This window comes from Dromaius novaehollandiae, unplaced genomic scaffold (genome assembly GCF_036370855.1).
Source record: "Dromaius novaehollandiae isolate bDroNov1 unplaced genomic scaffold, bDroNov1.hap1 HAP1_SCAFFOLD_36, whole genome shotgun sequence".
In the NCBI taxonomy this organism is placed as follows: domain Eukaryota; kingdom Metazoa; phylum Chordata; class Aves; order Casuariiformes; family Dromaiidae; genus Dromaius; species Dromaius novaehollandiae.
The window spans coordinates 3,788,986-3,921,121 of NW_026991446.1; positions in this window are offsets into that span (position 1 = coordinate 3,788,986).

Below are 132,136 nucleotides of genomic sequence, written 5' to 3' on the forward strand. Positions count from 1 at the left end.
TCGCCCTTCCGCCCTTTCCGCCCTTACCGCCCTTCCGCCCTTTCCGCCCTTCCGCCCTTTCTACCCTTTCCGCCCTTCCGCCCTTCCTCCCTTTCCGCCCTTTCCGCCCATCCGCCTCTCCGCCCTTCCGCCCTTTCCGCCCTTCCGCCCTTTCCGCCCTTTACACACTTCCGCCCTTCCGCCCTTCCGCCCATTCTACCTTTCCCGCCCTTCCGCCCTTTCTGCCCTTTCCGCCCTTTCCGCCCTTCCGCCCTTTCCGCCCTTCTGCCCATTCCGCCCTTCCTGCCCTTTCCGCCCTTTCCGCCCTTCCGCCCTTTCTGCCCTTTCTGCAATTTTTGCCCTTCCTGCCCTTTCTGCCCTTCCGCCCTTTCCGCCCTTCCGCCCCTTCCGCCCCTTCCGCCCCTTCCGCCCTTTCTGCCCTTTCTGCCCTTTCTGCCCACCCTTTCTGCCTGCCCTTTCTGCCCTTTCTGCACTTTCTGCCTGCCCTTTCCTTCTGCTCTTTCTGCCCTTTCTTTCTGCCCTATCTTTCTGCACATCCCGCCCTTTCTGCCCTTCCGCCCTATCCGCCCTTCCGCCCTTCCGTCCTTTCCGCCCTTCCGCCCTTCCCACCCTTCCGCCCTTTCTACCCTTTCCGCCCTTTCGCCCTTCCGCCCTTTCCGCCCTTTCTACCCTTTCGCCCTTCCACCCTTTCCGCCCTTTCCGCCCTTCCGCCCTTCCGCCCTTCCTGCCCTTTCTCCTTTTCTGCCGTTTCCGCCCTTCCGCCCTCTCTGCCCTTTCTGCCCGCCCTGCCCTTTTTGCCCTTTCTGCCCTTTCCGCCCTTCCCTGTCCTTTCTGCCCACCCTACCCGCCCTATCCACCCTGCCCTTTCTGCCCTTTCTGCCCGCCCTTTCTGCCCTTCCCTTCTGCCCTTCCTGCCCTTTCTGCCTGCCCATTCTGCCCGCCCTTTCTGCCCTTCCTTCCTGCCCTTCCTTTCTGCCCTTTCTTCCGGCCCTTCCTTTCTGCCCTTCCTGCCCTTTCTGCACGCCCTTCCCGCCCGCCCTGCCTGCCGCCCTTCCCACCCTTTCCGCCTGCCCTTCCCGCATTTCCCGCCCTTTCTGCCCGGCGTGCCCGCCCTGCCCTTCCTACCCGCCCTGCCCTTCCTGCCCTTTCTGCCTGCCCATTCTGCCCGCCCTTCCTGCCCTTCCTTCCTCCCCTTCCTTTCTGCCCTTTCTTCCAGCCCTTCCTTTCTGCCCTTCCTGCCCTTTCTGCCCGCCCTTCCCGCCCGCCCTGCCTGCCGCCCTTCCCACCCTTCCCGCCCGCCCTTCCCGCATTTCCCGCCCTTCCTGCCCGGCGTGCCCGCCCTGCCCTTCCTACCCGTTCTGCCCTTTCTGCCCTTTCTGCCCGCCCTGCCATTTCTGCGCGCCCTGCCCTTTCTACCCTTTCTGCCCGCCCTGCCCGCCCTACCCGTTCTGCCCGCCCTGCCCTTTCTGCCCTTTCTGCCCGCCCTGCCCGTTCTGCCCTTCCTGCCCGCCCTGCCCTTTCTGCCCTTCCTGCCCTTCCTGCCCTTCGGCCCTTTCCGCCCTTTCCGCCCTTCCGCTCTTCCGCCCTTTCCGCCCTTTCTGCCCTTTCTGCCCTTCTGCCCTTCTCGCCCTTTCCGCCCTTTCCGCCCTTTCGCCCTTCCGCCCTTTCTGCCCTCTCCGCCCTTTTTGCCAACCCTGCCCTTCCTGCCCGCCCTGCCCACCCTACCTGCCCTGCCCGCCCTTCCTGCCCTGCCCTTTCTGCCCTTTCTGCCTGCCCTTTCTGCCCATCCTTCCTGCCCTTCCTTTCTGCCCGCCCTGCCCTTCCTGCCCTTTCTGCCTGCCCATTCTGCCCGCCCTTTCTTCCCTTCCTTCCTGCCCTTCCTTTCTGCCCTTTCTTCCGGCCCTTCCTTTCTGCCCTTCCTGCCCTTTCTGCCTGCCCTTTCCACCCGCCCTGCCTGCCGCCCTTCCCGCCCTTCCTGCTCGCCCTTCCCGCCCTGCCCGCCTGCCCTTCCCGCCCTTCCTGCCCGGCGTGCCCGCCCTGCCCTTCCTACCCGCCCTGCCCTTCCTGCCCGCCCTGCCCTTTCTGCCCTTTCCGCCCGCCCTGCCCGCCCTGCCCGTTCTGCCCGCCCTGCCCTTTCTGCCCTTTCTGCCCTTTCTGCCCTTTCCGCCCTTCCGCCCTTCCCGCCCTTTCCGCCCTTTGCGCCCTTCCGCCCTTCCTGCTCCTTCCGCCCTTTCGCCCTTTCGCCCTTCCGCCATTTCCGCCCTTTCCGCCCTTCCGCCCTTCCGCCCTTTCCGCACTCTCCGCCCTTTCGCCCTTTCTGCCCGCCCTTTCCGCCCTTTCCGCCCTTCAGCCCGTCCTCCCTTTCTGCCTTTCCGCCCTTACTACCCTTTCCTCCCTTTCCGCCCTTCCGCCCTTTCCGCCCTTCCGCCCTTCCGCCCTTCCGCCCTTCCGCCCTTTCCGCCCTTTCCGCCCTTCCGCCATTTCCACCCTTCCGCCCTTTCCGCCCTTTCCGCCCTTTCCGCCCCTCTGCCCTTCCGCCCTTTCCGCCCTTCCGCCCTTTCCGCCCTTTTCGCCCTTTCCACCCTTCCGCCCTTTCCGCCCTTTCCGCCCTTTCGCCCTTCCACCCTTCCGCCCTTTCGCCCTTCCGCCCTTTCCGCCCTTCCGCCCTTTCCAGCCTTTCTGCCCTTTCCGCCCCTTCCGCCCTTTATGCCCTTTCCGCCCCTTCCGCCCTCCCGCCCTTCCCCCCTTCTGCCCTTCCGCCCATCCGCCCTTCCGCCCTTTCCGGCCTTCCGCCCTTTCCGCCCTTCCTGCCCTTTCCGCACTTCCGCCCTTTCCGCCCTTTCGCCCTTCCGCCCTTTCTGCCCTTTCCGCCCTTCTGCCCTTTCTGCCCTTTCTGTACTTTTTGCCCTTCCTGCCCTTTCTGCCCTTTCCACCCTTCCGCCCTTTCGCCCTTCCGCCCTTTCCGCCCTTCCGCCCTTTCCACCCTTTCTGCCCTTTCCGCCCCTTCCGCCCTTTATGCCCTTTCCGCCCTTTCCGCCCTCTCGCCCTTCCCCCCTTCTGCCCTTCCGCCCATCCGCCCTTCCGCCCTTTCCGCCCTTCCGCCCTTCCTGCCCTTTCCGCACTTCCGCCCTTTCCGCCCGTCCGCCCTTCCGCCCTTTCTGCCCTCTCCGCCCTTACTACCCTTTCCGCCCTTCCGCCCTTTCCACCCTTTCGGCTCTTTCCGCCCTTTCGCCCTTCCGCCCTTTCCGCCCTTCCGCCCTTCTGCCCTTTCCGCCCTTTCCGCCCTTCCGCCCTTTCCACCCTTCCGCCCTTCCGCCCTTTCCGCCCTTCCGCCCTTTCTACCCTTCCGCCCTTTCCGCCCTTCCGACCCTTTCCGCCCTTCTGCCCTTTCGCCCTTTCGCCCTTCCGCCCTTCCGCCCTTTCTGCCCTTTCGCCCTTCCGCCCTTCCGCCCTTCCGCCCTTTCCGCCCTTCCGCCCTTCCGCCCTTCCGCCCCTCCGCCCTTCCGCCCTTCCGTCCTTCCCCCCTTTCTGCCCATTCCGCCCTTCCGCCCTTTCCGCCCTTTCCTCCCTTCCCCCCTTTCTACACTTTCCGCCCTTCCGCCCTTCCTCCCTTTCCGCCCTTTCGGCCCTTCCGCCCTTTCGCCCTTCCGCCCTTTCCACCCCTTCCGCCCTTTCCGCCCTTCCGCCCTTTCCGCCCTTCCGCCCTTTCTACCCTTTCCGCCCTTCCGCCCTTCCTCCCTTTCCGCCCTTTCCGCCCATCCGCCTCTCCGCCCTTCCGCCCTTTCCGCCCTTCCGCCCTTTCCGCCGTTTACACCCTTCCGCCCTTCCGCCCTTCCACCCTTCTGCCCTTTCCGCCCTTCCGCCCTTTCTACACTTTCCGCCCTTTCGCCCTTCCGCCCATTCTACCTTTCCCGCACTTCCGCCCTTTCTGCCCTTTCCGCCCTTTCCGCGCTTCCGCCCTTCTGCCCTTTCCGCCCTTCCGCCCTTTCCGCCCTTCCGCCCATTCCGCCCTTCCTGCCCTTTCCGCCCTTTCCGCCCTTCTGCCCTTTCTGCCCTTTCTGCAATTTTTGCCCTTCCTGCCGTTTCTGCCCTTCCGCCCTTTCCGCCCTTCCGCCCCTTCCGCCCCTTCCGCCCTTTCCGCCCTTTCTGCCCTTTCTGCCCTTTCTGCCCACCCTTTCTGCCTGCCCTTTCTGCCCTTTCTGCACTTTCTGCCTGCCCTTTCCTTCTGCTCTTTCTGCCCTTTCTTTCTGCCCTTTCCTTCTGCCCATCCCGCCCTTTCTGCCCTTCCGCCCTATCCGCCCTTCCGCCCTTCCGTCCTTTCCGCCCCTTCCGCCCTTCCGCCCTTTCGCCCTTCCGCCCTTTCCGCCCTTTCTACCCTTTCGCCCTTCCACCCTTTCCGCCCTTTCCGCCCTTCCGCCCTTCCGCCCTTCCTGCCCTTTCTCCTTTTCTGCCGTTTCCGCCCTTCCGCCCTTTCTGCCCTTTCTGCCCGCCCTGCCCTTTTTGCCCTTTCTGCCCTTTCCGCCCTTCCCTGTCCTTTCTGCCCACCCTACCCGCCCTATCCACCCTGCCCTTTCTGCCCTTTCTGCCCGCCCTTTCTGCCCTTCCCTTCTGCCCTTCCTGCCCTTTCTGCCTGCCCATTCTGCCCGCCCTTTCTGCCCTTCCTTCCTGCCCTTCCTTTCTGCCCTTTCTTCCGGCCCTTCCTTTCTGCCCTTCCTGCCCTTTCTGCACGCCCTTCCCGCCCGCCCTGCCTGCCGCCCTTCCCACCCTTTCCGCCTGCCCTTCCCGCATTTCCCGCCCTTTCTGCCCGGCGTGCCCGCCCTGCCCTTCCTACCTGCCCTGCCCTTCCTGCCCTTTCTGCCTGCCCATTCTGCCCGCCCTTTCTGCCCTTCCTTCCTCCCCTTCCTTTCCGCCCTTTCTTCCAGCCCTTCCTTTCTGCCCTTCCTGCCCTTTCTGCCCGCCCTTCCCGCCCGCCCTGCCTGCCGCCCTTCCCACCCTTCCCGCCCGCCCTTCCCGCATTTCCCGCCCTTCCTGCCCGGCGTACCCGCCCTGCCCTTCCTACCCGTTCTGCCCTTTCTACCCTTTCTGCCCGCCCTGCCCGCCCTGCCCGTTCTGCCCGCCCTGCCCTTTCTGCCCTTTCTGCCCGCCCTGCCCGTTCTGCCCTTCCTGCCCGCCCTGCCCTTTCTGCCCTTCCTGCCCTTCCTGCCCTTCGGCCCTTTCCGCCCTTTCCGCCCTTCCGCTCTTCCGCCCTTTCCGCCCTTTCTGCCCTTTCTGCCCTTCTGCCCTTCTCGCCCTTTCCGCCCTTTCCGCCCTTTCCGCCCTTTCGCCCTTCCGCCCTTTCTGCCCTCTCCGCCCTTTTTGCCAACCCTGCCCTTCCTGCCCGCCCTGCCCACCCTACCTGCCCTGCCCGCCCTTCCTGCCCTGCCCTTTCTGCCCTTTCTGCCTGCCCTTTCTGCCCATCCTTCCTGCCCTTCCTTTCTGCCCGCCCTGCCCTTCCTGCCCTTTCTGCCTGCCCATTCTGCCCGCCCTTTCTGCCCTTCCTTCCTGCCCTTCCTTTCTGCCCTTTCTTCCGGCCCTTCCTTTCTGCCCTTCCTGCCTTTCTGCCCGCCCTTTCCGCCCGCCCTGCCTGCCGCCCTTCCCGCCCTTCCTGCTCGCCCTTCCCGCCCTGCCCGCCTGCCCTTCCCGCCCTTCCTGCCCGGCGTGCCCGCCCTGCCCTTCCTACCCGCCCTGCCCTTCCTGCCCGCCCTGCCCTTTCTGCCCTTTCCGCCCGCCCTGCCCGCCCTGCCCGTTCTGCCCGCCCTGCCCTTTCTGCCCTTTCTGCCCTTTCTGCCCTTTCCGCCCTTCCGCCCTTCCCGCCCTTTGCGCCCTTTCCGCCCTTCCGCCCTTCCTGCTCCTTCCGCCCTTTCGCCCTTTCGCCCTTCCGCCCTTTCCGCCCCTTCCACCCTTCCGCCCTTTCCGCCCTTTCCGCCCTTCCGCCATTTCCACCCTTCCGCCCTTTCCGCCCTTTCCGCCCTTTCCGCCCCTCTGCCCTTCCGCCCTTTCCGCCCTTCCGCCCTTTCCGCCCTTTCCGCCCTTTCGCCCTTTCGCCCTTCCACCCTTCCGCCCTTCCGCCCTTCCGCCCTTTCCGCCCTTCCGCCCTTTCCACCCTTTCTGCCCTTTCCGCCCCTTCCGCCCTTTATGCCCTTTCCGCCCTTTCCGCCCTCCCGCCCTTCCCCCCTTCTGCCCTTCCGCCCATCCGCCCTTCCGCCCTTTCCGGCCTTCCGCCCTTTCCGCCCTTCCGACCCTTTCCGCCCTTCTGCCCTTTCGCCCTTTCGCCCTTCCGCCCTTCCGCCCTTTCTGCCCTTTCGCCCTTCCGCCCTTCCGCCCTTCCGCCCTTTCCGCCCTTCCGCCCTTCCGCCCTTCCGCCCCTCCGCCCTTCCGCCCTTCCGTCCTTCCCCCCTTTCTGCCCATTCCGCCCTTCCGCCCTTTCCGCCCTTTCCTCCCTTCCCCCCTTTCTACACTTTCCGCCCTTCCGCCCTTCCTCCCTTTCCGCCCTTTCGGCCCTTCCGCCCTTTCGCCCTTCCGCCCCTTCCACCCCTTCCGCCCTTTCCGCCCTTCCGCCCTTTCCGCCCTTCCGCCCTTTCTACCCTTTCCGCCCTTCCGCCCTTCCTCCCTTTCCGCCCTTTCCGCCCATCCGCCTCTCCGCCCTTCCGCCCTTTCCGCCCTTCCGCCCTTTCCGCCGTTTACACCCTTCCGCCCTTCCGCCCTTCCACCCTTCTGCCCTTTCCGCCCTTCCGCCCTTTCTACACTTTCCGCCCTTTCGCCCTTCCGCCCATTCTACCTTTCCCGCACTTCCGCCCTTTCTGCCCTTTCCGCCCTTTCCGCGCTTCCGCCCTTCTGCCCTTTCCGCCCTTCCGCCCTTTCCGCCCTTCCGCCCATTCCGCCCTTCCTGCCCTTTCCGCCCTTTCCGCCCTTCTGCCCTTTCTGCCCTTTCTGCAATTTTTGCCCTTCCTGCCGTTTCTGCCCTTCCGCCCTTTCCGCCCTTCCGCCCCTTCCGCCCCTTCCGCCCTTTCCGCCCTTTCTGCCCTTTCTGCCCTTTCTGCCCACCCTTTCTGCCTGCCCTTTCTGCCCTTTCTGCACTTTCTGCCTGCCCTTTCCTTCTGCTCTTTCTGCCCTTTCTTTCTGCCCTTTCCTTCTGCCCATCCCGCCCTTTCTGCCCTTCCGCCCTATCCGCCCTTCCGCCCTTCCGTCCTTTCCGCCCCTTCCGCCCTTCCGCCCTTTCGCCCTTCCGCCCTTTCCGCCCTTTCTACCCTTTCGCCCTTCCACCCTTTCCGCCCTTTCCGCCCTTCCGCCCTTCCGCCCTTCCTGCCCTTTCTCCTTTTCTGCCGTTTCCGCCCTTCCGCCCTTTCTGCCCTTTCTGCCCGCCCTGCCCTTTTTGCCCTTTCTGCCCTTTCCGCCCTTCCCTGTCCTTTCTGCCCACCCTACCCGCCCTATCCACCCTGCCCTTTCTGCCCTTTCTGCCCGCCCTTTCTGCCCTTCCCTTCTGCCCTTCCTGCCCTTTCTGCCTGCCCATTCTGCCCGCCCTTTCTGCCCTTCCTTCCTGCCCTTCCTTTCTGCCCTTTCTTCCGGCCCTTCCTTTCTGCCCTTCCTGCCCTTTCTGCACGCCCTTCCCGCCCGCCCTGCCTGCCGCCCTTCCCACCCTTTCCGCCTGCCCTTCCCGCATTTCCCGCCCTTTCTGCCCGGCGTGCCCGCCCTGCCCTTCCTACCTGCCCTGCCCTTCCTGCCCTTTCTGCCTGCCCATTCTGCCCGCCCTTTCTGCCCTTCCTTCCTCCCCTTCCTTTCCGCCCTTTCTTCCAGCCCTTCCTTTCTGCCCTTCCTGCCCTTTCTGCCCGCCCTTCCCGCCCGCCCTGCCTGCCGCCCTTCCCACCCTTCCCGCCCGCCCTTCCCGCATTTCCCGCCCTTCCTGCCCGGCGTACCCGCCCTGCCCTTCCTACCCGTTCTGCCCTTTCTACCCTTTCTGCCCGCCCTGCCCGCCCTGCCCGTTCTGCCCGCCCTGCCCTTTCTGCCCTTTCTGCCCGCCCTGCCCGTTCTGCCCTTCCTGCCCGCCCTGCCCTTTCTGCCCTTCCTGCCCTTCCTGCCCTTCGGCCCTTTCCGCCCTTTCCGCCCTTCCGCTCTTCCGCCCTTTCCGCCCTTTCTGCCCTTTCTGCCCTTCTGCCCTTCTCGCCCTTTCCGCCCTTTCCGCCCTTTCCGCCCTTTCGCCCTTCCGCCCTTTCTGCCCTCTCCGCCCTTTTTGCCAACCCTGCCCTTCCTGCCCGCCCTGCCCACCCTACCTGCCCTGCCCGCCCTTCCTGCCCTGCCCTTTCTGCCCTTTCTGCCTGCCCTTTCTGCCCATCCTTCCTGCCCTTCCTTTCTGCCCGCCCTGCCCTTCCTGCCCTTTCTGCCTGCCCATTCTGCCCGCCCTTTCTGCCCTTCCTTCCTGCCCTTCCTTTCTGCCCTTTCTTCCGGCCCTTCCTTTCTGCCCTTCCTGCCTTTCTGCCCGCCCTTTCCGCCCGCCCTGCCTGCCGCCCTTCCCGCCCTTCCTGCTCGCCCTTCCCGCCCTGCCCGCCTGCCCTTCCCGCCCTTCCTGCCCGGCGTGCCCGCCCTGCCCTTCCTACCCGCCCTGCCCTTCCTGCCCGCCCTGCCCTTTCTGCCCTTTCCGCCCGCCCTGCCCGCCCTGCCCGTTCTGCCCGCCCTGCCCTTTCTGCCCTTTCTGCCCTTTCTGCCCTTTCCGCCCTTCCGCCCTTCCCGCCCTTTGCGCCCTTTGCGCCCTTCCGCCCTTCCTGCTCCTTCCGCCCTTTCGCCCTTTCGCCCTTCCGCCCTTTCCGCCCCTTCCACCCTTCCGCCCTTTCCGCCCTTTCCGCCCTTCCGCCATTTCCACCCTTCCGCCCTTTCCGCCCTTTCCGCCCTTTCCGCCCCTCTGCCCTTCCGCCCTTTCTGCCCTTCCGCCCTTTCCGCCCTTTCCGCCCTTTCGCCCTTTCGCCCTTCCACCCTTCCGCCCTTCCGCCCTTCCGCCCTTTCCGCCCTTCCGCCCTTTCCACCCTTTCTGCCCTTTCCGCCCCTTCCGCCCTTTATGCCCTTTCCGCCCTTTCCGCCCTCCCGCCCTTCCCCCCTTCTGCCCTTCCGCCCATCCGCCCTTCCGCCCTTTCCGGCCTTCCGCCCTTTCCGCCCTTCCTGCCCTTTCCGCACTTCCGCCCTTTCCGCCCTTTCGCCCTTCCGCCCTTTCTGCCCTTTCCGCCCTTCTGCCCTTTCTGCCCTTTCTGTACTTTTTGCCCTTCCTGCCCTTTCTGCCCTTTCCACCCTTCCGCCCTTCCGCCCTTTCCGCCCTTCCGCCCTTTCCACCCTTTCTGCCCTTTCCGCCCCTTCCGCCCTTTATGCCCTTTCCGCCCTTTCCGCCCTCTCGCCCTTCCCCCCTTCTGCCCTTCCGCCCATCCGCCCTTCCGCCCTTTCCGGCCTTCCGCCCTTTCCGCCCTTCCTGCCCTTTCCGCACTTCCGCCCTTTCCGCCCTTTCGCCCTTCCGCCCTTTCTGCCCTTCCGCCCTTCTGCCCTTTCTGCCCTTTCTGTACCTTTTGCCCTTCCTGCCCTTTCTGCCCTTCCGCCCTTCCGCCCTTTCCGCCCTTCCTGCCCTTTCCGCACTTCCGCCCTTTCCGCCCTTTCGCCCTTCCGCGCTTTCTGCCCTTTCTGCCCTTCTGCCCTTTCTGTACTTTTTGCCCTTCCTGCCCTTTCTGCCCTTTCCGCCCCTTCCGCCCTTCCGCCCTTTCCGCCCTTTCTGCCCTTTCTTTCTGCCCTTTCCTTCTGCTCTTTCTGCCCTTTCTTTCTGCCCTTTCTTTCTGCCCATCCCGCCCTTTCTGCCCTTCCGCTCTATCCGCCCTTCCGCCCTTTCCGCCCTTTCCGCCCTTTCCGCCCTTCCGCCCTTCTGCCCATTCCGCCCTTCCGCCCTTTCCGCCCTTTCTGCACTTTTTGCCCCTTCCGCCCTTTATGCCCTTTCCGCCCTTTCCGCCCTTCCGCCCTTTCCGCCCTTTCGCCCTTCCGCCCTTTCCGCCCTTCCGCCCTTTCGCCCTTCCGCCCTTTCCGCCCTTCCGCCCTTTCGCCCTTCCGCCCTTTCCGCCCTTCCGCCCTTCCGCCCTTTCCGCCCTTTCTGCACTTTTTGCCCCTTCCGCCCTTTATGCCCTTCCTGCCCTTTCCGCCCTTCCGCCCTTCCCGCCCTTTCCGCCCTTTCGCCCTTCCGCCCTTTCTGCCCTCTCCGCCCTTTTTGCCCACCCTGCCCTTCCTGCCCTTTCTGCCCGCCCTGCCCACCCTACCTGCCCTGCCCGACCTTCCTGCCCTCCCCTTTCTGCCCTTTCTGCCCGCCCTTTCTGCCCTTCCTTCCTGCCCTTCCTTTCTGCCCTTCCTGCCCTTTCTGCCCTTCCTTCCTGCCCTTCCTTTCTGCCCTTCCTGCCCTTTCTGCCCGCCCTTCCCGCCCGCCCTTCCTCCATTCCCGCCCTGCTCTTCCTACCCGCCCTGCCCTTCCTGCCCTTTCTGCCTACCCATTCTGCCCGCCCTTTCTTCCCTTCCTTCCTCCCCTTCCTTTCTGCCCTTTCTTCCGGCCCTTCCTTTCTGCCCTTCCTGTCCTTTCTGCCCGCCCTTCCCGCCCGCCCTGCCTGCCGCCCTTCCCGCCCTTCCTGCTCGCCCTTCCCGCCCTTCCCGCCCGCCCTTCCCGCAGTTCCCGCCCTTCCTGCCCGGCGTGCCCGCCCTGCCCTTCCTACCCACCCTGCCCTTCCTGCCCTTCCTGCCCGCCCTGCCCTTTCTGCCCTTTCTGCCCGCCCTGCCCGCCCTGCCCGTTCTGCCTGCCCTGCCCTTTCCGCCCTTTCTGCCCTTCCTGCCCTTTCCGCCCTTCCGCCCTTCCGCCTTTCCGCCCTTTCCACCCTTCCGCCCTTTCCGTCTTTCCGCCATTCCGCACTTTCCGTTCTTTTACGCACATCTGCCCTTTCCGCCCTTCCGCCCTTTCTGCCCTTTCCGCCCTTTCCGACCCTTTCCGCCCTTCCGCCCTTCCGCCCTTTTGCCCTTTCCGCCCTTCCACCCTTTCCGCCCTTCCGCCCTTTTCCGCTCTTCCTTCCCTTCCGCCCTTTCCGCCCTTTCCACCTTTCCGCCCCTGCACCCCTCCACCCCTCCCCCTCCGCCCTGCCTGCCCTGCCCTTTCTGCCCTTCCACCCTTTCCGCCCGCCCTGCCCGTCCTGCCCGCCCTGCCCTTTCCGCCCTTCCGCCCTTCCGCCCTTCCGCCCTTTCCACCCTTTCCGCCCTTTCCGCACTTTCCGCTCTTTCGGCCCTTCCTGCCCTTCCGGCCCTTTCTGCCCTTTCCGCCCTTCCCGCCCTTCCTGCCCTTTTCGCCCTTCCGCCCCTTCTGCCCTTTCCGCCCTTTCCGCCCTTCCGCCCTTCCTGCCCTTTCAGCCCTTTCCGCCCTTCCGCCCCTTCCGCCCTTTCTGCCCTTTGTGCCCGCCCTGCCCTTTCTGCCCGCCCTGCCCGCCCTGCCTTTTCTGTCCGCCCTGCCAGCCCTGCCCTTTCTGCCCGCCATTTCTGCCCGCCCTTTCTGCCCACCCTGCCCTTTCTGCCCTTTCTGCCTGCCCTTTCTGCCCTTTCTTTCTGCCCTTTCTGCCCTTTCTGCCCGCCCGCCCTTCCTGCCCGCCCTTCCTCCCCTTCCTGCCCGCCCTTTCTGCTCGCCCTGCCCTTTCTGCCCGCCCTGCCCTTTCTGCCCTCCCTGCCCACCCTGCCCTTTCTGCCCGCCCTACCCTTTCTGCCCTCCCTGCCCACCCTTTCTGCCCTTTCTGCCCTTTCTGCCCACCCTTTCTGCCTGCCCTTTCTGCCCTTTCTGCCCTTTCTGCCTGCCCTTTCCTTCTGCTCTTTCTGCCCTTTCTTTCTGCCCTTTCTTTCTACCCTTTCTTTCTGACCATCCCGCCCTTCCCGCCCTTTCTGCCCTTCCGCCCTATCCACCCTTCCTGCCCTTTCCGCCCTTTCCGCCCTTTCCGCCCTTCCGCCCATTCCGCCCTTCCGCCCTTTCCGCCCTTTCTGCCCTTCCGCCCTTCCGCCCTTTCCGCCCTTCCGCCCTTTCCGCCCTTTCTACCCTTTCGCCCTTCCGCCCTTTCCGCCCTTTCCGCCATTCCTGCCCTTTCTGCCCTTTCTGCACTTTTTGCCCTTCCTGCCCTTTCTGCCCTTTCCGCCCTTTCCGCCCGCCCTGCCCTTTCTGCCCTTTCCGCCCTTCCCTGTCCTTTCTGCCCACCCTACCGCCCTATCCACCCTGCCCTTTCTGCCGTTTCTGCCCGCCCTTTCTGCCCTTCCTTTCTGCCCTTCCTGCCCTTTCTGCCTGCCCATTCTGCCCGCCCTTTCTGCCCTTCCTTCCTGCCCTTCCTTTCTGCCCTTTCTTCCGGCCCTTCCTTTCTGCCCTTCCTGTCCTTTCTGCCCGCCCTTCCCGCCCGCCCTTCCCGCACTTCCCGCCCTTCCTGCCCGGCGTGCCCGCCCTGCCCTTCCTACCCGCCCTGCCCTTCCTGCCTGCCCTGCCCTTTCTGCCCTTTCCGCCCGCCCTGCACGCCCTGCCCGTTCTGCCTGCCCTGTCCTTTCTGCCCTTTTTGCCCTTTCTGCCCTTTCTGCCCTTTCTGCCCTTTCTGCCCTTTCCGCCCTTTCCGACCCTTTCCGCCCTTTCCGCCCTTCCGCCCTTCCGCCCTTCGGCATTTTGCCCTTTCCGCACTTCCACCCATTCTGCCCTTCCGCCCTTCCGCCCTTTTCCGCCCTTCCTGCCCTTTCCATCCTTTCCGCCCTTTCCGCCCTTTCCGCCCATTCCGCCCTTTCCGCCCTTTCCGCCCTTCCGCCCCTGCACCCCTCCACCCCTCCCCCTCCGCCCTGCCTGCCCTGCCCTTTCTGCCCTTCCGCCCTTTCCGCCCTCCCTGCCCGCCCTGCCCGTTCTGCCCGCCCTGCCCTTTCTGCCCGCCCTGCCCTTCTGCCCTTTCCGCCCGCCCTGCCCTTTCTGCCCTTCCTGCCCTTTCCGCCCTTCCGCCCTTCCGCCCTTTCCGCCCTTCCGCCCTTCCGCCCTTTCCGCCCTTCCGCCCTTTCCGCCCTTTCCGCACTTTCCGCTCTTTCGGCCCTTCCTGCCCTTTCTGCCCTTTCCGCCCTTCCTGCCCTTCCTGCCCTTTTCGCCCTTCCGCCCTTTCTGCCCTTTCCGCCCTTTCCGCCCTTCCTGCCCTTTCAGCCCTTTCCGCCCTTCCGCCCTTGCCGCCCTTTCTGCCCTTTGTGCCCACCCTGCCCTTTCTGCCCTTTCTACCTGCCCTGCCCTTTCTGCCCGCCCTTTCTGCCCGCCCTTTCTGCCCTTCCTGCCCACCCTGCCCTTTCTGCCCTTTCTGCCTGCCCTTTCTGCCTGCCCTTCCTGCCCTTTCTGCCCGCCCGCCCTTCCTGCCCGCCCTTTCTGCCCTTTCTGCCCGCCCTTTCTGCTCGCCCTGCCCTTCCTGCCCGCCCTGCCCTTTCTGCCCTCCCTGCCCGCCCTGCCCTTTCTGCCCGCCGTGACCTTTCTGCCCTCCCTGCCCACCCTTTCTGCCCTTTCTGCCCTTTCTGCCCACCCTTTCTGCCTGCCCTTTCTGCCCTTTCTGCCCTTTCTGCCTGCCCTTTCCTTCTGCTCTTTCTGCCCTTTCTTTCTGCCCTTTCTTTCTGCCCATCCCGCCCTTCCCGCCCTTTATGCCCTTCCGCCCTATCCGCCCTTCCGCCCTTTCCGCCCTTTCCGCCCCATCCGCGGTTCCGCCCTTTCCGCCCGTCCGCCCTCTCCGCCCTTCCTCCCTTTCCGCCCTTCCGCCCTTTCCGCCCTTTCCGCCCTTCCGCCTTTCCCCACTTCCACCCTTTCCGCCCTTCCGCCCTTCCAGCCTTTCTGCCCTTTATGCCTTTTCTGCCCTTTCTGCCCTTCCGCCCTTCCGCCCATTCTGCCCTTTCCGCCCTATCCGCCCTATCCGCCCTTCCGCCCTTCCGCCCTTTCCACCATTTTCTGCCCTTCCGCCCTACCGCCCTATCCGCCCTTCCGCCCTTTTCCGCCTTTCTGCCCTTCCCGCCCTTCCACCCTTCCGCCCTTTCCGCCCTTTCCGCCGTTCCGCCCCTTCCGCCCTTTTCTGCCGTTCCGCCCTTCCGCCCTTTTCACCCTTTCTACCCTTTCCGCACTTTCGGCCCATTTTGCCCTTCCGCCCTTTCTGCCCTTTCCGCCCTTCCCGCCCTTCCTGCCCTTTTCGCCCTTCCGCCCTTTCTGCCCTTTCCGCCCTTCCGCCCTTCCTGCCCTTCCTGCCCTTCCAGCCCTTTCAGCCTTTTCCGCCCTTTCTGCCCTTTGTGCCCGCCCTGCCCTTTCTGCCCGCCCTGCCCGCCCTGCCTTTTCTGCCTGCCCTGCCCGTCCTGCCCGCCCTGCCCTTTCTGCCCTTTCTGCCCGCCCTGCCTTTTCTGCCCATTCTGCCTGCCCTTTCTGCCCTTTTTGCCTGCCCTTTCTGCCTGCCCTTTCTGCCTGCCCTTTCTGCCCTTTCTACCCTTTCTGCCCGCGTGCCTTCCTGCCCGCCCTTTCGGCCCTTTCTGCCCGCCCTTTCTGCTCGCCCTGCCCTTTCTGCCCGCCCTGCCCTTTCTGCCCTCCCTGCCTGCCCTGCCCTTTCTGCCCGCCCTGCCGTTTCTGCCCTTTCTGCCCACCCTTTCTGCCCACCCTTTCTGCCCGCCCTGCCCTTTCTGCCTGCCCTTTCCTTCTGCTCTTTCTGCCCTTTCTGCCCACCCTTTCTGCCTGCCCTTTCTGCCCTTTCTGCCCTTTCTGCCTGCCCTTTCCTTCTGCTCTTTCTGCCCTTCCTTTCTGCCCTTTCTTTCTGCCCATCCCGCCCTTCCCGCCCTTTCCGCCCTTTCCGCCCTTCCGCCCTTCGGCCCATCCACCCTTCCGCCGTTTCCGCCCTTCCACCCTTCCGCCCTTCCGTCCTTTCCGCTCTTTTCCGCCCTTTCGCCCTTTCCGCCCTTCCGCCCTTTCCGCCCTTTCCGCCCTTTCCACCCTTCCGCCCTTTCCGCCCTTCCGCCATTTCCACCCTTCCGCCCTTTCTGCCCTTTCTGCCCTTTCCGCCCTTCCGCCCTTCCGCCCTTTACGCCCTTCCGCCCTTTTCGCCCTTTCCGCCCTTTCGCCCTTCCGCCCTTTCCACCCTTCCTCCCTTTCCGCCCTTTCTACCCTTTCGCCCTTTCTGCCCTTTCCGCCCTTCCGCCCTTCCGCCCTTTCCGCCCTTCCGCCCTTTCCACCCTTTCTGCCCTTTCCGCCCCTTCCGCCCTTTATGCCCTTTCCGCCCTTTCCGCCCTCTCGCCCTTCCCCCCTTCTGCCCTTCCACCCATCCGCCCTTTCCGCCCTTCCGCCCTTCCTGCCCTTTCCGCCCTTTCCGCCCTTCCGCCCATTCCGCCCTTTCAGCCCTTTCCGCACTTCCGCCCTTTCCGCCCTTTCCGCCCTTTCCGCCCTTTCCGCCCTTCTGCCCTTTCTGCCCTTTCTGTACTTTTTGCCCTTCCTGCCCTTTCTGCCCTTTCCGCCCTTTCCGCCCTTCCGCCCCTTCCGCCCTTTCCGCCCTTCCGCCCTTTCCGCCCTTTCTGCCCTTTCTGCCCTTTCTTTCTGCCCTTTCCTTCTGCTCTTTCTGCCCTTTCTTTCTGCCCTTTCTTTCTGCCCATCCCGCCCTTTCCGCCCTTCCTGCCCTTTCCGCCCTTTCCGCCTTTCCGCCCTTTCCGCCCTTCCGCCCTTTCCGCCCTTCCGCCCTTTCTACCCTTTCCGCCCTTTCGCCCTTCCGCCCTTTCCGCCCTTTCTGCCCTTTCTGCACTTTTTCCGCCCTTCCTGCCCTTTCTGCCCTTTCCGCCGTTTCCGCCCTTTCTGCCCTTTCTGCCCGCCCTGCCCTTTCTGACCTTTCTGCCCTTTCCGCCCTTCCCTGTCCTTTCTGCCCACCCTACCCGCCCTATCCACCCTACCCTTCCGCCCTTTCTGCCCGCCCTTTCTGCCCTTCCTTTCTGCCCTTTCTTTCTGCCCTTTCTTTCTGCCCACCCCGCCCTTTCTGCCCTTCCGCCCTATCCGCCCTTCCACCCTTTCCGCCCTTTCCGCCTTTCCGCCCGTCCGCCCATTCCGCCCTTCCGTCCTTTCGGTCCTTTCCGTCCTTTCTGCCCTTCCACCCTTTCCGCCCTTTCCGCCCTTTCCGCCTTCCGCCCTTTCTACCCTTTCCGCCCTTCCGCCCTTTCCGCCCTTTCCGCCCTTTCGCCCTTCCGCCCTTTCCACCCTTCCGCCCTTTCCGCCCTTTCCGCCCTTTCGCCCTTCCGCCCTTTCCGCCCTTCCGCCCTTTCCACCCTTTCTGCCCTTTCCGCCCCTTCCGCCCTTTATGCCCTTTCCGCCCTTTCCGCCCTCTCGCCCTTCCCCCCTTCTGCCCTTCCGCCCATCCGCCCTTCCGCCCTTTCCGCCCTTTCCGCCCTTCCGCCCTTCCCGCCCTTTCTGCCCTTTCTGCCCTTTCTTTCTGCCCTTTCCTTCTGCTCTTTCTGCCCTTTCTTTCTGCCCTTTCTTTCTGCCCATCCCGCCCTTTCTGCCCTTCCGCTCTATCCGCCCTTCCGCCCTTTCCGACGTCCTCCCTTCCGCCCTTCCGCCCTTCTGCCCATTCCGCCCTTCCGTCCTCTCCGCCCTTTCCGCCCTTCCGTCCTTTCCGCCCTTCCACCCTTCCTGCCCTTTCCGCCCTATCCACCCTTCCGCCATTTCCACCCTTCCGCCCTTTCCGCCCTTTCCGCCCTTCCGCCCTTTCCGCCCTTCCGCCCTTTCCGCCCTTTCCGCCCTTTCGCCCTTCCGCCCTTTCCACCCTTGCGCCCTTTCCACCCTTCCGCCCTTTCCGCCCTTTCCGCCCTTTCCGCCCTTCCGCCATTTCCACCCTTCCGCCCTTTCCGCCCTTTCCGCCCTTTCCGCCCTACCGCCCTTCCGCCCTTTACGCCCTTCCGCCCTTTTCGCCCTTTCCGCCCTTTCGCCCTTCCGCCCTTTCCACCCTTCCGCCCTTTCCGCCCTTTCGCCCTTTCTGCCCTTTCCGCCCTTCCGCCCTTCCGCCCTTCCGCCATTTCCGCCCTTCCACCCTTTCCACCCTTTCTGCCCTTTCCGCCCCTTCCGCCCTTTATGCCCTTTCCGCCCTTTCCGCCCTCTCGCCCTTCCCCCCTTCTGCCCTTCCGCCCATCCGCCCTTTCCGCCCTTCCTGCCCTTTCCGCCCTTTCCGCCCTTCCGCCCATTCCGCCCTTTCTGCCCTTTCCGCACTTCCGCCCTTTCCGCCCTTTCCGCCCTTTCGCCCTTCCGCCCTTTCCGCCCTTTCGGCCCTTCTGCCCTTTCTGCCCTTTCTGTACTTTTTGCCCTTCCTGCCCTTTCTGCCCTTTCCGCCCTTTCCGCCCTTCCGCCCCTTCCGCCCTTTCCGCCCTTCCGCCCTTTCCGCCCTTTCTGCCCTTTTTGCCCTTTCTTTCTGCCCTTTCCTTCTGCTCTTTCTGCCCTTTCTTTCTGCCCTTTCTTTCTGCCCATCCCGCCCTTTCCGCCCTTCCGCTCTATCCGCCCTTTCCGCCCTTTCCGCCCTTTCCGCCCTTTCCGCCCTTCCGCCCTTCCGCCCTTCTGCCCATTCCGCCCTTTCCGCCCTTTCCGCCCTTTCCGCCCTTCCGCCCTTTCCGCCCTTCTGCCCTTTCTACCCTTTCCGCCCTTTCGCCCTTCCGCCCTTTCCGCCCTTCCGCCCTTTCTGCCCTTTCTGCACTTTTTCCACCCTTCCTGCCCTTTCTGCCCTTTCCGCCGTTTCCGCCCTTCCGCCCTTTCTGCCCTTTCTGCCCGCCCTGCCCTTTCTGACCTTTCTGCCCTTTCCGCCCTTCCCTGTCCTTTCTGCCCACCGTACCCGCCCTATCCACCCTGCCCTTTCTGCCCTTTCTGCCCGCCCTTTCTGCCCTTCCTTTCTGCCCTTTCTTTCTGCCCTTTCTTTCTGCCCACCCCGCCCTTTCTGCCCTTCCGCCCTATCCGCCCTTCCGCCCTTTCTGCCCTTCCGCCCTTCCGTCCTTTCGGTCCTTTCCGTCCTTTCTGCCCCTCCGCCCTTTCCGCCCTTTCCGCCCTTTCCGCCCTTTCCGCCTTCCGCCCTTTCCGCCCTATCTACCCTTTCCGCCCTTTCCGCCCTTCCGCCCTTTCCGCCCTTTCCGCCCTTCCACCCTTACCGCCCTTTCGGCCTTTCCGCCCTTTCCACCCTATCCGCCCTTCCGCCCTTCTTTCCGCACTTTCCGCCCCTTCTGCACTTCCGCCCTTTCTGCCCTTCCGCCCATGCCGCCCTTCCTGCCCTTTCCGCCCTTCCGCCCTTTCCGCCCCTTCCGCCCTTTCCGCCCTTCCGCCCTCTCTGCCCTTTCTGCACTTTTTGCCCTTCCTGCCCTTTCTGCCCTTTCCGCCCTTTCCGCCCTTCCGCCCCTTCCGCCCTTTCCGCCCTTCCGCCCTTTCTGCCCTTTCCGCCCTTTCTGCCCTTTCCGCCCGCCCTGCCCTTTCTGCCCTTTCCGCCCTTCCCTGTCCTTTCTGCCCACCCTACCCGCCCTATCCACCCTGCCCTTTCTGCCCTTTCTGCCCACCCTTTCTGCCCTTCCCTTCTGCCCTTCCTGCCCTTTCTGCCTGCCCATTCTGCCCGCCCTTTCTGCCCTTCCTTCCTCCCCTTCCTTTCTGCCCTTCCTGCCCTTTCTGCCCGCCCTTCCCGCCCGCCCTGCCTGCCGCCCTTCCCGCCCTTCCCGCCCGCCCTTCCCGCATTTCCCGCCCTTCCTGCCCGGCGTGCCCGCCCTGCCCTTCCTATCCACCCTGCCCTTCCTGCCCTTTCTGCCCGCCCTGCCCTTTCTACCCTTTCTGCCCGCCCTGCCCGCCCTGCCCGTTCTGCCCGCCCTGCCCTTTCTGCCCGCCCTGCCCTTTCTGCCCTTTCTGCCCGCCCTGCCCTTTCTGCCCTTCCTGCCCTTTCTGCCCTTCCGCCCTTCCGCCCATTCCGCCCTTCCGCCCTTTCTGCCCTTCCGCCCTTTCTGCCCTTTCTGCCCTTTCTGCCCTTCCTGCCCTTTCCGCCCTTCCGCCCTTCCCGCCCTTTCCGCCCTTTCGCCCTTCCGCCCTTTCTGCCCTCTCCGCCCTTTTTGCCCACCCTGCCCTTCCTGCCCTTTCTGCCCGCCCTGCCCACCCTACCTGCCCTGCCCGACCTTCCTGCCCTCCCCTTTCTGCCCTTTCTGCCCGCCCTTTCTGCCCTTCCTTCCTGCCCTTCCTTTCTGCCCTTCCTGCCCTTTCTGCCCTTCCTTCCTGCCCTTCCTTTCTGCCCTTCCTGCCCTTTCTGCCCGCCCTTCCCGCCCGCCCTTCCTCCCTTCCCGCCCTGCTCTTCCTACCCGCCCTGCCCTTCCTGCCCTTTCTGCCTGCCCATTCTGCCCGCCCTTTCTTCCCTTCCTTCCTCCCCTTCCTTTCTGCCCTTTCTTCCGGCCCTTCCTTTCTGCCCTTCCTGTCCTTTCTGCCCGCCCTTCCCGCCCGCCCTGCCTGCCGCCCTTCCCGCCCTTCCTGCTCGCCCTTCCCGCCCTTCCCGCCCGCCCTTCCCGCACTTCCCGCCCTTCCTGCCCGGCGTGCCCGCCCTGCCCTTCCTACCCACCCTGCCCTTCCTGCCCTTCCTGCCCGCCCTGCCCGTTCTGCCTGCCCTGCCCTTTCCGCCCTTTCTGCCCTTCCTGCCCTTTCCGCCCTTCCCTGCCAATTCTGCCTGCCCTTTCCTTCTGCTCTTTCTGCCCTTTCTTTCTGCCCTTTCTTTCTACCCTTTCTTTCTGACCATCCCGCCCTTCCCGCCCTTTCTGCCCTTCCGCCCTATCCACCCTTCCTGCCCTTTCCGCCCTTTCCGCCCTTCCGCCCTTCCACCCTTCCGCCCATTCCGCCCTTCCGCCCTTTCCGCCCTTTCCGCCCTTTCTGCCCTTCCGCCCTTCCGCCCTTTCCGCCCTTCCGCCCTTTCCGCCCTTTCTACCCTTTCGCCCTTCCGCCCTTTCCGCCCTTTCCGCCATTCCTGCCCTTTCTGCCCTTTCTGCACTTTTTGCCCTTCCTGCCCTTTCTGCCCTTTCCGCCCTTTCCGCCCGCCCTGCCCTTTCTGCCCTTTCCGCCCTTCCCTGTCCTTTCTGCCCACCCTACCGCCCTATCCACCCTGCCCTTTCTGCCGTTTCTGCCCGCCCTTTCTGCCCTTCCTTTCTGCCCTTCCTGCCCTTTCTGCCTGCCCATTCTGCCCGCCCTTTCTGCCCTTCCTTCCTGCCCTTCCTTTCTGCCCTTTCTTCCGGCCCTTCCTTTCTGCCCTTCCTGTCCTTTCTGCCCGCCCTTCCCGCCCGCCCTGCCTGCCGCCCTTCCCGCCCTTCCTGCTCGCCCTTCCCACCCTTCCCACCCGCCCATCCCGCACTTCCCGCCCTTCCTGCCCGGCGTGCCCGCCCTGCCCTTCCTACCCGCCCTGCCCTTCCTGCCTGCCCTGCCCTTTCTGCCCTTTCTGCCCTTTCCGCCCTTTCCGCCCTTCCGCCCTTCCGCACTTTCCGTTCTTTTCCGCACATCTGCCCTTTCTGCCCATCCGCCCTTTCTGCCCTTTCCGCCCTTTCCGACCCTTTCCGCCCTTTCCGCCCTTCCGCCCTTCCGCCCTTTTGCCCTTTCCGCACTTCCACCCTTTCCGCCCTTCCGCCCTTCCGCCCTTTTCCGCCCTTCCTGCCCTTTCCATCCTTTCCGCCCTTTCCGCCCTTCCGCCCATTCCGCCCTTCCGCCCTTTCCGCCCTTCCGCCCCTGCACCCCTCCACCCCTCCCCCTCCGCCCTGCCTGCCCTGCCCTTTCTGCCCTTCCGCCCTTTCCGCCCTCCCTGCCCGCCCTGCCCGTTCTGCCCGCCCTGCCCTTTCTGCCCGCCCTGCCCTTCTGCCCTTTCCGCCCGCCCTGCCCTTTCTGCCCTTCCTGCCCTTTCCGCCCTTCCGCCCTTCCGCCCTTTCCACCCTTTCCGCACTTTCTGCCCTTTCCGCCCTTTCCGCTCTTTCGGCCCTTCCTGCCCTTCCTGCCCTTTCTGCCCTTTCCGCCCTTCCCGCCCTTTCCGCCCTTCCTGCCCTTTCAGCCCTTTCCGCCCTTCCGCCCTTGCCGCCCTTTCTGCCCTTTGTGCCCGCCCTGCCCTTTCTGCCCGCCCTGCCTGCCCTGCCCTTTCTGCCCGCCCTTTCTGCCCGCCCTTTCTGCCCTTCCTGCCCACCCTGCCCTTTCTGCCCTTTCTGCCTGCCCTTTCTGCCTGCCCTTTCTGCCCTTTCTGCCCGCCCGCCCTTCCTGCCTGCCCTTTCTGCCCTTTCTGCCTGCCCTTTCTGCCTGCCCTTTCTGCCCTTTCTGCCCGCCCGCCCTTCCTGCCTGCCCTTTCTGCCCTTTCTGCCCGCCCTTTCTGCTCGCCCTGCCCTTTCTGCCCGCCCTGCCCTTTCTGCCCTCCCTACCCGCCCTGCCCTTTCTGCCCGCCGTGACCTTTCTGCCCTCCCTGCCCACCCTTTCTGCCCTTTCTGCCCTTTCTGCCCACCCTCTCTGCCTGCCCTTTCTGCCCTTTCTTTCTGCCCTTTCTTTCTGCCCATCCCGCCCTTCCCGCCCTTTATGCCCTTCCGCCCTATCCGCCCTTCCGCCCTTTCCGCCCTTTCCGCCCCATCCGCGGTTCCGCCCTTTCCGCCCGTCCGCCCTCTCCGCCCTTCCTCCCTTTCCGCCCTTCCGCCCTTTCCGCTCTTTTCCGCCGTTCCGCCCTTTCCGCCCTTCCGCCTTTCCGCCCTTCCGCCTTTCCCCACTTCCACCCTTTCCGCCCTTCCGCCCTTCCGCCCTTCTGTCCTTTCCGCCCTTCCACCCTTTCTGCCCTTTATGCCTTTTCTGCCCTTTCTGCCCTTCCGCCCATTCTGCCCTTTCCGCCCTATCCGCCCTATCCGCCCTTCCGCCCTTCCGCCCTTTCCACCATTTTCTGCCCTTCCGCCCTACCGCCCTATCCGCCCTTCCGCCCTTTTCCGCCTTTCTGCCCTTCCCGCCCTTCCACCCTTCCGCCCTTTCCGCCCTTTCCGCCGTTCCGCCCCTTCCGCCCTTTTCTGCCGTTCCGCCCTTCCGCCCTTTTCACCCTTTCTACCCTTTCCGCACTTTCCGCACTTTCGGCCCTTTTGCCCTTCCTGCCCTTTCTGCCCTTTCCGCCCTTCCCGCCCTTCCTGCCCTTTTCGCCCTTCCGCCCTTTCTGCCCTTTCCGCCCTTTCCGCCCTTCCGCCCTTCCTGCCCTTCCTGCCCTTCCAGCCCTTTCAGCCTTTTCCGCCCTTTCTGCCCTTTGTGCCCGCCCTGCCCTTTCTGCCCGCCCTGCCTTTTCTGCCTGCCCTGCCCGTCCTGCCCGCCCTGCCCTTTCTGCCCGCCCTTTCTGCCCTTTCTGCCCGCCCTGCCTTTTCTGCCCATTCTGCCTGCCCTGCCTTTTCTGCCCATTCTGCCTGCCCTTTCTGCCCTTTTTGCCTGCCCTTTCTGCCCTTTCTGCCTGCCCTTTCTGCCTGCCCTTTCTGCCTGCCCTTTCTGCCCTTTCTATCCTTTCTGCCCGCGTGCCTTCCTGCCCGCCCTTTCGGCCCTTTCTGCCTGCCCTTTCTGCTCGCCCTGCCCTTTCTGCCCGCCCTGCCCTTTCTGCCCTCCCTGCCTGCCCTGCCCTTTCTGCCCGCCCTGCCGTTTCTGCCCTTTCTGCCCACCCTTTCTGCCCACCCTTTCTGCCCGCCCTGCCCTTTCTGCCTGCCCTTTCCTTCTGCTCTTTCTGCCCTTTCTGCCCACCCTTTCTGCCTGCCCTTTCTGCCCTTTCTGCCTGCCCTTTCCTTCTGCTCTTTCTGCCCTTCCTTTCTGCCCTTTCTTTCTGCCCATCCCGCCCTTCCCGCCCTTTCCGCCCTTTCCGCCCTTCCGCCCTTCCGCCCATCCACCCTTCCGCCGTTTCCGCCCTTCCACCCTTCCGCCCTTCCGTCCTTTCCGCTCTTTTCCGCCCTTTCGCCCTTTCAGCCCTTCCGCCCTATCCGCCCTTTCCGCCCTTTCCACCCTTCCGCCCTTTCCGCCCTTCCGCCATTTCCACCCTTCCGCCCTTTCCGCCCTTTCCGCCCTTCCGCCCTTCCGCCCTTTACGCCCTTCCGCCCTTTTCGCCCTTTCCGCCCTTTCGCCCTTCCGCCCTTTCCACCCTTCCTCCCTTTCCGCCCTTTCTACCCTTTCGCCCTTTCTGCCCTTTCCGCCCTTCCGCCCTTTCCGCCCTTCCGCCCTTTCCACCCTTCCGCCCTTTCCACCCTTTCTGCCCTTTCCGCCCCTTCCGCCCTTTATGCCCTTTCCGCCCTTTCCGCCCTCTCGCCCTTCCCCCTTTCTGCCCTTCCACCCATCCGCCCTTTCCGCCCTTCCGCCCTTCCTGCCCTTTCCGCCCTTTCCGCCCTTCCGCCCATTCCGCCCTTCCTGCCCTTTCCGCACTTCTGCCCTTTCTGCCCTTTCCGCCCTTTCTGCCCTTTCTGCCCTTTCTGCCCTTTCTGTACTTTTTGCCCTTCCTGCCCTTTCTGCCCTTTCCGCCCTTTCCGCCCTTCCGCCCCTTCCGCCCTTTCCGCCCTTTCTGCCCTTTCTTTCTGCCCTTTCCTTCTGCTCTTTCTGCCCTTTCTTTCTGCCCTTTCTTTCTGCCCATCCCGCCCTTTCCGCCCTTCCGCTCTATCCGCCCTTTCCGCCCTTTCCGCCCTTTCCGCCCTTCCGCCCTTCCGCCCTTCTGCCCATTCCGCCCTTCCGTCCTTTCCGCCCTTTCCGCCCTTCCGCCATTTCCGCCCTTCCGCCCTTTCTACCCTTTCCGCCCTTTCGCCCTTCCGCCCTTTCCGCCCTTCCGCCCTTTTTGCCCTTTCTGCACTTTTTCCGCCCTTCCTGCCCTTTCTGCCCTTTCCGCCGTTTCCGCCCTTCCGCCCTTTCTGCCCTTTCTGCCCGCCCTGCCCTTTCTGACCTTTCTGCCCTTTCCGCCCTTCCCTGTCCTTTCTGCCCACCCTACCCGCCCTATCCACCCTGCCCTTTCTGCCCTTTCTGCCCGCCCTTTCTGCCCTTCCTTTCTGCCCTTTCTTTCTGCCCTTTCTTTCTGCCCACCCCGCCCTTTCTGCCCTTCCGCCCTATCCGCCCTTCCACCCTTTCCGCCCTTTCCGCCCTTCCGTCCTTTCGGTCCTTTCCGTCCTTTCTGCCCCTCCGCCCTTTCCGCCCTTTCCGCCCTCCGCCCTTTCCGCCCTTTCTACCCTTCCGCCCTTCCGCCCTTTCCACCCTTTCCGCCCTTTCGCCCTTCCGCCCTTTCCACCCGTCCGCCCTTTCCGCCCTTTCCGCCCTTTCGCCCTTCCGCCCTTTCCGCCCTTCCGCCCTTTCCACCCTTTCCGCCCTTTCCGCCCCTTCCGCCCTTTCTGCCCTTTCCGCCCTTTCCGCCCTCTCGCCCTTCCCCCCTTCTGCCCTTCCGCCCATCCGCCCTTCCGCCCTTTCCGCCCCTTCCGCCCTTTCCGCCCTTCCGCCCTTTCCGCCCTTTCTGCCCTTTCTGCCCTTTCTTTCTGCCCTTTCCTTCTGCTCTTTCTGCCCTTTCTTTCTGCCCTTTCTTTCTGCCCATCCCGCCCTTTCTGCCCTTCCGCTCTATCCGCCCTTCTGCCCTTTCCGCCCTTCCGCCCTTCCGCCCTTCCGCCCTTCTGCCCTTTCCGCCCTTCCGTCCTTTCCGCCCTTTCCGCCCTTTCCGCCCTTCCGCCCTTCCGCCCTTTCCGCCCTTTCTACCCTTTCGCCCTTCCGCCCTTTCCGCCCTTTCCGCCCTTCCGCCCTTTCTGCCCTTTCTGCACTTTTTGCCCTTTCGCCCTTTCCGCCCTTTCGCCCTTCCGCCCTTTCCACCCTTCCGCCCTTTCCGCCCTTTCCGCCCTTTCTGCCCTTTCCGCCCTTCCGCCCTTCCGCCCTTCCGCCCTTTCCGCCCTTCCGCCCTTTCCGCCCTTCCGCCCTTTCCACCCTTTCTGCCCTTTCCGCCCCTTCCGCCCTTTATGCCCTTTCCGCCCTTTCCGCCCTCTCGCCCCTCCCCCCTTCTGCCCTTCCGCCCATCCGCCCTTTCCGCCCTTCCGCCCTTCCTGCCCTTTCCGCCCTTTCCGCCCTTCCGCCCTTCCGCCCTTCCTGCCCTTTCCGCACTTCCGCCCTTTCCGCCCTTCCCGCCCTTTCCGCCCTTTCCGCCCTTCTGCCCTTTCTGCCCTTTCTGTACTTTTTGCCCTTCCAACCTTTCTGCCCTTTCCGCCCTTTCCGCCCTTCCGCCCCTTCCGCCCTTTCCGCCCTTCCGCCCTTTCCGCCCTTTCTGCCCTTTCTGCCCTTTCTTTCTGCCCTTTCCTTCTGCTCTTTCTGCCCTTTCTTTCTGCCCTTTCTTTCTGCCCATCCCGCCCTTTCCGCCCTTCCGCTCTATCCGCCCTTTCCGCCCTTTCCGCCCTTCCGCCCTTCTGCCCATTCCGCCCTTCCGTCCTTTCCGCCCTTTCCGCCCTTCCGCCCTTTCCGCCCTTCCGCCCTTTCTACCCTTTCCGCCCTTTCGCCCTTCCGCCCTTTCCGCCCTTCCGCCCTTTCTGCCCTTTCTGCACTTTTTCCGCCCTTCCGCCCTTTCTGCCCTTTCTGCCCGCCCTGCCCTTTCTGACCTTTCTGCCCTTTCCGCCCTTCCCTGTCCTTTCTGCCCACCCTACCCGCCCTATCCACCCTGCCCTTTCTGCCCTTTCTGCCCGCCCTTCCTGCCCTTCCTTTCTGCCCTTTCTTTCTGCCCTTTCTTTCTGCCCACCCCGCCCTTTCTGCCCTTCCGCCCTTTCCGCCCTTCCGCCCTCTCCGCCCTTTCCGCCCTTCCGCCCGTCCGCCCATTCCGCCCTTCCGCCCTTTCTGCCCTTTCCGCCCTTTCCGCCCTTTCCGCCCACCCTGCCCTTTCTGCCCTTTCCGCCCTTCCCTGTCCTTTCTGCCCACCCTACCCGCCCTATCCACCCTGCCCTTTCTGCCCTTTCTGCCCGCCCTTTCTGCCCTTCCCTTCTGCCCTTCCTGCCCTTTCTGCCTGCCCATTCTGCCCGCCCTTTCTGCCCTTCCTTCCTCCCCTTCCTTTCTGCCCTTCCTGCCCTTTCTGCCCGCCCTTCCCGCCTGCCCTGCCTGCCGCCCTTCCCGCCCTTCCCGCCCGCCCTTCCCGCATTTCCCGCCCTTCCTGCCCGGCGTGCCCGCCCTGCCCTTCCTACCCGCCCTGCCCTTCCTGCCCTTTCTGCCCGCCCTGCCCTTTCTACCCTTTCTGCCCGCCCTGCCCGCCCTGCCCGTTCTGCCCGCCCTGCCCTTTCTGCCCGCCCTGCCCTTTCTGCCCTTTCTGCCCGCCCTGCCCTTTCTGCCCTTCCTGCCCTTTCTGCCCTTCCGCCCTTCCGCCCATTCCGCCCTTCCGCCCATTCCGCCCTTTCCGCCCTTTCTGCCCTTTCTGCCCTTTCCGCCCTTCCGCCCTTTCCGCCCTTCCGCCCTTCTTCCCTTTCCGCCCTTTCCGCCCTTTCCTCCCTTTCCGCCCTTCCGCCCTTTCCGCCCTTCCACCCTTCCTGCCCTTTCCGCCCTTCCGCCCTTTCCGCCCTTCCACCCTTTCCGCCCTTCCGCCCTTTCCGCCCTTTCCGCCCTTCCGCCCTTTCGCCCTTCCGCCCTTTCCACCCTTCCGCCCTTTCCGCCATTACCACCCTTCCGCCCTTTCCGCCCTTTCCGCCCTTTCCGCCCTTTCCGCCCTTCCGCCCTTTACGCCCTTCCGCCCTTTTCGCCCTTTCCGCCCTTTCGCCCTTCCGCCCTTTCCACCCTTCCGCCCTTTCCGCCCTTTCCTCCCTTTCGCCCTTTCCGCCCTTCCGCCCTTCCGCCCTTGCCGCCCTTTCCGCCCTTCCGCCCTTTCCACCCTTTCTGCCCTTTCCGCCCCCTCCGCCCTTTATGCCCTTTCCGCCCCTTCCGCCCTCTCGCCCTTCCCCGCTTCTGCCCTTCCGCCCATCCGCCCTTTCCGCCCTTCCGCCCTTCCTGCCCTTTCCGCCCTTTCCGCCCTTCCGCCCATTCCACCCTTCCTGCCCTTTCCGCACTTCCGCCCTTTCCGCCCTTTCCGCCCTTTCGCCCTTCCGCCCTTTCCGCCCTTTCCGCCCTTCTGCCCTTTCTGCCCTTTCTGTACTTTCTCCCTTCCTGCCCTTTCTGCCCTTTCCGCCCTTTCCGCCCTTCCGCCCCTTCCACCCTTTCCGCCCTTCCGCCCTTTCCGCCCTTTCTGCTCTTTCTGCCCTTTCTTTCTGCCCTTTCTTTCTGCCCATCCCGCCCTTTCTGCCCTTCCGCTCTATCCTCCCTTTCCGCCCTTTCCGCCCTTCCGCCCTTCCGCCCTTTCCGCCCTTCTGCCCATTCCGCCCTTCCGTCCTTTCCGCCCTTTCCGCCCTTCCGCCCTTTCCGCCCTTCCGCCCTTTCTACCCTTTCCGCCCTTTCGCCCTTCCGCCCTTTCCGCCCTTTCTACCCTTTCGCCCTTCCGCCCTTTCCGCCCTTTCCGCCCTTTCCGCCCGTCCGCCCTTCCTGCCCTTTCTGCACTTTTTGCCCTTCCTGCCCTTTCTGCCCTTTCCGCGCTTCCGCCCTTCCGCCCTTTCCGCCCTTCTGCCCATTCCGCCCTTCCGTCCTTTCCGCCCTTTCCGCCCTTCCGCCCTTTCCGCCCTTCCGCCCTTTCTACCCTTTCCGCCCTTTCGCCCTTCCGCCCTTTCTACCCTTTCGCCCTTCCGCCCTTTCCGCCCTTTCCGCCCTTTCCGCCCGTCCGCCCTTCCTGCCCTTTCTGCACTTTTTGCCCTTCCTGCCCTTTCTGCCCTTTCCGCCGTTTCCGCCCTTCCGCCCTTTCTGCCCTTTCTGCCCGCCCTGCCCTTTCTGACCTTTCTGCCCTTTACGCCCTTCCCTGTCCTTTCTGCCCACCCTGCCCGCCCTATCCACCCTGCCCTGTCTGCCCTTTCTGCCCGCCCTTTCTGCCCTTCCTTTCTGCCCTTTCTTTCTGCCCTTTCTTTCTGCCCACCCCGCCCTTTCTGCCCTTCCGCCCTATCCGCCCTTCCGCCCTTTCCGCCCTTTCCGCCCTTCCTCCCGTCCGCCCATTCCGCCCTTCCGTCCTTTCGGTCCTTTCCGCCCTTCCGCCCTTTCCGCCCTTTCCGCCCTTTCGCCCTTCCGCCCTTTCCACCCTTCCGCCCTTTCCGCCCTTCCGCCCTTTCCGCCCTTCCGCCCTTTCCGCCCTTTCCGCCCTTCCACCCTTACCGCCCTTTCGCCCTTTCCGCCCTTTCCGCCCTATCCGCCCTTCCGCCCTTCTTTCCGCACTTTCCGCCCCTTCTGCACTTCCGCCCTTTCTGCCCTTTCCGCCCTTTCCGCGCTTCCGCCCTTCCGCCCTTTCCGCCCTTCCGCCCATTCCGCCCTTCCTGCCCTTTCCGCCCTTCCGCCCTTTCTGCCCTTTCTGCACTTTTTGCCCTTCCTGCCCTTTCTGCCCTTTCCGCCCTTTCCGCCCTTCCGCCCTTCCGCCCTTTCCGCCCTTCCGCCCTTTCTACACTTTCTGCCCTTTCTGCCCACCCTTTCTGCCTGCCCTTTCCGCCCTTTCTGCCCTTTCCGCCCGCCCTGCCCTTTCTGCCCTTTCCGCCCTTCCCTGTCCTTTCTGCCCACCCTACCCGCCCTATTCACCCTGCCCTTTCTGCCCTTCCCTTCTGCCCTTCCTGCCCTTTCTGCCTGCCCATTCTGCCCGCCCTTTCTGCCCTTCCTTCCTCCCCTTCCTTTCTGCCCTTCCTGCCCTTTCTGCCCGCCCTTCCCGCCCGCCCTGCCTGCCGCCCTTCCCACCCTTCCTGCCCGCCCTTCCCGCATTTCCCGCCCTTCCTGCCCGGCGTGCCCGCCCTGCCCTTCCTACCCGCCCTGCCCTTCCTGCCCTTTCTGCCGGCCCTGCCCTTTCTACCCTTTCTGCCCGCCCTGCCCGCCCTGCCCGTTCTGCCCGCCCTGCCCTTTCTGCCCGCCCTGCCCTTTCTGCCCTTTCTGCCCGCCCTGCCCTTTCTGCCCTTCCTGCCCTTTCTGCCCTTCCGCCCTTCCGCCCTTTCTGCCCTTCCGCCCTTTCTGCCCTTTCTGCCCTTTCTGCCCTTCCTGCCCTTTCCGCCCTTCCGCCCTTCCCGCCCTTTCCGCCCTTTCGCCCTTCCGCCCTTTCTGCCCTCTCCGTCCTTTTTGCCCACCCTGCCCTTCCTGCCCTTTCTGCCCGCCCTATCCACCCTACCTGCCCTGCCCGACCTTCCTGCCCTCCCCTTTCTGCCCTTTCTGCCCGCCCTTTCTGCCCTTCCTTCCTGCCCTTCCTTTCTGCCCTTCCTGCCCTTTCTGCCCTTCCTTCCTGCCCTTCCTTTCTGCCCTTCCTGCCCTTTCTGCCCGCCCTTCCCGCCCGCCCTTCCTCCCTTCCCGCCCTGCTCTTCCTACCCGCCCTGCCCTTCCTGCCCTTTCTGCCTGCCCATTCTGCCCGCCCTTTCTTCCCTTCCTTCCTCCCCTTCCTTTCTGCCCTTTCTTCCGGCCCTTCCTTTCTGCCCTTCCTGTCCTTTCTGCCCGCCCTTCCCGCCCGCCCTGCCTGCCGCCCTTCCCGCCCTTCCTGCTCGCCCTTCCCGCCCTTCCCGCCCGCCCTTCCCGCACTTCCCGCCCTTCCTGCCCGGCGTGCCCGCCCTGCCCTTCCTACCCACCCTGCCCTTCCTGCCCTTCCTGCCCGCCCTGCCCTTTCTGCCCTTTCCGCCCGCCCTGCCCGCCCTGCCCGTTCTGCCTGCCCTGCCCTTTCCGCCCTTTCTGCCCTTCCTGCCCTTTCCGCCCTTCCGCCCTTCCGCCTTTCCACCCTTTCCACCCTTTCCGCCCTTTCCGCCTTTCCGCCATTCCGCACTTTCCGTTCTTTTCCGCACATCTGCCCTTTCCGCCCTTCCGCCCTTTCTGCCCTTTCCGCCCTTTCCGACCCTTTCCGCCCTTTCCGCCCTTCCGCCCTTCCGCCCTTTTGCCCTTTCCGCCCTTCCACCCTTTCCGCCCTTTCCGCCCTTCCGCCCTTTCCGCCCTTTCCACCTTTCCGCCCCTGCACCCCTCCACCCCTCCCCCTCCGCCCTGCCTGCCCTGCCCTTTCTGCCCTTCCACCCTTTCCACCCGCCCTGCCCGTCCTGCCCGCCCTGCCCTTTCCGCCCTTCCGCCCTTCCGCCCTTCCGCCCTTTCCACCCTTTCCGCACTTTCCGCTCTTTCGGCCCTTCCTGCCCTTCCGGCCCTTTCTGCCCTTTCCGCCCTTCCCGCCCTTCCTGCCCTTTTCGCCCTTCCGCCCCTTCTGCCCTTTCCGCCCTTCCTGCCCTTTCAGCCCTTTTCGCCCTTCCGCCCTTCCGCCCTTTCCGCCCTTTCTGCCCTTTCTGCCCGCCCTGCCCTTTCTGCCCGCCCTGCCCGCCCTGCCTTTTCTGCCCTTTCTGCCTGCCCTTTCTGCCCTTTCTTTCTGCCCTTTCTGCCCTTTCTGCCCGCCCGCCCTTCCTGCCCGCCCTTTCTCCCCTTCCTGCCCGCCCTTTCTGCTCGCCCTGCCCTTTCTGCTCGCCCTGCCCTTTCTGCCCGCCCTGCCCACCCTGCCCTTTCTGCCCGCCCTGCCCTTTCTGCCCGCCCTGCCCACCCTTTCTGCCCTTTCTGCCCTTTCTGCCCACCCTTTCTGCCTGCCCTTTCTGCCCGCCCTGCCCTTTCTGCCTGCCCTTTCCTTCTGCTCCTATCTGCCCTTTCTTTCTGCCCTTTCTTTCTACCCTTTCTTTCTGCCCATCCCGCCCTTCCCGCCCTTTCTGCCCTTCCGCCCTATCCACCCTTCCTGCCCTTTCCGCCCATTCCGCCCTTCCGCCCTTTCCGCCCTTTCCGCCCTTCCGCCCTTCCGCCCTTTCCGCCCTTCCGCCCTTTCCGCCCTTCCGCCCTTTCCGCCCTTTCTACCCTTTCGCCCTTCCGCCCTTTCCGCCCTTTCCGCCCTTCCTGCCCTTTCTGCCCTTTCTGCACTTTTTGCCCTTCCTGCCCTTTCTGCCCTTTCCGCCCGCCCTGCCCTTTCTGCCCTTTCTGCCCTTCCCTGTCCTTTCTGCTCACCCTGCCCGCCCTATCCACCCTGCCCTTTCTGCCGTTTCTGCCCGCCCTTTCTGCCCTTCCTTTCTGCCCTTCCGCCCTTTCTGCCCGCCCATTCTGCCCGCCCTTTCTGCCCTTCCTTCCTCCCCTTCCTTTCTGCCCTTCCTGCCCTTTCTGCCCGCCCTTCCCGCCCGCCCTGCCTGCCGCCCTTCCCGCCTTTCCTGCCCGCCCTTCCCGCCCTCCCTTCCCGCACTTCCCGCCCTTCCTGCCCGCCCTGCCCTTCCTACCCGCCCGGCACTTCCTGACCTTTCTGCCCGCCCTGCCCCTTCTGCCCTTTCCGCCCGCCCTGCCCGCCCTGCCCGTTCTGCCCGCCCTGCCCTATCGGCCCGCCCTGCATGCCCTGCCCGCCCTGCACGCCCTGCCCTTTCTGCCCTTCCTGCCCTTTCCGCCCTTCCGCCCTTCCCGCCCTTTCCGCCCTTTCCGCCCTTTCGCCCTTCCGCCCTTTCTGCCCTTTCCGCCCTTTTGGCCCGCCCTGCCCTTTCTGCCCGCCCTGCCCACCCTACCTGCTCTGCCCGCCCTTCCCGCCCTGCCCTTTCTGCCCGCCCTTTCTACCCTTTCCGCCCTTTGGCCCTTCCGCCCTTTCCGCCCTTTCTGCACTTTTTGCCCTTTCGCCCTTCCGCCCTTTCCGCCCTTTCCGCCCTTTCGCCCTTTCGCCCTTTCCGCCCTTCCGCCCTTTCGCCCTTCCGCCCTTTCCGTCGTTCCGCCCTTTCCACCCTTTCTGCCCTTTCCGCCCCTTCCGCCCTTTCTGCCCTTTCCGCCCTTCCGCCCCTTCCGCCCTTTCCGCCCTTCCGCCCATCCGCCCTTCCGCCCTTTCCGCCCTTTCCGCCCTTTCCGCCCTTCCGCCCTTCCTGCCCTTTCTGCCCTTTCTGCCGTTTCCGCCCTTCCGCCCTTTCTGCCCTTTCTGCCCACCCTGCCCTTTTTGCCCTTTCTGCCCTTTCCGCCCTTCCCTGTCCTTTCTGCCCACCCTACCCGCCCTATCCACCCTGCCCTTTCTGCCCTTTCTGCCCGCCCTTTCTGCCCTTCCCTTCTGCCCTTTCTGCCCTTTCTGCCTGCCCATTCTGCCCGCCCTTTCTGCCCTTCCTTCCTCCCCTTCCTTTCTGCCCTTTCTTCCAGCCCTTCCTTTCTGCCCTTCCTGCCCTTTCTGCCCGCCCTTCCCGCCCGCCCTGCCTGCCGCCCTTCCCACCCTTCCAGCCCGCCCTTCCCGCATTTCCCGCCCTTCCTGCCCGGCGTGCCCGCCCTGCCCTTCCTACCCGCCCTGCCCTTCCTGCCCTTTCTGCCCGCCCTGCCCTTTCTGCCGGCCCTGCCCTTTCTACCCTTTCTGCCCGCCCTGCCCGCCCTGCCCGTTCTGCCCGCCCTGCCCTTTCTGCCCTTTCTGCCCGCCCTGCCCGTTCTGCCCTTCCTGCCCGCCCTGCCCTTCCTGCCCTTCCTGCCCTTCCTGCCCTTCGGCCCTTTCCGCCCTTTCCGCTCTTCCGCCCTTCCGCCCTTTCTGCCCTTTCCGCCCTTTCGCCCTTCCGCCCTTTCTGCCCTCTCCGCCCTTTTTGCCCACCCTGCCCTTCCTGCCCGCCCTGCCCACCCTACCTGCCCTCCCCGCCCTTCCTGCCCTGCCCATTCTGCCCTTTCTGCCCGCCCTTTCTGCCCATCCTTCCTGCCCTTCCTTTCTGCCCTTCCTGCCCTTTCCGCCCGCCCTTCCCGCCCTTCCCGCCCTGCCCTTCCTGCCCTTCCTGCCCTTTCTGCCTGCCCATTCTGCCCGCCCTTTCTGCCCTTCCTTCCTCCCGTTCCTTTCTGCCCTTTCTTCCGGCCCTTCCTTTCTGCCCTTCCTGCCCTTTCTGCCCGCCCTTTCCGCCCGCCCTGCCTGCCGCCCTTCCCGCCCTTCCTGCTCGCCCTTCCCACCCTTCCCGCCTGCCCTTCCCGCCCTTCCTGCCCGGCGTGCCCGCCCTGCCCTTCCTACCCGCCCTGCCCTTCCTGCCCGCCCTGCCCTTTCTGCCCTTTCCGCCCGCCCTGCCCGCCCTGCCCGTTCTGCCCGCCCTGCCCTTTCTGCCCTTTCTGCCCTTTCCGCCCTTCCGCCCTTCCCGCCCTTTGCGCCCTTTCCGCCCTTCCGCCCTTCCTGCTCCTTCCGCCCTTTCGCCCTTTCGCCCTTCTGCCATTTCCGCCCTTTCCGCCCTTCCGCCCTTCCGCCCTTTCCGCACTCTCCGCCCTTTCCGCCCTTTCTACCCGCCCTTCCGCCCTTTCCGCCCTTTCCGCCCTTCCGCCATTTCCACCCTTCCGTGCTTTCCGCCCTTCCGCCCTTCCGCCCTTTCCGCCCTTCCGCCCTTTCCGCCCTTTCGCCATTCCGCCCTTTCCACCCTTCCGCCCTTTCCGCCCTTTCCGCCCTTTCGCCCTTCCGCCCTTTCCGCCCTTCCGCCCTTTCCACCCTTTCTGCCCTTTCCGCCCCTTCCGCCCTTTATGCCCTTTCCGCCCTTTCCGCCCTCTCGCTCTTCCCCCCTTCTGCCCTTCCGCCCATCCGCCCTTCCGCCCTTTCCGCCCTTCCGCCCTTCCGCCCTTTCCGCCCTTTCCGCCCTTCCGCCCATTCCGCCCTTCCTGCCCTTTCCGCACTTCCGCCCTTTCCGCCCTTTCGCCCTTCCGCCCTTTCCGCCCTTTCGGCCCTTCTGCCCTTTCTGCCCTTTCTGTACTTTTTGCCCTTCCTGCCCTTTCTGCCCTTTCCGCCCTTTCTGCCCTTTCCGCCCTTTCCGCCCTTTCTGCCCTTTCTGCCCTTTCTTTCTGCCCTTTCCTTCTGCTCTTTCTGCCCTTTCTTTCTATCCTTCCTTTCTGCCCTGCCTGCCCTTTCTGCCCGCCCTTCCGCCCTTTCCGCCCTTTCCGCCCTTTCCGCCCTTCAGCCCGTCCTCCCTTTCTGCCCTTCCGCCCTTACTACCCTTTCCGCCCTTTCCGCCCTTCCGCCCTTCCGCCCTTTCCACCCTTCCGCCCTTTCCGCCCTTTCCGCCCTTTCGCCCTTCCGCCCTTTCCACCCTTTCTGCCCTTTCCGCCCCTTCCGACCTTTATGCCCTTTCCGCCGTTTCCGCCCTCTCGCCCTTCCCCCCTTCTGCCCTTCCGCCCATCCGCCCTTCCGTCCTTTCCGCCCTTTCCGCCCTTCCGCCCTTTCCGCCCTTTCCGCCCTTTCCGCCCTTCCGCCCATTCCGCCCTTCCTGCCCTTTCCGCACTTCCGCCCTTTCCGCCCTTTCGCCCTTTCCGCCCTTTCGCCCTTCCGCCCTTTCCGCCCTTTCCGCCCTTCTGCCCTTTCTGCCCTTTCTGTACTTTTTGCCCTTCCTGCCCTTTCTGCCCTTTCCGCCCTTTCCGCCCTTCCGCCCTTTCCGCCCTTCCGCCCTTTCCGCCCTTTCTGCCCTTTCTTTCTGCCCTTTCCTTCTGCTCTTTCTGCCCTTTCTTTCTGCCCTTCCTTTCTGCCCTTCCTGCCCTTTCTGCCCGCCCTTCCGCCCGCCCTTCCCGCCCTTCCCGCCCTGCTCTTCCTGCCCTTCCGCCCTTTCCGCCCTTCCGCCCTTTCCACCCTTTCTGCCCTTTCCGCCCCTTCCGCCCTCTCGCCCTTCCCCCCTTCTGCCCTTCTGCCCATCCGCCCTTTCCGCCCTTCCGCCCTTCCTGCCCTTTCCGCCCTTTCTGTACTTTTTGCCCTTCCTGCCCTTTCTGCCCTTTCCGCCCTTTCCGCCCTTCCGCCCTTCCGCCCTTCCGCCCTTTCCGCCCTTCCGCCCTTTCTACACTTTCTGCCCTTTCTGCCCACCCTTTCTGCCTGCCCTTTCCGCCCTTTCTGCCCTTTCCGCCCGCCCTGCCCTTTCTGCCCTTTCCGCCCTTCCCTGTCCTTTCTGCCCACCCTACCCGCCCTATCCACCCTGCCCTTTCTGCCCTTCCCTTCTGCCCTTCCTGCCCTTTCTGCCTGCCCATTCTGCCCGCCCTTTCTGCCCTTCCTTCCTCCCCTTCCTTTCTGCCCTTCCTGCCCTTTCTGCCCGCCCTTCCCGCCCGCCCTGCCTGCCGCCCTTCCCGCCCTTCCTGCCCGCCCTTCCCGCATTTCCCGCCCTTCCTGCCCGGCGTGCCCGCCCTGCCCTTCCTACCCGCCCTGCCCTTCCTGCCCTTTCTGCCGGCCCTGCCCTTTCTACCCTTTCTGCCCGCCCTGCCCGCCCTGCCCGTTCTGCCCGCCCTGCCCTTTCTGCCCGCCCTGCCCTTTCTGCCCTTTCTGCCCGCCCTGCCCTTTCTGCCCTTCCTGCCCTTTCTGCCCTTCCGCCCTTCCGCCCTTTCTGCCCTTCCGCCCTTTCTGCCCTTTCTGCCCTTTCTGCCCTTCCTGCCCTTTCCGCCCTTCCGCCCTTCCCGCCCTTTCCGCCCTTTCGCCCTTCCGCCCTTTCTGCCCTCTCCGCCCTTTTTGCCCACCCTGCCCTTCCTGCCCTTTCTGCCCGCCCTATCCACCCTACCTGCCCTGCCCGACCTTCCTGCCCTCCCCTTTCTGCCCTTTCTGCCCGCCCTTTCTGCCCTTCCTTCCTGCCCTTCCTTTCTGCCCTTCCTGCCCTTTCTGCCCTTCCTTCCTGCCCTTCCTTTCTGCCCTTCCTGCCCTTTCTGCCCGCCCTTCCCGCCCGCCCTTCCTCCCTTCCCGCCCTGCTCTTCCTACCCGCCCTGCCCTTCCTGCCCTTTCTGCCTGCCCATTCTGCCCGCCCTTTCTTCCCTTCCTTCCTCCCCTTCCTTTCTGCCCTTTCTTCCGGCCCTTCCTTTCTGCCCTTCCTGTCCTTTCTGCCCGCCCTTCCCGCCCGCCCTGCCTGCCGCCCTTCCCGCCCTTCCTGCTCGCCCTTCCCGCCCTTCCCGCCCGCCCTTCCCGCACTTCCCGCCCTTCCTGCCCGGCGTGCCCGCCCTGCCCTTCCTACCCACCCTGCCCTTCCTGCCCTTCCTGCCCGCCCTGCCCTTTCTGCCCTTTCCGCCCGCCCTGCCCGCCCTGCCCGTTCTGCCTGCCCTGCCCTTTCCGCCCTTTCTGCCCTTCCTGCCCTTTCCGCCCTTCCGCCCTTCCGCCTTTCCACCCTTTCCACCCTTTCCGCCCTTTCCGCCTTTCCGCCATTCCGCACTTTCCGTTCTTTTCCGCACATCTGCCCTTTCCGCCCTTCCGCCCTTTCTGCCCTTTCCGCCCTTTCCGACCCTTTCCGCCCTTTCCGCCCTTCCGCCCTTCCGCCCTTTTGCCCTTTCCGCCCTTCCACCCTTTCCGCCCTTTCCGCCCTTCCGCCCTTTCCGCCCTTTCCACCTTTCCGCCCCTGCACCCCTCCACCCCTCCCCCTCCGCCCTGCCTGCCCTGCCCTTTCTGCCCTTCCACCCTTTCCACCCGCCCTGCCCGTCCTGCCCGCCCTGCCCTTTCCGCCCTTCCGCCCTTCCGCCCTTCCGCCCTTTCCACCCTTTCCGCACTTTCCGCTCTTTCGGCCCTTCCTGCCCTTCCGGCCCTTTCTGCCCTTTCCGCCCTTCCCGCCCTTCCTGCCCTTTTCGCCCTTCCGCCCCTTCTGCCCTTTCCGCCCTTCCTGCCCTTTCAGCCCTTTTCGCCCTTCCGCCCTTCCGCCCTTTCCGCCCTTTCTGCCCTTTCTGCCCGCCCTGCCCTTTCTGCCCGCCCTGCCCGCCCTGCCTTTTCTGCCCTTTCTGCCTGCCCTTTCTGCCCTTTCTTTCTGCCCTTTCTGCCCTTTCTGCCCGCCCGCCCTTCCTGCCCGCCCTTTCTCCCCTTCCTGCCCGCCCTTTCTGCTCGCCCTGCCCTTTCTGCCCGCCCTGCCCTTTCTGCCCGCCCTGCCCACCCTGCCCTTTCTGCCCGCCCTGCCCTTTCTGCCCGCCCTGCCCACCCTTTCTGCCCTTTCTGCCCACCCTTTCTGCCTGCCCTTTCTGCCCGCCCTGCCCTTTCTGCCTGCCCTTTCCTTCTGCTCCTATCTGCCCTTTCTTTCTGCCCTTTCTTTCTACCCTTTCTTTCTGCCCATCCCGCCCTTCCCGCCCTTTCTGCCCTTCCGCCCTATCCACCCTTCCTGCCCTTTCCGCCCATTCCGCCCTTCCGCCCTTTCCGCCCTTTCCGCCCTTCCGCCCTTCCGCCCTTTCCGCCCTTCCGCCCTTTCCGCCCTTCCGCCCTTTCCGCCCTTTCTACCCTTTCGCCCTTCCGCCCTTTCCGCCCTTTCCGCCCTTCCTGCCCTTTCTGCCCTTTCTGCACTTTTTGCCCTTCCTGCCCTTTCTGCCCTTTCCGCCCGCCCTGCCCTTTCTGCCCTTTCTGCCCTTCCCTGTCCTTTCTGCTCACCCTGCCCGCCCTATCCACCCTGCCCTTTCTGCCGTTTCTGCCCGCCCTTTCTGCCCTTCCTTTCTGCCCTTCCGCCCTTTCTGCCCGCCCATTCTGCCCGCCCTTTCTGCCCTTCCTTCCTCCCCTTCCTTTCTGCCCTTCCTGCCCTTTCTGCCCGCCCTTCCCGCCCGCCCTGCCTGCCGCCCTTCCCGCCTTTCCTGCCCGCCCTTCCCGCCCTCCCTTCCCGCACTTCCCGCCCTTCCTGCCCGCCCTGCCCTTCCTACCCGCCCGGCACTTCCTGACCTTTCTGCCCGCCCTGCCCCTTCTGCCCTTTCCGCCCGCCCTGCCCGCCCTGCCCGTTCTGCCCGCCCTGCCCTATCGGCCCGCCCTGCATGCCCTGCCCGCCCTGCACGCCCTGCCCTTTCTGCCCTTCCTGCCCTTTCCGCCCTTCCGCCCTTCCCGCCCTTTCCGCCCTTTCCGCCCTTTCGCCCTTCCGCCCTTTCTGCCCTTTCCGCCCTTTTGGCCCGCCCTGCCCTTTCTGCCCGCCCTGCCCACCCTACCTGCTCTGCCCGCCCTTCCCGCCCTGCCCTTTCTGCCCGCCCTTTCTACCCTTTCCGCCCTTTGGCCCTTCCGCCCTTTCCGCCCTTTCTGCACTTTTTGCCCTTTCGCCCTTCCGCCCTTTCCGCCCTTTCCGCCCTTTCGCCCTTTCGCCCTTTCCGCCCTTCCGCCCTTTCGCCCTTCCGCCCTTTCCGTCGTTCCGCCCTTTCCACCCTTTCTGCCCTTTCCGCCCCTTCCGCCCTTTCTGCCCTTTCCGCCCTTCCGCCCCTTCCGCCCTTTCCGCCCTTCCGCCCATCCGCCCTTCCGCCCTTTCCGCCCTTTCCGCCCTTTCCGCCCTTCCGCCCTTCCTGCCCTTTCTGCCCTTTCTGCCGTTTCCGCCCTTCCGCCCTTTCTGCCCTTTCTGCCCACCCTGCCCTTTTTGCCCTTTCTGCCCTTTCCGCCCTTCCCTGTCCTTTCTGCCCACCCTACCCGCCCTATCCACCCTGCCCTTTCTGCCCTTTCTGCCCGCCCTTTCTGCCCTTCCCTTCTGCCCTTTCTGCCCTTTCTGCCTGCCCATTCTGCCCGCCCTTTCTGCCCTTCCTTCCTCCCCTTCCTTTCTGCCCTTTCTTCCAGCCCTTCCTTTCTGCCCTTCCTGCCCTTTCTGCCCGCCCTTCCCGCCCGCCCTGCCTGCCGCCCTTCCCACCCTTCCAGCCCGCCCTTCCCGCATTTCCCGCCCTTCCTGCCCGGCGTGCCCGCCCTGCCCTTCCTACCCGCCCTGCCCTTCCTGCCCTTTCTGCCCGCCCTGCCCTTTCTGCCGGCCCTGCCCTTTCTACCCTTTCTGCCCGCCCTGCCCGCCCTGCCCGTTCTGCCCGCCCTGCCCTTTCTGCCCTTTCTGCCCGCCCTGCCCGTTCTGCCCTTCCTGCCCGCCCTGCCCTTCCTGCCCTTCCTGCCCTTCCTGCCCTTCGGCCCTTTCCGCCCTTTCCGCTCTTCCGCCCTTCCGCCCTTTCTGCCCTTTCCGCCCTTTCGCCCTTCCGCCCTTTCTGCCCTCTCCGCCCTTTTTGCCCACCCTGCCCTTCCTGCCCGCCCTGCCCACCCTACCTGCCCTCCCCGCCCTTCCTGCCCTGCCCATTCTGCCCTTTCTGCCCGCCCTTTCTGCCCATCCTTCCTGCCCTTCCTTTCTGCCCTTCCTGCCCTTTCCGCCCGCCCTTCCCGCCCTTCCCGCCCTGCCCTTCCTGCCCTTCCTGCCCTTTCTGCCTGCCCATTCTGCCCGCCCTTTCTGCCCTTCCTTCCTCCCGTTCCTTTCTGCCCTTTCTTCCGGCCCTTCCTTTCTGCCCTTCCTGCCCTTTCTGCCCGCCCTTTCCGCCCGCCCTGCCTGCCGCCCTTCCCGCCCTTCCTGCTCGCCCTTCCCACCCTTCCCGCCTGCCCTTCCCGCCCTTCCTGCCCGGCGTGCCCGCCCTGCCCTTCCTACCCGCCCTGCCCTTCCTGCCCGCCCTGCCCTTTCTGCCCTTTCCGCCCGCCCTGCCCGCCCTGCCCGTTCTGCCCGCCCTGCCCTTTCTGCCCTTTCTGCCCTTTCCGCCCTTCCGCCCTTCCCGCCCTTTGCGCCCTTTCCGCCCTTCCGCCCTTCCTGCTCCTTCCGCCCTTTCGCCCTTTCGCCCTTCTGCCATTTCCGCCCTTTCCGCCCTTCCGCCCTTCCGCCCTTTCCGCACTCTCCGCCCTTTCCGCCCTTTCTACCCGCCCTTCCGCCCTTTCCGCCCTTTCCGCCCTTCCGCCATTTCCACCCTTCCGTGCTTTCCGCCCTTCCGCCCTTCCGCCCTTTCCGCCCTTCCGCCCTTTCCGCCCTTTCGCCATTCCGCCCTTTCCACCCTTCCGCCCTTTCCGCCCTTTCCGCCCTTTCGCCCTTCCGCCCTTTCCGCCCTTCCGCCCTTTCCACCCTTTCTGCCCTTTCCGCCCCTTCCGCCCTTTATGCCCTTTCCGCCCTTTCCGCCCTCTCGCTCTTCCCCCCTTCTGCCCTTCCGCCCATCCGCCCTTCCGCCCTTTCCGCCCTTCCGCCCTTCCGCCCTTTCCGCCCTTTCCGCCCTTCCGCCCATTCCGCCCTTCCTGCCCTTTCCGCACTTCCGCCCTTTCCGCCCTTTCGCCCTTCCGCCCTTTCCGCCCTTTCCGCCCTTCTGCCCTTTCTGCCCTTTCTGTACTTTTTGCCCTTCCTGCCCTTTCTGCCCTTTCCGCCCTTTCTGCCCTTTCCGCCCTTTCCGCCCTTTCTGCCCTTTCTGCCCTTTCTTTCTGCCCTTTCCTTCTGCTCTTTCTGCCCTTTCTTTCTGTCCTTCCTTTCTGCCCTGCCTGCCCTTTCTGCCCGCCCTTCCGCCCTTTCCGCCCTTTCCGCCCTTTCCGCCCTTCAGCCCGTCCTCCCTTTCTGCCCTTCCGCCCTTACTACCCTTTCCGCCCTTTCCGCCCTTCCGCCCTTCCGCCCTTTCCACCCTTCCGCCCTTTCCGCCCTTTCCGCCCTTTCGCCCTTCCGCCCTTTCCACCCTTTCTGCCCTTTCCGCCCCTTCCGACCTTTATGCCCTTTCCGCCGTTTCCGCCCTCTCGCCCTTCCCCCCTTCTGCCCTTCCGCCCATCCGCCCTTCCGTCCTTTCCGCCCTTTCCGCCCTTCCGCCCTTTCCGCCCTTTCCGCCCTTTCCGCCCTTTCGCCCATTCCGCCCTTCCTGCCCTTTCCGCACTTCCGCCCTTTCCGCCCTTTCGCCCTTTCCGCCCTTTCGCCCTTCCGCCCTTTCCGCCCTTTCCGCCCTTCTGCCCTTTCTGCCCTTTCTGTACTTTTTGCCCTTCCTGCCCTTTCTGCCCTTTCCGCCCTTTCCGCCCTTCCGCCCTTTCCGCCCTTCCGCCCTTTCCGCCCTTTCTGCCCTTTCTTTCTGCCCTTTCCTTCTGCTCTTTCTGCCCTTTCTTTCTGCCCTTCCTTTCTGCCCTTCCTGCCCTTTCTGCCCGCCCTTCCGCCCGCCCTTCCCGCCCTTCCCGCCCTGCTCTTCCTGCCCTTCCGCCCTTTCCGCCCTTCCGCCCTTTCCACCCTTTCTGCCCTTTCCGCCCCTTCCGCCCTCTCGCCCTTCCCCCCTTCTGCCCTTCCGCCCATCCGCCCTTTCCGCCCTTCCGCCCTTCCTGCCCTTTCCGCCCTTTCCGCCCTTCCGCCCATTCCGCCCTTCCTGCCCTTTCCGCACTTCCGCCCTTTCCGCCCTTTCCGCCCTTTCGCCCTTCCGCCCTTTCCGCCCTTTCCGCCCTTCTGCCCTTTCTGCCCTTTCTGTACTTTTTGCCCTTCCTGCCCTTTCTGCCCTTTCCGCCCTTTCCGCCCTTCCGCCCCTTCCGCCCTTTCCGCCCTTCCGCCCTTTCCGCCCTTTCTGCCCTTTCTGCCCTTTCTTTCTGCCCTTTCCTTCTGCTCTTTCTGCCCTTTCTTTCTGCCCTTTCCTTCTGCCCATCCCGCCCTTTCCACCCTTCCGCTCTATCCGCCCTTTCCGCCCTTTCCGCCCTTTCCGCCCTTCCGCCCTTCCGCCCTTCTGCCCATTCCGCCCTTCCGTCCTTTCCGCCCTTTCCGCCCTTCCGCCCTTTCCGCCCTTCCGCCCTTTCTACCCTTTCCGCCCTTTCGCCCTTCCGCCCTTTCCGCCCTTCCGCCCTTTCTGCCCTTTCTGCACTTTTTCCGCCCTTCCTGCCCTTTCTGCCCTTTCCGCCGTTTCCGCCCTTCCGCCCTTTCTGCCCTTTCTGCCCGCCCTGCCCTTTCTGACCTTTCTGCCGTTTCCGCCCTTCCCTGTCCTTTCTGCCCACCCTACCCACCCTCTCCACCCTGCCCTTTCTGCCCTTTCTGCCCGCCCTTTCTGCCCTTCCTTTCTGCCCTTTCTTTCTGCCCTTTCTTTCTGCCCACCCCGCCCTTTCTGCCCTTCCGCCCTATCCGCCCTTCCGCCCTTCCGCCCTTTCCGCGCTTCCGCCCGTCCACCCATTCCGCCCTTCCGTCCTTTCGGTCCTTTCCGCCCTTTCTGCCCCTCCGCCCTTTCCGCCCTTTCCGCCCTTTCCACCTTCCGCCCTTTCCGCCCTTTCTACCCTTTCCGCCCTTCCGCCCTTTCCGCCCTTCCTGCCCTTTCCACCCTTTCTGCCCTTTCCGCCCCTTCCGCCCTTTATGCCCTTTCCGCCCTTTCCGCCCTCTCGCCCTTCCCCCCTTCTGCCCTTCCGCCCATCCGCCCTTCCGCCCTTTCCGCCCCTTCCGTCCTTTCCGCCCTTCCGCCCTTTCCGCCCTTTCTGCCCTTTCTGCCCTTTCTTTCTGCCCTTTCCTTCTGCTCTTTCTGCCCTTTCTTTCTGCCCAACCCTCCCTTTCTGCCCTTCCGCTCTATCCGCCCTTCCGCCCTTTCCGCCCTTCCGTCCTTTCCGCCCTTTCCGCCCTTCCGCCCTTTCCGCCCTTCCGCCCTTCCACCCTTTCCGCCCTTTCTACCCTTTCGCCCTTCCGCCCTTTCCGCCCTTTCTGCACGTTTTGCCCTTTCGCCCTTTCTGCCCTTTCTGCACTTTTTGCCCTTTCGCCCTTTCGCCCTTTCCGCCCTTCCGCCCTTTCGCCCTTCCGCCCTTTCCGCCCTTCCGCCCTTTCCGCCCTTTCTGCCCTTTCCGCCCCTTCCGCCCTTTATTCCCTTTCCGCCCTTTCCGCCCTCTCGCCCTTCCCCCCTTCTGCCCTTCCGCCCATCCGCCCTTCCCCCTTTCCGCCCTTACTACCCTTTCCGCCCTTTCCGCCTTTCCGCCCTTCCTGCCCTTTCCGCCCTTTCTGCCCTTCCGCCCCTTCCACCCTTTCCGCCCTTCCGCCATTTCCACCCTTCCGCCATTTCCACCCTTCCGCCCTTTCCGCCCCTTCCGCCCTTTCCGCCCTTCCGCCCTTCCGCCCTTTACGCCCTTCCGCCCTTTTCGCCCTTTCCGCCCTTTCGCCCTTCCGCCCTTTCCACCCTTCCGCCCTTTCCGCCCTTTCCGCCCTTTCGCCCTTTCTGCCCTTTCCGCCCTTCCGCCCTTCCGCCCTTTCCGCCCTTCCGCCCTTTCCACCCTTTCTGCCCTTTCCGCCCCTTCCGCCCTTCCTGCCCTTTCCGCCCCTTCCGCCCTCTCGCCCTTCCCCCCTTCTGCCCTTCCGCCCATCCGCCCTTTCCGCACTTCCGCCCTTCCTGCCCTTTCCGCCCTTTCCGCCCTTCCGCCCATTCCGCCCTTCCTGCCCTTTCCGCACTTCCGCCCTTTCCGCCCTTTCCGCCCTTTATGCCCTTTCTGCCCTTTCTTTCTGCCCTTTCCTTCTGCTCTTTCTGCCCTTTCTTTCTGCACTTTCTTTCTGCCCATCCCGCCCTTTCTGCCCTTCCGCTCTATCCGCCCTTTCCGCCCTTTCCGCCCTTCCGCCCTTCCGCCCTTTCCGCCCTTCTGCCCATTCCGCCCTTCCGTCCTTTCCGCCCTCTCCGCCCTTCCGCCCTTTCCGCCCTTCCGCCCTTTCTACCCTTTCCGCCCTTTCGCCCTTCCGCCCTTTCCGCCCTTTCTACCCTTTCGCCCTTCCGCCCTTTCCGCCCTTTCCGCCCTTTCCGCCCTTCCGCCCTTTCTGCCCTTTCTGCACTTTTTGCCCTTCCTGCCCTTTCTGCCCTTTCCGCCGTTTCCGCCCTTCCGCCCTTTCTGCCCTTTCTGCCCGCCCTGCCCTTTCTGACCTTTCTGCCCTTTCCGCCCTTCCCTGTCCTTTCTGCCCACCCTACCCGCCCTATATACCCTGCCCTGTCTGCCCTTTCTGCCCGACCTTTCTGCCCTTCCGCCCTTCCGCCCTTTCTTTCTGCCCTTTCTTTCTGCCCACCCCGCCCTTTCTGCCCTTCCGCCCTATCCGCCCTTCCGCCCTTCCGCCCTTTCCGCCCTTTCCGCCCTTCCTCCCGTCCGCCCATTCCGCCCTTCCGTCCTTTCGGTCCTTTCCGTCCTTTCTGCCCCTCCGCCCTTTCCGCCCTTTCCGCCCTTTCCACCTTCCGCCCTTTCCGCCCTTTCTACCCTTTCCGCCCTTTCCGCCCTTCCGCCCTTTCCGCCCTTTCCGCCATTCCACCCTTACCGCCCTTTCGCCCTTTCCGCCCTTTCCGCCCTTCCGCCCTTCTTTCCGCACTTTCCGCCCCTTCTGCACCTCCGCCCTTTCTGCCCTTTCCGCCCTTTCCGCGCTTCCGCCCTTCCGCCCTTTCCGCCCTTTCCGCCCTTCCGCCCTTCCGCCCTTTCTGCCCTTTCTGCACTTTTTGCCCTTCCTGCCCTTTCTGCCCTTTCCGCCCTTTCCGCCCTTCCGCCCCTTCCGCCCTTTCCGCCCTTCCGCCCTTTCCGCCCTTTCTGCCCTTTCTGCCCTTTCTTTCTGCCCTTTCCTTCTGCTCTTTCTGCCCTTTCTTTCTGCCCTTTCCTTCTGCCCATCCCGCCCTTTCCACCCTTCCGCTCTATCCGCCCTTTCCGCCCTTTCCGCCCTTCCGCCCTTCCGCCCTTCTGCCCATTCCGCCCTTCCGTCCTTTCCGCCCTTTCCGCCCTTCCGCCCTTTCCGCCCTTCCGCCCTTTCTACCCTTTCCGCCCTTTCGCCCTTCCGCCCTTTCCGCCCTTCCGCCCTTTCTGCCCTTTCTGCACTTTTTCCGCCCTTCCTGCCCTTTCTGCCCTTTCCGCCGTTTCCGCCCTTCCGCCCTTTCTGCCCTTTCTGCCCGCCCTGCCCTTTCTGACCTTTCTGCCCTTTCCGCCCTTCCCTGTCCTTTCTGCCCACCCTACCCACCCTCTCCACCCTGCCCTTTCTGCCCTTTCTGCCCGCCCTTTCTGCCCTTCCTTTCTGCCCTTTCTTTCTGCCCTTTCTTTCTGCCCACCCCGCCCTTTCTGCCCTTCCGCCCTATCCGCCCTTCCGCCCTTCCGCCCTTTCCGCGCTTCCGCCCGTCCACCCATTCCGCCCTTCCGTCCTTTCGGTCCTTTCCGCCCTTTCTGCCCCTCCGCCCTTTCCGCCCTTTCCGCCCTTTCCACCTTCCGCCCTTTCCGCCCTTTCTACCCTTTCCGCCCTTCCGCCCTTTCCGCCCTTCCTGCCCTTTCCACCCTTTCTGCCCTTTCCGCCCTTTCTGCCCTTTCTGCCCTTTCTTTCTGCCCTTTCCTTCTGCTCTTTCTGCCCTTTCTTTCTGCCCTTTCTTTCTGCCCATCCCGCCCTTTCTGCCCTTCCGCTCTATCCGCCCTTCCGCCCTTTCCGCCCTTCCGTCCTTTCCGCCCTTTCCGCCCTTCCGCCCTTTCCGCCCTTCCGCCCTTCCACCCTTTCCGCCCTTTCTACCCTTTCGCCCTTCCGCCCTTTCCGCCCTTTCTGCACGTTTTGCCCTTCCGCCCTTTCTACCCTTTCCGCCCTTTCGCCCTTCCGCCCTTTCCGCCCTTTCTACCCTTTCGCCCTTCCGCCCTTTCCGCCCTTTCCGCCCTTTCCGCCCTTCCGCCCTTTCTGCCCTTTCTGCACTTTTTGCCCTTCCTGCCCTTTCTGCCCTTTCCGCCGTTTCCGCCCTTCCGCCCTTTCTGCCCTTTCTGCCCGCCCTGCCCTTTCTGACCTTTCTGCCCTTTCCGCCCTTCCCTGTCCTTTCTGCCCACCCTACCCGCCCTATATACCCTGCCCTGTCTGCCCTTTCTGCCCGACCTTTCTGCCCTTCCGCCCTTCCGCCCTTTCTTTCTGCCCTTTCTTTCTGCCCACCCCGCCCTTTCTGCCCTTCCGCCCTATCCGCCCTTCCGCCCTTCCGCCCTTTCCGCCCTTTCCGCCCTTCCTCCCGTCCGCCCATTCCGCCCTTCCGTCCTTTCGGTCCTTTCCGTCCTTTCTGCCCCTCCGCCCTTTCCGCCCTTTCCGCCCTTTCCGCCTTCCGCCCTTTCCGCCCTTTCTACCCTTTCCGCCCTTTCCGCCCTTCCGCCCTTTCCGCCCTTTCCGCCATTCCACCCTTACCGCCCTTTCGCCCTTTCCGCCCTTTCCGCCCTTCCGCCCTTCTTTCCGCACTTTCCGCCCCTTCTGCACTTCCGCCCTTTCTACCCTTTCCGCCCTTTCCGCGCTTCCGCCCTTCCGCCCTTTCCGCCCTTCCGCCCTTTCCGCCCTTCCTGCCCTTTCCGCCCTTCCGCCCTTCCGCCCTTTCTGCCCTTTCTGCACTTTTTGCCCTTCCTGCCCTTTCTGCCCTTTCCGCCCTTTCCGCCCTTCCGCCCCTTCCGCCCCTTCCGCCCTTTCCGCCCTTCCTGCCCTTTCCGCCCTTTCCGCCCTTCCGCCCTTTCTGCCCTTTCCGCCCGCCCTGCCCTTTCTGCCCTTTCCGCCCTTCCCTGTCCTTTCTGCCCACCCTACCCGCCCTATCCACCCTGCCCTTTCTGCCCTTTCTGCCCGCCCTTTCTGCCCATCCTTTCTGCCCTTTCTTTCTGCCCTTTCTTTCTGCCCACCCCGCCCTTTCTGCCCTTCCGCCCTATCCGCCCTTTCTGCCCTTCCGCCCTTCCACCCTTCCGCCCTTTCCGCCCTTTCCACCCTTCCGCCCTTTCCGCCCTTTCCGCCCTTCCGCCATTTCCACCCTTCCGCGCTTTCCGCCCTTCCGCCCTTTCGCCCTTCCGCCCTTTCCACCCTTCCGCCCTTTCCGCCCTTTCCGCCCTTTCGCCCTTCCGCCCTTTCCACCCTTTCTGCCCTTTCCGCCCCTTCCGCCCTTTATGCCCTTTCCGCCCTTTCCGCCCTCTCGCCCTTCCCCCCTTCTGCCCTTTCCGCCTATCCGCCCTTCCGCCCTTTCCGCCCTTCCGCCCTTCCGCCCTTTCCGCCCTTCCGCCCATTCCGCCCTTCCTGCCCTTTCCGCACTTCCGCCCTTTCCGCCCTTTCGCCCTTCCGCCCTTTCCGCCCTTCTGCCCTTTCTGCCCTTTCTGTACTTTTTCCCCTTCCTGCCCTTTCTGCCCTTTCCGCCCTTTCCGCCCTTCCGCCCTTTCCGCCCTTCCGCCCTTTCCGCCCTTTCTGCCCTTTCTTTCTGCCCTTTCCTTCTGCTCTTTCTGCCCTTTCTTTCTGCCCTTCCTTTCTGCCCTTCCTGCCCTTCCCGCCCGCCCTTCCCGCCCGCCCTTCCCGCCCTTCCCGCCCTGCTCTTCCTGCCCTATCCGCCCTTCCGCCCTTTCCGCCCTTCCGCCCTTTCCACCCTTTCTGCCCTGTCCGCCCCTTCCGCCCTTTATGCCCTTTCCGCCCATCCGCCCTTTCCGCCCTTCCGCCCTTCCTGCCCTTCCGCCCTTCCGCCCTTTCCGCCCTTCCGCCCTTTCCACCCTTTCTGCCCTGTCCGCCCCTTCCCCCCTTCTGCCCTTCCGCCCATCCGCCCTTTCCGCCCTTCCGCCCTTCCTGCCCTTTCCGCCCTTCCGCCCATTCCGCCCTTCCTAACCCTTTCCGCACTTCCGCCCTTTCCGCCCTTTCCGCCCTTTCGCCCTTCCGCCCTTTCCGCCCTTTCCGCCCTTCTGCCCTTTCCGCCCTTTCTGCCCTTTCTGCCCGCCCTGCCCTTTCTCACCTTTCTGCCCTTTCCGCCCTTCCCTGTCCTTTCTGCCCACCCTACCCACCCTCTCCACCCTGCCCTTTCTGCCCTTTCTGCCCGCCCTTTCTGCCCTTCCTTTCTGCCCTTTCTTTCTGCCCTTTCTTTCTGCCCACCCCGCCCTTTCTGCCCTTCCGCCCTATCCGCCCTTCCGCCCGTCCGCCCTTTCCGCCCTTCCGCCCTTTCCACCCATTCCGCCCTTCCGTCCTTTCGGTCCTTTCCATCCTTTCTGACCCTCCGCCCTTTCCGCCCTTTCCGCCCTTTCCGCCTTCCACCCTTTCCGCCCTTTCTACCCTTTCCGCCCTTCTGCCCTTTCCGCCCTTTCCGCCCTTTCCGCCCTTGCGCCCTTCCGCCCTTTCCACCCTTCCGCCCTTTCCGCCCTTTCCGCCCTTTCGCCCTTCCGCCCCTTCCGCCCTTTATGCCCTTTCCGCCCTCTCGCCCTTCCCCCCTTCTGCCCTTCCGCCCATCCGCCCTTCCGCCCTTTCCGCCCCTTCCGCCCTTTCCGCCCTTCCGCCCTTTCTGCCCTTTCTGCCCTTTCTGCCCTTTCTTTCTGCCCTTTCCTTCTGCTCTTTCTGCCCTTTCTTTCTGCCCTTTCTTTCTGCCCATCCCGCCCTTTCTGCCCTTCCGCTCTATCCGCCCTTCCGCCCTTCCGCCCTTTCGCCCTTCCGCCCTTTCCGCCCTTCCGCCCTTTCCACCCTTTCTGCCCTTTCCGCCCCTTCCGCCCTTTATTCCCTTTCCGCCCTTTCCGCCCTCTCGCCCTTCCCCCCTTCTGCCCTTCCGCCCATCCGCCCTTCCGCCCTTCCGCCCTTACTACCCTTTCCGCCCTTTCCGCCCTTCCGCCCTTTCCGCCCTTCCGCCCTTCTTCCCTTTCCGCCCTTTCCGCCCTTTCCTCCCTTTCCGCCCTTCCGCCCTTTCCGCCCTTCCACCCTTCCTGCCCTTTCCGCCCTTTCCACCCTTCCGCCCTTCCGCCCTTTCCGCCCTTCCACCCTTTCCGCCCTTCCGCCCTTTCCGCCCTTTCCGCCCTTCCGCCCTTTCGCCCTTCCGCCCTTTCCACCCTTCCGCCCTTTCCGCCATTTCCACCCTTCCGCCCTTTCCGCCCTTTCCGCCCTTTCCGCCCTTTCCGCCCTTCCGCCCTTTACGCCCTTCCGCCCTTTTCGCCCTTCCCGCCCTTTCGTCCTTCCGCCCTTTCCACCCTTCCACCCTTTCCGCCCTTTCCTCCCTTTCGCCCTTTCTGCCCTTTCCGCCCTTCCGCCCTTCCGCCCTTCCGCCCTTTCCGCCCTTCCGCCCTTTCCACCCTTTCTGCCCTTTCCGCCCCTTCCGCCCTTTATGCCCTTTCCGCCCCTTCCGCCCTCTCGCCCTTCCCCGCTTCTGCCCTTCCGCCCATCCGCCCTTTCCGCCCTTCCGCCCTTCCTGCCCTTCCGCCCATTCCACCCTTCCTGCCCTTTCCGCCCCTTCCGCCCTTTATGCCCTTTCCGCCCTTTCCGCCCTCTCGCCCTTCCCCCCTTCTGCCCTTTCCGCCTATCCGCCCTTCTGCCCTTTCCGCCCTTCCGCCCTTCCGCCCTTTCCGCCCTTCCGCCCATTCCGCCCTTCCTGCCCTTTCCGCACTTCCGCCCTTTCCGCCCTTTCGCCCTTCCGCCCTTTCCGCCCTTCTGCCCTTTCTGCCCTTTCTGTACTTTTTGCCCTTCCTGCCCTTTCTGCCCTTTCCGCCCTTTCCGCCCTTCCGCCCTTTCCGCCCTTCCGCCCTTTCCGCCCTTTCTGCCCTTTCTTTCTGCCCTTTCCTTCTGCTCTTTCTGCCCTTTCTTTCTGCCCTTCCTTTCTGCCCTTCCTGCCCTTTCTGCCCGCCCTTCCCGCCCGCCCTTCCCGCCCTTCCCGCCCTGCTCTTCCTGCCCTATCCGCCCTTCCGCCCTTTCCGCCCTTCCGCCCTTTCCACCCTTTCTGCCCTGTCCGCCCCTTCCGCCCTTTATGCCCTTTCCGCCCATCCGCCCTTTCCGCCCTTCCGCCCTTCCTGCCCTTCCGCCCTTCCGCCCTTTCCGCCCTTCCGCCCTTTCCACCCTTTCTGCCCTGTCCGCCCCTTCCCCCCTTCTGCCCTTCCGCCCATCCGCCCTTTCCGCCCTTCCGCCCTTCCTGCCCTTTCCGCCCTTCCGCCCATTCCGCCCTTCCTAACCCTTTCCGCACTTCCGCCCTTTCCGCCCTTTCCGCCCTTTCGCCCTTCCGCCCTTTCCGCCCTTTCCGCCCTTCTGCCCTTTCCGCCCTTTCTGCCCTTTCTGCCCGCCCTGCCCTTTCTCACCTTTCTGCCCTTTCCGCCCTTCCCTGTCCTTTCTGCCCACCCTACCCACCCTCTCCACCCTGCCCTTTCTGCCCTTTCTGCCCGCCCTTTCTGCCCTTCCTTTCTGCCCTTTCTTTCTGCCCTTTCTTTCTGCCCACCCCGCCCTTTCTGCCCTTCCGCCCTATCCGCCCTTCCGCCCTTCCGCCCTTTCCGCCCTTCCGCCCTTTCCACCCATTCCGCCCTTCCGTCCTTTCGGTCCTTTCCATCCTTTCTGACCCTCCGCCCTTTCCGCCCTTTCCGCCCTTTCCGCCTTCCACCCTTTCCGCCCTTTCTACCCTTTCCGCCCTTCTGCCCTTTCCGCCCTTTCCGCCCTTTCCGCCCTTGCGCCCTTGCGCCCTTTCCACCCTTCCGCCCTTTCCGCCCTTTCCGCCCTTTCGCCCTTCCGCCCCTTCCGCCCTTTATGCCCTTTCCGCCCTCTCGCCCTTCCCCCCTTCTGCCCTTCCGCCCATCCGCCCTTCCGCCCTTTCCGCCCCTTCCGCCCTTTCCGCCCTTCCGCCCTTTCCGCCCCTTCCGCCCTTTCTGCCCTTTCTTTCTGCCGTTTCCTTCTGCTCTTTCTGCCCTTTCTTTCTGCCCTTTCTTTCTGCCCATCCCGCCCTTTCTGCCCTTCCGCTCTATCCGCCCTTCCGCCCTTCCGCCCTTTCGCCCTTCCGCCCTTTCCGCCCTTCCGCCCTTTCCACCCTTTCTGCCCTTTCCGCCCCTTCCGCCCTTTATTCCCTTTCCGCCCTTTCCGCCCTCTCGCCCTTCCCCCCTTCTGCCCTTCCGCCCATCCGCCCTTCCGCCCTTCCGCCCTTACTACCCTTTCCGCCCTTTCCGCCCTTCCGCCCTTTCCGCCCTTCCGCCCTTCTTCCCTTTCCGCCCTTTCCGCCCTTTCCTCCCTTTCCGCCCTTCCGCCCTTTCCGCCCTTCCACCCTTCCTGCCCTTTCCGCCCTTTCCACCCTTCCGCCCTTCCGCCCTTTCCGCCCTTCCGCCCTTTCCGCCCTTCCGCCCTTTCCGCCCTTTCCGCCCTTCCGCCCTTTCGCCCTTCCGCCCTTTCCACCCTTCCGCCCTTTCCGCCATTTCCACCCTTCCGCCCTTTCCGCCCTTTCCGCCCTTTCCGCCCTTTCCGCCCTTCCGCCCTTTACGCCCTTCCGCCCTTTTCGCCCTTCCCGCCCTTTCGTCCTTCCGCCCTTTCCACCCTTCCACCCTTTCCGCCCTTTCCTCCCTTTCGCCCTTTCTGCCCTTTCCGCCCTTCCGCCCTTCCGCCCTTCCGCCCTTTCCGCCCTTCCGCCCTTTCCACCCTTTCTGCCCTTTCCGCCCCTTCCGCCCTTTATGCCCTTTCCGCCCCTTCCGCCCTCTCGCCCTTCCCCGCTTCTGCCCTTCCGCCCATCCGCCCTTTCCGCCCTTCCGCCCTTCCTGCCCTTCCGCCCATTCCACCCTTCCTGCCCTTTCCGCACTTCCGCCCTTTCCGCCCTTCCGCCATTTCGCCCTTCCGCCCTTTCCGCCCTTTCCGCCCTTTCCGCCCTTCTACCCTTTCTGCCCTTTCTGTACTTTCTCCCTTCCTGCCCTTTCCGCCCTTTCCGCCCCTTCGCCCTTTCGCCCTTTCCACCCTTCCGCCCTTTCCGTCCTTTCCGCCCTTTTGCCCGTTCGCTCTTCCGCCCTTTCCGCCCTTCCGCCCTTTCCGCCCTTTCCACCTTTCCGCCCCTGCACCCCTCCACCCCTCCCCCTCCGCCCTGCCTGCCCTGCCCTTTCTGCCCTTCCACCCTTTCCACCCGCCCTGCCCGTCCTGCCCGCCCTGCCCTTTCCGCCCTTCCGCCCTTCCGCCCTTTCCACCCTTTCCGCACTTTCTGCCCTTTCCGCACTTTCCGCTCTTTCGGCCCTTCCTGCCCTTCCGGCCCTTTCTGCCCTTTCCGCCCTTCCCGCCCTTCCTGCCCTTCCCGCCCTTCCGCCCCTTCTGCCCTTTCCGCCCTTCCTGCCCTTTCAGCCCTTTTCGCCCTTCCGCCCTTCCGCCCTTTCCGCCCTTTCTGCCCTTTGTGCCCGCCCTGCCCTTTCTGCCCGCCCTGCCCGCCCTGCCTTTTCTGCCCTTTCTGCCTGCCCTTTCTGCCCTTTCTGCCCTTTCTGCCCGCCCGCCCTTCCTGCCCGCCCTTTCTCCCCTTCCTGCCCGCCCTTTCTGCTCGCCCTGCCCTTTCTGCCCGCCCTGCCCACCCTGCCCTTTCTGCCCGCCCTGCCCTTTCTGCCCGCCCTGCCCACCCTTTCTGCCCTTTCTGCCCTTTCTGCCCTTTCTGCCCACCCTTTCTGCCTGCCCTTTCTGCCCGCCCTGCCCTTTCTGCCTGCCCTTTCCTTCTGCTCTTTCTGCCCTTTCTTTCTGCCCTTTCTTTCTACCCTTTCTTTCTGCCCATCCCACCCTTCCCGCCCTTTCTGCCCTTCCGCCCTATCCACCCTTCCTGCCCTTTCCGCCCATTCCGCCCTTCCGCCCTTTCCGCCCTTTCCGCCCTTCCGCCCTTCCGCCCTTTCCGCCCTTCCGCCCTTTCCGCCCTTCCGCCCTTTCCGCCCTTTCTACCCTTTCGCCCTTCCGCCCTTTCCGCCCTTTCCGCCCTTTCCGCCCTTCCTGCCCTTTCTGCCCTTTCTGCACTTTTTGCCCTTCCTGCCCTTTCTGCCCTTTCCGCCCTTTCCGCCCGCCCTGCCCTTTCTGCCCTTTCTGCCCTTCCCTGTCCTTTCTGCTCACCCTGCCCGCCCTATCCACCCTGCCCTTTCTGCCGTTTCTGCCCGCCCTTTCTGCCCTTCCTTTCTGCCCTTCCGCCCTTTCTGCCCACCCATTCTGCCCGCCCTTTCTGCCCTTTCTTCCGGCCCTTCCTTTCTGCCCTTCCTGTCCTTTCTGCCCGCCCTTCCCGCCCGCCCTGCCTGCCGCCCTTCCCGCCCTTCCTGCTCGCCCTTCCCGCCCTTCCCGCCCGCCCTTCCCGCACTTCCCGCCCTTCCTGCCCGGCGTGCCCGCCCTGCCCTTCCTACCCACCCTGCCCTTCCTGCCCTTCCTGCCCGCCCTGCCCTTTCTGCCCTTTCCGCCCGCCCTGCCCGCCCTGCCCGTTCTGCCTGCCCTGCCCTTTCCGCCCTTTCTGCCCTTCCTGCCCTTTCCGCCCTTCCGCCCTTCCGCCTTTCCACCCTTTCCACCCTTTCCGCCCTTTCCGCCTTTCCGCCATTCCGCACTTTCCGTTCTTTTCCGCACATCTGCCCTTTCCGCCCTTCCGCCCTTTCTGCCCTTTCCGCCCTTTCCGACCCTTTCCGCCCTTTCCGCCCTTCCGCCCTTCCGCCCTTTTGCCCTTTCCGCCCTTCCACCCTTTCCGCCCTTCCGCCCTTTTCCGCCCTTTCCGCCCTTCCGCCCTTTCCGCCCTTTCCACCTTTCCGCCCCTGCACCCCTCCACCCCTCCCCCTCCGCCCTGCCTGCCCTGCCCTTTCTGCCCTTCCACCCTTTCCACCCGCCCTGCCCGTCCTGCCCGCCCTGCCCTTTCCGCCCTTCCGCCCTTCCGCCCTTCCGCCCTTTCCACCCTTTCCGCACTTTCCGCTCTTTCGGCCCTTCCTGCCCTTCCGGCCCTTTCTGCCCTTTCCGCCCTTCCCGCCCTTCCTGCCCTTTTCGCCCTTCCGCCCCTTCTGCCCTTTCCGCCCTTCCTGCCCTTTCAGCCCTTTTCGCCCTTCCGCCCTTCCGCCCTTTCCGCCCTTTCTGCCCTTTGTGCCCGCCCTGCCCTTTCTGCCCGCCCTGCCCGCCCTGCCTTTTCTGCCCTTTCTGCCTGCCCTTTCTGCCCTTTCTTTCTGCCCTTTCTGCCCTTTCTGCCCGCCCGCCCTTCCTGCCCGCCCTTTCTCCCCTTCCTGCCCGCCCTTTCTGCTCGCCCTGCCCTTTCTGCTCGCCCTGCCCTTTCTGCCCGCCCTGCCCACCCTGCCCTTTCTGCCCGCCCTGCCCTTTCTGCCCGCCCTGCCCACCCTTTCTGCCCTTTCTGCCCTTTCTGCCCACCCTTTCTGCCTGCCCTTTCTGCCCGCCCTGCCCTTTCTGCCTGCCCTTTCCTTCTGCTCCTATCTGCCCTTTCTTTCTGCCCTTTCTTTCTACCCTTTCTTTCTGCCCATCCCGCCCTTCCCGCCCTTTCTGCCCTTCCGCCCTATCCACCCTTCCTGCCCTTTCCGCCCATTCCGCCCTTCCGCCCTTTCCGCCCTTTCCGCCCTTCCGCCCTTCCGCCCTTTCCGCCCTTCCGCCCTTTCCGCCCTTCCGCCCTTTCCGCCCTTTCTACCCTTTCGCCCTTCCGCCCTTTCCGCCCTTTCCGCCCTTTCCGCCCTTCCTGCCCTTTCTGCCCTTTCTGCACTTTTTGCCCTTCCTGCCCTTTCTGCCCTTTCCGCCCTTTCCGCCCGCCCTGCCCTTTCTGCCCTTTCTGCCCTTCCCTGTCCTTTCTGCTCACCCTGCCCGCCCTATCCACCCTGCCCTTTCTGCCGTTTCTGCCCGCCCTTTCTGCCCTTCCTTTCTGCCCTTCCGCCCTTTCTGCCCGCCCATTCTGCCCGCCCTTTCTGCCCTTCCTTCCTCCCCTTCCTTTCTGCCCTTCCTGCCCTTTCTGCCCGCCCTTCCCGCCCGCCCTGCCTGCCGCCCTTCCCGCCTTTCCTGCCCGCCCTTCCCGCCCTCCCTTCCCGCACTTCCCGCCCTTCCTGCCCGCCCTGCCCTTCCTACCCGCCCGGCACTTCCTGACCTTTCTGCCCGCCCTGCCCCTTCTGCCCTTTCCGCCCGCCCTGCCCGCCCTGCCCGTTCTGCCCGCCCTGCCCTATCGGCCTGCCCTGCATGCCCTGCCCGCCCTGCACGCCCTGCCCTTTCTGCCCTTCCTGCCCTTTCCGCCCTTCCGCCCTTCCCGCCCTTTCCGCCCTTTCCGCCCTTTCGCCCTTCCGCCCTTTCTGCCCTTTCCGCCCTTTTGGCCCGCCCTGCCCTTTCTGCCCGCCCTGCCCACCCTACCTGCTCTGCCTGCCCTTCCCGCCCTGCCCTTTCTGCCCGCCCTTTCTACCCTTTCCGCCCTTTGGCCCTTCCGCCCTTTCCGCCCTTTCTGCACTTTTTGCCCTTTCGCCCTTCCGCCCTTTCCGCCCTTTCCGCCCTTTCGCCCTTTCGCCCTTTCCGCCCTTCCGCCCTTTCGCCCTTCCGCCCTTTCCGTCGTTCCACCCTTTCCACCCTTTCTGCCCTTTCCGCCCCTTCCGCCCTTTCTGCCCTTTCCGCCCTTTCCGCCCTTCCGCCCCTTCCGCCCTTCCGCCCATCCGCCCTTCCGCCCTTTCCGCCCTTTCCGCCCTTTCCGCCCTTCCGCCCTTCCTGCCCTTTCTGCCCTTTCTGCCGTTTCCGCCCTTCCGCCCTTTCTGCCCTTTCTGCCCACCCTGCCCTTTTTGCCCTTTCTGCCCTTTCCGCCCTTCCCTGTCCTTTCTGCCCACCCTACCCGCCCTATCCACCCTGCCCTTTCTGCCCTTTCTGCCCGCCCTTTCTGCCCTTCCCTTCTGCCCTTTCTGCCCTTTCTGCCTGCCCATTCTGCCCGCCCTTTCTGCCCTTCCTTCCTCCCCTTCCTTTCTGCCCTTTCTTCCAGCCCTTCCTTTCTGCCCTTCCTGCCCTTTCTGCCCGCCCTTCCCGCCCGCCCTGCCTGCCGCCCTTCCCACCCTTCCAGCCCGCCCTTCCCGCATTTCCCGCCCTTCCTGCCCGGCGTGCCCGCCCTGCCCTTCCTACCCGCCCTGCCCTTCCTGCCCTTTCTGCCCGCCCTGCCCTTTCTGCCGGCCCTGCCCTTTCTACCCTTTCTGCCCGCCCTGCCCGCCCTGCCCGTTCTGCCCGCCCTGCCCTTTCTGCCCTTTCTGCCCGCCCTGCCCGTTCTGCCCTTCCTGCCCGCCCTGCCCTTCCTGCCCTTCCTGCCCTTCCTGCCCTTCGGCCCTTTCCGCCCTTTCCGCCCTTCCGCCCTTCCGCCCTTTCTGCCCTTTCCGCCCTTTCGCCCTTCCGCCCTTTCTGCCCTCTCCGCCCTTTTTGCCCACCCTGCCCTTCCTGCCCGCCCTGCCCACCCTACCTGCCCTCCCCGCCCTTCCTGCCCTGCCCATTCTGCCCTTTCTGCCCGCCCTTTCTGCCCATCCTTCCTGCCCTTCCTTTCTGCCCTTCCTGCCCTTTCCGCCCGCCCTTCCCGCCCTTCCCGCCCTGCCCTTCCTGCCCTTCCTGCCCTTTCTGCCTGCCCATTCTGCCCGCCCTTTCTGCCCTTCCTTCCTCCCGTTCCTTTCTGCCCTTTCTTCCGGCCCTTCCTTTCTGCCCTTCCTGCCCTTTCTGCCCGCCCTTTCCGCCCGCCCTGCCTGCCGCCCTTCCCGCCCTTCCTGCTCGCCCTTCCCACCCTTCCCGCCTGCCCTTCCCGCCCTTCCTGCCCGGCGTGCCCGCCCTGCCCTTCCTACCCGCCCTGCCCTTCCTGCCCGCCCTGCCCTTTCTGCCCTTTCCGCCCGCCCTGCCCGCCCTGCCCGTTCTGCCCGCCCTGCCCTTTCTGCCCTTTCTGCCCTTTCCGCCCTTCCGCCCTTCCCGCCCTTTGCGCCCTTTCCGCCCTTCCGCCCTTCCTGCTCCTTCCGCCCTTTCGCCCTTTCGCCCTTCTGCCATTTCCGCCCTTTCCGCCCTTCCGCCCTTCCGCCCTTTCCGCACTCTCCGCCCTTTCCGCCCTTTCTACCCGCCCTTCCGCCCTTTCCGCCCTTTCCGCCCTTCCGCCATTTCCACCCTTCCGTGCTTTCCGCCCTTCCGCCCTTCCGCCCTTTCCGCCCTTCCGCCCTTTCCGCCCTTTCGCCATTCCGCCCTTTCCACCCTTCCGCCCTTTCCGCCCTTTCCGCCCTTTCGCCCTTCCGCCCTTTCCGCCCTTCCGCCCTTTCCACCCTTTCTGCCCTTTCCGCCCCTTCCGCCCTTTATGCCCTTTCCGCCCTTTCCGCCCTCTCGCTCTTCCCCCCTTCTGCCCTTCCGCCCATCCGCCCTTCCGCCCTTTCCGCCCTTCCGCCCTTCCGCCCTTCCGCCCTTTCCGCCCTTCCGCCCATTCCGCCCTTCCTGCCCTTTCCGCACTTCCGCCCTTTCCGCCCTTTCGCCCTTCCGCCCTTTCCGCCCTTTCGGCCCTTCTGCCCTTTCTGCCCTTTCTGTACTTTTTGCCCTTCCTGCCCTTTCTGCCCTTTCCGCCCTTTCTGCCCTTTCCGCCCTTTCCGCCCTTTCTGCCCTTTCTGCCCTTTCTTTCTGCCCTTTCCTTCTGCTCTTTCTGCCCTTTCTTTCTGTCCTTCCTTTCTGCCCTGCCTGCCCTTTCTGCCCGCCCTTCCGCCCTTCCGCCCTTCCGCCCTTTCCACCCTTCCGCCCTTTCCGCCCTTTCCGCCCTTTCGCCCTTCCGCCCTTTCCACCCTTTCTGCCCTTTCCGCCCCTTCCGACCTTTATGCCCTTTCCGCCCTTTCCGCCCTCTCGCCCTTCCCCCCTTCTGCCCTTCCGCCCATCCGCCCTTCCGTCCTTTCCGCCCTTTCCGCCCTTCCGCCCTTTCCGCCCTTTCCGCCCTTTCCGCCCTTCCGCCCATTCCGCCCTTCCTGCCCTTTCCGCACTTCCGCCCTTTCCGCCCTTTCGCCCTTTCCGCCCTTTCGCCCTTCCGCCCTTTCCGCCCTTCTGCCCTTTCTGCCCTTTCTGTACTTTTTGCCCTTCCTGCCCTTTCTGCCCTTTCCGCCCTTTCCGCCCTTCCGCCCTTTCCGCCCTTCCGCCCCTCCACCCTTTCTGCCCTTTCTTTCTGCCCTTTCCTTCTGCTCTTTCTGCCCTTTCTTTCTGCCCTTCCTTTCTGCCCTTCCTGCCCTTTCTGCCCGCCCTTCCGCCCGCCCTTTCTGCCCTTCCGCCCTTTCCACCCTTTCTGCCCTTTCCGCCCCTTCCGCCCTCTCGCCCTTCCCCCCTTCTGCCCTTCCGCCCATCCGCCCTTTCCGCCCTTCCGCCCTTCCTGCCCTTTCCGCCCTTTCCGCCCTTCCGCCCATTCCGCCCTTCCTGCCCTTTCCGCACTTCCGCCCTTTCCGCCCTTTCCGCCCTTTCGCCCTTCCGCCCTTTCCGCCCTTTCCGCCCTTCTGCCCTTTCTGCCCTTTCTGTACTTTTTGCCCTTCCTGCCCTTTCTGCCCTTTCCGCCCTTTCCGCCCTTCCGCCCCTTCCGCCCTTTCCGCCCTTCCGCCCTTTCCGCCCTTTCTGCCCTTTCTGCCCTTTCTTTCTGCCCTTTCCTTCTGCTCTTTCTGCCCTTTCTTTCTGCCCTTTCCTTCTGCCCATCCCGCCCTTTCCACCCTTCCGCTCTATCCGCCCTTTCCGCCCTTTCCGCCCTTTCCGCCCTTCCGCCCTTCCGCCCTTCTGCCCATTCCGCCCTTCCGTCCTTTCCGCCCTTTCCGCCCTTCCGCCCTTTCCGCCCTTCCGCCCTTTCTACCCTTTCCGCCCTTTCGCCCTTCCGCCCTTTCCGCCCTTCCGCCCTTTCTGCCCTTTCTGCACTTTTTCCGCCCTTCCTGCCCTTTCTGCCCTTTCCGCCGTTTCCGCCCTTCCGCCCTTTCTGCCCTTTCTGCCCGCCCTGCCCTTTCTGACCTTTCTGCCCTTTCCGCCCTTCCCTGTCCTTTCTGCCCACCCTACCCACCCTCTCCACCCTGCCCTTTCTGCCCTTTCTGCCCGCCCTTTCTGCCCTTCCTTTCTGCCCTTTCTTTCTGCCCTTTCTTTCTGCCCACCCCGCCCTTTCTGCCCTTCCGCCCTATCCGCCCTTCCGCCCTTCCGCCCTTTCCGCGCTTCCGCCCGTCCACCCATTCCGCCCTTCCGTCCTTTCGGTCCTTTCCGCCCTTTCTGCCCCTCCGCCCTTTCCGCCCTTTCCGCCCTTTCCACCTTCCGCCCTTTCCGCCCTTTCTACCCTTTCCGCCCTTCCGCCCTTTCCGCCCTTCCTGCCCTTTCCACCCTTTCTGCCCTTTCCGCCCCTTCCGCCCTTTATGCCCTTTCCGCCCTTTCCGCCCTCTCGCCCTTCCCCCCTTCTGCCCTTCCGCCCATCCGCCCTTCCGCCCTTTCCGCCCCTTCCGTCCTTTCCGCCCTTCCGCCCTTTCCGCCCTTTCTGCCCTTTCTGCCCTTTCTTTCTGCCCTTTCCTTCTGCTCTTTCTGCCCTTTCTTTCTGCCCTTTCTTTCTGCCCATCCCGCCCTTTCTGCCCTTCCGCTCTATCCGCCCTTCCGCCCTTTCCGCCCTTCCGTCCTTTCCGCCCTTTCCGCCCTTCCGCCCTTTCCGCCCTTCCGCCCTTCCACCCTTTCCGCCCTTTCTACCCTTTCGCCCTTCCGCCCTTTCCGCCCTTTCTGCACGTTTTGCCCTTTCGCCCTTTCTGCCCTTTCTGCACTTTTTGCCCTTTCGCCCTTTCGCCCTTTCCGCCCTTCCGCCCTTTCCGCCCTTCCGCCCTTTCCGCCCTTTCTGCCCTTTCCGCCCCTTCCGCCCTTTATTCCCTTTCCGCCCTTTCCGCCCTCTCGCCCTTCCCCCCTTCTGCCCTTCCGCCCATCCGCCCTTCCCCCTTTCCGCCCTTACTACCCTTTCCGCCCGTTCCGCCTTTCCGCCCTTCCTGCCCTTTCCGCCCTTTCTGCCCTTCCGCCCCTTCCACCCTTTCCGCCCTTCCGCCATTTCCACCCTTCCGCCATTTCCGCCCTTTCCGCCCTTTCCGCCCTTCCGCCATTTCCACCCTTCCGCCCTTTCCGCCCCTTCCGCCCTTTCCGCCCTTCCGCCCTTCCGCCCTTTACGCCCTTCCGCCCTTTTCGCCCTTTCCGCCCTTTCGCCCTTCCGCCCTTTCCACCCTTCCGCCCTTTCCGCCCTTTCCGCCCTTTCGCCCTTTCTGCCCTTTCCGCCCTTCCGCCCTTCCGCCCTTTCCGCCCTTCCGCCCTTTCCACCCTTTCTGCCCTTTCCGCCCCTTCCGCCCTTCCTGCCCTTTCCGCCCCTTCCGCCCTCTCGCCCTTCCCCCCTTCTGCCCTTCCGCCCATCCGCCCTTCCTGCCCTTTCCGCCCTTTCCGCCCTTCCGCCCATTCCGCCCTTCCTGCCCTTTCCGCACTTCCGCCCTTTCCGCCCTTTCCGCCCTTTCTGCCCTTTCTGCCCTTTCTTTCTGCCCTTTCCTTCTGCTCTTTCTGCCCTTTCTTTCTGCCCTTTCTTTCTGCCCATCCCGCCCTTTCTGCCCTTCCGCTCTATCCGCCCTTTCCGCCCTTTCCGCCCTTCCGCCCTTCCGCCCTTTCCGCCCTTCTGCCCATTCCGCCCTTCCGTCCTTTCCGCCCTCTCCGCCCTTCCGCCCTTTCCGCCCTTCCGCCCTTTCTACCCTTTCCGCCCTTTCGCCCTTCCGCCCTTTCCGCCCTTTCTACCCTTTCGCCCTTCCGCCCTTCCTGCCCTTTCCGCCCTTCCGCCCTTCCGCCCTTTCTGCCCTTTCTGCACTTTTTGCCCTTCCTGCCCTTTCTGCCCTTTCCGCCGTTTCCGCCCTTCCGCCCCTTCCGCCCCTTCCGCCCTTTCCGCCCTTCCTGCCCTTTCCGCCCTTTCCGCCCTTCCGCCCTTTCTGCCCTTTCCGCCCGCCCTGCCCTTTCTGCCCTTTCCGCCCTTCCCTGTCCTTTCTGCCCACCCTACCCGCCCTATCCACCCTGCCCTTTCTGCCCTTTCTGCCCGCCCTTTCTGCCCATCCTTTCTGCCCTTTCTTTCTGCCCTTTCTTTCTGCCCACCCCGCCCTTTCTGCCCTTCCGCCCTATCCGCCCTTTCTGCCCTTCCGCCCTTCCACCCTTCCGCGCTTTCCGCCCTTCCGCCCTTTCGCCCTTCCGCCCTTTCCACCCTTCCGCCCTTTCCGCCCTTTCCGCCCTTTCGCCCTTCCGCCCTTTCTGCCCTTTCCGCCCCTTCCGCCCTTTATGCCCTTTCCGCCCTTTCCGCCCTCTCGCCCTTCCCCCCTTCTGCCCTTTCCGCCCATCCGCCCTTCCGCCCTTTCCGCCCTTTCCGCCCTTCCGCCCTTTCCGCCCTTCCGCCCATTCCGCCCTTCCTGCCCTTTCCGCACTTCCGCCCTTTCCGCCCTTTCGCCCTTCCGCCCTTTCCGCCCTTTCCGCCCTTCTGCCCTTTCTGCCCTTTCTGTACTTTTTGCCCTTCCTGCCCTTTCTGCCCTTTCCGCCCTTTCCGCCCTTCCGCCCTTTCCGCCCTTCCGCCCTTTCCGCCCTTTCTGCCCTTTCTTTCTGCCCTTTCCTTCTGCTCTTTCTGCCCTTTCTTTCTGCCCTTCCTTTCTGCCCTTCCTGCCCTTTCTGCCCGCCCTTCCCGCCCGCCCTTCCCGCCCTTCCCGCCCTGCTCTTCCTGCCCTTCCGCCCTTCCGCCCTTTCCGCCCTTCCGCCCTTTCCACCCTTTCTGCCCTGTCCGCCCCTTCCGCCCTTTATGCCCTTTCCGCCCTTCCGCCCTTCCTGCCCTTCCGCCCTTCCGCCCTTTCCGCCCTTCCGCCCTTTCCACCCTTTCTGCCCTGTCCGCCCCTTCCCCCCTTCTGCCCTTCCGCCCATCCGCCCTTTCCGCCCTTCCGCCCTTCCTGCCCATCCACCCTTCCGCCCATTCCGCCCTTCCTAACCCTTTCCGCACTTCCGCCCTTTCCGCCCTTTCCGCCCTTTCGCCCTTCCGCCCTTTCCGCCCTTTCCGCCCTTCTGCCCTTTCCGCCCTTTCTGCCCTTTCTGCCCGCCCTGCCCTTTCTCACCTTTCTGCCCTTTCCGCCCTTCCCTGTCCTTTCTGCCCACCCTACCCACCCTCTCCACCCTGCCCTTTCTGCCCTTTCTGCCCGCCCTTTCTGCCCTTCCTTTCTGCCCTTTCTTTCTGCCCTTTCTTTCTGCCCACCCCGCCCTTTCTGCCCTTCCGCCCTATCCGCCCTTCCGCCCTTCCGCCCTTTCCGCCCTTCCGCCCTTTCCACCCATTCCGCCCTTCCGTCCTTTCGGTCCTTTCCGTCCTTTCTGCCCCTCCGCCCTTTCCGCCCTTTCCGCCCTTTCCGCCTTCCACCCTTTCCGCCCTTTCTACCCTTTCCGCCCTTCCGCCCTTTCCGCCCTTTCCGCCCTTTCCGCCCTTGCGCCCTTCCGCCCTTTCCACCCTTCCACCCTTTCCGCCCTTTCCGCCCTTTCGCCCTTCCGCCCCTTCCGCCCTTTATGCCCTTTCCGCCCTCTCGCCCTTCCCCCCTTCTGCCCTTCCGCCCATCCGCCCTTCCGCCCTTTCCGCCCCTTCCGCCCTTTCCGCCCTTCCGCCCTTTCTGCCCTTTCTGCCCTTTCTGCCCTTTCTTTCTGCCCTTTCCTTCTGCTCTTTCTGCCCTTTCTTTCTGCCCTTTCTTTCTGCCCATCCCGCCCTTTCTGCCCTTCCGCTCTATCCGCCCTTCCGCCCTTCCGCCCTTTCGCCCTTCCGCCCTTTCCGCCCTTCCGCCCTTTCCACCCTTTCTGCCCTTTCCGCCCCTTCCGCCCTTTATTCCCTTTCCGCCCTTTCCGCCCTCTCGCCCTTCCCCCCTTCTGCCCTTCCGCCCATCCGCCCTTCCGCCCTTCCGCCCTTACTACCCTTTCCGCCCTTTCCGCCCTTCCGCCCTTTCCGCCCTTCCGCCCTTCTTCCCTTTCCGCCCTTTCCGCCCTTTCCTCCCTTTCCGCCCTTCCGCCCTTTCCGCCCTTCCACCCTTCCTGCCCTTTCCGCCCTTTCCACCCTTCCGCCCTTCCGCCCTTTCCGCCCTTCCACCCTTTCCGCCCTTCCGCCCTTTCCGCCCTTTCCGCCCTTCCGCCCTTTCGCCCTTCCGCCCTTTCCACCCTTCCGCCCTTTCCGCCATTTCCACCCTTCCGCCCTTTCCGCCCTTTCCGCCCTTTCCGCCCTTCCGCCCTTCCGCCCTTTACGCCCTTCCGCCCTTTTCGCCCTTCCCGCCCTTTCGTCCTTCCGCCCTTTCCACCCTTCCACCCTTTCCGCCCTTTCCTCCCTTTCGCCCTTTCTGCCCTTTCCGCCCTTCCGCCCTTCCGCCCTTCCGCCCTTTCCGCCCTTCCGCCCTTTCCACCCTTTCTGCCCTTTCCGCCCCTTCCGCCCTTTATGCCCTTTCCGCCCCTTCCGCCCTCTCGCCCTTCCCCGCTTCTGCCCTTCCGCCCATCCGCCCTTTCCGCCCTTCCGCCCTTCCTGCCCTTCCGCCCATTCCACCCTTCCTGCCCTTTCCGCACTTCCGCCCTTTCCGCCCTTCCGCCATTTCGCCCTTCCGCCCTTTCCGCCCTTTCCGCCCTTTCCGCCCTTCTACCCTTTCTGCCCTTTCTGTACTTTCTCCCTTCCTGCCCTTTCCGCCCTTTCCGCCCCTTCGCCCTTTCGCCCTTTCCACCCTTCCGCCCTTTCCGTCCTTTCCGCCCTTTTGCCCGTTCGCTCTTCCGCCCTTTCCGCCCTTCCGCCCTTTCCGCCCTTTCCACCTTTCCGCCCCTGCACCCCTCCACCCCTCCCCCTCCGCCCTGCCTGCCCTGCCCTTTCTGCCCTTCCACCCTTTCCACCCGCCCTGCCCGTCCTGCCCGCCCTGCCCTTTCCGCCCTTCCGCCCTTCCGCCCTTTCCACCCTTTCCGCACTTTCTGCCCTTTCCGCACTTTCCGCTCTTTCGGCCCTTCCTGCCCTTCCGGCCCTTTCTGCCCTTTCCGCCCTTCCCGCCCTTCCTGCCCTTCCCGCCCTTCCGCCCCTTCCGTCCTTTCCGCCCTCTCCGCCCTTCCGCCCTTTTCGCCCTTCCGCCCTTCCGCCCTTTCCGCCCTTTCTGCCCTTTGTGCCCGCCCTGCCCTTTCTGCCCGCCCTGCCCGCCCTGCCTTTTCTGCCCTTTCTGCCTGCCCTTTCTGCCCTTTCTGCCCTTCCTGCCCGCCCGCCCTTCCTGCCCGCCCTTTCTCCCCTTCCTGCCCGCCCTTTCTGCTCGCCCTGCCCTTTCTGCCCGCCCTGCCCACCCTGCCCTTTCTGCCCGCCCTGCCCTTTCTGCCCGCCCTGCCCACCCTTTCTGCCCTTTCTGCCCTTTCTGCCCTTTCTGCCCACCCTTTCTGCCTGCCCTTTCTGCCCGCCCTGCCCTTTCTGCCTGCCCTTTCCTTCTGCTCTTTCTGCCCTTTCTTTCTGCCCTTTCTTTCTACCCTTTCTTTCTGCCCATCCCGCCCTTCCCGCCCTTTCTGCCCTTCCGCCCTATCCACCCTTCCTGCCCTTTCCGCCCATTCCGCCCTTCCGCCCTTTCCGCCCTTTCCGCCCTTCCGCCCTTCCGCCCTTTCCGCCCTTCCGCCCTTTCCGCCCTTCCGCCCTTTCCGCCCTTTCTACCCTTTCGCCCTTCCGCCCTTTCCGCCCTTTCCGCCCTTTCCGCCCTTCCTGCCCTTTCTGCCCTTTCTGCACTTTTTGCCCTTCCTGCCCTTTCTGCCCTTTCCGCCCTTTCCGCCCGCCCTGCCCTTTCTGCCCTTTCTGCCCTTCCCTGTCCTTTCTGCTCACCCTGCCCGCCCTATCCACCCTGCCCTTTCTGCCGTTTCTGCCCGCCCTTTCTGCCCTTCCTTTCTGCCCTTCCGCCCTTTCTGCCCACCCATTCTGCCCGCCCTTTCTGCCCTTTCTTCCGGCCCTTCCTTTCTGCCCTTCCTGTCCTTTCTGCCCGCCCTTCCCGCCCGCCCTGCCTGCCGCCCTTCCCGCCCTTCCTGCTCGCCCTTCCCGCCCTTCCCGCCCGCCCTTCCCGCACTTCCCGCCCTTCCTGCCCGGCGTGCCCGCCCTGCCCTTCCTACCCACCCTGCCCTTCCTGCCCTTCCTGCCCGCCCTGCCCTTTCTGCCCTTTCCGCCCGCCCTGCCCGCCCTGCCCGTTCTGCCTGCCCTGCCCTTTCCGCCCTTTCTGCCCTTCCTGCCCTTTCCGCCCTTCCGCCCTTCCGCCTTTCCACCCTTTCCACCCTTTCCGCCCTTTCCGCCCTTCCGCCCTTTCCGCCCTTTCCACCTTTCCGCCCCTGCACCCCTCCACCCCTCCCCCTCCGCCCTGCCTGCCCTGCCCTTTCTGCCCTTCCACCCTTTCCACCCGCCCTGCCCGTCCTGCCCGCCCTGCCCTTTCCGCCCTTCCGCCCTTCCGCCCTTCCGCCCTTTCCACCCTTTCCGCACTTTCCGCTCTTTCGGCCCTTCCTGCCCTTCCGGCCCTTTCTGCCCTTTCCGCCCTTCCCGCCCTTCCTGCCCTTTTCGCCCTTCCGCCCTTTCCGCCCTTTCCGCCCTTCTGCCCTTTCTGCCCTTTCTGTACTTTTTGCCCTTCCTGCCCTTTCTGCCCTTTCCGCCCTTTCCGCCCTTCCGCCCTTTCCGCCCTTCCGCCCTTTCCGCCCTTTCTGCCCTTTCTTTCTGCCCTTTCCTTCTGCTCTTTCTGCCCTTTCTTTCTGCCCTTCCTTTCTGCCCTTCCTGCCCTTTCTGCCCGCCCTTCCCGCCCGCCCTTCCCGCCCTTCCCGCCCTGCTCTTCCTGCCCTTCCGCCCTTCCGCCCTTTCCGCCCTTCCGCCCTTTCCACCCTTTCTGCCCTGTCCGCCCCTTCCGCCCTTTATGCCCTTTCCGCCCATCCGCCCTTTCCGCCCTTCCGCCCTTCCTGCCCTTCCGCCCTTCCGCCCTTTCCGCCCTTCCGCCCTTTCCACCCTTTCTGCCCTGTCCGCCCCTTCCCCCCTTCTGCCCTTCCGCCCATCCGCCCTTTCCGCCCTTCCGCCCTTCCTGCCCATCCACCCTTCCGCCCATTCCGCCCTTCCTAACCCTTTCCGCACTTCCGCCCTTTCCGCCCTTTCCGCCCTTTCGCCCTTCCGCCCTTTCCGCCCTTTCCGCCCTTCTGCCCTTTCCGCCCTTTCTGCCCTTTCTGCCCGCCCTGCCCTTTCTCACCTTTCTGCCCTTTCCGCCCTTCCCTGTCCTTTCTGCCCACCCTACCCACCCTCTCCACCCTGCCCTTTCTGCCCTTTCTGCCCGCCCTTTCTGCCCTTCCTTTCTGCCCTTTCTTTCTGCCCTTTCTTTCTGCCCACCCCGCCCTTTCTGCCCTTCCGCCCTATCCGCCCTTCCGCCCTTCCGCCCTTTCCGCCCTTCCGCCCTTTCCACCCATTCCGCCCTTCCGTCCTTTCGGTCCTTTCCGTCCTTTCTGCCCCTCCGCCCTTTCCGCCCTTTCCGCCCTTTCCGCCTTCCACCCTTTCCGCCCTTTCTACCCTTTCCGCCCTTCCGCCCTTTCCGCCCTTTCCGCCCTTTCCGCCCTTGCGCCCTTCCGCCCTTTCCACCCTTCCACCCTTTCCGCCCTTTCCGCCCTTTCGCCCTTCCGCCCCTTCCGCCCTTTATGCCCTTTCCGCCCTCTCGCCCTTCCCCCCTTCTGCCCTTCCGCCCATCCGCCCTTCCGCCCTTTCCGCCCCTTCCGCCCTTTCCGCCCTTCCGCCCTTTCTGCCCTTTCTGCCCTTTCTGCCCTTTCTTTCTGCCCTTTCCTTCTGCTCTTTCTGCCCTTTCTTTCTGCCCTTTCTTTCTGCCCATCCCGCCCTTTCTGCCCTTCCGCTCTATCCGCCCTTCCGCCCTTCCGCCCTTTCGCCCTTCCGCCCTTTCCGCCCTTCCGCCCTTTCCACCCTTTCTGCCCTTTCCGCCCCTTCCGCCCTTTATTCCCTTTCCGCCCTTTCCGCCCTCTCGCCCTTCCCCCCTTCTGCCCTTCCGCCCATCCGCCCTTCCGCCCTTCCGCCCTTACTACCCTTTCCGCCCTTTCCGCCCTTCCGCCCTTTCCGCCCTTCCGCCCTTCTTCCCTTTCCGCCCTTTCCGCCCTTTCCTCCCTTTCCGCCCTTCCGCCCTTTCCGCCCTTCCACCCTTCCTGCCCTTTCCGCCCTTTCCACCCTTCCGCCCTTCCGCCCTTTCCGCCCTTCCACCCTTTCCGCCCTTCCGCCCTTTCCGCCCTTTCCGCCCTTCCGCCCTTTCGCCCTTCCGCCCTTTCCACCCTTCCGCCCTTTCCGCCATTTCCACCCTTCCGCCCTTTCCGCCCTTTCCGCCCTTTCCGCCCTTCCGCCCTTCCGCCCTTTACGCCCTTCCGCCCTTTTCGCCCTTCCCGCCCTTTCGTCCTTCCGCCCTTTCCACCCTTCCGCCCTTTCCACCCTTTCTGCCCTTTCCGCCCCTTCCGCCCTTTATGCCCTTTCCGCCCCTTCCGCCCTCTCGCCCTTCCCCGCTTCTGCCCTTCCGCCCATCCGCCCTTTCCGCCCTTCCGCCCTTCCTGCCCTTCCGCCCATTCCACCCTTCCTGCCCTTTCCGCACTTCCGCCCTTTCCGCCCTTCCGCCATTTCGCCCTTCCGCCCTTTCCGCCCTTTCCGCCCTTTCCGCCCTTCTGCCCTTTCTGCCCTTTCTGTACTTTCTCCCTTCCTGCCCTTTCCGCCCTTTCCGCCCCTTCGCCCTTTCGCCCTTTCCACCCTTCCGCCCTTTCCGTCCTTTCCGCCCTTTTGCCCGTTCGCTCTTCCGCCCTTTCCGCCCTTCCGCCCTTTCCGCCCTTTCCACCTTTCCGCCCCTGCACCCCTCCACCCCTCCCCCTCCGCCCTGCCTGCCCTGCCCTTTCTGCCCTTCCACCCTTTCCACCCGCCCTGCCCGTCCTGCCCGCCCTGCCCTTTCCGCCCTTCCGCCCTTCCGCCCTTTCCACCCTTTCCGCACTTTCTGCCCTTTCCGCACTTTCCGCTCTTTCGGCCCTTCCTGCCCTTCCGGCCCTTTCTGCCCTTTCCGCCCTTCCCGCCCTTCCTGCCCTTCCCGCCCTTCCGCCCCTTCCGTCCTTTCCGCCCTCTCCGCCCTTCCGCCCTTTTCGCCCTTCCGCCCTTCCGCCCTTTCCGCCCTTTCTGCCCTTTGTGCCCGCCCTGCCCTTTCTGCCCGCCCTGCCCGCCCTGCCTTTTCTGCCCTTTCTGCCTGCCCTTTCTGCCCTTTCTGCCCTTCCTGCCCGCCCGCCCTTCCTGCCCGCCCTTTCTCCCCTTCCTGCCCGCCCTTTCTGCTCGCCCTGCCCTTTCTGCCCGCCCTGCCCACCCTGCCCTTTCTGCCCGCCCTGCCCTTTCTGCCCGCCCTGCCCACCCTTTCTGCCCTTTCTGCCCTTTCTGCCCTTTCTGCCCACCCTTTCTGCCTGCCCTTTCTGCCCGCCCTGCCCTTTCTGCCTGCCCTTTCCTTCTGCTCTTTCTGCCCTTTCTTTCTGCCCTTTCTTTCTACCCTTTCTTTCTGCCCATCCCGCCCTTCCCGCCCTTTCTGCCCTTCCGCCCTATCCACCCTTCCTGCCCTTTCCGCCCATTCCGCCCTTCCGCCCTTTCCGCCCTTTCCGCCCTTCCGCCCTTCCGCCCTTTCCGCCCTTCCGCCCTTTCCGCCCTTCCGCCCTTTCCGCCCTTTCTACCCTTTCGCCCTTCCGCCCTTTCCGCCCTTTCCGCCCTTTCCGCCCTTCCTGCCCTTTCTGCCCTTTCTGCACTTTTTGCCCTTCCTGCCCTTTCTGCCCTTTCCGCCCTTTCCGCCCGCCCTGCCCTTTCTGCCCTTTCTGCCCTTCCCTGTCCTTTCTGCTCACCCTGCCCGCCCTATCCACCCTGCCCTTTCTGCCGTTTCTGCCCGCCCTTTCTGCCCTTCCTTTCTGCCCTTCCGCCCTTTCTGCCCACCCATTCTGCCCGCCCTTTCTGCCCTTTCTTCCGGCCCTTCCTTTCTGCCCTTCCTGTCCTTTCTGCCCGCCCTTCCCGCCCGCCCTGCCTGCCGCCCTTCCCGCCCTTCCTGCTCGCCCTTCCCGCCCTTCCCGCCCGCCCTTCCCGCACTTCCCGCCCTTCCTGCCCGGCGTGCCCGCCCTGCCCTTCCTACCCACCCTGCCCTTCCTGCCCTTCCTGCCCGCCCTGCCCTTTCTGCCCTTTCCGCCCGCCCTGCCCGCCCTGCCCGTTCTGCCTGCCCTGCCCTTTCCGCCCTTTCTGCCCTTCCTGCCCTTTCCGCCCTTCCGCCCTTCCGCCTTTCCACCCTTTCCACCCTTTCCGCCCTTTCCGCCTTTCCGCCATTCCGCACTTTCCGTTCTTTTCCGCACATCTGCCCTTTCCGCCCTTCCGCCCTTTCTGCCCTTTCCGCCCTTTCCGACCCTTTCCGCCCTTTCCGCCCTTCCGCCCTTCCGCCCTTTTGCCCTTTCCGCCCTTCCACCCTTTCCGCCCTTCCGCCCTTTTCCGCCCTTTCCGCCCTTCCGCCCTTTCCGCCCTTTCCACCTTTCCGCCCCTGCACCCCTCCACCCCTCCCCCTCCGCCCTGCCTGCCCTGCCCTTTCTGCCCTTCCACCCTTTCCACCCGCCCTGCCCGTCCTGCCCGCCCTGCCCTTTCCGCCCTTCCGCCCTTCCGCCCTTCCGCCCTTTCCACCCTTTCCGCACTTTCCGCTCTTTCGGCCCTTCCTGCCCTTCCGGCCCTTTCTGCCCTTTCCGCCCTTCCCGCCCTTCCTGCCCTTTTCGCCCTTCCGCCCCTTCTGCCCTTTCCGCCCTTCCTGCCCTTTCAGCCCTTTTCGCCCTTCCGCCCTTCCGCCCTTTCCGCCCTTTCTGCCCTTTGTGCCCGCCCTGCCCTTTCTGCCCGCCCTGCCCGCCCTGCCTTTTCTGCCCTTTCTGCCTGCCCTTTCTGCCCTTTCTTTCTGCCCTTTCTGCCCTTTCTGCCCGCCCGCCCTTCCTGCCCGCCCTTTCTCCCCTTCCTGCCCGCCCTTTCTGCTCGCCCTGCCCTTTCTGCTCGCCCTGCCCTTTCTGCCCGCCCTGCCCACCCTGCCCTTTCTGCCCGCCCTGCCCTTTCTGCCCGCCCTGCCCACCCTTTCTGCCCTTTCTGCCCTTTCTGCCCACCCTTTCTGCCTGCCCTTTCTGCCCGCCCTGCCCTTTCTGCCTGCCCTTTCCTTCTGCTCTTTCTGCCCTTTCTTTCTGCCCTTTCTTTCTACCCTTTCTTTCTGCCCATCCCGCCCTTCCCGCCCTTTCTGCCCTTCCGCCCTATCCACCCTTCCTGCCCTTTCCGCCCATTCCGCCCTTCCGCCCTTTCCGCCCTTTCCGCCCTTCCGCCCTTCCGCCCTTTCCGCCCTTCCGCCCTTTCCGCCCTTCCGCCCTTTCCGCCCTTTCTACCCTTTCGCCCTTCCGCCCTTTCCGCCCTTTCCGCCCTTTCCGCCCTTCCTGCCCTTTCTGCCCTTTCTGCACTTTTTGCCCTTCCTGCCCTTTCTGCCCTTTCCGCCCTTTCCGCCCGCCCTGCCCTTTCTGCCCTTTCTGCCCTTCCCTGTCCTTTCTGCTCACCCTGCCCGCCCTATCCACCCTGCCCTTTCTGCCGTTTCTGCCCGCCCTTTCTGCCCTTCCTTTCTGCCCTTCCGCCCTTTCTGCCCGCCCATTCTGCCCGCCCTTTCTGCCCTTCCTTCCTCCCCTTCCTTTCTGCCCTTCCTGCCCTTTCTGCCCGCCCTTCCCGCCCGCCCTGCCTGCCGCCCTTCCCGCCTTTCCTGCCCGCCCTTCCCGCCCTCCCTTCCCGCACTTCCCGCCCTTCCTGCCCGCCCTGCCCTTCCTACCCGCCCGGCACTTCCTGACCTTTCTGCCCGCCCTGCCCCTTCTGCCCTTTCCGCCCGCCCTGCCCGCCCTGCCCGTTCTGCCCGCCCTGCCCTATCGGCCCGCCCTGCATGCCCTGCCCGCCCTGCACGCCCTGCCCTTTCTGCCCTTCCTGCCCTTTCCGCCCTTCCGCCCTTCCCGCCCTTTCCGCCCTTTCCGCCCTTTCGCCCTTCCGCCCTTTCTGCCCTTTCCGCCCTTTTGGCCCGCCCTGCCCTTTCTGCCCGCCCTGCCCACCCTACCTGCTCTGCCTGCCCTTCCCGCCCTGCCCTTTCTGCCCGCCCTTTCTACCCTTTCCGCCCTTTGGCCCTTCCGCCCTTTCCGCCCTTTCTGCACTTTTTGCCCTTTCGCCCTTCCGCCCTTTCCGCCCTTTCCGCCCTTTCGCCCTTTCGCCCTTTCCGCCCTTCCGCCCTTTCGCCCTTCCGCCCTTTCCGTCGTTCCACCCTTTCCACCCTTTCTGCCCTTTCCGCCCCTTCCGCCCTTTCTGCCCTTTCCGCCCTTTCCGCCCTTCCGCCCCTTCCGCCCTTCCGCCCATCCGCCCTTCCGCCCTTTCCGCCCTTTCCGCCCTTTCCGCCCTTCCGCCCTTCCTGCCCTTTCTGCCCTTTCTGCCGTTTCCGCCCTTCCGCCCTTTCTGCCCTTTCTGCCCACCCTGCCCTTTTTGCCCTTTCTGCCCTTTCCGCCCTTCCCTGTCCTTTCTGCCCACCCTACCCGCCCTATCCACCCTGCCCTTTCTGCCCTTTCTGCCCGCCCTTTCTGCCCTTCCCTTCTGCCCTTTCTGCCCTTTCTGCCTGCCCATTCTGCCCGCCCTTTCTGCCCTTCCTTCCTCCCCTTCCTTTCTGCCCTTTCTTCCAGCCCTTCCTTTCTGCCCTTCCTGCCCTTTCTGCCCGCCCTTCCCGCCCGCCCTGCCTGCCGCCCTTCCCACCCTTCCAGCCCGCCCTTCCCGCATTTCCCGCCCTTCCTGCCCGGCGTGCCCGCCCTGCCCTTCCTACCCGCCCTGCCCTTCCTGCCCTTTCTGCCCGCCCTGCCCTTTCTGCCGGCCCTGCCCTTTCTACCCTTTCTGCCCGCCCTGCCCGCCCTGCCCGTTCTGCCCGCCCTGCCCTTTCTGCCCTTTCTGCCCGCCCTGCCCGTTCTGCCCTTCCTGCCCGCCCTGCCCTTCCTGCCCTTCCTGCCCTTCCTGCCCTTCGGCCCTTTCCGCCCTTTCCGCCCTTCCGCCCTTCCGCCCTTTCTGCCCTTTCCGCCCTTTCGCCCTTCCGCCCTTTCTGCCCTCTCCGCCCTTTTTGCCCACCCTGCCCTTCCTGCCCGCCCTGCCCACCCTACCTGCCCTCCCCGCCCTTCCTGCCCTGCCCATTCTGCCCTTTCTGCCCGCCCTTTCTGCCCATCCTTCCTGCCCTTCCTTTCTGCCCTTCCTGCCCTTTCCGCCCGCCCTTCCCGCCCTTCCCGCCCTGCCCTTCCTGCCCTTCCTGCCCTTTCTGCCTGCCCATTCTGCCCGCCCTTTCTGCCCTTCCTTCCTCCCGTTCCTTTCTGGCCTTTCTTCCGGCCCTTCCTTTCTGCCCTTCCTGCCCTTTCTGCCCGCCCTTTCCGCCCGCCCTGCCTGCCGCCCTTCCCGCCCTTCCTCCTCGCCCTTCCCACCCTTCCCGCCTGCCCTTCCCGCCCTTCCTGCCCGGCGTGCCCGCCCTGCCCTTCCTACCCGCCCTGCCCTTCCTGCCCGCCCTGCCCTTTCTGCCCTTTCCGCCCGCCCTGCCCGCCCTGCCCGTTCTGCCCGCCCTGCCCTTTCTGCCCTTTCTGCCCTTTCCGCCCTTCCGCCCTTCCCGCCCTTTGCGCCCTTTCCGCCCTTCCGCCCTTCCTGCTCCTTCCGCCCTTTCGCCCTTTCGCCCTTCTGCCATTTCCGCCCTTTCCGCCCTTCCGCCCTTCCGCCCTTTCCGCACTCTCCGCCCTTTCCGCCCTTTCTACCCGCCCTTCCGCCCTTTCCGCCCTTTCCGCCCTTCCGCCATTTCCACCCTTCCGTGCTTTCCGCCCTTCCGCCCTTCCGCCCTTTCCGCCCTTCCGCCCTTTCCGCCCTTTCGCCATTCCGCCCTTTCCACCCTTCCGCCCTTTCCGCCCTTTCCGCCCTTTCGCCCTTTCCGCCCTTTCCGCCCTTCCGCCCTTTCCACCCTTTCCACCCTTTCCGCCCTTTCCGCCTTTCCGCCATTCCGCACTTTCCGTTCTTTTCCGCACATCTGCCCTTTCCGCCCTTCCGCCCTTTCTGCCCTTTCCGCCCTTTCCGACCCTTTCCGCCCTTTCCGCCCTTCCGCCCTTCCGCCCTTTTGCCCTTTCCGCCCTTCCACCCTTTCCGCCCTTCCGCCCTTTTCCGCCCTTTCCGCCCTTCCGCCCTTTCCGCCCTTTCCACCTTTCCGCCCCTGCACCCCTCCACCCCTCCCCCTCCGCCCTGCCTGCCCTGCCCTTTCTGCCCTTCCACCCTTTCCACCCGCCCTGCCCGTCCTGCCCGCCCTGCCCTTTCCGCCCTTCCGCCCTTCCGCCCTTCCGCCCTTTCCACCCTTTCCGCACTTTCCGCTCTTTCGGCCCTTCCTGCCCTTCCGGCCCTTTCTGCCCTTTCCGCCCTTCCCGCCCTTCCTGCCCTTTTCGCCCTTCCGCCCCTTCTGCCCTTTCCGCCCTTCCTGCCCTTTCAGCCCTTTTCGCCCTTCCGCCCTTCCGCCCTTTCCGCCCTTTCTGCCCTTTGTGCCCGCCCTGCCCTTTCTGCCCGCCCTGCCCGCCCTGCCTTTTCTGCCCTTTCTGCCTGCCCTTTCTGCCCTTTCTTTCTGCCCTTTCTGCCCTTTCTGCCCGCCCGCCCTTCCTGCCCGCCCTTTATCCCCTTCCTGCCCGCCCTTTCTGCTCGCCCTGCCCTTTCTGCTCGCCCTGCCCTTTCTGCCCGCCCTGCCCACCCTGCCCTTTCTGCCCGCCCTGCCCTTTCTGCCCGCCCTGCCCACCCTTTCTGCCCTTTCTGCCCTTTCTGCCCACCCTTTCTGCCTGCCCTTTCTGCCCGCCCTGCCCTTTCTGCCTGCCCTTTCCTTCTGCTCCTATCTGCCCTTTCTTTCTGCCCTTTCTTTCTACCCTTTCTTTCTGCCCATCCCGCCCTTCCCGCCCTTTCTGCCCTTCCGCCCTATCCACCCTTCCTGCCCTTTCCGCCCATTCCGCCCTTCCGCCCTTTCCGCCCTTTCCGCCCTTCCGCCCTTCCGCCCTTTCCGCCCTTCCGCCCTTTCCGCCCTTCCGCCCTTTCCGCCCTTTCTACCCTTTCGCCCTTCCGCCCTTTCCGCCCTTTCCGCCCTTTCCGCCCTTCCTGCCCTTTCTGCCCTTTCTGCACTTTTTGCCCTTCCTGCCCTTTCTGCCCTTTCCGCCCTTTCCGCCCGCCCTGCCCTTTCTGCCCTTTCTGCCCTTCCCTGTCCTTTCTGCTCACCCTGCCCGCCCTATCCACCCTGCCCTTTCTGCCGTTTCTGCCCGCCCTTTCTGCCCTTCCTTTCTGCCCTTCCGCCCTTTCTGCCCGCCCATTCTGCCCGCCCTTTCTGCCCTTCCTTCCTCCCCTTCCTTTCTGCCCTTCCTGCCCTTTCTGCCCGCCCTTCCCGCCCGCCCTGCCTGCCGCCCTTCCCGCCTTTCCTGCCCGCCCTTCCCGCCCTCCCTTCCCGCACTTCCCGCCCTTCCTGCCCGCCCTGCCCTTCCTACCCGCCCGGCACTTCCTGACCTTTCTGCCCGCCCTGCCCCTTCTGCCCTTTCCGCCCGCCCTGCCCGCCCTGCCCGTTCTGCCCGCCCTGCCCTATCGGCCTGCCCTGCATGCCCTGCCCGCCCTGCACGCCCTGCCCTTTCTGCCCTTCCTGCCCTTTCCGCCCTTCCGCCCTTCCCGCCCTTTCCGCCCTTTCCGCCCTTTCGCCCTTCCGCCCTTTCTGCCCTTTCCGCCCTTTTGGCCCGCCCTGCCCTTTCTGCCCGCCCTGCCCACCCTACCTGCTCTGCCTGCCCTTCCCGCCCTGCCCTTTCTGCCCGCCCTTTCTACCCTTTCCGCCCTTTGGCCCTTCCGCCCTTTCCGCCCTTTCTGCACTTTTTGCCCTTTCGCCCTTCCGCCCTTTCCGCCCTTTCCGCCCTTTCGCCCTTTCGCCCTTTCCGCCCTTCCGCCCTTTCGCCCTTCCGCCCTTTCCGTCGTTCCACCCTTTCCACCCTTTCTGCCCTTTCCGCCCCTTCTGCCCTTTCTGCCCTTTCCGCCCTTTCCGCCCTTCCGCCCCTTCCGCCCTTCCGCCCATCCGCCCTTCCGCCCTTTCCGCCCTTTCCGCCCTTCCGCCCTTCCGCCCTTCCTGCCCTTTCTGCCCTTTCTGCCGTTTCCGCCCTTCCGCCCTTTCTGCCCTTTCCGCCCTTCCCTGTCCTTTCTGCCCACCCTACCCGCCCTATCCACCCTGCCCTTTCTGCCCTTTCTGCCCGCCCTTTCTGCCCTTCCCTTCTGCCCTTTCTGCCCTTTCTGCCTGCCCATTCTGCCCGCCCTTTCTGCCCTTCCTTCCTCCCCTTCCTTTCTGCCCTTTCTTCCAGCCCTTCCTTTCTGCCCTTCCTGCCCTTTCTGCCCGCCCTTCCCGCCCGCCCTGCCTGCCGCCCTTCCCACCCTTCCAGCCCGCCCTTCCCGCATTTCCCGCCCTTCCTGCCCGGCGTGCCCGCCCTGCCCTTCCTACCCGCCCTGCCCTTCCTGCCCTTTCTGCCCGCCCTGCCCTTTCTGCCGGCCCTGCCCTTTCTACCCTTTCTGCCCGCCCTGCCCGCCCTGCCCGTTCTGCCCGCCCTGCCCTTTCTGCCCTTTCTGCCCGCCCTGCCCGTTCTGCCCTTCCTGCCCGCCCTGCCCTTCCTGCCCTTCCTGCCCTTCCTGCCCTTCGGCCCTTTCCGCCCTTTCCGCCCTTCCGCCCTTCCGCCCTTTCTGCCCTTTCCGCCCTTTCGCCCTTCCGCCCTTTCTGCCCTCTCCGCCCTTTTTGCCCACCCTGCCCTTCCTGCCCGCCCTGCCCACCCTACCTGCCCTCCCCGCCCTTCCTGCCCTGCCCATTCTGCCCTTTCTGCCCGCCCTTTCTGCCCATCCTTCCTGCCCTTCCTTTCTGCCCTTCCTGCCCTTTCCGCCCGCCCTTCCCGCCCTTCCCGCCCTGCCCTTCCTGCCCTTCCTGCCCTTTCTGCCTGCCCATTCTGCCCGCCCTTTCTGCCCTTCCTTCCTCCCGTTCCTTTCTGCCCTTTCTTCCGGCCCTTCCTTTCTGCACTTCCTGCCCTTTCTGCCCGCCCTTTCCGCCCGCCCTGCCTGCCGCCCTTCCCGCCCTTCCTGCTCGCCCTTCCCACCCTTCCCGCCTGCCCTTCCCGCCCTTCCTGCCCGGCGTGCCCGCCCTGCCCTTCCTACCCGCCCTGCCCTTCCTGCCCGCCCTGCCCTTTCTGCCCTTTCCGCCCGCCCTGCCCGCCCTGCCCGTTCTGCCCGCCCTGCCCTTTCTGCCCTTTCTGCCCTTTCCGCCCTTCCGCCCTTCCCGCCCTTTGCGCCCTTTCCGCCCTTCCGCCCTTCCTGCTCCTTCCGCCCTTTCGCCCTTTCGCCCTTCTGCCATTTCCGCCCTTTCCGCCCTTCCGCCCTTCCGCCCTTTCCGCACTCTCCGCCCTTTCCGCCCTTTCTACCCGCCCTTCCGCCCTTTCCGCCCTTTCCGCCCTTCCGCCATTTCCACCCTTCCGTGCTTTCCGCCCTTCCGCCCTTCCGCCCTTTCCGCCCTTCCGCCCTTTCCGCCCTTTCGCCATTCCGCCCTTTCCACCCTTCCGCCCTTTCCGCCCTTTCCGCCCTTTCGCCCTTCCGCCCTTTCCGCCCTTCCGCCCTTTCCACCCTTTCTGCCCTTTCCGCCCCTTCCGCCCTTTATGCCCTTTCCGCCCTTTCCGCCCTCTCGCTCTTCCCCCCTTCTGCCCTTCCGCCCATCCGCCCTTCCGCCCTTTCCGCCCTTCCGCCCATTCCGCCCTTCCTGCCCTTTCCGCACTTCCGCCCTTTCCGCCCTTTCGCCCTTCCGCCCTTTCCGCCCTTTCGGCCCTTCTGCCCTTTCTGCCCTTTCTGTACTTTTTGCCCTTCCTGCCCTTTCTGCCCTTTCCGCCCTTTCTGCCCTTTCCGCCCTTTCCGCCCTTTCTGCCCTTTCTGCCCTTTCTTTCTGCCCTTTCCTTCTGCTCTTTCTGCCCTTTCTTTCTGTCCTTCCTTTCTGCCCTGCCTGCCCTTTCTGCCCGCCCTTCCGCCCTTCCGCCCTTCCGCCCTTTCCACCCTTCCGCCCTTTCCGCCCTTTCCGCCCTTTCGCCCTTCCGCCCTTTCCACCCTTTCTGCCCTTTCCGCCCCTTCCGACCTTTATGCCCTTTCCGCCCTTTCCGCCCTCTCGCCCTTCCCCCCTTCTGCCCTTCCGCCCATCCGCCCTTCCGTCCTTTCCGCCCTTTCCGCCCTTCCGCCCTTTCCGCCCTTTCCGCCCTTTCCGCCCTTCCGCCCATTCCGCCCTTCCTGCCCTTTCCGCACTTCCGCCCTTTCCGCCCTTTCGCCCTTTCCGCCCTTTCGCCCTTCCGCCCTTTCCGCCCTTTCCGCCCTTCTGCCCTTTCTGCCCTTTCTGTACTTTTTGCCCTTCCTGCCCTTTCTGCCCTTTCCGCCCTTTCCGCCCTTCCGCCCTTTCCGCCCTTCCGCCCCTCCACCCTTTCTGCCCTTTCTTTCTGCCCTTTCCTTCTGCTCTTTCTGCCCTTTCTTTCTGCCCTTCCTTTCTGCCCTTCCTGCCCTTTCTGCCCGCCCTTCCGCCCGCCCTTTCCGCCCTTCCGCCCTTTCCACCCTTTCTGCCCTTTCCGCCCCTTCCGCCCTCTCGCCCTTCCCCCCTTCTGCCCTTCCGCCCATCCGCCCTTTCCGCCCTTCCGCCCTTCCTGCCCTTTCCGCCCTTTCCGCCCTTCCGCCCATTCCGCCCTTCCTGCCCTTTCCGCACTTCCGCCCTTTCCGCCCTTTCCGCCCTTTCGCCCTTCCGCCCTTTCCGCCCTTTCCGCCCTTCTGCCCTTTCTGCCCTTTCTGTACTTTTTGCCCTTCCTGCCCTTTCTGCCCTTTCCGCCCTTTCCGCCCTTCCGCCCCTTCCGCCCTTTCCGCCCTTCCGCCCTTTCCGCCCTTTCTGCCCTTTCTGCCCTTTCTTTCTGCCCTTTCCTTCTGCTCTTTCTGCCCTTTCTTTCTGCCCTTTCCTTCTGCCCATCCCGCCCTTTCCACCCTTCCGCTCTATCCGCCCTTTCCGCCCTTTCCGCCCTTTCCGCCCTTCCGCCCTTCCGCCCTTCTGCCCATTCCGCCCTTCCGTCCTTTCCGCCCTTTCCGCCCTTCCGCCCTTTCCGCCCTTCCGCCCTTTCTACCCTTTCCGCCCTTTCGCCCTTCCGCCCTTTCCGCCCTTCCGCCCTTTCTGCCCTTTCTGCACTTTTTCCGCCCTTCCTGCCCTTTCTGCCCTTTCCGCCGTTTCCGCCCTTCCGCCCTTTCTGCCCTTTCTGCCCGCCCTGCCCTTTCTGACCTTTCTGCCCTTTCCGCCCTTCCCTGTCCTTTCTGCCCACCCTACCCACCCTCTCCACCCTGCCCTTTCTGCCCTTTCTGCCCGCCCTTTCTGCCCTTCCTTTCTGCCCTTTCTTTCTGCCCTTTCTTTCTGCCCACCCCGCCCTTTCTGCCCTTCCGCCCTATCCGCCCTTCCGCCCTTCCGCCCTTTCCGCGCTTCCGCCCGTCCACCCATTCCGCCCTTCCGTCCTTTCGGTCCTTTCCGCCCTTTCTGCCCCTCCGCCCTTTCCGCCCTTTCTACCCTTTCCGCCCTTCCGCCCTTTCCGCCCTTCCGCCCTTTCCACCCTTTCTGCCCTTTCCGCCCCTTCCGCCCTTCCTGCCCTTTCCGCCCTTTCCGCCCTCTCGCCCTTCCCCCCTTCTGCCCTTCCGCCCATCCGCCCTTCCGCCCTTTCCGCCCCTTCCGTCCTTTCCGCCCTTCCGCCCTTTCCGCCCTTTCTGCCCTTTCTGCCCTTTCTTTCTGCCCTTTCCTTCTGCTCTTTCTGCCCTTTCTTTCTGCCCTTTCTTTCTGCCCATCCCGCCCTTTCTGCCCTTCCGCTCTATCCGCCCTTCCGCCCTTTCCGCCCTTCCGTCCTTTCCGCCCTTTCCGCCCTTCCGCCCTTTCCGCCCTTCCGCCCTTTCCGCCCTTCTGCCCTTCCACCCTTTCCGCCCTTTCTACCCTTTCGCCCTTCCGCCCTTTCCGCCCTTTCTGCACGTTTTGCCCTTTCGCCCTTTCTGCCCTTTCTGCACTTTTTGCCCTTTCGCCCTTTCGCCCTTTCCGCCCTTCCGCCCTTTCCGCCCTTCCGCCCTTTCCGCCCTTCCGCCCTTTCCGCCCTTTCTGCCCTTTCCGCCCCTTCCGCCCTTTATTCCCTTTCCGCCCTTTCCGCCCTCTCGCCCTTCCCCCCTTCTGCCCTTCCGCCCATCCGCCCTTCCCCCTTTCCGCCCTTACTACCCTTTCCGCCCGTTCCGCCTTTCCGCCCTTCCTGCCCTTTCCGCCCTTTCTGCCCTTCCGCCCCTTCCACCCTTTCCGCCCTTCCGCCCTTTCCACCCTTCCGCCATTTCCGCCCTTTCCGCCCTTTCCGCCCTTCCGCCATTTCCACCCTTCCGCCCTTTCCGCCCCTTCCGCCCTTTCCGCCCTTCCGCCCTTCCGCCCTTTACGCCCTTCCGCCCTTTTCGCCCTTTCCGCCCTTTCGCCCTTCCGCCCTTTCCACCCTTCCGCCCTTTCCGCCCTTTCCGCCCTTTCGCCCTTTCTGCCCTTTCCGCCCTTCCGCCCTTCCGCCCTTTCCGCCCTTCCGCCCTTTCCACCCTTTCTGCCCTTTCCGCCCCTTCCGCCCTTCCTGCCCTTTCCGCCCCTTCCGCCCTCTCGCCCTTCCCCCCTTCTGCCCTTCCGCCCATCCGCCCTTTCCGCACTTCCGCCCTTCCTGCCCTTTCCGCCCTTTCCGCCCTTCCGCCCATTCCGCCCTTCCTGCCCTTTCCGCACTTCCGCCCTTTCCGCCCTTTCCGCCCTTTCTGCCCTTTCTGCCCTTTCTTTCTGCCCTTTCCTTCTGCTCTTTCTGCCCTTTCTTTCTGCCCTTTCTTTCTGCCCATCCCGCCCTTTCTGCCCTTCCGCTCTATCCGCCCTTTCCGCCCTTTCCGCCCTTCCGCCCTTCCGCCCTTTCCGCCCTTCTGCCCATTCCGCCCTTCCGTCCTTTCCGCCCTCTCCGCCCTTCCGCCCTTTCCGCCCTTCCGCCCTTTCTACCCTTTCCGCCCTTTCGCCCTTCCGCCCTTTCCGCCCTTTCTACCCTTTCGCCCTTCCGCCCTTTCTGCCCTTTCTGCACTTTTTGCCCTTCCTGCCCTTTCTGCCCTTTCCGCCGTTTCCGCCCTTCCGCCCTTTCTGCCCTTTCTGCCCGCCCTGCCCTTTCTGACCTTTCTGCCCTTTCCGCCCTTCCCTGTCCTTTCTGCCCACCCTACCCGCCCTATATACCCTGCCCTGTCTGCCCTTTCTGCCCGAACTTTCTGCCCTTCCGCCCTTCCGCCCTTTCTTTCTGCCCTTTCTTTCTGCCCACCCCGCCCTTTCTGCCCTTCCGCCCTATCCGCCCTTCCGCCCTTCCGCCCTTTCCGCCCTTTCCGCCCTTCCTCCCGTCCGCCCATTCCGCCCTTCCGTCCTTTCGGTCCTTTCCGTCCTTTCTGCCCCTCCGCCCTTTCCGCCCTTTCCGCCCTTTCCGCCTTCCGCCCTTTCCGCCCTTTCTACCCTTTCCGCCCTTTCCGCCCTTCCGCCCTTTCCGCCCTTTCCGCCATTCCACCCTTACCGCCCTTTCGCCCTTTCCGCCCTTTCCGCCCTTCCGCCCTTCTTTCCGCACTTTCCGCCCCTTCTGCACTTCCGCCCTTTCTGCCCTTTCCGCCCTTTCTGCGCTTCCGCCCTTCCGCCCTTTCCGCCCTTCCGCCCTTTCCGCCCTTCCTGCCCTTTCCGCCCTTCCGCCCTTCCGCCCTTTCTGCCCTTTCTGCACTTTTTGCCCTTCCTGCCCTTTCTGCCCTTTCCGCCCTTTCCGCCCTTCCGCCCCTTCCGCCCCTTCCGCCCTTTCCGCCCTTCCTGCCCTTTCCGCCCTTTCCGCCCTTCCGCCCTTTCTGCCCTTTCCGCCCGCCCTGCCCTTTCTGCCCTTTCCGCCCTTCCCTGTCCTTTCTGCCCACCCTACCCGCCCTATCCACCCTGCCCTTTCTGCCCTTTCTGCCCGCCCTTTCTGCCCATCCTTTCTGCCCTTTCTTTCTGCCCTTTCTTTCTGCCCACCCCGCCCTTTCTGCCCTTCCGCCCTATCCGCCCTTTCTGCCCTTCCGCCCTTCCACCCTTCCGCCCTTTCCGCCCTTTCCACCCTTCCGCCCTTTCCGCCCTTTCCGCCCTTCCGCCATTTCCACCCTTCCGCGCTTTCCGCCCTTCCGCCCTTCCGCCCTTCCGCCCTTTCCACCCTTCCGCCCTTTCCGCCCTTTCCGCCCTTTCGCCCTTCCGCCCTTTCTGCCCTTTCCGCCCCTTCCGCCCTTTATGCCCTTTCCGCCCTTTCCGCCCTCTCGCCCTTCCCCCCTTCTGCCCTTTCCGCCCATCCGCCCTTCCGCCCTTTCCGCCCTTTCCGCCCTTCCGCCCTTTCCGCCCTTCCGCCCATTCCGCCCTTCCTGCCCTTTCCGCACTTCCGCCCTTTCCGCCCTTTCGCCCTTCCGCCCTTTCCGCCCTTTCCGCCCTTCTGCCCTTTCTGCCCTTTCTGTACTTTTTGCCCTTCCTGCCCTTTCTGCCCTTTCCGCCCTTTCCGCCCTTCCGCCCTTTCCGCCCTTTCTGCCCTTTCTTTCTGCCCTTTCCTTCTGCTCTTTCTGCCCTTTCTTTCTGCCCTTCCTTTCTGCCCTTCCTGCCCTTTCTGCCCGCCCTTCCCGCCCGCCCTTCCCGCCCTTCCCGCCCTGCTCTTCCTGCCCTTCCGCCCTTCCGCCCTTTCCGCCCTTCCGCCCTTTCCACCCTTTCTGCCCTGTCCGCCCCTTCCGCCCTTTATGCCCTTTCCGCCCATCCGCCCTTTCCGCCCTTCCGCCCTTCCTGCCCTTCCGCCCTTCCGCCCTTTCCGCCCTTCCGCCCTTTCCACCCTTTCTGCCCTGTCCGCCCCTTCCCCCCTTCTGCCCTTCCGCCCATCCGCCCTTTCCGCCCTTCCGCCCTTCCTGCCCATCCACCCTTCCGCCCATTCCGCCCTTCCTAACCCTTTCCGCACTTCCGCCCTTTCCGCCCTTTCCGCCCTTTCGCCCTTCCGCCCTTTCCGCCCTTTCCGCCCTTCTGCCCTTTCCGCCCTTTCTGCCCTTTCTGCCCGCCCTGCCCTTTCTCACCTTTCTGCCCTTTCCGCCCTTCCCTGTCCTTTCTGCCCACCCTACCCACCCTCTCCACCCTGCCCTTTCTGCCCTTTCTGCCCGCCCTTTCTGCCCTTCCTTTCTGCCCTTTCTTTCTGCCCTTTCTTTCTGCCCACCCCGCCCTTTCTGCCCTTCCGCCCTATCCGCCCTTCCGCCCTTCCGCCCTTTCCGCCCTTCCGCCCTTTCCACCCATTCCGCCCTTCCGTCCTTTCGGTCCTTTCCGTCCTTTCTGCCCCTCCGCCCTTTCCGCCCTTTCCGCCCTTTCCGCCTTCCACCCTTTCCGCCCTTTCTACCCTTTCCGCCCTTCCGCCCTTTCCGCCCTTTCCGCCCTTTCCGCCCTTGCGCCCTTCCGCCCTTTCCACCCTTCCGCCCTTTCCGCCCTTTCCGCCCTTTCGCCCTTCCGCCCCTTCCGCCCTTTATGCCCTTTCCGCCCTCTCGCCCTTCCCCCCTTCTGCCCTTCCGCCCATCCGCCCTTCCGCCCTTTCCGCCCCTTCCGCCCTTTCCGCCCTTCCGCCCTTTCTGCCCTTTCTGCCCTTTCTGCCCTTTCTTTCTGCCCTTTCCTTCTGCTCTTTCTGCCCTTTCTTTCTGCCCTTTCTTTCTGCCCATCCCGCCCTTTCTGCCCTTCCGCTCTATCCGCCCTTCCGCCCTTCCGCCCTTTCGCCCTTCCGCCCTTCCGCCCTTTCCACCCTTTCTGCCCTTTCCGCCCCTTCCGCCCTTTATTCCCTTTCCGCCCTTTCCGCCCTCTCGCCCTTCCCCCCTTCTGCCCTTCCGCCCATCCGCCCTTCCGCCCTGTCCGCCCTTACTACCCTTTCCGCCCTTTCCGCCCTTCCGCCCTTTCCGCCCTTCCGCCCTTCTTCCCTTTCCGCCCTTTCCGCCCTTTCCTCCCTTTCCGCCCTTCCGCCCTTTCCGCCCTTCCACCCTTCCTGCCCTTTCCGCCCTTTCCACCCTTCCGCCCTTCCGCCCTTTCCGCCCTTCCACCCTTTCCGCCCTTCCGCCCTTTCCGCCCTTTCCGCCCTTCCGCCCTTTCGCCCTTCCGCCCTTTCCACCCTTCCGCCCTTTCCGCCATTTCCACCCTTCCGCCCTTTCCGCCCTTTCCGCCCTTTCCGCCCTTCCGCCCTTCCGCCCTTTACGCCCTTCCGCCCTTTTCGCCCTTCCCGCCCTTTCGTCCTTCCGCCCTTTCCACCCTTCCACCCTTTCCGCCCTTTCCTCCCTTTCGCCCTTTCTGCCCTTTCCGCCCTTCCGCCCTTCCGCCCTTCCGCCCTTTCCGCCCTTCCGCCCTTTCCACCCTTTCTGCCCTTTCCGCCCCTTCCGCCCTTTATGCCCTTTCCGCCCCTTCCGCCCTCTCGCCCTTCCCCGCCCTGCCCTTCCGCCCATCCGCCCTTTCCGCCCTTCCGCCCTTCCTGCCCTTCCGCCCATTCCACCCTTCCTGCCCTTTCCGCACTTCCGCCCTTTCCGCCCTTCCGCCATTTCGCCCTTCCGCCCTTTCCGCCCTTTCCGCCCTTTCCGCCCTTCTACCCTTTCTGCCCTTTCTGTACTTTCTCCCTTCCTGCCCTTTCCGCCCTTTCCGCCCCTTCGCCCTTTCGCCCTTTCCACCCTTCCGCCCTTTCCGTCCTTTCCGCCCTTTTGCCCGTTCGCTCTTCCGCCCTTTCCGCCCTTCCGCCCTTTCCGCCCTTTCCACCTTTCCGCCCCTGCACCCCTCCACCCCTCCCCCTCCGCCCTGCCTGCCCTGCCCTTTCTGCCCTTCCACCCTTTCCACCCGCCCTGCCCGTCCTGCCCGCCCTGCCCTTTCCGCCCTTCCGCCCTTCCGCCCTTTCCACCCTTTCCGCACTTTCTGCCCTTTCCGCACTTTCCGCTCTTTCGGCCCTTCCTGCCCTTCCGGCCCTTTCTGCCCTTTCCGCCCTTCCCGCCCTTCCTGCCCTTCCCGCCCTTCCGCCCCTTCTGCCCTTTCCGCCCTTCCTGCCCTTTCAGCCCTTTTCGCCCTTCCGCCCTTCCGCCCTTTCCGCCCTTTCTGCCCTTTGTGCCCGCCCTGCCCTTTCTGCCCGCCCTGCCCGCCCTGCCTTTTCTGCCCTTTCTGCCTGCCCTTTCTGCCCTTTCTGCCCTTTCTGCCCGCCCGCCCTTCCTGCCCGCCCTTTCTCCCCTTCCTGCCCGCCCTTTCTGCTCGCCCTGCCCTTTCTGCCCGCCCTGCCCACCCTGCCCTTTCTGCCCGCCCTGCCCTTTCTGCCCGCCCTGCCCACCCTTTCTGCCCTTTCTGCCCTTTCTGCCCTTTCTGCCCACCCTTTCTGCCTGCCCTTTCTGCCCGCCCTGCCCTTTCTGCCTGCCCTTTCCTTCTGCTCTTTCTGCCCTTTCTTTCTGCCCTTTCTTTCTACCCTTTCTTTCTGCCCATCCCGCCCTTCCCGCCCTTTCTGCCCTTCCGCCCTATCCACCCTTCCTGCCCTTTCCGCCCATTCCGCCCTTCCGCCCTTTCCGCCCTTTCCGCCCTTCCGCCCTTCCGCCCTTTCCGCCCTTCCGCCCTTTCCGCCCTTCCGCCCTTTCCGCCCTTTCTACCCTTTCGCCCTTCCGCCCTTTCCGCCCTTTCCGCCCTTTCCGCCCTTCCTGCCCTTTCTGCCCTTTCTGCACTTTTTGCCCTTCCTGCCCTTTCTGCCCTTTCCGCCCTTTCCGCCCGCCCTGCCCTTTCTGCCCTTTCTGCCCTTCCCTGTCCTTTCTGCTCACCCTGCCCGCCCTATCCACCCTGCCCTTTCTGCCGTTTCTGCCCGCCCTTTCTGCCCTTCCTTTCTGCCCTTCCGCCCTTTCTGCCCGCCAATTCTGCCCGCCCTTTCTGCCCTTCCTTCCTGCCCTTCCTTTCTGCCCTTCCTGCCCTTTCTGCTCGCCCTTCCCGCCCGCCCTGCCTGCCGCCCTTCCCGCCTTTCCTGCCCGCCCTTCCCGCCCTCCCTTCCCGCACTTCCCGCCCTTCCTGCCCGCCCTGCCCTTCCTACCCGCCCGGCACTTCTTGACCTTTCTGCCCGCCCTGCCCCTTCTGCCCTTTCCGCCCGCCCTGCCCGCCCTGCCCGTTCTGCCCCCCCTGCCCTATCGGCCCGCCCTGCATGCCCTGCCCGCCCTGCACTTTCTGCCCTTCCTGCCCTTTCCGCCCTTCCGCCCTTCCCGCCCTTTCCGCCCTTTCCACCCTTTCCGCCCTTTCCGCCCTTCTGCCCTTTCTGCCCTTTCCGCCCTTTTGGCCCGCCCTGCCCTTTCTGCCCGCCCTGCCCACCCTACCTGCTCTGCCCGCCCTTCCCGCCCTGCCCTTTCTGCCCGCCCTTTCTACCCTTTCCGCCCTTTGGCCCTTCCGCCCTTTCCGCCCTTTCTGCACTTTTTGCCCTTTCGCCCTTCCGCCCTTTCCGCCCTTTCCGCCCTTTCGCCCTTTCGCCCTTTCCGCCCTTCCGCCCTTTCGCCCTTCCGCCCTTTCCGTCGTTCCGCCCTTTCCACCCTTTCTGCCCTTTCCGCCCCTTCCGCCCTTTCTGCCCTTTCCGCCCTTTCCGCCCTTCCGCCCCTTCCGCCCTTTCCGCCCTTCCGCCCATCCGCCCTTCCGCCCTTTCCGCCCTTTCCGCCCTTTCCGCCCTTCCGCCCTTCCTGCCCTTTCTGCCCTTTCTGCCGTTTCCGCCCTTCCGCCCTTTCTGCCCTTTCTGCCCGCCCTGCCCTTTTTGCCCTTTCTGCCCTTTCCGCCCTTCCCTGTCCTTTCTGCCCACCCTACCCGCCCTATCCACCCTGCCCTTTCTGCCCTTTCTGCCCGCCCTTTCTGCCCTTCCCTTCCGCCCTTTCTGCCCTTTCTGCCTGCCCATTCTGCCCGCCCTTTCTGCCCTTCCTTCCTCCCCTTCCTTTCTGCCCTTTCTTCCAGCCCTTCCTTTCTGCCCTTCCTGCCCTTTCTGCACGCCCTTCCCGCCCGCCCTGCCTGCCGCCCTTCCCACCCTTCCCGCCCGCCCTTCCCGCATTTCCCGCCCTTCCTGCCCGGCGTGCCCGCCCTGCCCTTCCTACCCGCCCTGCCCTTCCTGCCCTTTCTGCCCGCCCTGCCCTTTCTGCCCGCCCTGCCCTTTCTACCCTTTCTGCCCGCCCTGCCCGCCCTGCCCGTTCTGCCCGCCCTGCCCTTTCTGCCCTTTCTGCCCGCCCTGCCCGTTCTGCCCTTCCTGCCCGCCCTGCCCTTTCTGCCCTTCCTGCCCTTCCTGCCCTTCGGCCCTTTCCGCCCTTTCCGCCCTTCCGCTATTCTGCCCTTTCTGCCCTTTCTGCCCTTTCTGCCCTTCTGCCCTTCTCGCCCTTTCCGCCCTTTCCGCCCTTTCGCCCTTCCGCCCTTTCTGCCCTCTCTGCCCTTTTTGCCAACCCTGCCCTTCCTGCCCGCCCTGGCAACCCTACCTGCCCTGCCCGCCCTTCCTGCCCTGCCCTTTCTGCCCTTTCTGCCTGCCCTTTCTGCCCATCCTACCTGCCCTTCCTTTCTGCCCGCCCTGCCCTTTCTGCCCGCCCTTCCCGCCCGCCCTGCCTGCCGCCCTTCCCGCCCTTCCTGCTCGCCCTTCCCGCCCTGCCTGCCTGCCCTTCCCGCCCTTCCTGCCCGGCGTGCCCGCCCTGCCCTTCCTACCCGCCCTGCCCTTCCTGCCCGCCCTGCCCTTTCTGCCCTTTCCGCCCGCCCTGCCCGCCCTGCCCGCCCTGCCCGCCCTGCCCTTTCTGCCCTTTCTGCCCTTTCCGCCCTTCCGCCCTTCCCGCCCTTTGCGCCCTTTCCGCCCTTCCGCCCTTCCTGCTCCTTCCGCCCTTTCGCCCTTTCGCCCATCCGCCATTTCCGCCCTTTCCACCCTTCCGCCCTTCCGCCCTTTCCGCACTCTCCGTCCTTTCCGCCCTTTCTACCCGCCCTTTCCGCCCTTTCCGCCCTTTCCGCCCTTCAGCCCGTCCTCCCTTTCTGCCCTTCCGCCCTTACTACCCTTTCCGCCCTTTCCGCCCTTCCACCCTTTCCGCCCTTCCGCCCTTCTTCCCTTTCCGCCCTTCCGCCCTTTCCTCCCTTTCCGCCCTTCCGCCCTTTCCGCCCTTCCGCCCTTCCGCCCTTTCCGCCCTTCCGCCCTTCCACCCATCCGCCCTTTCCGCCATTTCCACCCTTCCGCCCTTTCCGCCCTTTCCGCCCTTTCCGCCCCTCTGCCCTTCCGCCCTTTCCGCCCTTCCGCCCTTTCCGCCCTTTCCGCTCGTTCCGCCCTTCCTCCCTTTCCGCCCTTCCGCCCTTCCGCCCTCTCCGCCCTTTCGCCCTTCTGCCCTTCCGCCCTTCCGCCCTTGCCGCCCTTTCCACCCTTTCGCCCTTCCGCCCTTCCGCCCTTTCCGCCCTTCCTCCCTTACCGCCCTTTCCGCCCTTCCGCCCTTTCCGCCCTTTCCGCCCATTCGCCCTTCCGCCCTTCCGCCCTTTCCGCCCTTCCTCCCTTTCCGCCCTTTCCGCCCTTCCGACCTTTCCGCCCTTTCCACCCTTCCGCCCTTACTACCCTTTCCGCCCTTCCGCCCTTTCCGCCCTTTCCGCCCTTCCGCCCTTTCTACCCTTTCCGCACTTTCGCCCTTCCGCCCTTTCTACCCTTCCCGCCGTTCCGCCCTTTCTACCCTTTCCGCCCTTCCGCCCTTTCCGCCCTTTCCGCCCTTCCGCCCTTTCCGCCCTTCGGCCCTTCCGCCCATCCGCCCTTTCCGCCCTTCCGCCCTTCCGCCCTTCCTCCCTTTCCGCCCTTCCGCACTTTCTGCCCTTTCGCCCTTTCCGCCCTTTCGCCCTTCCGCCCTTTCCGGCCTTTCTGCCCTTCTGCCTTTTCCGCCCTTTCCGCCCTTTCGCCCTTTCCGCCCTTTCCACCCTTCCGCCCTTCCGCTCTATCCGCCCTTTCCGCCCTTCCGCCCTTCCTGCCCTTTCCGCCCTTCCGCCCTTCCTCCCTTTCCGCCCTTCCGCACTTTCTGCCCTTTCGCCCTTTCGCCCTTCCGCCCTTTCCGCCCTTTCCGCCCTTTCTGCCCTTTTGCCTTTTCCGCCCTTTCCGCCCTTTCGCCCTTTCCGCCCTTTCCACCCTTCCGCCCTTCCGCCCTTTTTACCCTTTCCGCCCTTCCGCCCTTCCTGCCCTTTCCGCCATTTCGCCCCTTCTGCACTCTCCGCCCTTTCTGCCCTTTCTGCCCTTCTCTGTCCTTTCTGCTCACCCTGCCCGCCCTATCCACCCTGCCCTTTCTGCCGTTTCTGCCCGCCCTTTCTGCCCTTCCTTCCTGCCCTTCCTTTCTGCCCTTCCTGCCCTTTCTGCCCGCCCTTCCCGCCCGCCCTGCCTGCCGCCCTTCCCGCCTTTCCTGCCCGCCCTTCCCGCCCTCCCTTCCCGCACTTCCCGCCCTTCCTGCCCGCCCTGCCCTTCCTACCCGCCCGGCACTTCCTGACCTTTCTGCCCGCCCTGCCCCTTCTGCCCTTTCCGCCCACCCTGCCCGCCCTGCCCGTTCTGCCCGCCCTGCCCTATCGGCCCGCCCTGCACGCCCTGCCCGCCCTGCCCTTTCTGCCCTTTCTGCCCTTCCTGCCCTTTCCGCCCTTTCGCCCTTCCGCCCTTTCTGCCCTTTCCGCCCTTTTGGCCCGCCCTGCCCACACTACCTGCTCTGCCCGCCCTTCCCGCCCTGCCCTTTCTGCCCGCCCTTTCTACCCTTTCCGCCCTTCCGCCCTTTCCGCCCTTTCCGCCCTTCCTGCCCTTTCCGCCCTTCCGCCCTTTCCACCCTTTCCGCCCTTTCCGCCCTTCCGCCCTTTCCGCCCTATCTGCACTTTTTGCCCTTTCGCCCTTTCGCCCTTTCCGCCCTTTCCGCCCTTTCGCCCTTTCGCCCTTTCCGCCCTTTCGCCCTTTCGCCCTTCCGCCCTTTCCGTCGTTCTGCCCTTTCCACCCTTTCTGCCCTTTCCGCCCCTTCCGCCCTTTCTGCCCTTTCCGCCCTTTCCGCCCTTCCGCCCCTTCCGCCCTTTCCGCCCTTCCGCCCATCCGCCCTTCCGCCCTTTCCGCCCTTTCCGCCCTTTCCGCCCTTCCGCCCTTCCTGCCCTTTCTGCCCTTTCTGCCGTTTCCGCCCTTCCGCCCTTTCTGCCCTTTCTGCCCGCCCTGCCCTTTTTGCCCTTTCTGCCCTTTCCGCCCTTCCCTGTCCTTTCTGCCCACCCTACCCGCCCTATCCACCCTGCCCTTTCTGCCCTTTCTGCCCGCCCTTTCTGCCCTTCCCTTCTGCCCTTTCTGCCCTTTCTGCCTGCCCATTCTGCCCGCCCTTTCTGCCCTTTCTTCCTCCCCTTCCTTTCTGCCCTTTCTTCCGGCCCTTCCTTTCTGCCCTTCCTGCCCTTTCTGCCCGCCCTTCCCGCCCGCCCTGCCTGCCGCCCTTCCCACCCTTCCCGCCCGCCCTTCCCGCATTTCCCGCCCTTCCTGCCCGGCGTGCCCGCCCTGCCCTTCCTACCCGCCCTGCCCTTCCTGCCCTTTCTGCCCGCCCTGCCCTTTCTGCCCGCCCTGCCCTTTCTACCCTTTCTGCCCGCCCTGCCCGCCCTGCCCGTTCTGCCCGCCCTGCCCTTTCTGCCCTTTCTGCCCGCCCTGCCCGTTCTGCCCTTCCTGCCCGCCCTGCCCTTTCTGCCCTTCCTGCCCTTCCTGCCCTTCGGCCCTTTCTGCCCTTTCTGCCCTTTCCGCCCTTCCGCTCTTCCGCCCTTTCTGCCTTTTCTGCCCTTCTGCCCTTCTCGCCCTTTCCGCCCTTTCCGCCCTTTCGCCCTTCCGCCCTTTCTGCCCTCTCCGCCCTTCTTGCCAACCCTGCCCTTCCTGCCCGCCCTGCCCACCCTACCTGCCCTGCCCGCCCTTCCCGCCCTGCCCTTTCTGCCCTTTCTGCCTGCCCTTTCTGCCCATCCTACCTGCCCTTCCTTTCTGCCCGCCCTGCCCTTTCTGCCCGCCCTTCCCGCCCGCCCTGCCTGCCGCCCTTCCCGCCCTTCCTGCTCGCCCTTCCCGCCCTGCCTGCCTACCCTTCCCGCCCTTCCTGCCCGGCGTGCCCGCCCTGCCCTTCCTACCCGCCCTGCCCTTCCTGCCCGCCCTGCCCTTTCTGCCCTTTCCGCCCGCCCTGCCCGCCCTGCCCGCCCTGCCCTTTCTGCCCTTTCTGCCCTTTCTGCCCTTTCCGCCCTTCCGCCCTTCCCGCCCTTTGCGCCCTTTCCGCCCTTCCGCCCTTCCTGCTCCTTCCGCCCTTTCGCCCTTTCGCCCATCCGCCATTTCCGCCCTTTCCGCCCTTCCGCCCTTCCGCCCTTCTTCCCTTTCCGCCCTTCCGCCCTTTCCTCCCTTTCCGCCCTTCCGCCCTTTCCGCCCTTCCGCCCTTCCGCCCTTTCCGCCCTTCCTCCCTTTCCGCCCTTTCCGCCCTTCCGCCCTTTCCGCCCTTTCCACCCTTCCGCCCTTACTACCCTTTCCGCCCTTCCGCCCTTTCCGCCCTTTCCACCCTTCCGCCCTTTCCGCCCTTCCGCCCTTCCGCCCTTTCCGCCCTTTCCGCCCTTTCGCCCTTCCGCCCTTCCGCCCTTTCCGCCCTTCCTCCCTTTCCGCCCTTTCCGCCCTTCCGCCCTTTCCGCCCTTTCCACCCTTCCGCCCTTACTACCCTTTCCGCCCTTCCGCCCTTCCGCCCTTTCCACCCTTCCGCCCTTTCCGCCCTTTCCACCCTTCCGCCCTTTCCGCCCTTCCGCCCTTCCGCACTTTCCGCCCTTTCCGCCCTTCCGCCCTTCCGCCCTTTCCGCCCTTCCTCCCTTTCCGCCCTTCCGCCCTTCCGCCCTTTCTACCCTTTCCGCCCTTTCGCCCTTCCGCCCTTTCTACCCTTCCCGCCCTTCCGCCCTTTCTACCCTTTCCGCCCTTCCGCCCTTTCCGCCCTTTCCGCCCTTCCGCCCTTCCGCCCTTTCCGCCCTTTCCGCCCTTCCGCCCTTTCCGCCCTTCCGCCCTTCCGCCCATCCGCCCTTTCCGCCCTTCCGCCCTTCCGCCCTTCCTCCCTTTCCGCCCTTCCGCACTTTCTGCCCTTTCGCCCTTTCCGCCCTTCCGCCCTTTCCGCCCTTCCGCCCTTTCGCCCTTCCGCCCTTTCCGGCCTTTCTACCCTTCTGCCTTTTCCGCCCTTTCCGCCCTTTCGCCCTTTCCGCCCTTTCCGCCTTTCCGCCCTTCCTGCCCTTTCCGCCCTTTCGCCCTTCCGCCCTTTCGCCCTTTCCGCCCTTTCCGCCCTATCCGCCCTTCCGCCCTTCCTCCCTTTCCGCCCATCCGCACTTTCTGCCCTTTCGCCCTTTCGCCCTTCCGCCCTTTCCGCCCTTTCCGCCCTTTCCGCCCTTCTGCCTTTTCCGCCCTTTCCGCCCTTTCGCCCTTTCCGCCCTTTCCACCCTTCCGCCCTTCCGCCCTTTTTACCCTTTCCGCCCTTCCGCCCTTCCTGCCCTTTCCGCCATTTCGCCCTTTCTGCACTCTCCGCCCTTTCTGCCCTTTCTGCCCTTCCCTGTCCTTTCTGCTCACCCTGCCCGCCCTATCCACCCTGCCCTTTCTGCCGTTTCTGCCCGCCCTTTCTGCCCTTCCTTTCTGCCCTTCCGCCCTTTCTGCCCGCCCATTCTGCCTGCCCTTTCTGCCCTTCCTTCCTGCCCTTCCTTTCTGCCCTTCCTGCCCTTTCTGCCCGCCCTTCCCGCCCGCCCTGCCTGCCGCCCTTCCCGCCTTTCCTGCCCGCCCTTCCTGCCCTCCCTTCCCGCACTTCCCGCCCTTCCTGCCCGCCCTGCCCTTCCTACCCGCCCGGCACTTCCTGACCTTTCTGCCCGCCCTGCCCCTTCTGCCCTTTCCGCCCGCCCTGCCCGCCCTGCCCGTTCTGCCCGCCCTGCCCTTTCTGCCCGCCCTTCCTGCCCACCCTTCCCGCCCGCCCTTCCCGCCCTTCCTGCCCTTTCTGCCCTTTCTGCCCGCCCTGCCCTTTCTGCCCTTTCTGCCCTTCCTGCCCTTTCTGCCTGCCCTTTCTGCCCGCCCTTTCTGCCCTTTCTCCCTGCCCTTTCTGCCCTTTCTCCCTGCCCTTTCTGCCTGCCCTTTCTGCCCTTTCTTTCTGCCCTTTCTGCCCTTTCTGCACTTTCTGCCCGCCCGCCCTTCCTGCTCGCCCTTTCTGCCCTTTCTGCCTGCCCTTTCTGCTCGCCCTTCCCTCCCTGCCCGCCCTGCCCTCCCTGCCCTTTCTGCCCTCCCTGCCCTTTCTGCCCGCTCTGCTGTTTCTGACCTTTCTGCCCACCCTTTCTGCCCTTTCTGCCCACCCTTTCTGCCCTTTCCTTCTCCTCTTCCTGCCCTTTCTTTCTGCCCTTTCTTTCTGCCCTTTCTTTCTGCCCATCCCGCCCTTTCTGCCCTATCCGCCCTATCCGCCCTTCCGCCCTTCCGCCCTTTCCACCCTTCCGCCCTTCCGCTCTTTCCGCCCTTCCGTCCTTTCCGCCCTTTCCGCCCTTCCGTCCTTTCCGCACTTTCCGCCCTTCCCGCCCTTCCCGCCCTTTCGCCCGTCCGCCCTTTCCGCCCTTTCCGCCCTTTCTGCCCATCCGCCCTTTCCGCCCTTTCCGCCCTTCCTGCCTTTCCGCCCTTCCTCCCTTTCCGCCCTTCCGCCCTTCCACCCTTTCCGCCCTTTCCGCCCTTCCGCCCCTTCCACCCTTTCCGCGCTTCCGCCCTTTCTGCCCATTCTGCCCTTCCTGCCCTTTCCGTCCTTCTGCCCTTTCCGCCCTTTCCGCCCTTTCCGCCCTTCCTCCCTTCCGCCCCTCCGCCCTTCCGCCCTTCCTCCCTTCCGCCCTTCTGCCCTTCCGCCCTTCCGCCCTTTCCGCCCTTTCGCCCTTCCACCCTTCCGCCCTCTCCGCCTTTTCCGCCCTTCCCGCCCATCCGCCCTTTCCGCCCTTCTGCCCTTCCGCCCTTTCCGCCCTTCCGCCCTTCTGCCCTTCCGCCCTTCCTCCCTTTCCGCCCTTCTGCCCCTTCCTGCCCTTTCCGCCCTTTCCACCCTTCCGCCCTTTCCGCCCTTCCGCCCTTCCGCCCTTCCGCCCTTTCCCCTCTTCCGCCCTTCCTCCCATTCCGCCCTTCTGCCCTATCTGCCCTTCCACCCTTTTCGCCCTTTCCGCCCTTTCGCCCTTCCGTCCTTTCCACCCTTCCGCCCTTCCGCCCTTTCCGCCCTTCCGCCCTTTCCACCCATCCTGCCCTTTCCGCCCTTCCTGCCCTTTCAGCCCTTTCTGCCCTTCCGTCCTTTCCGCCCTTTCCGCCCGCCCTGCCCACACTGCCCTTTCTGCCCGCCCTGCCCTTTCTGCCCTTTCTGCCCGCCCTTTCTGCCCTTCCTTCCTGCCCTTTGTTTCTGCCCTGCCCTTCCTGCCCTTTCTGCCCGCCCTTCCTGCCCACCCTTCCCGCCCGCCCTTCCCGCCCTTCCTGCCTTTTCTGCCCGCCCTGCCCGCCCTGCCTTTTCTGCCCGCCCTGCCCGCCCTGCCCTTTCTGCCTGCCCTTTCTGCCCGCCCTTTCTGCCCTTTCTGCCTGCCCTTTCTGCCCTTTCTCCCTGCCCTTTCTGCCTGCCCTTTCTGCCCTTTCTTTCTGCCCTTTCTGCCCTTTCTGCCCGCCCGCCCTTCCTGCTCGCCCTTTCTGCCCTTTCTGCCTGCCCTTTCTGCTCGCCCTTCCCTCCCTGCCCGCCCTACCCTCCCTGCCCTTTCTGCCCTCCCTGCCCTTTCTGCCCGCTCTGCTGTTTCTGCCCTTTCTGCCCACCCTTTCTGCCCTTTCTGCCCACCCTTTCTGCCCTTTCCTTCTCCTCTTTCTGCCCTTTCTTTCTGCCCTTTCTTTCTGCCCTTTCTTTCTGCCCATCCCGCCCTTTCTGCCCTTCCGCCCTATCCGCCCTTCCGCCCTTCCGCCCTTTCCGCCCTTCCGTCCTTTCCGCACTTTCCGCCCTTCCCGCCCTTTCTGCCCTTTCGCCCTTTCCGCCCTTTCCGCCCTTTCCGCCCTTCCGCCCTTCCGCCCTTTCCGCCCTTCCGTCCTTTCCGCACTTTCCGCCCTTCCCGCCCTTCCCGCCCTTTCGCCCGTCCGCCCTTTCCGCCCTTTCCGCCCTTCCGCCCTTCCTGCCCTTTCCCCCCCTCCGCCATTTCGCCCATTCCGCCCTTCTGCCCTTCCGCCCTTTCCGCACTTTCCGCCCTTTCCGCCCTTTCCGCCCTTCCGCCCTTTCTGCTCTTTCGGCCCTTTCCGCCCTTCCGCCCTTCTGCCTTTCCGCCCTTTCCGCCCTTTCCGCCCCTTCCGCCCTTTCCGCCCGTCCTTCCTTCTGCCCTTCTGCCCTTCCGCCCTTCCTCCCTTTCCGCCCTTTCCGCCCTTCCACCCTTTCCGCCCTTTCCGCCCTTCCGCCCTTTCCGCTCTTCCGCCCTTCCTCCCATTCCGCCCTTCCGCCCTATCCGCCCTTCCGCCCTTTCCGCCCTTTCCGCCCTTTCGCCCTTCCGTCCTTTCCACCTTTCCGCCCTATCCACCCATCCTGCCCTTTCCGCCCTTTCCGCACTTCCGCCCTTTCCGCCCTTTCCGCCCTTTCCGCCCTTCCGCCCTTCCCGCCCTTTCACCCTTTCCTCCCTTTACGCCCTTTACGCCCTTCCGCCCTTCCTCCCTTTCCGCCCTTCCGCCCTTCCGCCCTTCCGCCCTTCCTCCCTTTCCGCCCTTCCGCCCTTCCGCCCTTTCCGCCCTTCCCGCCCTTTCTGCACTTTTTGCCCTTCCTGCCCTTTCTGCCCTTTCCGCCCTTTCCGCCCTTTCCGCCCTTCTGCCCTTCCGCCCTTTCCGCACTTTCCGCCCTTTCCGCCCTTCCGCCCTTTCTGCCCATTCTGCCCTTCTTGCCCTTCCGCCCTTCCGCCCTTTCCGCCCTTCCGCCCTTCCGCCCTTTCTGCACTTTTTGCCCTTCCTGCCCTTTCGCCCTTTCCGCCCTTTCCGCCCTTCCTCCCTTTCCGCCCTTCCGCCCTTCCGCCCTTCCGCCCTTCCTGCCTTTCCGCCCTTTCCGCCCTTCCGCCCTTTCCGCCCTTCCTCCCTTCCGCCCTTCCGCCCTTCCGCCCTTCCTCCCTTTCCGCCCTTCCGCCCTTTCCGCCCTTTCGCCCTTCCGCCCTTCCGCCCTTTCCGCCCTTTCCGCCCTTCCGCCCTTTCCGCCCTTTCCTCCCTTTCCGCCCTTCCGCCCTTCCGCCCTTTCCGCCCTTTCGCCCTTCCGCCCTTCCGCCCTCTCGGCCCTTTCCGCCCTTTTCGCCCTTCCGCCCTTTCTGCCCTTTCTGCCCTTTCCGCCCTTTCCGCCCTTCCTGCCTTTCCTGCCCTTTCTGCCCTTCCTGCCCTTTCAGCCCTTTCTGCCCTTCCGTCCTTTCTGCCCTTCCGCCCCATCCGCCCTTTCCTCCCTTTCCGCCCTTTCCGCCCTTCCTCCCTTCCGGCCTTCCGCCCCTTCCGCCCTTTCCGCCCTTCCGCCCTTGCGCCCTTCCGCCCATTTCACCCTTCCGTCCTTCCTCCCTTTCCTCCCTTCCTCCCTTCCGCCCTTCCGCCATTTCCACCCTTTCTGCTGTTTCCGCCCTTTCCTCCCTTTCCGTCCTTTCCGCCCTTCCGCCCTTTCCGCCCTTTCCTCCCTTTCCACCCTTTCCACCCTTCCGCCCTTCCGCCCTTCCTCCCTTTCCGCCCTTCCGCCCTTCCGCCCTCTCGGCCCTTTCCGCCCTTCCGCCCTTTCCGCCCCTCCTGCCTTTTCCGCCCTTTCCGCCCTTCCTCCCTTCAGCCCCTCCGCCCTTCCGCCCTTCCTCCCTTTCGCCCTTCCGCCCTTCCGCCCTTTCCGCCCTTTCCGCCCATCCGCCCTTTCCGCCCTTTCCTCCCTTTCCGCCCTTCCGCCCTTCCGCCCTTTCCGCCCTTTCGCCCTTCCGCCCTTCCGCCCTCTCGGCCCTTTCCGCCCTTTTCGCCCTTCCGCCCTTTCTGCCCTTTCTGCCCTTTCCGCCCTTTCCGCCCTTCCTGCCTTTCCTGCCCTTTCTGCCCTTCCTGCCCTTTCAGCCCTTTCTGCCCTTCCGTCCTTTCTGCCCTTCCGCCCCATCCGCCCTTTCCTCCATTTCCGCCCTTTCCGCCCTTCCTCCCTTCCGCCCTTCCGCCCCTTCCGCCCTTTCGTCCTTCCGCCCTTGCGCCCTTCCGCCCATTTCACCCTTCCGTCCTTCCTCCCTTTCCTCCCTTCCGCCCTTCCGCCCTCTCGGCCCTTTCCGCCCTTTTCGCCCTTCCGCCCTTTCTGCCCTTTCCGCCCTTTCCTCCCTTTCCGCCCTTCCTGCCTTTCCTGCCCTTTCTGCCCTTCCTGCCCTTTCAGCCCTTTCTGCCCTTCCGCCCTTTCCGCCCTTTCCGCCCGCCCTGCCCACACTGCCCTTTCTGCCCGCCCTGCCCTTTCTGCCCTTTCTGCCCGCCCTTTCTGCCCTTCCTTCCTGCCCTTTGTTTCTGCCCTGCCCTTCCTGCCCTTTCTGCCCGCCCTTCCTGCCCACCCTTCCCGCCCGCCCTTCCCGCCCTTCCTGCCTTTTCTGCCCGCCCTGCCCGCCCTGCCTTTTCTGCCCGCCCTGCCCGCCCTGCCCTTTCTGCCTGCCCTTTCTGCCCGCCCTTTCTGCCCTTTCTGCCTGCCCTTTCTGCCCTTTCTCCCTGCCCTTTCTGCCTGCCCTTTCTGCCCTTTCTTTCTGCCCTTTCTGCCCTTTCTGCCCGCCCGCCCTTCCTGCTCGCCCTTTCTGCCCTTTCTGCCTGCCCTTTCTGCTCGCCCTTCCCTCCCTGCCCGCCCTACCCTCCCTGCCCTTTCTGCCCTCCCTGCCCTTTCTGCCCTCCCTGCCCTTTCTGCCCGCTCTGCTGTTTCTGCCCTTTCTGCCCACCCTTTCTGCCCTTTCTGCCCACCCTTTCTGCCCTTTCCTTCTCCTCTTTCTGCCCTTTCTTTCTGCCCTTTCCTTCTGCCCTTTCTTTCTGCCCATCCCGCCCTTTCTGCCCTTCCGCCCTATCCGCCCTTCCGCCCTTCCGCCCTTTCCGCCCTTCCGTCCTTTCCGCACTTTCCGCCCTTCCCGCCCTTTCTGCCCGTTCGCCCTTTCCGCCCTTTCCGCCCTTTCCGCCCTTCCGCCCTTCCGCCCTTTCCGCCCTTCCGTCCTTTCCGCACTTTCCGCCCTTCCCGCCCTTCCCGCCCTTTCGCCCGTCCGCCCTTTCCGCCCTTTCCGCCCTTCCGCCCTTCCTGCCCTTTCCCCCCCTCCGCCATTTCGCCCATTCCGCCCTTCTGCCCTTCCGCCCTTTCCGCACTTTCCGCCCTTTCCGCCCTTTCCGCCCTTCCGCCCTTTCTGCTCTTTCGGCCCTTTCCGCCCTTCCGCCCTTCTGCCTTTCCGCCCTTTCCGCCCTTTCCGCCCCTTCCGCCCTTTCCGCCCGTCCTTCCTTCTGCCCTTCTGCCCTTCCGCCCTTCCTCCCTTTCCGCCCTTTCCGCCCTTCCGCCCTTTCCGCCCTTTCCGCCCTTCCGCCCTTTCCGCCCTTTACGCCCTTCCGCCCTTCCTCCCTTTCCGCCCTTCCGCCCTTCCGCCCTTCCGCCCTTCCTCCCTTTCCGCCCTTCCGCCCTTCCGCCCTTTCCGCCCTTCCCGCCCTTTCTGCACTTTTTGCCCTTCCTGCCCTTTCTGCCCTTTCCGCCCTTTCCGCCCTTTCCGCCCTTCCGCCCTTTCCGCCCTTTCCGCCCTTCCGCCCTTTCCGCTCGTCCGCCCTTCCTCCCATTCCGCCCTTCCGCCCTATCCGCCCTTCCGCCCTTTCCGCCCTTTCCGCCCTTTCGCCCTTCCGTCCTTTCCACCTTTCCGCCCTATCCACCCATCCTGCCCTTTCCGCCCTTTCCGCACTTCCGCCCTTTCCGCCCTTTCCGCCCTTTCCGCCCTTCCGCCCTTCCCGCCCTTTCACCCTTTCCTCCCTTTCCGCCCTTTACGCCCTTCCGCCCTTCCTCCCTTTCCGCCCTTCCGCCCTTCCGCCCTTTCCGCCCTTCCCGCCCTTTCTGCACTTTTTGCCCTTCCTGCCCTTTCTGCCCTTTCCGCCCTTTCCGCCCTTCTGCCCTTCCGCCCTTTCCGCACTTTCCGCCCTTTCCGCCCTTCCGCCCTTTCTGCCCATTCTGCCCTTCTTGCCCTTCCGCCCTTCCGCCCTTTCCGCCCTTCCGCCCTTCCGCCCTTTCTGCACTTTTTGCCCTTCCTGCCCTTTCGCCCTTTCCGCCCTTTCCGCCCTTCCTCCCTTTCCGCCCTTCCGCCCTTCCGCCCTTCCGCCCTTCCTCCCTTTCCGCCCTTTCCGCCCTTCCGCCCTTTCCGCCCTTCCTCCCTTCCGCCCTTCCGCCCTTCCGCCCTTCCTCCCTTTCCGCCCTTCCGCCCTTTCCGCCCTTTCGCCCTTCCGCCCTTCCGCCCTTTCCGCCCTTTCCGCCCATCCGCCCTTTCCGCCCTTTCCTCCCTTTCCGCCCTTCCGCCCTTCCGCCCTTTCCGCCCTTTCGCCCTTCCGCCCTTCCGCCCTCTCGGCCCTTTCCGCCCTTTTCGCCCTTCCGCCCTTTCTGCCCTTTCTGCCCTTTCCGCCCTTTCCGCCCTTCCTGCCTTTCCTGCCCTTTCTGCCCTTCCTGCCCTTTCAGCCCTTTCTGCCCTTCCGTCCTTTCTGCCCTTCCGCCCCATCTGCCCTTTCCTCCCTTTCCGCCCTTTCCGCCCTTCCTCCCTTCCGGCCTTCCGCCCCTTCCACCCTTTCCGCCCTTCCGCCCTTGCGCCCTTCCGCCCATTTCACCCTTCCGTCCTTCCTCCCTTTCCTCCCTTCCTCCCTTCCGCCCTTCCGCCATTTCCACCCTTTCTGCTGTTTCCGCCCTTTCCTCCCTTTCCGTCCTTTCCGCCCTTCCGCCCTTTCCGCCCTTTCCTCCCTTTCCACCCTTTCCACCCTTCCGCCCTTCCGCCCTTCCTCCCTTTCCGCCCTTCCGCCCTTCCGCCCTCTCGGCCCTTTCCGCCCTTCCGCCCTTTCCGCCCTTCCTGCCTTTTCCGCCCTTTCCGCCCTTCCTCCCTTCAGCCCCTCCGCCCTTCCGCCCTTCCTCCCTTTCGCCCTTCCGCCCTTCCGCCCTTTCCGCCCTTTCCGCCCATCCGCCCTTTCCGCCCTTTCCTCCCTTTCCGCCCTTCCGCCCTTCCGCCCTTTCCGCCCTTTCGCCCTTCCGCCCTTCCGCCCTCTCGGCCCTTTCCGCCCTTTTCGCCCTTCCGCCCTTTCTGCCCTTTCTGCCCTTTCCGCCCTTTCCGCCCTTCCTGCCTTTCCTGCCCTTTCTGCCCTTCCTGCCCTTTCAGCCCTTTCTGCCCTTCCATCCTTTCTGCCCTTCCGCCCCATCCGCCCTTTCCTCCATTTCCGCCCTTTCCGCCCTTCCTCCCTTCCGCCCTTCCGCCCCTTCCGCCCTTTCGTCCTTCCGCCCTTCCGCCCTTCCGCCCATTTCACCCTTCCGTCCTTCCTCCCTTTCCTCCCTTCCGCCCTTCCGCCCTTTCCGCTGTTTCCGCCCTTTCCTCCCTTTCCGTCCTTTCCGCCCTTCCGCCCTTTCCGCCCTTTCCGCCCTTTCCACCCTTTCCACCCTTCCGCCCTTCCGCCCTTCCGCCCTTCCGCCCTCTCGGCCCTTTCCGCCCTTTCCGCCCTTCCGCCCCTCCTGCCTTTTCCGCCCTTTCCGCCCTTCCTCACTTCAGCCCCTCTGCCCTTCCGCCCTTCCTCCCTTTCCGCCCTTCCGCCCTTTCCGCCCTTTCGCCCTTCCGCCCTTCCGCCCTTTCCGCCCTTTCCGCCCATCCGCCCTTTCTGCCCTTTCCTCCCTTTCCGCCCTTCCGCCCTTCCGCCCTTTCCGCCCTTCCTCCCTTCCGCCCTTCCGCCCTCTAGGCCCTTTCCGCCCTTTTCGCCCTTCCGCTCTTTCTGCCCTTTCTGCCCTTTCCGCCCTTTCCGCCCTTCCTGCCTTTCCTGCCCTTTCTGCCCTTCCTGCCCTTTCAGCCCTTTCTGCCCTTCCGTCCTTTCTGCCCTTCCGCCCCATCCGCCCTTTCCTCCCTTTCCGCCCTTTCCGCCCTTCCTCCCTTCCGCCCTTCCGCCCTATCCGCCCTTTCCGCCCTTCCGCCCTTGCGCCCTTCCGCCCATTTCACCCTTCCGTCCTTCCTCCCTTTCCTCCCTTTCGCCCTTCCGCCCTTTCCGCTGTTTCCGCCCTTTCCTCCCTTTCCGTCCTTTCCGCCCTTCCGCCCTTTCCTCCCTTTCCACCCTTCCGCCCTTCCGCCCTTCCTCCCTTTCCGCCCTTACGCCCTTCCGCCCTCTCGGCCCTTTCCGCCCTTCCGCCCTTTCCGCCCCTCCTGCCTTTTCCGCCCTTTCCGCCCTTCCGCCCTTTCCGCCCTTCCTCCCTTCCGCCCCTCCGCCCTTCTGCCCTTCCTCCCTTTCCGCCCTTCCGCCCTTTCTGCCCTTTCGCCCTTCCGCCCTTCCTCCCTTTCCGCCCTTTCCGCCCTTTCCGCCCTTTCCGCCCTTTCCGCCGTTTCCGCCATTTCACCCTTCCGCCCTTCCTCCCTTTCCGCCCTTCCGCCCTTCCGCCCTTTCCGCCCTTTTGCCCATCCGCCCTCTCGGCCCTTTCGCCCATCCGCCCTCTCGGCCCTTTCGCCCTTTCCGCTCTTTCCTCCCTTTCACCCTTTCCGCCCTTTCCGCCCTTCCGCCCTTCGGCCCTTCTGCCCTTTCCGCCCTTCCGCCCTCTCCGCCCTTTCCGCCCTTTCCGCCCTTTCTGCCCTTTCCGACCTTCCTCCCTTTCCGCCCTTCTGCCCTTCCGCCCTTTCCGCCCTTTCCGCCCTTTCCGCCCCTTCTGCCCTTTCCGCCCTTCCGCCCTTCCGCCCTTCCTACCTTTCTGCCCTTCCTCCCTTTCCGCCCTTTCCGCCCTTCCGCCCTTTCCACCCTTACCGCGCTTTCGCCCTTTCCGCCCTTTCTGCCCATTCTGCCCTTCCTGCCCTTTCCGCCCTTCCGCCCTTTCCGCCCTTTCCGCGCTTTCCGCCCTTCTTCCCTTCCGCCACTCCGCCCTTCCGCCCTTCCTCCCTTCCGCCCTTCCGCCCTTCCTTCCTTACGCCCTTTCCGCCCTTCCGCCCTTTCCGCCCTTTCGCCCTTTCCGCCCTTCCGCCCTCTCCGCCCTTTCCGCCCTTTCCGCCCTTTCGCCCTTTCCGCCCTTTCCGCCCTTTCTGCCCTTCCGCCCTTCCGCCCTTTCCGCCCTTCTGCCCCTTCCTGCCCTTTCCGCCCTTTCCACCCTTCCGCCCTTTCCGCCCTTCCGCCCTTCCGCCCTTCCGCCCTTTCCCCTCTTCCGCCCTTCCTCCCATTCCGCCCTTCCGCCCTATCCGCCCTTCCACCCTTTTCGCCCTTTTCGCCCTTTCGCCCTTCCTGCCCTTTCCGCCCTTTCCACCCTTCCGCCCTTTCCGCCCTTCCGCCCTTCCGCCCTTCCGCCCTTCCGCCCTTTCCCCTCTTCCGCCCTTCCTCCCATTCCGCCCTTCCGCCCTTCCGCCCTTCCACCCTTTTCGCCCTTTTCGCCCTTTCGCCCTTTCCGCCCTTTCCGCCCTTCCGGCCTTTCCGCCCTTCCGCCCTTTCCAACCATCCTGCCCTTTCTGCCCTTCCGTCCTTTCCGCCCTTTCCGCCCGCCCTGCCCACACTGCCCTTTCTGCCCGCCCTGCCCTTTCTGCCCTTTCTGCCCGCCCTTTCTGCCCTTCCTTCCTGCCCTTTGTTTCTGCCCTGCCCTTCCTGCCCTTTCTGCCCGCCCTTTCTGCCCGCCCTTTCTGCCCACCCTTCCCGCCCGCCCTTCCCGCCCTTCCTGCCCTTTCTGCCCGCCCTGCCCGCCCTGCCTTTTCTGCCCGCCCTGCCCCCCCTGCCCTTTCTGCCTGCCCTTTCTGCCTGCCCTTTCTGCCCGCCCTTTCTGCCCTTTCTGCCCGCCCTTTCTGCCCTTTCTCCCTGCCCTTTCTGCCTGCCCTTTCTGCCCGCCCTTTCTGCTCTTTCTGCCCTTTCTGCCCGCCCGCCCTTCCTGCTCGCCCTTTCTGCCCTTTCTGCTCGCCCTGCCCTCCCTGCCCTTTCTGCCCTCCCTGCCCTTTCTGCCCGCTCTGCTGTTTCTGCCCTTTCTGCCCACCCTTTCTGCGCACCCTTTCTGCCCTTTCTGCCCTTTCTGCCCTTTCTGCCCTTTCTTTCTGCCCTTTCCTTCTGCTCTTTCTGCCCTTTCTTTCTGCCCTTTCTTTCAGCCCTTTCTTTCTGCCCATCCCGCCCTTTCTGCCCTTCCGCCCTATCCGCCCTTTCCGCCCTTTCCGCCCTTCCGCCCTTCCGCCCTTTCCGCCCTTCCGTCCTTTCCGCAGTTTCCGCCCTTCCCGCCCTTTCCGCCCTTTCGCCCGTCCGCCCTTCCGCCCTTTCCGCCCTTTCCGCCCTTCCGCCCTTCCGCCCTTTCCGCCCTGCCGTCCTTTCTGCACTTTCCGCCCTTCCCGCCCTTTCCGCCCTTTCGCCCTTTCGGCCCTTCCGCCCTTTCGCCCTTCCGCCCATTCCGCACTTTTCGCCCTTCCGCCCTATCTGCCCATTCTGCCCTTCTTGCCCTTCCGCCCTTCCGCCCTTCCGCCCTTTCCGCCCTTCCGCCCTTCCGCCCTTTCTGCCCTTTCTGCACTTTTTGCCTTTCCTGCCCTTTCTGCCCTTCCGCCCTTTCCGCCCTTCCTCCCTTTCCGCCCTTCCGCCCTTCCGCCCTTCCGCCCTTCCTCCCTTTCCGCCCTTCCGCCCTTTCCGCCCTTCCGCCCTTTCCGCCCTTCCTCCCTTCAGCCCCTCCGCCCTTCCGCCCTTCCTCCCTTTCCGCCCTTCCGCCCTTTCCGCCCTTTCGCCCTTCCGCCCTTTCCGCACTTTCCGCCCATCCGCCCTTTCCACCCTTTCCTCCCTTTCCGCCCTTCCGCCCTTCCGCCCTTTCCGCCCTTTCGTCCTTCCGCCCTTCCGCCCTCTCGGCCCTTTCCGCCCTTTTCGCCCTTCCGCCCTTTCTGCCCTTTCCGCCCTTCCTCCCATTCCGCCCTTCCGCCCTTTCTGCCCTTCCGCCCTTTCCGCCCTTTCCGCCCGCCCTGCCCACACTGCCCTTTCTGCCCGCCCTGCCCTTTCTGCCCTTTCTGCCCGCCCTTTCTGCCCTTCCTTCCTGCCCTTTGTTTCTGCCCTGCCCTTCCTGCCCTTTCTGCCCGCCCTTCCCGCCCTTCCTGCCCTTTCTGCCCGCCCTGCCCGCCCTGCCCTTTCTGCCTGCCCTTTCTGCCCGCCCTGCCCTTTCTGCCCTTTCTGCCTGCCCTTTCTGCCCTTTCTCCCTGCCCTTTCTGCCTGCCCTTTCTGCCTGCCCTTTCTGCCCTTTCTGCCCTTTCTGCCCTTTCTACCCTCCCGCCCTTCCTGCCCGCCCTTTCTGCCTTTTCTGCCCTCCCTGCCCACCCTGCCCTCCCTGCCCTTTCTGCCTGCTCTGCCGTTTCTGCCCTTTCTGCCCGCCCTTTCTGCCCACCCTTTCTGCCCTTTCTGCCCTTTCTGCCCTTTCTGCCCTTTCTGCCCACCCTTTCTGCCTGCCCTTTCGGCCCTTTCTGCCCTTTCTTTCTGCCCTTTCTGCCCTTTCTCCCTGCCCTTTCTGCCTGCCCTTTCTGCCTGCCCTTTCTGCCCTTTCTGCCCTTTCTGCCCGCCCGCCCTTCCTGCCCGCCCTTTCTGCCCTTTCTGCCCGCCCTTTCTGCCTTTTCTGCCCTCCCTGCCCACCCTGCCCTCCCTGCCCTTTCTGCCTGCTCTGCCGTTTCTGCCGTTTCTGTCCGCCCTTTCTGCCCGCCCTTTCTGCCCTTTCTGCCCTTTCTGCCCTTTCTGCCCAGCCTTTTTGCCTGCCCTTTCTGCCCTTTCCGCCCTTTCTTTCTGCCCTTTCCTTCTGCTCTTTCTGCCCTTTCTTTCTGCCCTTTCTTTCTGTCCATCCCGTCCTTTCTGCCCTTCCGCCCTTCCACCCTTTCCTCCCTTCCGCCCTTCCGCCCTTGCGCCCTTCCGCCCATTTCACCCTTCCGTCCTTCCTCCCTTTCCTGCCTTCCGCCCTTCCGCCCTTTCCGCCGTTTCCGCCCTTCCGCCCTTTCCGCCCTTTCCGCCCTTTCCGCCCTTCCGCCCTTCCTGCCCTTTCCCCCCCTCCGCCATTTCGCCCATTCCGCCCTTCTGCCCTTCCGCCCTTTCCGCACTTTCCGCCCTTTCCGCCCTTTCCGCCCTTCCGCCCTTTCTGCTCTTTCGGCCCTTTCGGCCCTTTCCGCCCTTTCCGCCATTCCGCCCTTCTGCCCTTCCGCCCTTTCCGCCCTTTCCGCCCTTCCGCCCTTTCCGCCCGTCCTTCCTTCCGCCCTTCTGCCCTTCCGCCCTTCCTCCCTTTCCGCCCTTTCCGCCCTTCCGCCCTTTCCGCCCTTTCCGCCCTTCCGCCCTTTCCGCCCTTTCCGCCCTTCCTCCCATTCCGCCCTTCCGCCCTATCCGCCCTTCCGCCCTTTCCGCCCTTTCCGCCCTTTCGCCCTTCCGTCCTTTCCACCTTTCCGCCCTATCCACCCATCCTGCCCTTTCCGCCCTTTCCGCACTTCCGCCCTTTCCGCCCTTTCCGCCCTTCCGCCCTTCCCGCCCTTTCCGCCCTTTCCTCCCTTTCCGCCCTTTACGCCCTTCCGCCCTTCCTCCCTTTCCGCCCTTCCGCCCTTCCGCCCTTCCGCCCTTCCGCCCTTTCCGCCCTTCCGCCCTTCCTGCCCTTTCTGCCCTTTCGGCCCTTTCGTCCTTTCCGCCCTTTCCACCCTTTTGCCCTTCCGCCCTTTCCGCACTTTCCGCTCCTTCTGCCCATTCTGCCCTTCTTGCCCTTTCCGCCCTTCCGCCCTTTCCGCCCTTCCGCCCTTCCGCCCTTTCCGCCCTTTCTGCACTTTTTGCCCTTCCTGCCCTTCCTGCCCTTCCTGCCCTTTCCGCCCTTTCCGCCCTTCCGCCCTTCTGCCCTTCCGCCCTTTCCACACTTTCCGCCCTTTCCGCCCTTCCGCCCTTTCTGCCCATTCTGCCCTTCTTGCCCTTCCGCCCTTCCGCCCTTCCGCCCTTTCCGCCCTTTCCGTCCTTCCGCCCCTCCGCCCTTCCTCCCTTTCCGCCCTTCCGCCCTTCCGCCCTTCCTCCCTTTCCGCCCTTCCGCCCTTTCCGCCCTTCCGCCCTTTCCGCCCTTTCCTCCCTTTCCGCCCTTCCGCCCTTCCGTCCTTTCCGCCCTTTCGCCCTTCCGCCCTTCCTGCCCTTTCCGCCCTTCCGCCCTTCCGCCCTTCCGCCCTCTCGGCCCTTTCCGCCCTTTTCGCCCTTCCGCCCTTTCTGCCCTTTCCGCCCTTTCCGCCCTTCCGCCCTTCCTCCCTTTCGCCCCTCCACCCTTCCGCCCTTCCGCCCTCTCGGCCCTTTCCGCCCTTTCTGCCCTTTCCGCCCTTTCCGCCCTTTCCGCCCTTTCCGCCCTTTCCGCCCATCCGCCCTTTCCGCCCTTTCCTCCCTTTCCGCCCTTCCGCCCTTCCGCCCTTTCCGCCCTTTCGCCCTTCCGCCCTTCCTGCCCTTTCCGCCCTTCCGCCATTCCACCCTTTCCGCCCTTTCGCCCTTCCGCCCTTCCGCCCTCTCGGCCCTTTCCGCCCTTTTCGCCCTTCCGCCTTTTCTGCCCTTTCCGCCCTTTCCTCCCTTTCCGCCCTTCCTGCCTTTCCTGCCCTTTCTGCCCTTCCTGCCCTTTCAGCCCTTTCTGCCCTTCCGCCCTTTCCGCCCTTTCCGCCCGCCCTGCCCACACTGCCCTTTCTGCCCGCCCTGCCCTTTCTGCCCTTTCTGCCCGCCCTTTCTGCCCTTCCTTCCTGCCCTTTGTTTCTGCCCTGCCCTTCCTGCCCTTTCTGCCCGCCCTTCCTGCCTACCCTTCCCGCCCGCCCTTCCCGCCCTTCCTGCCCTTTCTGCCTGCCCTTTCTGCTCGCCCTGCCTTTTCTGCCCGCCCTGCCCGCCCTGCCCTTTCTGCCCTCCCTGCCCTTTCTGCCCGCTCTGCTGTTTCTGCCCTTTCTGCCCACCCTTTCTGCCTGCCCTTTCTGCCTGCCCTTTCTGCCCTTTCTGCCCTTTCTGCCCTTTCTGCCCGCCCGCCCTTCCTGCCCGCCCTTTCTGCCCTTTTTGCCCGCCCTTTCTGCCTTTTCTGCCCTCCCTGCCCACCCTGCCCTCCCTGCCCTTTCTGCCTGCTCTGCCGTTTCTGCCCTTTCTGCCCGCCCTTTCTGCCCGCCCTTTCTGCCCTTTCTGCCCTTTCTGCCCTTTCTGCCCAGCCTTTCTGCCTGCCCTTTCTGCCCTTTCCGCCCTTTCTTTCTGCCCTTTCCTTCTGCTCTTTCTGCCCTTTCTTTCTGCCCTTTCTTTCTGTCCATCCCGTCCTTTCTGCCCTTCCGCCCTATCCGCCCTTTCCTCCCTTTCCGCCCTTTCCGCCCTTCCTCCCTTCTGCCCTTCCGCCCTTGCGCCCTTCCGCCCATTTCACCCTTCCGTCCTTCCTCCCTTTCCTGCCTTCCGCCCTTCCGCCCTTTCCGCCGTTTCCGCCCTTCCGCCCTTTCCGCCCTTTCCGCCCTTTCCGCCCTTTCCGCCCTTCCGCCCTTCCTGCCCTTTCCCCCCCTCCGCCATTTCGCCCATTCCGCCCTTCTGCCCTTCCGCCCTTTCTGCTCTTTCGGCCGTTTCGGCCCTTTCCGCCCTTTCCGCCATTCCGCCCTTCTGCCCTTCCGCCCTTTCCGCCCTTTCCGCCCTTCCGCCCTTTCCGCCCGTCCTTCCTTCCGCCCTTCTGCCCTTCCGCCCTTCCTCCCTTTCCGCCCTTTCCGCCCTTCCGCCCTTTCCGCCCTTTCCGCCCTTCCGCCCTTTCCGCTCTTCCGCCCTTCCTCCCATTCCGCCCTTCCGCCCTATCCGCCCTTCCGCCCTTTTCGCCCTTTCCGCCCTTTCGCCCTTCCGTCCTTTCCACCTTTCCGCCCTATCCACCCATCCTGCCCTTTCCGCCCTTTCCGCACTTCCGCCCTTTCCGCCCTTTCCGCCCTTCCGCCCTTCCGCCCTTCCCGCCCTTTCACCCTTTCCTCCCTTTCCGCCCTTTACGCCCTTCCGCCCTTCCTCCCTTTCCGCCCTTCCGCCCTTCCGCCCTTCCGCCCTTCCTGCCCTTTCTGCCCTTTCGGCCCTTTCGCCCTTTCCGCCCTTTCCACCCTTTTGCCCTTCCGCCCTTTCCGCACTTTCCGCTCTTTCTGCCCATTCTGCCCTTCTTGCCCTTTCCGCCCTTCCGCCCTTTCCGCCCTTCCGCCCTTCCGCCCTTTCCGCCCTTTCTGCACTTTTTGCCCTTCCTGCCCTTTCTGCCCTTTCCGCCCTTTCCGCCCTTTTCGCCCTTCCGCCCTTTCTGCCCTTTCTGCCCTTTCCGCCCTTTCCGCCCTTCCTGCCTTTCCTGCCCTTTCTGCCCTTCCTGCCCTTTCAGCCCTTTCTGCCCTTCCGCCCTTTCCGCCCTTTCCGCCCGCCCTGCCCACACTGCCCTTTCTGCCCGCCCTGCCCTTTCTGCCCTTTCTGCCCGCCCTTTCTGCCCTTCCTTCCTGCCCTTTGTTTCTGCCCTGCCCTTCCTGCCCTTTCTGCCCGCCCTTCCTGCCCACCCTTCCCGCCCGCCCTTCCCGCCCTTCCTGCCCTTTCTGCCCGCCCTGCCCGCCCTGCCTTTTCTGCCCGCCCTGCCCGCCCTGCCCTTTCTGCCTGCCCTTTCTGCCCGCCCTGCCCTTTCTGCCCTTTCTGGCTGCCCTTTCTGCCCTTTCTCCCTGCCCTTTCTGCCTGCCCTTTCTGCCTGCCCTTTCTGCCCTTTCTGCCCTTTCTGCCCTTTCTGCCCGCCCGCCCTTCCTGCCCGCCCTTTCTGCCATTTCTTGTTGCCCTTTCTGCCTTTTCTGCCCTCCCTGCCCACGCTGCCCTCCCTGCCCTTTCTGCCTGCTCTGCCGTTTCTGCCTGCCCTTTCTGCCCTTTCTGCCCGCCCTCCCTGCCCTCCCTGCCCTTTCTGCCCTTTCTGCCCTTTCTGCCCTTTCTTTCTGCCCTTTCCTTCTGCTCTTTCTGCCCTTTCTTTCTGCCCTTTCTTTCTGCCCTTTCATTCTGCCCATCCCGCGCTTTCTGCCCTCCCGCCCTTTCCGCCCTTCCGCCCTTTCCGCCCTTCCCACCCTTTCCGCCCTTTCGCCCGTCCGCCCTTCCGCCCTTCCGCCCTTTCCGCCCTTCCGCCCTTCCGCCCTTCCGCCCTTCCCGCCCTTTCACCGTTTCCTCCCTTTCCGCCCTTTCCTCCGTTCCGCCCTTCCACCCTTTCCGCCCTTCCGCCCTTCCGCCCGTCCGCCCTTTCCGCCCTTCCGCCCTTTCCGCCCTTTCTGCACTTTTTGCCCTTTCTGCCCTTTCCTCCCTTTCCGCCCTTTCCACCCTTTCCGCCCCTTCCGCCCTTTCCGCCCTTCTGCCCTTCCGCCCTTTCCGCACTTTCCGCCCTTCCGCCCTTTCTGCCCATTCTGCCCTTCTTGCCCTTCCGCCCTTCCGCCCTTTCCGCCCTTCCGCCCTTTCTGCACTTTTTGCCCTTCCTGCCCTTTCTGCCCTTCCGCCCTTTCCGCCCTTCCTCCCTTTCCGCCCTTCCGCCCTTCCGCCCTTTCCGCCCTTCCGCCCTTTCCGCCCATTCCGCCCTTCCGCCCTTCCTCCCTTCAGCCCCTCCGCCCTTCCGCCCTTCCTCCCTTTCCGCCCTTCCGCCCTTTCCGCCCTTTCGCCCTTCCGCCCTTCCGCCCTTTCCGCCCTTTCCGCCCATCCGCCCTTTCCGCCCTTTCCTCCCTTTCCGCCCTTCCGCCCTTCCGCCCTTTCCGCCCTTTCGCCCTTCCGCCCTTTCGCCCTTCCGCCCTTCCGCCCTTTCGCCCTTCCGCCCTTCCGCCCTCTCGGCCCTTTCCGCCCTTTTCGCCCTTCCGCCCTTTCTGCCCTTCCTGCCCTTTCCGCCCTTTCTGCCCTTTCCGCCCTTCCTGCCTTTCCTGCCCTTTCTGCCCTTTCAGCCCTTTCTGCCCTTCCATCCTTTCTGCCCTTCCGCCCCATCCGCCCTTTCCTCCCTTTCCGCCCTTTCCGCCCTTCTGCCCTTCCGCCCTTCCCGCCCTTTCACCCTTTCCTCCCTTTCCGCCCTTTACGCCCTTCCGCCCTTCCTCCCTTTCCGCCCTTCCGCCCTTCCGCCCTTCCTCCCTTTCCGCCCTTCCGCCCTTCCGCCCTTCCGCCCTTTCCGCCCTTCCGCCCTTTCCGTCCTTTCTGCACTTTTTGCCCTTCCTGCCCTTTCTGCCCTTTCCGCCCTTTCCTCCCTTTCCGCCCTTTCCGCCCTTCTGCCCTTCCGCCCTTTCCGCACTTTCCGCCCTTTCCGCCCTTCCGCCCTTTCCACCCGCCCTGCCCTTCTTGCCCTTCCGCCCTTCCGCCCTTTCCGCCCTTCCGCCCTTCCGCCCTTTCTGCACTTTTTGCCCTTCCTGCCCTTTCTGCCCTTCCTCCCTTTCCGCCCTTCCTCCCTTTCCGCCCTTCCGCCCTTCCGCCCTTCCGCCCTTCCTCCCTTTCCGCCCTTTCCGCCCTTCCGCCCTTTCCGCCCTTCCTCCCTTCAGCCCCTCCGCCCTTCCGCCCTTCCTCCCTTTCCGCCCTTCCGCCCTTTCCGCCCTTCCGCCCTTCCGCCCTTCCGCCCTTCCGCCCTTTCCGCCCTTCCGCCCTTTCCGCCCTTTCTGCACTTTTTGCCCTTTCTGCCCTTTCTGCCCTTTCCGCCCTTTCCACCCTTTCCGCCCTTTCCGCCCTTTCCGCCCTTCTGCCCTTCCGCCCTTTCCGCACTTTCCGCCCTTCCGCCCTTTCTGCCCATTCTGCCCTTCTTGCCCTTCCGCCCTTCCGCCCTTCCGCCCTTCCGCCATTTCTGCACTTTTTGCCCTTCCTGCCCTTTCTGCCCTTCCGCCCTTTCCGCCCTTCCTCCCTTTCCGCCCTTCCGCCCTTCCGCCCTTCCGCCCTTTCCGCCCTTCCGCCCTTTCCGCCCTTCCTCCCTTCAGCCCCTCCGCCCTTCCGCCCTTCCTCCCTTTCCGCCCTTCCGCCCTTTCCGCCCTTTCGCCCTTCCGCCCTTCCGCCCTTTCCGCCCTTTCCGCCCATCCGCCCTTTCCGCCCTTTCCTCCCTTTCCGCCCTTCCGCCCTTCCGCCCTTTCCGCCCTTTCGCCCTTCCGCCCTTCCGCCCTCTCGGCCCTTTCCGCCCTTTTCGCCCTTCCGCCCTTTCTGCCCTTTCTGCCCTTTCCGCCCTTTCCGCCCCTCCTGCCTTTCCTGCCCTTTCTGCCCTTCCTGCCCTTTCAGCCCTTTCTGCCCTTCCGTCCTTTCTGCCCTTCCGCCCCATCCGCCCTTTCCTCCCTTTCCGCCCTTTCCGCCCTTCTGCCCTTCCGCCCTTCCCGCCCTTTCACCCTTTCCTCCCTTTCCGCCCTTCCGCCCTTCCGCCCTTCCTCCCTTTCCGCCCTTCCGCCCTTCCGCCCTTCCGCCCTTTCCGCCCTTTCGACCCTTTCCGCCCTTTCTGCACTTTTTGCCCTTCCTGCCCTTTCTGCCCTTTCCGCCCTTTCCTCCCTTTCCGCCCTTTCCGCCCTTCTGCCCTTCCGCCCTTCCGCCCTTTCCGCCCTTCCGCGCTTCCGCCCTTTCTGCACTTTTTGCCCTTCCTGCCCTTTCTGCCCTTCCGCCCTTTCCGCCCTTCCTCCCTTTCCGCCCTTTCCGCCCTTCCGCCCTTTCCGCCCTTCCTCCCTTCAGCCCCTCCGCCCTTCGGCCCTTCCTCCCTTTCCGCCCTTCCGCCCTTTCCGCCCTTCCGCCCTTTCCGCCCATCCGCCCATCCGCCCTTTCCGCCCTTTCCTCCCTTTCCGCCCTTCCGCCCTTCCGCCCTTTCCACCCTTTCGCCCTTCCGCCCTTCCGCCCTCTCGGCCCTTTCCGCCCTTTTCGCCCTTCCGCCCTTTCTGCCCTTTCTGCCCTTTTCGCCCTTTCCGCCCTTCCTGCCTTTCCTGCCCTTTCTGCCCTTCCTGCCCTTTCAGCCCTTTCTGCCCTTCCGTCCTTTCTGCCCTTCCGCCCCATCCGCCCTTTCCTCCCTTTCCGCCCTTTCCGCCCTTCCTACCTTCCGCCCTTCCGCCCCTTCCGCCCTTTCCGCCCTTCCGCCCTTGCGCCCTTCCGCCCATTTCACCCTTCCGTCCTTCCTCCCTTTCCTCCCTTCCGCCCTTCCGCTCTTTCCGCTGTTTCCGCCCTTTCCTCCCTTTCCGTCCTTTCCGCCCTTCCGCCCTTTCCGCCCTTCCGCCCTTTCCACCCTTCCGCCCTTCCGCCCTTCCTCCCTTTCCGCCCTTCCGCCCTTCCGCCCTCTCGGCCCTTTCCGCCCTTCCGCCCTTTCCGCCCCTCCTGCCTTTTCCGCCCTTTCCGCCCTTCCGCCCTTTCCGCCCTTCCTCCCTTCCGCCCCTCCGCCATTCTGCCCTTCCGCCCTTTCCGCCCTTCCGCCCTTTCTGCCCTTTCGCCCTTCCGCCCTTTCCGCCCGCCCTGCCCACACTGCCCTTTCTGCCCGCCCTGCCCTTTCTGCCCTTTCTGCCCGCCCTTTCTGCCCTTCCTTCCTGCCCTTTGTTTCTGCCCTGCCCTTCCTGCCCTTTCTGCCCGCCCTTCCTGCCCACCCTTCCCGCCCGCCCTTCCCGCCCTTCCTGCCCTTTCTGCCCGCCCTGCCCGCCCTGCCTTTTCTGCCCGCCCTGCCCGCCCTGCCCTTTCTGCCTGCCCTTTCTGCCCGCCCTGCCCTTTCTGCCCTTTCTCCCTGCCCTTTCTGCCCTTTCTGCCTGCCCTTTCTGCCTGCCCTTTCTGCCTGCCCTTTCTGCCCTTTCTGCCCTTTCTGCCCTTTCTGCCCGCCCGCCCTTCCTGCCCGCCCTTTCTGCCCTTTTTGCCCTCCCTTTCTGCCTTTTCTGCCCTCCCTGCCCACCCTGCCCTCCCTGCCCTTTCTGCCTGCTCTGCCGTTTCTGCCCTTTCTGCCCGCCCTTTCTGCCCGCCCTTTCTGCCCTTTCTGCCCTTTCAGCCCCTTCTGCCCTTTCTGCCCACCCTTTCTGCCTGCCCTTTCTGCCCTTTCTGCCCTTTCTTTCTGCCCTTTCCTTCTGCTCTTTCTGCCCTTTCTTTCTGCCCTTTCTTTCTGTCCATCCCGTCCTTTCTGCCCTTTCCGCCCTATCCGCCCTTTCCTCCCTTTCCGCCCTTTCCGCCCTTCCTCCCTTCCGCCCTTCCGCCCCTTCCGCCCTTTCCGCCCTTCCGCCCTTGCGCCCTTCCGCCCGTTTCACCCTTCCGTCCTTCCTCCCTTTCCGCCCTTCCGCCCTTCCGCCCTTTCCGCCCTTTCCGCCCTTTCCGCCCTTTCCGCCCTTCTGCCCTTCCGCCCTTCCTCCCTTTCCGCCCTTCCACCCCTTCCTGCCATTTCCGCCCTTCCGCCCTTACTCCCATTCCGCCCTTCCGCCCTATCCGCCCTTCCGCTCTGCCGCCCTTTCCGCCCTTTCGCCCTTCCGTCCTTTCCACCCTTCCGCCCTTCCGCCCTTTCCGCCCTTCCGCCCTTTCCACCCATCCTGCCCTTTCCGCCCTTCCGCCCTTTCCGCCCTTTCCGCCCTTCCGCCCTTCCGCCCATCCCGCCCTTTCACCCTTCCACCCTTTCCGCCCTTTCCACCCTTCCTCCCTTTCCGCCCTTCCGCCCTTTCCACCCTTTCGCCCTTTCCGCCCTTCCGCCCTTCTGCCCTTCCGCCCTTTCCGCCCCATCCGCCCTTTCCGCCCTTTCCGCCCGTCCTTCCTTCAGCCCTTCTACCCTTCCGCCCTTCCTCCCTTTCCGCCCTTTCCGCCCTTCCGCCCTTTCCGCCCTTTCGCCCTTCCGTCCTTTCCACCTTTCCGCCCTTTCCACCCATCCTGCCTTTCCGCCCTTTCCGCACTTCCGCCCTTTCCGCCCTTTCCGCCCTTCCGCCCTTCCGCCCTTCCCGCCCTTCCGCCCTTTCCTCCCTTTCCGCCCTTTACGCCCTTCCGCCCTTCCTCCCTTTCCGCCCTTCCGGCCTTCCGCCCTTCCTCCCTTTCCGCCCTTCCGCCCTTTCCGCCCTTTCCACCCTTCTGCCCTTCCGCCTTTACACACTTTCCGCTCTTTCTGCCCATTCTGCCCTTCTTGCCCTTTCCGCCCTTCCGCCCTTCCGCCCGTTCCGCCCTTTCCGCCCTTCCGCCCTTTCCGCCCTTTCCGCCCTTCCGCCCTTCCGCCCTTCCGCCCTTCCTCCCTTTCCGCCCTTCCGCCCTTCCGCCCTTCCGCCCTTTCTGCCCTTCCGCCCTTCCTGCCCTTTCCGCCCTTTCTGCCCTTTCCGCCCTTTCTGCCCTTTCCACCCTTCTGCCCTTCCGCCCTTTCTGCACTTTCCGCTCTTTCTGCCCATTCTGCCCTTCTTGCCCTTTCCGCCCTTCCGCCCTTCCGCCCTTTCCGCCCTTTCCGCCCTTCCGCCCTTCCGCCCTTTCCGCCCTTCCGCCCTTTCCGCCCTTCCGCCCTTCCGCCCTTTCCGCCCTTTCTGCACTTTTTGCCCTTCCTGCCCTTTCTGCCCTTTCCGCCCTTTCCGCCCTTTCCGCCCTTCTACCCTTCCGCCCTTTCCGCACTTTCCGCCCTTTCCGCCCTTCCGCCCTTTCCGCCCTTCTACCCTTCCGCCCTTTCCGCACTTTCCGCCCTTTCCGCCCTTCCTCCCTTTCCGCCCTTTCCGCCCTTCCGCCCTTTCCGCCCTTCCTCCCTTCCGCCCCTCCGCCCTTCCGCCCTTCCTCCCTTTCCGCCCTTCCGCCTTTCCGCCCTTTCGCCCTTTCCGCCCTTCCGCCCTTTCCGCCCTTTCCGCCCATCCGCCCTTTCCGCCCTTTCCTCCCTTTCCGCCCTTCCGCCCTTCCGCCCTTTCCGCCCTTTCGCCCTTCCGCCCTTCCGCCCTCTCGGCCCTTTCCGCCCTTTTCGCCCTTCCGCCCTTTCTGCCCTTCCTGCCCTTTCCGCCCTTTCCGCCCCTTCCGCCCTTCCTGCCTTTCCTGCCCTTTCTGCCCTTCCTGCCCTTTCTGCCCTTCCGCCCTTTCCGCCCTTTCCGCCCGCCCTGCCCACACTGCCCTTTCTGCCCGCCCTGCCCTTTCTGCCCTTTCTGCCCGCCCTTTCTGCCCTTCCTTCCTGCCCTTTGTTTCTGCCCTGCCCTTCCTGCCCTTTCTGCCCGCCCTTCCTGCCCACCCTTCCCGCCCGCCCTTCCCGCCCTTCCTGCCCTTTCTGCCCGCCCTGCCCGCCCTGCCTTTTCTGCCCGCCCTGCCCGCCCTGCCCTTTCTGCCTGCCCTTTCTGCCCGCCCTGCCCTTTCTGCCCTTTCTCCCTGCCCTTTCTGCCCTTTCTCCCTGCCCTTTCTGCCTGCCCATTCTGCCCTTCCTGCCCGCCCTTTCTGCCCTTTCTGCCCTTTCTGCCCTTTCTGCCTGCCTGTCTGCCCGCCCTTTCTGCCCTTTCTGCCCTTTCTTTCCGCTCTTTCCTTCTGCTCTTTCTGCCCTTTCTTTCTGTCCATCCTGCCCTTTCTGCCCTTCCGCCCTCTCCGACCTTTCCTCCCTTTCCGCCCTTTCCGCCCATCCGCCCTTTCCGCCCTTCCGCCCTTCCGCCCATTTCGCCCTTCCGCCCTTCCTCCCTTTCCTCCCTTCCGCCCTTCCGACCTTCCTCCCTTTCCGCCCTTTCGCCCTTCCGCCCTTTCCGCCCTTCCGCCCTTTCCACCCTTTCCGCCCTTTCCGCCCTTCCGCCCTTTCCGCCCTTCCTCCCTTTCCGCCATTCCACCCTTTCCGCCCTTCCACCCTTCCGCCCTTCCGCCCTTCCGCCCTTTCCGCCCTTTCCGCCCTTCCGCCCTTTCCACCCTTCCGCCCTTCCGCCCTTTCCGCACTTCCGCCCTTCCGCCCTTTCCGCCCTTCCTGCCTTTCCTGCCCTTTCTGCCCTTCCTGCCCTTTCAGCCCTTTCTGCCCTTCCGCCCTTTCCGCCCTTTCCGCCCGCCCTGCCCACACTGCCCTTTCTGCCCGCCCTGCCCTTTCTGCCCTTTCTGCCCGCCCTTTCTGCCCTTCCTTCCTGCCCTTTGTTTCTGCCCTGCCCTTCCTGCCCTTTCTGCCCGCCCTTCCTGCCCACCCTTCCCGCCCGCCCTTCCCGCCCTTCCTGCCCTTTCTGCCCGCCCTGCCTTTTCTGCCCGCCCTGCCCGCCCTGCCCTTTCTGCCTGCCCTTTCTGCCCGCCCTGCCCTTTCTGCCCTGTCTGCCTGCCCTTTCTGCCTGCCCTTTCGGCCCTTTCTGCCCTTTCTGCCCTTTCTGCCCGCCCGCCCTTCCTGCCCGCCCTTTCTGCCCTTTCTGCCTGCCCTCCCTGCCCACCCTGCCCTCCCTGCCCTTTCTGCCTGCTCTGCCGTTTCTGCCCTTTCTGCCCGCCCTTTCTGCCCGCCCTTTCTGCCCTTTCTGCCCTTTCAGCCCTTTCTGCCCTTTCTGCCCACCCTTTCTGCCTGCCCTTTCTGCCCTTTCTACCCTTTCTTTCTGCCCTTTCCTTCTGCTCTTTCTGCCCTTTGTTTCTGCCCTTTCTTTCTGTCCATCCCGTCCTTTCTGCCCTTCCGCCCTATCCGCCCTTTCCGCCCTTCCGCCCTTCCGCCCTTTCACCCTTCCTCCCTTTCCGCCCTTCCGCCCTTTCCGCCCTTTCGCCCTTCCACCCTTCCGCCCTCTCCGCCCTTTCGGCCCTTCCCGCCCATCCGCCCTTTCCGCCCTTTCCGCCCTTCCGCCCTTTCCGCCCTTTCCGCCCTTTCCGCCCTTTTCGCCCTTCCGCCCTTCTGCCCTTCCGCCCTTCCTCCCTATCCGCCCTTCCGCCCATTCCTGCCCTTTCCGCCCTTTCCACCCTTCCGCCCTTTCCGCCCTTCCGCCCTTCCGCCCTTACGCCCTTTCCCCTCTTCCGCCCTTCCTCCCATTCCGCCCTTCCGCCCTTCCACCCTTTCGCCCTTTCCGCCCTTTCGCCCGTCCGTCCTTTCCACCCTTCCGCCCTTCCGCCCTTTCCGCCCTTCCGCCCTTTCCACCCATCATACCCTTTCCGCCCTTTCCGCCCTTTCACCCTTTCCTCCTCCCTGTCCGCCCTTTCCACCCTTCTGCCCTTCCGCCCTTCCGCCCTTTCCGCGCTTTCGCCCTTTCCGCCCTTCCGCCCTTCCTCCCTTCCGCCCTTCCGACCTTCCTCCCTTTCCGCCCTTTCGCCCTTCCGCCCTTTCCGCCCTTTCCGCCCTTTCCACCCTTTCCGCCCTTTCCACCCTTCCTCCATTCCGCCCTTCCTCCCTTTCCGCCCTTCCGCCCTTTCCGCCCTTTCGCCCTTTCGCCCTTCCGCCCTTCCGCCCTTTCCACTTTTTCCGCCCTTCCGCCCTTTCCACCCTTTCCGCGCTTTCGCCCTTCTGCCCTTTCTGCCCATTCTGCCCTTCCTGCCCTTTCCGCCCTTTCGCCCTTCCGCCCTCTCGCCCTTTCCCCATTTCCGCCCTTTCCGCCCTTTCACCCTTCCGCCCTTTCCGCCCTTTCCGCCCTTCCGCCCTTCAGCCCTTTCGCTCTCTCCGCCCTTTCGCCCTCTCCGCCCTTTCCGCCCTTCCGCCCTTTCCGCCCTTTCCGCCCTTTCCGCCCTTCCTCCCTTCCGGCCTTCCGACCTCCCTCCCTTTCCGCCCTTTCGCCCTTCCGCCCTTTCCGCCCTTTCTGCCCTTTTCGCCCTTCCGCCCTTTCCGCCCTTTCCGCCCTTCCGCCCTTTCCACCCTTTCCGCGCTTTCGCCCTTTCCGCCCTTTCTGCCCATTCTGCCCTTCCTGCCCTTTCCGCCCTTTCCGCCCTTTCCGCCCGTTCCGCCCTTTCCGCCCTTCCTCCCTTCCGCCCCTCCGCCCTTCCGCCCTTCCTCCCTTTCCGCCCTTTCCGCCCTTTCCGCCCTTTCCGCCGTTCCTCCCTTCCGCCCTTCCGCCCTTTCACCCTTCCTCCCTTTCCGCACTTCCCGCCCTTTCCGCCCTTTCGCCCTTCCGCCCTTCCGCCCTTCCACCCTTCTCGCCCTTTCCGCCCTTTCGCCCTTCTGTCCTTTCCACCCTTCCGCCCTTCCGCCCTTTCCACCCATCCTGCCCTTTCCGCCCTTCCGCCCTTTCCGCCCTTTCCGCCCTTTCGCCCTTCCGCCCATCCCGCCCTTTCACCCTTTCCTCCCTGTCCGCCCTTTCCGCCCTTCCGCCCTTCGGCCCTTCCGCCCTTTCCGCCCTTTCCGCCCTTCCTCCCTTCCGCCCTTCCGACCTTCCTCCCTTTCCGCCCTTTCGCCCTTCCGCCCTTCCTCCCTTTCCGCCCTTCCGCCCTTCCGCCCTTCCGCCCTTTCCGCTTTTTCCGCCCTTCCGCCCTTTCCACCCTTTCCGCGCTTTCGCCCTTTCCGCCCTTTCTGCCCATTCTGCCCTTCCTGCCCTTTCCGCCCTTCCGCCCTTTCCGCCCTTTCGCCCTTCCGCCCTCTCGCCCTTTCCCCCTTTCCGCCCTTTCACCCTTCCGCCCTTTCCGCCCTTTCGCCCTTCCGCCCATCCCGCCCTTTCACCCTTTCCTCCCTGTCCGCCCTTTCCGCCCTTCCACCCTTCGGCCCTTCCGCCCTTTCCGCCCTTTCCGCCCTTCTGCCCTTTCCGCCCTTTCCGCCCTTTCCGCCCTTCCGCCCTTTCGCCCTTCCGTCCTTTCCACCCTTCCGCCCTTCCGCCCTTTCCACCCATCCTGCCCTTTCCGCCCTTCCGCCCTTTCCGCCCTTTCCGCCCTTTCGCCCTTCCGCCCATCCCGCCCTTTCACCCTTTCCTCCCTGTCCGCCCTTTCCGCCCTTCCGCCCTTCCGCCCTTCCGCCCTTTCCGCCCTTTCCGCCCTTCTGCCCTTTCCGCCCTTTCCGCCCTTCCTCCCTTCCGCCCTTCCGACCTTCCTCCCTTTCCGCCCTTTCGCCCTTCCGCCCTTCCTCCCTTTCCGCCCTTCCGCCCTTCCGCCCTTCCGCCCTTTCCGCTTTTTCCGCCCTTCCGCCCTTTCCACCCTTTCCGCGCTTTCGCCCTTTCCGCCCTTTCTGCCCATTCTGCCCTTCCTGCCCTTTCCGCCCTTCCGCCCTTTCCGCCCTTTCGCCCTTCCGCCCTCTCGCCCTTTCCCCCTTTCCGCCCTTTCCGCCCTTTCACCCTTCCGCCCTTTCCGCCCTTTCCGCCCTTCCGCCCTTCAGCCCTTTCGCCCTCTCCGCCCTTTCGCCCTCTCCGCCCTTTCCGCCCTGCCGCCCTTTCCGCCCTTCTGCCCTTTCCGCCCTTCCTCCCTTCCGGCCTTCCGACCTCCCTCCCTTTCCGCCCTTTCGCCCTTCCGCCCTTTCCGCCCTTCCTCCCTTTCCGCCCTTCCGCCCTTTCCGCCCTTTCCGCCCTTCCGCCCTTTCCACCCTTTCCGCGCTTTCGCCCTTTCCGCCCCTTCTGCCCATTCTGCCCTTCCTGCCCTTTCCGCCCTTTCCGCCCGTTCCGCCCTTTCCGCCCTTCCTCCCTTCCGCCCTTCCGCCCTTCCTCCCTTTCCGCCCTTTCCGCCCTTTCCGCCCTTTCCGCCGTTCCTCCCTTCCGCCCTTCCGCCCTTTCACCCTTCCTCCCTTTCCGCACTTCCCGCCCTTTCCGCCCTTTCGCCCTTCCACCCTTCCGCCCTTCCGCCCTTCCACCCTTCTCGCCCATTCCGCCCTTTCGCCCTTCCGTCCTTTCCACCCTTCCGCCCTTCCGCCCTTTCCACCCATCCTGCCCTTTCCGCCCTTCCGCCCTTTCCGCCCTTTCCGCACTTTCGCCCTTCCGCCCATCCCGCCCTTTCACCCTTTCCTCCCTCTCCGCCCTTTCCGCCCTTCCGCCCTTCGGCCCTTCCGCCCTTTCCGCCCTTTCCGCCCTTCTGCCCTTTCCGCCCTTTCCGCCCTTCCTCCCTTCCGCCCTTCTGACCTTCCTCCCTTTCCGCCCTTTCGCCCTTCCGCCCTTCCTCCCTTTCCGCCCTTCCGCCCTTCCGCCCTTCCGCCCTTTCCGCTTTTTCCGCCCTTCCGCCCTTTCCACCCTTTCCGCGCTTTCGCCCTTTCCGCCCTTTCTGCCCATTCTGCCCTTCCTGCCCTTTCCACCCTTCCGCCCTTCCGCCCTTTCCGCCCTTTCGCCCTTCCGCCCTCTCGCCCTTTCTCCCTTTCCGCCCTTTCCGCCCTTTCACCCTTCCGCCCTTTCCGCCCTTTCCGCCCTTCCGCCCTTCAGCCCTTTCGCCCTCTCCGCCCTTTCGCCCTCTCCGCCCTTTCCGCCCTGCCGCCCTTTCCGCCCTTCTGCCCTTTCCGCCCTTCCTCCCTTCCGGCCTTCCGACCTCCCTCCCTTTCCGCCCTTTCGCCCTTCCGCCCTTTCCGCCCTTCCTCCCTTTCCGCCCTTCCGCCCTTTCCGCCCTTTCCGCCCTTCCGCCCTTTCCACCCTTTCCGCGCTTTCGCCCTTTCCGCCCCTTCTGCCCATTCTGCCCTTCCTGCCCTTTCCGCCCTTTCCGCCCGTTCCGCCCTTTCCGCCCTTCCTCCCTTCCGCCCTTCCGACCTTCCTCCCTTTCCGCCCTTTCCGCCCTTTCCGCCCTTTCCGCCGTTCCTCCCTTCCGCCCTTCCGCCCTTTCACCCTTCCTCCCTTTCCGCACTTCCCGCCCTTTCCGCCCTTTCGCCCTTCCACCCTTCCGCCCTTCCGCCCTTCCACCCTTCTCGCCCATTCCGCCCTTTCGCCCTTCCGTCCTTTCCACCCTTCCGCCCTTCCGCCCTTTCCACCCATCCTGCCCTTTCCGCCCTTCCGCCCTTTCCGCCCTTTCCGCACTTTCGCCCTTCCGCCCATCCCGCCCTTTCACCCTTTCCTCCCTCTCCGCCCTTTCCGCCCTTCCGCCCTTCGGCCCTTCCGCCCTTTCCGCCCTTTCCGCCCTTCTGCCCTTTCCGCCCTTTCCGCCCTTCCTCCCTTCCGCCCTTCTGACCTTCCTCCCTTTCCGCCCTTTCGCCCTTCCGCCCTTCCTCCCTTTCCGCCCTTCCGCCCTTCCGCCCTTCCGCCCTTTCCGCTTTTTCCGCCCTTCCGCCCTTTCCACCCTTTCCGCGCTTTCGCCCTTTCCGCCCTTTCTGCCCATTCTGCCCTTCCTGCCCTTTCCGCCCTTCCGCCCTTCCGCCCTTTCCGCCTTTTCCGCCCTTTCGCCCTTCCACCCTTTCCGCCCTTCCGCCCTTCCGCCCTTTCCGCACTTTTTGCCCTTCCTGCCCTTCCTGCCCTTCCTGCCCTTTCAGCCCTTTCCGCCCTTTCCGCCCTTTCACCCTTCCGCCCTTTCCGCCCTTTCCGCCCTTCCGCCCTTCGGCCCTTTCGCCCCTTCCGCCCTTTCGCCCTCTCCGCCCTTTCCGCCCTTCCGCCCTTTCCGCCCTTTCCGCCCTTTCCGCCCTTCCTCCCTTCCGGCCTTCCGACCTTCCTCCCTTTCCGCCCTTTCGCCCTTCCGCCCTATCCACCCTTTCTGCCCTTTCCGCCCTTTCCGCCCTTCCTCCCTTCCGCCCTTCCTCCCTTCCGCCCTTCCGCCCTTTCCGCCCTTTCCGCCCTTCCGCCCTTTCCGCCCTTTCCGCCCTTTCCGCCCTTCCGCCCTTCTGCCCTTCCGCCCTTCCTCCCTATCCGCCCTTCCGCCCCTTATTGCCCTTTCTGCCCTTTCCACCCTTCCGCCCTTTCCGCCCTTCCGCCCTTCCGCCCTTCCGCCCTTCCGCCCTTTCCCCTCTTCCGCCCTTCCTGCCATTCCGCCCTTCCGCCCTATCCGCCCTTCCGTCCTTTCCACCCTTCCGCCCTTCCGCCCTTTCCGCCCTTCCGCCCTATCCACCCATCGTGCCCTTTCCGCCCTTCCGCCCTTTCCGCCCTTTCCGCCCTTTCGCCCCTTCCGCCCATCCCGCCCTTCTGACCTTTCCGCCCCTTCCGCCCTTTCCGCCCTTCCGCCCTTCGGCCCTTCCGCCCTTTCCGCCCTTCCGCCCTTTCCGCCCTTTCCGCCCTTTCCGCCCTTCCTCCCTTCCGCCCTTCCGACCTTCCTCCCTTTCCGCCCTTTCGCCCTTCCGCCCTTTCCGCCCTTCCGCCCTTTCCACCCTTTCCGCCCTTTCCACCCTTCCTCCCTTCCGCCCTTCCTCCCTTTCCGCCCTTCCGCCCTTTCCGCCCTTTCGCCCTTTCGCCCTTCCGCCCTTCCGCCCTTTCCGCTTTTTCCGCCCTTCCGCCCTTTCCACCATTTCCGTGCTTTCGCTCTTTCCGCCCTTTCTGCCCATTCTGCCCTTCCTGCCCTTTCCGCCCTTCCGCCCTTCCGCCATTTCCGCCTTTCCCGCCCTTTCGCCCTTCCACCCTTTCCGCCCTTCCGCCCTTCCGCCCTTTCCGCACTTTTTACCCTTCCTGCCCTTCCTGCCCTTTCAGCCCTTTCTGCCCTTCCGCCCTTCCGCCCTTTCCGCCCTTTCCGCCCTTTCTGCCCGCCCTCCCGCCCTGCGTTTTCTGCCCGCCCTGCCCGTCCTGCCCGCCCTGCCTGCCCTTTCTGCCCGCCCTTTCTGCCCTTTCTGCCTGCCCTTTCTGCCCTTTCTCCCTGCCCTTTCTGCCTGCCCTTTCTGCCCTTTCTTTCTGCCCTTTCTGCCTTTTCTGCCCGCCCGCCCTTCCTGCCCGCCCTTTCTGCCCTCCCTGCCCGCCCTTCCTGCCCTCCCTGCCCTTTCCGCCCTTCCACCCTTTCCGCCCTTTCCGCCCTTTCCGCACTTTCCGCCCTTCCACCCTTTCCGCCCTTTCCGCACTTCCTGCCCTTCCGCCCTTTCCGCCCTTTCCGCCCTTCCCGCCCTTTTCGCCCTTCCGCCCTTTCCACCCTTTCGCCCTTTCCGCCCTTTCCACCCTTCCTGCCTTTCCTGCCCTTTCTGCCCTTTCTGCCCTTTCAGCCCTTCCGCCCTTCCGCCCTTTCCGCCCGCCCTGCCCACCCTGCCCTTACTGCCCGCCCTGCCCACACTGCCCTTTCTGCCCGCCCTTTCTGCCCTTTCTGCCCGCCCTTTCTGCCCTTCCTTCCTGCCCTTTGTTTCGGCCCTGCCCTTCCTGCCCTTTCTGCCCGCCCTTCCTGCCCGCCCTTCCCGCCCGCACTTCCCGCCCTTCCTGCCCTTTCTGCCCTCCCTGCCCGCCCTGCCTTTTCTGCCCGCCCTGCCCGCCCTGCCCTTTCTGCCTGCCCTTTCTGCCCGCTCTTTCTGCCCTTTCTGCCCACCCTGCCCTTTCTGCCCTTTCTGCCTGCCCTTTCTGCCCTTTCTCCCTGCCCTCTCTGCCTGCCCTTTCTGCCCGCCCTTTCTGCCCTTTCTGCCCTTTCTGCCCGCCTGCCCTCCCTGCCCGCCCTTTCTGCCCTTTCTGCCCTCCCTGCCCTTTCTGCCCTTTCTGCCCTTTCTGCCTGCCTTTCTGCCCACCCTTTCTGCCCTTTCTGCCCTTTCTTTCTGCCCTTTCCTTCTGCTCTTTCTCCCCTTTCTTTCTGCCCTTTCTTTCTGTCCATCCCGCCCTTTCTGCCCTTCCGCCCTATCCGCCCTTTCCTCCCTTTCCGCCCTTTCCGCCCTTCCGCCCTATCCGCCCTTTCCGCCCTTCCGCCCTATCCGCCCTTCCGCCCTATCCGCCCTTCCGCCCTTCCGCCCTTTCCGCCCTTTCCGCCCTTCCGCTCTTCCGCCCTTTCCGCTCTTTTGGCCCTTTCGGCCCATTCCGCCCTTCCTTCCTTCCGCCCTTCTGCCCTTCCGCCCTTCCTCCCTTTCCGCCCTTCCGCCCTTCCGCCCATTCCGCCCTTTCCACCCTTCCGCCCTTTCCGCCCTTCCGCCCTTCCGCCCTTTCCGCTCTTCCGCCCTTCCTCCCATTCCGCCCTTCCACCCTATCCGCCCGTCGGCCCTTCCGCCCTTTTCGCCCTTTCCGCCCTGTCGCCCTTCGGCCCTTTCCACCCATCCTGCCCTTCCGCCCTTCCGCCCTTCCGCCCTTTCCGCCCTTTCCGCCCTTCCGCCCTTCCCGCCCTTTCACCCTTTCCTCCCTTTCCGCCCTTTCCGCCCTTCCACCCTTTCGCCCTTTCCGCCCTTTCCACCCTTCCGCCCTTTCCACCCTTTCCGCCCTTTCCGCCCTTCCTCCCTTCCGCCCTTCAGCCCTTCCGACCTTCCTCCCTTTCCGCCCTTTCGCCCTTCCGCCCTTTCCGCCCTTCCGCCCTTTCCACCCTTTCCGCCCTTTCCGCCCTTCCGCCCTTTCCGCCCTTCCTCCCTTTCCGCCCTTTCTGCCCTTTCGCCCTTCCGCCCTTCCGCCCTTTCCGCCCTTTCCACCCTGTCCGCGCTTTCGCCCTTCCGCCCTTTCTGCCCATTCTGCCCTTCCTGCCCTTTCCGCCCTTTCCGCCCTTTCCGCCCTTCCTCCCTTCCGCCCTTCCGCCCTTCCGACCTTCCTCCCTTTCCGCCCTTTCGCCCTTCCGCCCTTTCCGCCCTTCCGCCCTTTCCACCCTTTCCACCCTTTCCGCCCTTCCGCCCTTTCCGCCCTTCCACCCTTTCCGCCCTTTCGCCCTTTCGCCCTTCCGCCCTTCCGCCCTATCCGCCCTTTCCGCCCTTCCGCCCTTTCCACCCTTTCCGCCCTTTCTGCCCTTCCGCCCTTTCTGCCCATTCTGCCCTTCCTGCCCTTTCCGCCCTTCCGCCCTTCCGCCCTTTCCGCCCTTTCACCCTTCCGCCCTTTCCGCCCTTCCGCCCTTCCGCCCTTTCTGCACTTTTTGCCCTTCCTGCCCTTCCTGCCCTTTCCGCCCTTTCTGCCCTTCCGCCCTTCCGCCCTTTCCGCCCTTTCTGCCCTTTCCGCCCGCCCTGCCCACCCTGCCCTTTCTGCCCGCCCTGCCCTTTCTGCCCTTTCTGCCCGCCCTTTCTGCCCTTCCTGCCCGCCCTTCCCGCCCGCCCTTCCCGCCCTTCCCGCCCTTTCCGCCCTTCCTGCCCGCCCTGCCCGCCCTGCCTTTTCTGCCCGCCCTTCCCGCCCTGCCCTTTCTGCCCGCCCATTCTGCCCGCCCTTTCTGCCCTTCCTTCCTGCCCTTCCTTTCTGCCCTTCCTGCCCTTCCTGCCCGCCCTTCCCGCCCGCCCTGCCCTTTCTGCCTGCCCTTTCTGCCCGCCCTGCCCGCCCTGCCTTTTCTGCCCGCCCTGCCCGCCCTGCCCTTTCTGCCCGCCCTCCCACCCTGCCTTTTCTGCCCGCCCTGCCCGTCCTGCCCGCCCTGCCTGCCCTTTCTGCCCGCCCTTTCTGCCCTTTCTGCCTGCCCTTTCTGCCCTTTCTCCCTGCCCTTTCTGCCTGCCCTTTCTGCCCTTTCTTTCTGCCCTTTCTGCCCTTTCTGCCCGCCCGCCCTTCCTGCCCACCCTTTCTGCCCTCCCTGCCCGCCCTTTCTGCCCGCCCGCCCTTCCTCCCCGCCCTTTCTGCCCTCCCTGCCCGCCCTATCTGCCCTCCCTGCCCGCCCTGCCCTTTCCACCCCTGCACCCCTCCGCCCCTCCCCCTCCGCCCCTCCGCCCTCTGCCCTCCTCCCTTTCCGCCCCTCTGCCCTTCCGTCCCTCCGGCCTTCCGCCCTCCGCCCCTCCACCCCTCTGCCCCTCTGCCCTTCCACCCTTTCCGCTCCTCCGCACTTCTGCCCTTCCGCCGCGTTCCCCTCCCCCCTTCCGCCCTTCCATCCTTTCCGACCCTCCGCCCCTCTGCCCTTCCGCCCTTCCTCCCCTCCGCCCTTTCCACCTCTCCGCACCTCCGCCGTTCCGCCATTCCACCCCTCCGCCCTTTCGGCCCTTCTGCCCTTCTGCCCCTTCCGCCCCTCCGCCCCTCCGCACTTTCGCCCTTTCGGCCCCTGCACCCTTCTGCCCCTGCGCACTTTCAGCCCTTCCGCCATTCCGCCCTTCCACAGAGGGGCGGAGGGGCGGAGGGCGGAGGGGCGGAGGGGGTGCAGATGCGAAAGGGCGTAGGGGCGGAAGGGCGGAGGGGCAGGGGGCGGAGGGGCAGAAGGGCGGAAGGGCGGAAAGGGTGGAAAGGGTGGAAAGGGTGGAAGGGCGGAAGGGGCGGAAGGGGCGGAAGGGGCGGAAGGGCGGAAGGTTCTGCTGAAGAGCTTCTCCAAAGCGTTGCAGTACAGCAAGAGTGGGCAGGGCACTGAGCACCATCACTGTGTGCTGACCAGTCATCAGCCTCTCCACCTAACAGTCTCATAATTCTTCTCTTCCTTCCTATTTTCAGGGAGTCAGAATTATTGGTCTTGGGACCTTCGGTGCTGTCACTGAACAAGTTGGTGGTGGGAAGCGTGATCTTCTGACTGTTCGCAGACCCGTGTTCCATCTTTCAAAGCATATTGCAGAGGTTCTCGGCCTCACCAATGATAAGGCCTATGTTCCCGGTAGGAAGACAGCCTGACCCTTTGGCTTCTCCTTGGGACATCTTTGGGATGTGCACAAGTGCTGTTCAGATGTGACTGGTAGAAATTTAGAATTCCTCCACCAGGTCCTGAAAACAGCTTCAACTTTTTTTATTATTATTATTATCATGACATCCTAATGCACAATACAGTTATACTCCCTCTCTCTCTGACTTGCTTTAACAGCTGGCTACATGCCCAATGTCCTGGGGATTCCTCTTGTGCTCAGATCTAGTTAAAAACTTTGGTCCATGTTTCTTGCCACACCGGACCTTGTCAAGGCAAACACCAGCATTCATGCTGCCCCTTGCATTCTCCTTCTGCTTAGAAGTGAGCCAGATGTAGAGAGCTTTAAGAGAGAGATGGGGACCATAGTGTGCCTGAAAACCCCTCAGAGGCCAGCTTTGCTGTGATTGCTGGTCAGCGCTGCCAGCACTGCAGATGTAGTGGACATGGGTGAGGCCTGTGGGGCAGCAGGAGCTGAGAGCTGTGTTTGGAGTTGGCCTTTCTTTTCAAAGGATGCCATCTTCTCTGTGATGGCAACATTAGTCTGGCTGCTCTCAGGGACAGGCCTCTGGTGGCAAAAGCAGGGATGGTTGCTGTGCACTTCTGAGGGTGCTGTGGGTGGCCTGAAAGAACGGAAGGGCTGTAGCGCAGTACTTGTGTTTTCCTTCTTCCTTGTATTCATGTGATGTGGCGCAGCTAAATCTCTCCCAGCCTGGAATATACTGAATGATCCAGCCTTCATCTTCTACAGAGTTATGACTTAGTGATGCACATGGCACAGAGCCCACCTGCATCTCCACTGCTATGGGGGGGTTGAAGCTGTAGGGTCTCTGGGAATATCCTGTCTATCTCTCGCTCCTCCTGTCGGATGCCACACGGCCTGCTTACTTCCTCCCGTAACTCCGTTACCTGGCGAACTCATCAACAGCAGCATGTCTTCTGCAGAAAAGATGACTGTCATCCCCAGTCTCATGGAGAGATCCTTGGCTCTTTCTGCAGCCCAAGACCTGCAGAGCTGCATCCTGCAAAAGCTGAATGGGGCTGAACAGCTGGTAGAAGCGCTTCTTGGGGTAAGTTTTCCATTTCTCCAGTTCTCCTTCTTGTTCTTTTGAAATCCTAGCAAAGTGCAAGTGGATGCATTTCTACTGGCCTGCCATGACCTCTCTGCTCCCAGGGACAGTCCTGACCTAGAGTAATGCCACCTCCCTGGACTGTTCTTTTCTAGCGTTCAGAGGACTTGGTGACATAGAAGACCCTGGGAATTTCTGTAGTGGGTCAAACCAAAGTTTCCTCCAGCCCAGGATCCCCTTCCCATGTGCTCATGGAAAATTTCAAAGAAAAGATCACACCTATTGTGTGTTTTGCCCTGAGACTTCCCTTCTTCCAGAAAACCAGGGTTTAGTGCCTCTCTGTTTCAGGGTCATATTTGAATCCATGCCTGGAAGCCGAAGAACAGGCAGACCAAAGCCCAGATTGGAGCACACCCCTTTTGCTGCTGTCACTGTGTTGGTCTAGTTGTGCTGAGCAGCTCTTCCCAGTGCCCCGGGAGCCACAGCGGCACAAAGACAGGCTTTTCCTGATGTGTGCACCCACATGCTGCTAGTGGTGGCCACAGTGAGAGAATGGCCACTGGTGTCACAGAGAGAATCATTCCAGTCCAATGCCCTTTGCCAGGTCTCTAGTGCAAGCGTGTCCTTCAGCCTGGGCTCTCAGGGGCAAGTGAGATGTGAAAGCAGTCTGAGCTAAGCTCCTCAAGGGCTAAGCCAGAGATGCAAGAAGGCTGTAGGCCAGCGCTGGTTCGCAGCTCTGTCTCTTCCTTCTGTCTTAGTGCGTGGTGTCTTTTCAGGCTGTTGTGTGGGCCAGGGCCTTTTCTCCAGCCTTTGTTCCAGTGGGTCCCAGAGCAGGACCCTCAGCTGCCCCATGAACACACTCCAGAGGGTTGTCCCTCCCAGCTGTTAGCTGCTGTGCAAAAGGAAAGGAAGGGCTGTGTCACTTTTTTCTTCCATGCTGCTGAGGCACCCGTTGGAATGTTAGGAGAGACTGTGGGGTTAACCCCACATCTGAGCCCTTTGTTCTCACCTCAGAAGGCATCAGTTCAAGGCAGCAGAAAAATGCAGCAAGCAGGAACCCCAGCTAGTGAAATGCCTTCTCTTGTACTTACCTCCATCAGCTGCTGCATTAGGAAGCACCTGGTCTCCAGGCTGAGTCTCTGGCTTCTCAGCCTTGCAGGGGTTATTACCCTTTCTCATGTATTCCCCTCCAGCTGCTAACTGAGGGGCTGCTGTGAGGAACCGAGTTCTTTGTTTCATCATTTCAGAGAGGCAGCTTCTTCTCTGAGCAGCGGAAGTGTTTGCTGCTCTTGTGAGCACCAAGATAATTTTCTTGGCATCATCTCACATGTTTCTCTCCCCTTTGCAGATGCCAGAGATGAGGGAGTCAGTCCTCTCAGGCAGCAAAACTGCTGCTTCTCAGACCCTTTCTGGTCATGCCATTGTCTTTGCAGAGTGAGTATGGCGCTGGCTCCCTGCCCCTGGCTCCCACAGGAGATGGGAGATGGTCTCCAACGGCAACGCAGAGGATCTGGGTTAAAACGAGCTTTCTCACAGGAAGGACAGGGAAGTCCTAGCACAGCCTGATGAGGAAGCTAATGACCCTCCAAGCACTGGAGGTCTTCATTATGTCCTTCAGCTGCCTCATACAGTCCTCCAGCATCTGGCATATTCTGCATATTCTGCTTTGGAGAAGGAGGGACTTCACAGTAGCTCTCATGTGACCGTGTGTCCCCATTATTAACAGGAGGTGCAAAGGACGCTTTGGTGCCCTCCCTTCAGACTGTTGTGTTGTTGCTGTTTCCAGGTACAAGCTTGAGACTGCACCTAGAATTCCACCTCTGAGGCCTGTGGCACCTGTGAAGCCCACCCAGGAACGGGAGAGGGGAAAAGCTGACACAGCAGTGGCAAGAAAGGTAATGAAACAGCTGCTTCCTGGCAGGGGTTTGTGCCTTCTCCTTCTGTGCTCATTGGTAGGGCACTGGAGCCAGGGCCAGAGTGTGATAGCTTGGGTAGCATGAGGCACTAGAGGTGACACTGCTTACCCAGTATGGGTTCCCCATGAGGGGACAAGACCTCTGGGCAGCCCAATACTCCCACCTGCAGTTGATGCCTCCCAGTTAAACTTTCCCACAGGATTCCGTGCCCTAGCGTGTGCTGCAAACTGCTCTTCTGTTTGAGGATTTGATGCAGAAGGGATTCAAAGGTGAGGACAATCCTTGGGCAGTGTGAATCAGAGATTGTGCCTAGAGCTGTAGGTAATGGTGGGTGTGGGTGCAAGGTGGGGTCACCGCCCTAGCCCCAGGCAGGGACAGATACACAAATACAATGCACACAAGGATCCTTAGAAGGCGTTTACTACCTCTGTGTCTATGCGGGCGTTCCCCAGTGTTATCCCCCATGGAGGCAATAAGAAGACAAGACGGGAGAACTGCTGGCACTGCTGAGCGTTTGTCCATTGCGAGGAACCTGGGGAGGGGGAACTAATAGGCTTTTATGCAACAGGCGCATGCGCAGTAAGCAGAATTACATTATGCTCATGAAATGGTTGTGTGATATCATAACTGCTAAAGCATGTCAAGCTAGGGGTTGTAACAGAGAAGATGTGCAAGACAGGTTGCACTGTTTCTTTTTCCTCCTGGGACAGTCTGCCTAGTTCCCATTGCCTGTCTCCTTGACATTCTTCCGCATTACTGCATACATTCCACCCCCGAGATGAGGTACTAGTCACAGGCTGTCCCAATCTTTATGAGGGTGTGATGGGTGTGGACAAGGGGTTTTACAGAGAAATGATGCTATAACATAACATAAAACAAGGCCAAAAAGAAACAGAAGCCCTCCTTGGATTAGGTGGCGTAAGCACCCGGTTAGAGAACTGAACCAGTTGGCTAGCCGTGCTTCGCCATCATTCTGGCAAATGTGTTGAATAATATCTTGCAGATGATTGATGTTAGTTTCAATAGATGCTGATTCATCAGTTATGTTGAAGCAACACATGCCAGCAAAATCATGGCAACCATGGTTATGTTGGAGCAGAACGTAGTCAATTAGTAATCGATTTTGCAAAATGCTTTGTCGTATTGCACCGAAGTATTTGTTTCAAGAGGCGATGGCTTTAGATGTCCAATTTAGTCCTTAACCTAAAGCACAAGCGACATGTTCTACTTGTTTATAATTAGGGGTTACCACCCCCGGGACACCAGTTAGGCTCAGTAACAATCCTGGAGCCTCTCCATGAGAAAACAGATTCATGTGGGGGTCACATGGGGCATGCAAAACATGCCGTGGCTTTCTCTTTTGTTCTGTCATAAAAGGGAGGATGCTTAGCGTAATAGCGCAAGGGCCACCGGTGGTATTGGCTGGCACATAAGTGTAAGCAGTGGTGCCACATAAAAAGGAACCACCCTAAAGGTTATATGCATGGTACTATTACATTTCAATTGCATATTGGTCATATCATACTTTGGTATGGTAGCATGGACAAAGCAAAAACATAAATCTGCTTTGGACACTTTGGCAATCTGAAATGAATACGTCCAAGGTGTTAATTTAGTAGAGGCTGTTCCCAGATCGTATAAATTCAAGGGGATGAGTTGGATATCAAAATTTCTCAAGAATGTATAATTTTGTAATATTTGAAGGGAGGTTAGTATTCCTATATAACATGTGGTTAGTACCTCATCGAGAGACCATCCACCCGCAATACAAAAGGCAGATAAGTTAGACAAATGCTGAGCTAGCCAGATCCATGTATTTATATGTGGTACGGGATGATTCTGCAAGTCGATCACGTTTGTTGGGGAGCACAGGATGCAGCATACCAGCAATACTTCACAAATGCCGAGGGGATAATCTGTTAGCAGGGAGCTAAAAAGGTGTTGTATCGCCATCAGGGAGCACTAGGACCGTTGCTCCTGGCCCGTCTGCCAGGATGGTACCAGGTCGTTTTTCCTTGTGAGGATTTAATATCCACACATTAGCTAAGGAATGTGTTGAAGGTGTTTGCTGAATTTGAGATACTCCAGCATTACGGACTAAAATTCTTCGCAGTATCGGTTTTCCTTGTGAAATATTTACTGGCGCAGATGCAGATACCTGGAACAATAAATCTGGAGAGTAAGTTAGTAGAAGTGGGGTTATTTGAACAGATACCAAAGGTGTGAATAGCCATACATGCTGCGATGGACAATCGAGCTGCAAGCGTAGGCTTGTATTTTTCTGCTTGGCAATTAATAACGATTTGGGTGCATAGAATTCTACTTCTCGTGAGGCAAGCACGTGGGGGGCAACCCCTCCTTCCATAGCTGATATTCGGCGGGGGGGGGGGGGGTGCCAATGTTGGTTTAATCTGCACTCGTTCATAGGGAGTAAGTACTCCCACACATCTGTTGTTAAGCATGAATAGTGCCTGGGGCAATACACTTGCCCATCGCTTTAATGTCTGTGTTGGGGTGAGTTTTCGAACTTGCTCTTTCAGTAAACCATTCATTCTTTGTATTAGTCCACTAGCTTGGGGATGGTATGGGATGTGTAAAATCCAGGTGATCCCCATATCCTTTGCCCATTTCTGCACTACATGTCCTGCAAAGTGGGTACCTTGCTCACGCTGTATTTCTTTAGGTATCCCATTGGTACATATCAGTTGCTCTAAACCTCCTACAGTGGCAGATTGATTTGCCTGAGAGGTGGGATACGTACACATCAGACTTGTGCAGGTGTCTACGGCAGTCAGAATATAGTTTTGTCCCTGTGAAGGGGGCAATGGGCCTATACAGAACTGTAACTTCCCATTCAAAACATTGTCCTTCATAGGGTGTAAATAGCTCAGAGTGTGTTGGACCACCACTTCCTTGCACAAATCGAAAGCCTGCTGGTGCTCTTTGGTCCACTGGCACTGACTGCTTTTCTTTGTTAAATGCTGCAAGGGCCACATCAAGTATGCTAAATGAGGTAGCCTGCTGGTGGCCCAACCACTTTCCCGTGCAGTGGAACAAAGCTCTGCCTTCCTCTTGCTCTGCCCCTGCTGCCCTCGTTTCTCCCTTTGTGGTGGCCATTGGCGTTGCGTCAGGAGCTTTCTGAGGAGGCTGCATCAGCTTCAGCAGTGCTGAGACAAAGCCCAAGCTGTGCTGTGCTTTTGGGGTGGAGAAAACCCTGCCTTTCTGGAGCTCTCAGGTTGGGAGAGCCAGCAGAAGAGCCCCTTTGCACCATTCGGTAGGCTCAGCAGAGTTGAGTTGCTGGCCTGCAGACGGAGCTGGCTATCCCTGCTTTCTCCTGAGGCGAGTCCAAGGACCACTGTAGGAGCACTAGTCTTCTGCTCAGCTACAGCCATGCCTGTGCCCGGCCATGGACACCTGGCCCATGGCCAGACCTCTTGGCCTCACCCGGGACCTACCTGCTGATCACTGGACTGTGTCTGACCCCAGGCACCCTCGTCAGACCTCATGCTGACCTTGACCTGTGCATTGGTTTCCCGGCTTGACCTCGGACCTGTCTCATCACCACGAGCACGCCCGAGGATCTGGACTCTTGCTTGAACCGGGCTGCCATCTTTGGGCCTGCCTTGCTCACCTCATGTGGCTGCTGTGGGATGGGGCCCTGGCTGGTGACGTCGCTGCCATGGCAGCCGTGGGACTGTGTGTGGCTTCCAGCTCCCAGGAGCAGCTGAGGGAGCAGCTGGCCCTTGCTGCGCCCTGGCAATGTCCAAGCTAGAGTGAGAGAATGGGCCTGCACCTATCAAGGTCAGTCTCCTGAGAAGAGACTAGTCATGCCCAAGAAGCTGTCTTGTCTGACTCTTGCAGAGTTGTGCAAGCAGCTGCTGAACAAGGTGGCATGCACACAAGAAGACAGTGGGGTATGTGCGAGGCCTCAGAAAATTCCTGCCGAGCTGCGAGGGGGGCTGAGTGCTAGGTTTAGTAGAGAGGCTGACTGCAGTGAACCAAGCCTATGCCAACCCTTCCCAGCGCTGCTCAAGACGCTTGGACATGGCAGCTTTCCTACAGACTCCAAGTCCAGAAAGTGCTGCAGCCTTTGCACTTCCAGAGCCTTGCTAACTACCATTTCCTTTCCTTGCTGCTATCAAGGCAAAAACAGACAGACAACCAAACAGACGCCGAAATGTTGCTCCCAAAGGCGTTCTCAATGAGCCAGGTGAACCTCCTCGTCTGTGCTTGGCCAGGTCGGTTGAGACAACAGCTTCTCCATCCCTGGTCACCTGCACTGGCCTCGGAGACTTTCATGGCAATGCTGAC